At 42.5% G+C, this 144179-nt stretch overlaps 1 protein-coding gene, 17 non-coding genes and 2 gene segments (V, D, J or C); 10 read left to right on the top strand and 10 right to left on the bottom strand.

The window, feature by feature from the left end:
• Positions 1 to 10124: 10124 nt before the first annotated feature.
• LOC145362426 (putative G-protein coupled receptor 139) lies at positions 10125 to 14779 on the bottom strand. The gene is made up of 2 exons (XM_080218459.1): positions 14563 to 14779; positions 10125 to 11026 (listed from the first exon to the last, which is right to left on the bottom strand). The coding sequence occupies exons 1-2, from the start codon at positions 14777 to 14779 to the stop codon at positions 10125 to 10127; spliced, it is 1119 nt and encodes a 372-aa protein (XP_080074585.1).
• Positions 14780 to 26344: 11565 nt separating this feature from the next.
• LOC145362425 (Ig heavy chain C region-like) lies at positions 26345 to 42800 on the bottom strand. The segment is given in 5 exon segments: positions 26345 to 26819; positions 27428 to 27736; positions 28656 to 28961; positions 29936 to 30244; positions 42782 to 42800. Coding segments are annotated over 5 exon segments (1335 nt in total).
• A 23348-nt stretch (positions 42801 to 66148) lies between these two features.
• LOC145362424 (Ig heavy chain C region-like) lies at positions 66149 to 110319 on the top strand. The segment is given in 8 exon segments: positions 66149 to 66390; positions 74729 to 74894; positions 75826 to 75997; positions 95798 to 95887; positions 104083 to 104382; positions 105564 to 105875; positions 109153 to 109461; positions 109949 to 110319. Coding segments are annotated over 8 exon segments (1962 nt in total).
• trnan-guu (transfer RNA asparagine (anticodon GUU)) lies at positions 66733 to 66806 on the top strand. The gene has a single exon. It is a non-coding gene; the product is annotated as a tRNA-Asn (tRNA).
• trnan-guu (transfer RNA asparagine (anticodon GUU)) lies at positions 68599 to 68672 on the top strand. The gene has a single exon. It is a non-coding gene; the product is annotated as a tRNA-Asn (tRNA).
• Positions 69239 to 69310, top strand: trnae-uuc (transfer RNA glutamic acid (anticodon UUC)). Its single transcript has one exon. It is a non-coding gene; the product is annotated as a tRNA-Glu (tRNA).
• On the top strand, positions 69732 to 69805 carry trnav-aac (transfer RNA valine (anticodon AAC)). Its single transcript has one exon. It is a non-coding gene; the product is annotated as a tRNA-Val (tRNA).
• trnaf-gaa (transfer RNA phenylalanine (anticodon GAA)) lies at positions 75711 to 75783 on the top strand. The gene has a single exon. It is a non-coding gene; the product is annotated as a tRNA-Phe (tRNA).
• On the top strand, positions 80511 to 80605 carry trnai-uau (transfer RNA isoleucine (anticodon UAU)). Its single transcript has 2 exons — positions 80511 to 80548; positions 80570 to 80605. It is a non-coding gene; the product is annotated as a tRNA-Ile (tRNA).
• On the bottom strand, positions 83124 to 83196 carry trnaf-gaa (transfer RNA phenylalanine (anticodon GAA)). The gene has a single exon. It is a non-coding gene; the product is annotated as a tRNA-Phe (tRNA).
• On the bottom strand, positions 84197 to 84270 carry trnav-cac (transfer RNA valine (anticodon CAC)). Its single transcript has one exon. It is a non-coding gene; the product is annotated as a tRNA-Val (tRNA).
• On the top strand, positions 87073 to 87145 carry trnav-aac (transfer RNA valine (anticodon AAC)). Its single transcript has one exon. It is a non-coding gene; the product is annotated as a tRNA-Val (tRNA).
• On the top strand, positions 87898 to 87971 carry trnan-guu (transfer RNA asparagine (anticodon GUU)). Its single transcript has one exon. It is a non-coding gene; the product is annotated as a tRNA-Asn (tRNA).
• A 12981-nt stretch (positions 110320 to 123300) lies between the features above and the next one.
• Positions 123301 to 123373, bottom strand: trnav-aac (transfer RNA valine (anticodon AAC)). The gene has a single exon. It is a non-coding gene; the product is annotated as a tRNA-Val (tRNA).
• A 422-nt stretch (positions 123374 to 123795) lies between these two features.
• Positions 123796 to 123867, bottom strand: trnae-uuc (transfer RNA glutamic acid (anticodon UUC)). The gene has a single exon. It is a non-coding gene; the product is annotated as a tRNA-Glu (tRNA).
• A 1278-nt stretch (positions 123868 to 125145) lies between these two features.
• trnav-cac (transfer RNA valine (anticodon CAC)) lies at positions 125146 to 125218 on the bottom strand. The gene has a single exon. It is a non-coding gene; the product is annotated as a tRNA-Val (tRNA).
• A 420-nt stretch (positions 125219 to 125638) lies between these two features.
• trnae-uuc (transfer RNA glutamic acid (anticodon UUC)) lies at positions 125639 to 125710 on the bottom strand. Its single transcript has one exon. It is a non-coding gene; the product is annotated as a tRNA-Glu (tRNA).
• Positions 125711 to 126271: 561 nt separating this feature from the next.
• trnan-auu (transfer RNA asparagine (anticodon AUU)) lies at positions 126272 to 126345 on the bottom strand. The gene has a single exon. It is a non-coding gene; the product is annotated as a tRNA-Asn (tRNA).
• Positions 126346 to 128308: 1963 nt separating this feature from the next.
• trnag-gcc (transfer RNA glycine (anticodon GCC)) lies at positions 128309 to 128379 on the bottom strand. The gene has a single exon. It is a non-coding gene; the product is annotated as a tRNA-Gly (tRNA).
• A 1388-nt stretch (positions 128380 to 129767) lies between these two features.
• trnar-acg (transfer RNA arginine (anticodon ACG)) lies at positions 129768 to 129840 on the top strand. Its single transcript has one exon. It is a non-coding gene; the product is annotated as a tRNA-Arg (tRNA).
• Positions 129841 to 144179: the final 14339 nt, after the last annotated feature.

The raw sequence follows: 144179 nt of genomic DNA, 5'->3' as shown, positions 1-144179 counted from the left end.
TTGGATCATTCCAATCCGTTGTTCCCAAATTCTGAATCATTGTTGGAACATTCCAATCCATTACTATAAGTTTCTGATCTCTCCTCTCCCTCCCTCTCTCTCCACAGCCGCTGATCTCTGTTAGTGTTGGAGTTCTCTCTCCCGCTGATTCAGTGGGGCAACACATTGAACAGAATCCCTTATTAATGGAAGAGGGAAATCCCTCCAGGCACACTAATCAGATCCATGGAGACTTACATCAATTACAGTCACTAAACAAACAGCGTCACTTAACCCCCTTCAATCCAACACTTTTTATACCCGAAGTAGAATGTTTACAACCTACATGAGGTGTTGAGGGTCAGGAAATTGGAAATCATGAAGGATCAGGCTGCAAATCTTTCGATATTAATTCTATATAACAGAAGTCCCTCTGTTAGGGTTCATTTCGCGAGGGCTAGAATACAAAGAAGGGGAGTACTGCCGCCGTTTTATAAGACTCTGGTCAGGCCAATTCGGAATATTGGCAGCAATTTTGGGCCCCATATCTAGGGAAGGATCTGCTGGCCTTGGAGAGGGTCCAGAGGAGTTTCACAAGAATGACCCGGGGAGTAAAATACTTGATACATGAGTAGGATCTGAGGACTCTGGGTCTGGAGTTGAATGAGTCTGGAAGGATGAGGAATGAGATCTCATTGAATCTTACAGCATAATGAAAGGCCTGGGTAGAGTGCACTTGTGGAAGATGTTTCCATTAGTAGGATAGACAGGAAGGCACAGCCTCAGAGGAAAGAGTCCGTCCTTTAGAACTGTGATGTGGAAATGCCAGTGTTGGACTGGCACAGGCACAGTGAGAAGTCTCACAACGCCAGTAGGCCACTGACCTGATGAAGGAGCAGCGTTCCGAAAGCTCGTAATTCCAAGTGAGCTTGTGGGACTTTAAGCAGCTGTTGTGAAGACTTCTTACTTTAAAATTGTGATGAGGAGGAATTTCTTCAGTCAAATGCTGGTAAATCTGTAGAATTCATTGCCACACAAGACTGTGGAGGCCAGGTCTCTGAGTGTATTTAAGAAAGAGATAGATAGGTTCTTGACTGGTAAAGGGGTCAAAGGTTACGGGGGAAAAGAAACGGGAGAATGGGTTGGAGAAACTTCTCAGCCATAACTGAATGGTGGAGCCGGCTCGATGAGCCTAATGGCCTAATTCTGTTCCTATATTTTATTGGCGTATGGTTATGATGGTCAGTAACCAATGTTGAGTTCCCTGTCCCCTCCATGAATGGAGGAGCTGTTGATAACAGGCCTCCCTGGCCTCCCAGATCTTAGAACAGAGCGTATAGAAGGTGGCAGGAATCTAACCTTTGGCAGGGTTAAATGTGTGGTTAGCATTAATCAGGATTGATATAGGCTGCTACATCCAGGCTCTATGCGCTCTTATTTACAGCTTATGTGCAGAACAACTTTATTAAAGAACTTCACACAGATCAATAGTCAGCATTACGGAAAGTACAGTCTTAGCGAGAGTCATCTGGTAGAACTATCTCCCAGTGTCACGTACAGTTCATTCTGGGCAAGAGATTTCACATCGAACTATTTCTCAGTGTCACGCACAGGAGAACCATATCAAGAGGCTTCACATCAAACTTTCTTGACATTTTCTATTGTGAGGTTGTAAGGAGACAAGAGTGAGTTGAGGAGAGTGTGGGAGAAGGACTCTGAGACACCTAAACAGAGTCAGAGTCAGCAGCACCTTTAGGAGACTGTGAAAGGGGGACACGGGGACAGGCAGTCAGCACCTTGAGGTGAGTCTGAGGGGGATACTGGGACAGGAAAGCAGCACCTTGAAGAGAGTGTGAGAGGGGGATACTGGGACACCGAGAGAGGCAAGCAACACCTTGAGGAGAGTGTGAGAGGGGCGATCACTGGGACACCAGGGTAGAGAGTCAGCACCTTGAGGAGATTATGAGGGGAGGGCACTGGGATACTGTGACAGTCAGCTCCTTGAGGAGAGTGTTAGAGGGGCTCAGTGTGACACCAGGGCAGAGAGTCAGCACCTTGAGGAAAGTGTGAGAGGGGGACACTGAGACAGACAGTCACCCCCCCACCCCCGCGTGGGGCGTGGGGGGAGGGGGGTCACTGTGACACTGGCATAGACAGTCAGCACCTTGAAGAAAGTGTGGGAGTTGTAAACTGGGCCGGACAGTCAGCACCTGGAGCAGAGTGTGAGAGGGGTACACTAAGACAGACGCTCAGCACCTGGAGGAGAGTGTGAGAGGGAGAAACTGGGACAGTCAGCACCTAGAGGACAGTGTGAGAGGGAGAAACTGGGACAGTCAGCACCTAGAGGACAGTGTGAGAGGGAGAAACTGGGACAGTCAGCACCTTGAGGAGAGTGTGGGAGTGGGACACTGACACAGACACTCACCACCTGGAGGAGAGTGTGAGAGGGGGAGACTGGGACAGACACTCAGCACCTGGAGGAGAGTGTGAGAGGGGGACCCTAGGACAGATGCTCAGCACCTGGAGGAGAGTGTGAGAGGGGCACAAAGAGGATTCAAGCCGCAGGTGGAGTTATGCAGCACTGGGACCGGGACCGTTTGTTTATGTGCTGTGGTGCTGAGGATTCTCTTCAATATCGACTCCACAGTCAGGTGTCAGGGAACACAACTCTTTACTCCGTCTGTTCACACAACACTCCAAATATTGACTGCCCAATCTGGGAGGATCCAACAGCTCACCCCAGTCCTGAGATCACATGGACTGTTCGCTGAAAGGAATGTCCCAACATATATATAACAATCCTCCCCTGTAAATAACAAACCCTCACATCCAATATATTTGCAAACAATTGTACATTTTTGTCTATTCACTTCATACAGGCTTGGTGCAGAAACCACAGCATATTTACAATATATTACAGCCCACATTTCATTCCTGATCCTTATGTCCATCTCACATAGATCTGATCAGCGAGACAGACAATCACTTGGGAGTTGATACCTGGAGACTGGAGTCAGTTTTCAAGTCCCCTCTGGCGAGTGAGGCCTCGAGGAACCACCACCACCCACCCCCCCCCCCCACCCCCCCATGTCTGATCCTCTTCCCGCCCGTCGTTACTAACCAATGTTGAGTTCCCTGTCCCCTCCATGAATGGAGGAGCTGTTGATACCAGGCCTCCCTGGCCTCCCACATAATAGAACAGAGAGTATAGAAGGTGGCACAAATCTAACCTTTGACAGGAGCAAAACAAAGTGACAAGTATGAGAAGGGAGGTGGTGAATGTAGGACTGAGTGTGTTGTACCAAATGCGTGCAGTGCACTCAACAAGGTAAATGACCGAGTTGCACGGATTGAAATTAGACGGTACGACGTTATGGGCATCACAGAGACGTGTCTGCAAGGGGATCAGGGCAGGGATCGAAATATCCAAGGATACGTGTCCTGTCGAAAGGACAGGCAGATGGGCAAAGGGGGCAACATTGCATTGTGAGTAAAGAATGAAGTGAAATCGATCGCAAGAAGTGATATATGACCAAAAGGGATCGAATCTCTGTAGGTGGAGATGAGGAATCGCAAAGATAAAGAAGACCCTGATAAGAGTTAGGTACAAACTTCATAGCAGCAGTCAGGATGTGGGCACAAAATGAATCAGGAGGTGAAAAAATAACACATAAAAGGTGATATTACAATAATCATGGGGGACTTCATTATGTTGGTGGGCTGGGGAAATCAGGTAGGTAGAAAATTTGTGGAATTACTCAGATTTGTTTTTCTTTGAGCAACTTGTGACATAGCCTCCGAGGGAATAGCCAGTTCTGGATTTGGTGATGCGTAATGAGGCAGACTTGATTAGGGAACTTAAGGTGAAGGAACCCTTCGGGAGCAGTGACCACAGTTTGATAGAATTGACCCTGCAGTTTGAGAGGGAAAAGCTGGAGTCAGATGTAACAGTATTAGAATTAAATAAAGGTAATTACAAATACATGAGCGAGGATTTGGCCAGAGTTGATTGGAACGGGAGCCTAGCAGGGAAGACAGTGGAACAGCAATGGCAGGAGTTTTTAGAGGCACAACAGAAATTCAGGAGGCACAAGAGAAATTCATCCCAGGCAGGAGGGAACATGTCACAGGGAGGATGAGGCACCCATGGCTGAAGAGGGAAGCCAAGGACAGCATCAAGGCAAAAGAGAAAGCTTACCAAGTGGCCAGGATTAGTGGGAAGCCAAAGGGTGGGGAAGCATTTAAAAGCAAGCAGAAGACAACTAAAAAAAGGAATGGGGTTGGGGGGGAAGGGGGAGATGAAATATGAGTCTAAATTGGCTAGAAATATAAAAGAAGATAGGAAGAGGTTTTTTTTCAACATATAAAGTGTAAGAGAGAGGCATTGGACCACTCAAAAATGAGGCTGGAGAAGTAATAATGGGAAACAAAGCAATGAAAGAGGAATAAAATGGTTACTTTGCATCAGTCTTCACGGTTGGAGACACCAGTGGGATTCCAGAGCTCCAGGAGAGTCGGGGGCACAGGTAGTGACCATCACGAAGGAGATCTGGGAAAATTGGAAGGTCAGAAGGTGGATAAATCATCTGGACCAAATGGACTACATCCCAGTGTTCTAAAAGAGATAACTGAGGGAATTGTGGAGGCATTGGTGGTGATCTTTCAGGGATCACTGACACAGGGACAGTGCCATAAGACCGTAAAGTAGCTCATGCAACACCATTGTTTAAGAAGGGAGGGAGGCAGAAGATTGGAAATTATCAACCAGTTAGCCTGACTTTGGTCATTGGCAAGATTTTACAATTCATTATTAAATATAAGGTCGCAGAGGTGCATGTTTAATTATGACTCAGTCAGTTCAGCTTTGCCAAGGGGAGAACATGACTGACAAATCCGTTAGTGTTCTTTGAGGAGCAAACAAGGAAGTTATTCAGGGATTTATATTGATTTCCAGAAGGTCATTGATAAGGCGCTGCATAGGGCACAGTTAAATAAGTTAAGTGCCAATGGTGTTGAGAGCAAGATCCTGGATGGAGAATTGGCTGACTGACAGAAGGCAGAGAGTGGGGATGAGGGGATCTTTTTTCAGGATGGCAGCCAGTGACTAGTGGTGTGCCTCAGGGATCGGTGCTCAGAAGACAACTTTTCAAAACATACATCAATGATTTGGAAGCATGAAATGAAGGTACAGTTGCTAAGTTTGCGGATGATACAAATATATGTAGAGACACAGGGAGTGTTGAGGAAGTCGGGGTTGGAGGGCTGCAGAAGGACTTGGACAGGTTAGAGAGTGGGCACAGAGGTGGCAGATGGAACACAATGAGGAAAAGTATGAGATTATGCACTTTGGAAGGAGGAATGGAGGCATAGACTATTTTCTAAATGGGGAAATACTGAGATATCAGATGCACAAAGGAATGTGGGTGTCCTTGTTTAGGATTCTGTAAAGGTTAGCCTGAAGGTTCACTCGGCAGTTAGAAAGGCAAATGAAATGCTGGCATTCATGTCGAGAGGGCTCATACCAGGCTCGGGCCCACACCAGGCTCGGGCCCACACCATGTTCAGACAGAGACGCGGTTCAGATTCACACAAGGTTTGGACTAAGACGAGGCTCAGAGTTAAACGAGGCTGGAACACAGACCACACACAGACTCATCTCAGCTTCACAATGATAGAAACATTGAAATATGGTAAAAGCAGGAGTGGGCCATTCAGGCCTTCGAGCCTGCTCCGCCATTCAGTTTGATCATAGCTGACCATAAGCTTCTATATCCTGATCATCCCTTCCTCCCATATCACGTGATCACTTTAGCCCCAAGAGTTATACATCATTTCTTCCTGAAATCACTAAAGATTTTGGTCTCAGCCACTTTCTGTGGTACTGACGTACAACAATTTTCTGGATGGAGAAAATTCTCCTCATCTCTGTTCCAAAATGTTGATGCTTATCCTCAAAATATGAACCTTATTCCTCAACTGCCTGAGCCTCGGGGACATTCTTTCTGAATCTCCCCTGTCTACACCTGATCCAATATTGTATGTTTCACCCTAATAAACTCCAATGAATAAAGCCCTAATCGACTTAGTCTCTCTTTACATCACAGATTGTTATCCCAGGAATCGGTCTGGGAAACAGTCGCTGTACTCCCTCTGTACAAGAACATCCTTTCTCAGATAAGGACACCAAAACTGTACACAATACTCAAAGTGTGGCCTTAGCAATGCTCTGTACACCTGCAGTAACACATCTCTATTCCTGTACTTAAACCTTCTCCCTTTGAAGACCAGCATAACATTGGCCTTCATTACTGCCTGTCCTACTTGTGTGCTTACTTTCAGTTACTGATGCATGTGTACACCAAGGTCTTGGTGAGTAGCCACCTCTCTCAATTTATACCCATTCAAATAATAATCCATCTTCCTATTACTGCTGCAAAGAGGTAACCTCACACTTATGAACCTGTTTGAAGTCATTGCATCCTTCCAACCTTGGTTCTGAGAAACCGCCGAGGGCTGACTGTACAGGGCACTGGTGAGGCCACAGCTGGAGTACTGTGTTAAGTTTTGGTCTCTGCACTTGCACAAGGATACTTTGGCCTTGGAGGGAGTGCAGAGGAGGTTTACTAGGCTGGTACCGGAGTTGAGGTGGTTGAGCTATGAGGAGAGGCTGAATAGACTGGTCTTGTACTCGTTAGAGTTTAGAAGAATGAGGGGAGATCTCATTGAGACATATAAGATGATGAATGGGATGGATAGGATAGAGGTGGAGAGGCTCTTCCCGCTCAGAAAGGACAGCAGGACGAGAGGGCACAGCCTCAAGATAAGGCGGGGGGCGGGGGGGGGGCGCAATTTAGAACAGAGTTGAGGAGGAACTTCTTCACTCAAAGGGTGGTGAATCTCTGGAATTCTTTGCCTGTGGAAGTGGTGGAGGCTGCCTCGCTAAATATATTTAAGACGCGGGTAGATAGGTTTTTGGTAGGCAAGGGAATTAAGGGTTATGGGGAGAAAGCGGGAAAGTGGAACTGAGCCACTTCAGATCAGCCATGATCTTATTGAATGGCGGGGCAGGCTCGAAGGGCTAGATGGCCTACTCCTGCTCCTATTTCTTATGTTCTTATGTTCTGACTGATTTGGAAGCCTTTTTTGGAGTTTCAATGCTGGGTCCGGTTCCTCCTGCTCAGCCTCGGAAGTGAGTGGGGTTCAGCAGAAGGAGCTCGCCTCTTCCACCATGAGCATTGTGGCCCAACTTCCCTTTATCGGGAGACAACGTTGTCGAGAGGCTAAACCCACTGTGTCCATTTCAGTCTCCGAGCTTCCCACTGGCGGAGATGGAGAGCAGTAGCCGGAGTGCCTGGAATTCTTTACAATGTTCCCAGTGTGCTGAGAATAGATTTTTCAGGCACAGCTTGGGACTTCATGGCTTGTAGATGATTGAAGTTTTCCATAGGATGGTAACTCCGCAAGTGGACTTGAACTTGCCTCATAACCACGTGGACCCATTGCCAGGATTCATTACTAATAACCTATCAACTGCCTTTAAGTGCCTCTCCCTGTTGGTGGGAATGGCACTGGGTGTCAACTTCCACCTTCGGAATCAGACTTAACTTTGTGTGATCTTACCATGAACAACTCTGCTTGGGCTATTCCAGTTGTTGAAGAGAGGAGGTGGTGGTGGGAGGCGGGGTGTTGTCCTCTAATTGAAGATGAACCTGGATAGTTTGGTGTCCAAGGAGGCTGTGGGATGGTTTTCTGAATCTGCTTTTACTGCTGGGTCGCTCTTTCTGCCAGACCATTGGCTGATGGGTAATGTGGGCACTGTCCTAACGCATAAGAACATAAGAAATAGGAGCAGGAGTAGGCCATCCAGCCCTTCGAGCCTGCCCCGCCATACGACAAGATCATGGCTGATCTGAAGTGGATCAATTCCACTTTCCCACTTTCTCCCCATATCCCTTAATTCCCTTGTCTATCAGAAACCTATCGACCCGTGACTTAAAAATATTCATCAAGGTAGCCTCCACCACTTCAATGGGCAGAGAATTCCAGAGACTCACCACCCTTTGAGTGAAGAATTTCCTCCTCAACTCCGTTCTAAACTGCCCCCCCGCCCATTATTTTGAGACTGTGCCCTCTAGATCTGCTGTCCTTTCTAAGCAGGAAGAACCTCTCTACCTCTACCCTATCTATCCCTTTCATTATCTATAAGATCCCCCCCTCCGCCTTCGAAACTCCAATGAGGACAGACCCAATCTATTCTATAGGTTAACCCCCTCATCTCTGGTATCAACCTAGTGAACCGTCACTGCACACCCTCCAAGGCCAATATATCCTTCCACAAATACACCGACCAAAACTGCACACAGTGCTCCAGTTGCGGCCTCACCAGTACCCTGTACAGCAACGCATCAAATATTGCTCAACTTCATGCAATGCACAAATTCCTGACTGATGGAAGGTGGTCCATTTTTAGAAATCAACACCTGAAGAATGTCTGGTGTCAAGAAAGAGGTGTGAAGTTTCTCCACTCTTCTCCTTGTGTTTGATTAACTCATCCTGTGTATGGCCATCCATTTTGAATGAGCATCGACCAATATCAGGAACACAGACCCCATGAACAGTCCGGCACTGTCCATGTGCAGTCACGTCTACGGCCAACCCAAATGTAAAGAATAGTGACTGGTGACTGTTCTGCCCTTGTTGATATTGCCAACACTGACACACAAGCAAATATCTGTATCCATACCTGGCCACCAGACGTGGCAATTTGGAGGATCGTCAGTTTGCCACTCCTGGGTGGCCATGGTAAAGTTCGGCCAGGTTGGGATGGTGTCTCAGGATGACACTCTTGCACCCCACAGGAGTATGCCATCTTCCACAGTCAGCTGTTCTCTGCCACTCCAATATGGGTGCAATTCTGCTGTAACAGCCTTTTGGTTACCCCCATCAGCTCTTACTTCTTCAGTTTATTCAGGACTGGGTAAGTTTGCCTCCACAGCCAAATATTATTGGCTGCCGCTGGGAGAATTTTGAAAAAGTTCATGATCACCGTCTCTTCCACTGGGGATACGACCAGTGTCTGTTAATTGTAACCAGCTCAAGGTATCTGCCTTCGCGACTTAGCCTCCTAGTTACCCGTGTTCAGAGGGCAATTAAGTGTCAACCACGTTGTTGTGGTCCTGGAGTCACGGTTAGGCCTGACCACGGAAGGACAACAGATTTCCTTTCCTGGGACACTGGTGAACTAGTTGGGGTTTTCCTGACAATCAACAATGTTTTTATGGTCACAAGCGGATTCTAAATTCCAGATCTATTTATTCAAATTCCACCATCTGCTGTGATGAGATTGGAACCCGGGTGCCGAATACTTTAGCTGAGTTTCTGTATTAATAGTCGAGTGATAAAACCACCTGTCCACATCCTGAGTGTACACACCCTGAATTCTGGTAACGAAGACACTCCATATTATATACTTCTGCAGAGCTCCCAGACTGGACAGCATTAACTGCCTCAATCAGGGAGCTCATATTCCAATAACTCCACCTGATGGTTATCGGTAAAGTCATTAAATATGTCTCTCCATCACTTTCTGTGCTTCTCTCTCTCTCTCTCTCACTCGCTCTGTCTTTTGTTCTTGTTGTTTCCATTATACTCATTCAGTCTCACTCTTTCCCATTCACTTCCGCTCTCTGTTTCTATATCTGTTTCTATCTGCCTCTGGCTATTTCCCTTTGCCCTGCTTTTTGTCTCCCATTTTCCCTTCCTCTCCCTTTCCCTCTTTTATTACAACCCCCAGTTTGTCTTCTTTGGTGTCTCTTTCTCCTTCCCTGTATATCACCTTCCCCATTTTCTCCACTCCCTATCCCTGTCTCTCTCGCTCTGTGAGAGTCTCTCTCTGTCTCTGTTCTTTCTCTCTCTCTGTCTGTTTCTTTCTCTGTACCTGTTAGAAACTCTTTCAAACTCTGTTGTTCTCCATGTCTTTGTGCTTTTCCCTCTCTCTGCCAATCTCTCTCTCTATCACTCTCACTGTTGTTAATACTGTCCCCTCTCTCTCTACCTGTAACTATTTCTGCTTCTGCAAGGGTGTTTTGTTTACAATATGAATGCCCAACAGAAACAGTCATGGAACTTGTGGTTGCAGTTTCCTGTCAGGGTTTATTGAGTTGAAGCATTGCAGTAAAGGGGTATTTCAGGAGATCTTTTAACTGCTGTCTGAAGTGAGTCTGTGTCACAGCGTAAATGGCAGTATTTGTGCAGCAACTTGTGAGTTGCAGCATAAAACCCAATTCCATAACAAAAAGATGTAACCTTACTGATTGATAGCCCAAATTATACATCCGAATCCATATCGTATAAACCATTAATGTCGACCATAAGAGGATGAAATTGGCTGAGATAACAAACAGTAAAATGATGGATTTTCTTCGACTCTCCATCTCTGGGTCACTAGGGTTCTCCCCACTGCTGTGAGCCCGGAGTCTCCTGCGGGCTCTGCTGCTCACTAAAATGTGTCTGACGGTGAGGGCATTGAGCAGCAGAATCAGGACGAATGGGACACACGGGGTTAGAATGTTGTGGAGGAACTCGATTGTTCCCCAGACCGGAGATTCTGCAGCTTCCCATGAGAAGCGACAAAACCAGGGATTGTTCGCCAGCTGATATCGATTTAATAACATAAAATACCAGGAAATGTTTTTTAAACAGCTCAGCACCGTCACTGTTCCCAGAACCACAGCCGCCGATTTCTCAGTGCAATATTTACTTTTCAGCTTGGGGCAGCAAATGGCCACAAATCGATCAAAGGTGAAAGTGACGGTGAACCAGACAGAACAGTCAGTGGCTGCATAAAGCAGGACGGCGTGGATGTTACACACGGGGACTGACAGTAGGAAATAAAACTGTTCCCAATAAACAATGGGAATGTGTCTCAATATCAGGTCAAGGATAACAACCAGCAGATCCCCCGCTGACATGGCCACCAGGTAACGAGTGACACATTTGGACAAACCACAGTTTCTGCTCGTCAATGTCACAATTGTGATTATGTTCACTGTCAGGAAGGAAGTAAAGAATAAAATTAGATATGAATCAGTGGAATAAGTTACCATTTAAACTGCAGGTTCAACAATTTTTTTTAAATGTGCACACACACTGAATCAGTTTTTTTTTTAATGATCCAGCACATCTTTTGGAGTGTGAGAGGAAAGTGGAGCATCTGGAGGAAACGCACACCGACATGGAGATAAGGTCCAAACTCAACACAGACAGTGACTCAAGCCTGGAATTCAACCCAGATTCCTGATGCTGTGAGTCAGCACTGCTAACCACTGTTATCCGACAGCAGATTTTATGAAATTGTGCAAGCAATATGGAGGCAGAGTAAAGTTACACTCAGAGCCTCTCCACTAAAATTCACAAAGGAACAGACACCGATCAGTAGGCAAGAGCATACTTTTAGAATGCAAATGAGGGCGAGCACACAATGGAAGCTGGACAGGATGGCACCTACAGGAACTAAATTAAAAAAAACACATCCAACACCCCATCAAAATCAGCACTTCTAAAACAGTCAAACAACCCATGGAGACACCTAAAATTAGCATAACTAAGGAAACGTCCCTGGCCCCTTAAACCTCTTTTGAGATCAATGACACACCTTCTGGTTCAAACCTCAGAGATTCTAGACCATGAATAACCAATCAGACAAAAACGATTAACACACACTTAAAACAATTGCCCCAGCACTCAAAAACATTGAAACAGGATGGCTGAAGTCAAATACTGTAAATAAAGGATTAGCATTTTAATTGCGTACTACACTGAAGATCAGGTATAAATGTAGCCCGATGCGGCGGGTGTTTAGTGTGCTTTCCGGACAGTCTGATTGTATGTCCTGACTGCACCTCCGTCGACGGAAAAGAAAATAAAGCTGTGCCGTTATTGAACTTCACCCTGAGTCCGTAATGGTCGTTTCACCCACTCGCACTAACACCACTGTGCCACTATGATCCTCCATGGTAGGTACAAAATGGTATACATTTTGGAAAGAGTCTTGTGGGGGATTTGGAGTGTGAGAAGGCTGTGGGGGTAACTCTGACAGAAAATTCAGAGTGGAGTCCTGTTGGCAGTAATCTGTCACCTTTCAGATAGCTACTGACAAGCCCTGCAGCAGACCTGGTACCAAACAGTGCTGGTTTCACCCTTTCCTCTGGACAGTACCAGCAGTTGGCAGAGAGAGATCCTAATGCCTCGACAGTTCAGAATCTCTATAATATTTACAAATGACTACAACCTGTAGGGGAGACCACAGCGTTGTGGCCACTGTTCACACAACACTGGAAGAAATAGTAATCTCACACTCGAATGACACAGAGGGTTTGCTTTCAAAGCTTCAGGGTTCAGTGTATAGCTACCTTTCATAGTGCCCCGTGTATTTTTTTTTGCTGCCCCACTATGACCTACTGAACCAGGGAAGTGCAGTGAGTCCTCTCTCAGTAGGAAAGTCGCTGATCCATGCTCCGAGTAAAAAAAGTACTCAAACCAAGGCCGCTACCAATGAAAAACCAAGCAGCCTGCCTTAATGACTATTGTCCAATGACACATTTGTCCAATATTATGTGATGCACCAGGAGTATAGTTATCGCATGAATCAGGTCCAACCTCCCAGATTGTCTGGATCCGCTACAGTTCACCTATCTCCGCAACAGGTCCGCAGATGTAATTACCGTGTCCGTACAATATGCACCTTTAAAATAAAACCCGAAGTCATTCGAGCTTTTCCCCCCATATTGTTTTCGGTGAATCTATGATCTGATGTAAGTTGGCCAGATGGTAGCAGGCACAGCACAATTCTCCATTGGGATAGGTCTTCTGGACAATTGCCAAGTATACCCTTAACAATCAGGGGCACAACAAGTATGATACTACCCAGCACCCTCCCCCCTTCCCATTCTCAAGCAGCCCCCACCTCCCCTGCCCCCCAACGAACCGTCCCCCCAGCCCATGCTCTAATCCATTACTATTCAAAGTTCTGTCTGTCTCCTTAAGTTCATCAAGTCCTTACATCCACCGCACTCTCCAGTAATGAATTCAAAAGATTCACCACCCATTGGAGAATTAATCTCTCCCCATGTCTGTCTGAAATCTAACTGCTTCAGGTGATCGGGCTCTGCTTCTGGTTGTACTCCTGGCTCAGCACTGGTGGATCTGCCCTGAAGGCAATTGTGTTTTTTTTTTATATAGTCCTAATGACCTATCAACAACCCTGGACTCAGATTGGCTTGAGGCTGGCAACAACAATAACTTCAAATTGGTCCCTTTTAGTTGTGTGTTTTATTTGAATTCATCAGCTGGCACAATGCAACACCATGATGTGGAGGTGCCAGCGTTGGACTGGGGTAAGCACAGTAAGAAGTCCCACAACACCAGGTTAAAGTCCAACAGGTTTATTTGGCAGCAGAAGCTTTTGGAGCATTGCTCCTTCATCAGGTGAGTGGAAGTTCCGTTCACAAACAGGGCATATAAAGACACAAACTCAATTTACAAAATACTGGTTGGAATGTGAGTCTTTAGAGGTAATCAAGTCTTAAAGATACAGACAATGTGAGTAGAGAGAGGGCCAAGCGCAGGTTTTAGAGGTGTGTATTGTCTCCAGCCAGGCCAGTTAGTGAGATTTTGCAAACCCAGGATTGTCGATCACCAGGAGTGTTGTCTTCCAGTTGGGCCATACTTCAGCAGTCACGGGCATTCAGCCTCAGATCTTCAGTTAAGCGTTCTCTCAGGTGACCTTCAGGACACACAGCAGTGCAGGATCGCTGACCAGGCACTGATAGCCAAGTCCCACACACACGAGGGCAGCCTCAACCGTGATCTTGGGTTTATGTCACATTATCTGTAGCTCCCACCACTTGCCTGGACTTGCAAAATCTCACTAACTGCCCTGGCTGGAGACAATACAGCACTCTTTAACGTGTTTAACCCTCTCTCCATTCACATTCTCTGTATCTTTCAGACTTGTTTACCCGTAAAAACTCACATTCCAACCATTATTTTGTTAATTGAGTTTATGCCTTTACATGTCCTATTTTTGAACACAACTCCCCACTCGCCTGAAGAAAGAACACCATTCCAAAAGCCAATGGTGCCAAATAAACCTGTTGGATTTTAACCTGGTGTTGTGAGACTTCGGACTGTGCTGACCACAATGCAAAACCTGTCGTGTCAATTACCAAGGCAACCCCTATGTTTTTGGCCTCTGGAACAAGTGTTACTACTTAAAGTTTCTGTGTATTCAGCAATTTAAACGTCTTAGCGTCAAACAAAAACACATTTTTAAGGAGTTTGCACACTTTCCCCCCTCCTACTGGTTTTCACAATTCTTTTTCATCTTCCTAAACATCTTTTACATCTTTACAAACTAAACTCCACAACACAGGCAGCATTATCATAGTGATCCGCACTTTGTAGATGTGATAACTCAATAAGGACGCAGACCACAAGCATCAGTTGCAAACAGGGTAGAGCAGATGGCAAGAGTGACAGAGTTAAACACGGGTTACATCATTCATAATCAGTGAAGAAACTTACCAGGGACACCAACAATAGCCAGGATTGGATAGTAAAAGTATCGAATCAGTTTCAGTACATATTCAACACGCTCAGTTGTATACAACCAATCTTGAGAAAGTGTGTAAAGTATCGAGTATAAACTCCTCTCAACTGTTGTAATACTCAGATCTGTGCCTCTCAGATGCTGAACCATTGTGGGAACGTCCAAATCCACCTTTCCTGGATTCAGGTCCATTGCAGAAAGCTTGCAATTTCTTTCCCCCAATGTTGATCCCTCGACTCCCTCTCTGTGGAGCCGCTTATCACTGTGACACTCCCAATGACACTGTGCATAACTCCTTTATGAAGCAGGGGTGGGAATGCTCCAGAGATACGATTAGTACTGGTTGAATTAATTCCGACGTTAATTACAGTCACTGAACAAACAGGTTAATATTTTCCATTCAAAATATTTTTTGTAAATGCATCACAGAATAAGTCTGTGTCTGTGTGAGAGTTGCTGATGGAAGGAATTTTGGAAATGTCGGAAGGGTTGACCAGTATCTTTCAATCCTGCTGGGAGATGGGATTGTAACAAAAAAAGGAACACATTATGCAAAAGTCCCCCCAACTTGTCCGTAAAGGGAGAACATTTTAAACCTGGAAATGTAGAGCTGTCAGAATCGCATCAGTGAAAAAAATGGGGAAAGTCTGAACCCAAAATCTTGGAGAAAATAACTTGTGACTACTAACACCATGGGTGGGTCCATTGTGATTTGTCATTTATATTAATGATTTGGATGAGAATTCAGGAGGCATGATTAGTCAGTTTGCAGGCGACACCAAGATTGGTGGCATAGTGGATAGTGAAAAAAAGGTTATCTCGGATTGTAACGGGATCTTGATCAATTGGACCAGTGGGTTGAAAAATGACAGATGGAGTTTAATTTAGATGAATGCGAGGTGATGCATTTGATAGATCGAACCAGGACAGCTATTAGTTAATGCTGAGGTACTGGGGACAGTTAGAGAACAAAGAAATCTGGGACGGTACAGGTTCATAGCTCCTTGAAAGTGGAGTCACCGTTGGGCAGAGTTGTGAAGAATGAATTTGGCGTACTTTGTTTCCTTGGTCAGAACAGCGAATAAAGGAGTTGGGACATCTTGTTGAAGTTGTACAAGACGTTGGTAAGGCCACACTTGGAATAATCTGTACAGTTCTGGTCACTCTGTTATAGGAAGGATATTATTAAGTCCGAAGAGACCAGAAAAGATTTACGAAGAGGGTATCGGGACTTGATTGTTTGTGTTTTAAGGAGAAACTTGAGAGACTAGAACTTTTTCTCTAGGGTGTAGGAAGCCTAGGGTTAATCTTATGGAGGTCAAGAAAATAATGGGGAACTGATCAGCTAGATATTCAATATATTTTCCCAAAGGCAGGAGATACAAAAACTAGGGGGAATAAGTTGAAGGCGAGGTGAGAAGATACGTAAGGGTCTGGGTGAACAATTGTTTCACATAGAGAGTAGTAAGTTTCTGGAACAAGCTGCCAGAGGGAGTAGAGGTGGGTACATTTTTGACTTTTGAAAAAGCACTAAGACAGTTAAATGGATAAGATAGACAAAAATGGGTCAAATGCCGGCAATTGGAGAGCTTAGCGGTCTATAAAAAAGGCAGCATGGACAAGTTGGGCCGAAGGGCGTGTTTCAATGCTGTAAACCTCAATGTCTGTATGATTTTCCAGCCATGTTTGTTCCAATGCCAAAAAAGCCCACCTGAGGTCACCGGACTTTTATATGATCCGTGTCTCGCCTGTCATGGGAATCGTAATGGGCGGGATAGGACATTTCATCCTTTGTTATTCAGCAGCAACACGTGTTTATCTCATAGAATCATAGAATTCAAGCGTGCAGGAGGAAGTTATTCGGCCCAACAAGCCAACACCTACCCTGCCACGCCCTAACCCATAATCCTCTCAGCCTTCTTCCCCCTCAGACACCCACTCAGCCTCTTTCACCTTCAGACACCTTAATCAGCCCTGCCCACCCTCAGCACCCCACCCGAACCCATCCCCCTCAGACTCCTCACTGACCCTCCCCCATCCTCAAAAAACCCACTCGACCCTGTCATCCTCAGATCCTGTCGTGGTTCCCCAAGACGACAACTTATTTAACCCGATTGAAACAGAGAGTCTGAGTTGTAATCCTCCAAGCAGTAGACTTTATTTTCCAGCACAAGAGAATAAAGCCGGGAGGTCCGGAACACTCCAACGAGCCATCGGCTTACAGTCTTTTTAAACACATTTCAGCTCCATACCTTAAGATCCTTATCTCGCTTTTACGACCCAACCTTGCTTGGCCACCATTGTTTCTATACTGACCCTTTATCTGTTTTGCTTGAGATTGATCACTCCCTGTTTCCTCTCTTTTCTTCTTGAAACCATGGTGGTTACATCCCTTGCTTTTATCTTTACGACTCTGCTTGTACACTAATAGTGGTTTATCTGACTTAGGCCGAATGTGAAGAAAAACATGCTGTTATTTCCTTTTTATTACGGTCAATCTCAAGCACCATGCTTACTTTATTATTTCCTTTTTATTACGGTCAATCTCAAGCTGGACAGCTGGGTTGTGTCCATTGTCCCCCCAAGGGACTATTGTTTGCATTTGCTAATAAGTAACTGCTATACTACTTCTCTGGGTCTCCTGCTTTGATCACATTTGCTACACTTGATTATATTAGGTTACAAATCAGCTATACTTGATTACCCATCCTAATTCTACTTCAAGGAAGACACTCTAATACTATCCGTGATTCCGTATTTCATATCCAGTTTAGGTACAATTATTCAGTACAAATTCTCTAAGTACTAACATGCTTACATATTGAGTACAAATTTCCTTACATATCCCCCCTTTGAGACTATCCCCTATTCTCATCCCAATTACCAAGGCCAGCTCAGATAGTCCCCCTTGTTTGACCCCGTTCACATGCACATATTTAATCACACTTGTAGGCAACGTGGGGGAGCCAAGTACTTTGGTCAGGGATCAATGTCCCCATTCTAGTCTTATCATGGCTTGTCTAGCAAAAGTCCTGATTTTTAGGTTGCTCCCCCAGATTGCCTGCTCCTAACAGTCATCAGCCAAAAACCTTCCCACCCTTGTCTAGGGAAGGGAAAAAGACTGATTCCTGTGTACAGACTAAGTCTCTTGGTCTCCGTAGGCATCGGTGAGGTTGTAGAACGATCCTTCACTAGTGCAGCTATTTCGCAAACTGACAGGTTTCAGTTTCGACCAGGGTCATTGTGAATTCATCCAGCGGGGGCAGTTCAATGTTTCCCCATTCCTTAGTTGTCCCTCCCGAACGTGGGTTGCTTGTCACTTGTGTCACCATTTGTCGCACTGCCAATCTAGCAAGGAGAGATCTCAGGACAGGTAAAAAAACAGCAAAATATTAATCCCAGGATGGTTATTGTCATGGCTGTCACAACTCCAGCTTTAGCAAACCAGGCCCCCCATCTTCCTAACATATTGTCCAGCCAATTCCATACCCCATTGTGACTGTGGCTGCCTTTTCGTATGCCCACCAAGCTGCTGCCAGACCTTGATAGCAAGGAGGATACCCCATTGCTACGTCGTCTAGCTTGGTGCTGTAATATGCTACAGCCTGCCTTCGTCTGCCCTTGCAATTCTCCTGCATTAACACTGCTGTAGCAAATCCTGCTTCTCTGTTACTCACAAATAAGTCAAAGGGTTTGTCATAGGTTGGTAAAGCCAATGCTGGTGCCTGTGCCATTTCTTTCTTTATATTCTCAAATGCTTCTGAAGCATCTTTGTCCCATTTTAGTTTGGCTTTTAATTCTTCACACCCTGCCTCCTTCATTATCTTTCGTAGTGCCTGTGTTTTTTCTGCATAGCTTTCCACCCATTCTGAACTGAATCCTGTCATTCCCAAAAATGTCATCATTTGCCCCACCGTCTGTGGTTTCGGAACTTTTAGTACTGCTTCTATTTGCTGTGAAGCTATCCCCTTTTGCCCTGCTGATATCTCTCTCCCCAAATATTCTACTTTTTCCTGGCACAACTGCAGCTTTTTCCTGGATACTTTGTGACCCCCTTCTGCTAATCTTTCCAATAGTTTTAAACTGTCCTTCCTGCATTGCTCTCTTGCCTCTGCGCATAATAATAAATCATCCACATACTGTATCAATGTTCCCTCCAACTGTATCCCTTCCAAATCTGCCCTCAACACCTGGTTGAATGCATGTGGGGAATGCTTGAATCCTTGGGGCATCCTGTTATACGTGTATTGTTTCCCTTCAAACGTAAATGCAAAGAGATACTGGCTTTCTTGGGCTAGCGGCACGCTAAAAAATGCTGAGCATAGGTCTACTACAGTGAACCATCTGCTTTCAGGCGGTATATTAGTCAACAGGGTGTAGGGGTTGGGAACCTCTACTGGCATGTCTTCCACTACCTCATTTACTGCCCTCAAGTCATGCACCAATCTCCATTTTTCCCCATCCGCCTTTTTTACCGGTAGCAGTGGTGTGTTACACTTGCTCCGAGTTTCCTTTAATACCCCTGCTTCTATCAGTCCCCTAATTGTTCTTCTAATTCCCTCAATTGCTTCTGCCTTAATCGGATACTGTGGTCTGTAAGGTCCTTGTCGTCCGGTCTTTAGTCTAACCTCCACTGGATTAGCATTTTTAACCCTCCCCACATCAGTGTCCTGTCTGGACCACAACTCCTGTGGGAGGGAATTCAAATCCTTTTCTAAGCTCTCTCTGGGTGCTTCCATGTCCAGGCTTTCCCAAATTTTCGTCTGTCACCCCCTCTTTGTACTTCCCAGCATTTTTCCTCTGTGTTTCTTTCTGTCTCTTCTTCCTCTTTCCTCCCTCCGACTCTCTTTCCTTCTATCTTTTCTTGTGGTATCTCACTTTCACATTAGTGGAGATCCTCTCCCATTTTCTGCTTGCATTCTTTCCTAGCCCCAGTCCCTCTTCTTCCGTGCCTCTTGTCTCCTTCTCCTTCTACTATCTTTTTTGCCCATTCAAAAAGATCTACCGCGTTTACTTCTGCCTCTAACTGCCTCCTCCTTTGAATTAACCCATCCAGGTTTTCTTCCATCCTCCTAGTCTCTTCCTCAATACCTTGTCTCCTTTCTTCCTCCTTCTGTGCCCACTGTTCCTTTGTCATTTGCTTCACGTCAAACTCTCCCTCAAAATTCATTGTGCCTGATATAACTGGGTACAGTCCTACGGGATTTGACCCTTCCAGGTATGGGGGTGGGGCTACGTTTGGGTCTTCCAGTTCCTTTTTTTCCTGAGTCTGGACTGGCATTTGCATCCTACCCCTCCCCCACGCCCTTCTCCTCTCTCTCCCTTCTTCTTCGAACAACGCCAATATCTCTAACTCCTTTTCTCGCTTCTCCCTTCTTTTGCTCAATCTATCCTTGATTTTATAGTTCTTTATCATTCCCTTCTGATCCTCACACCTCTCTATGCACCATGTGCCTTCCTCCGGCCACTGTGTATTTGTCTTACTTGTTCTTTTAGCCCATTTTTTAGAGATATGTGCTATATCCCCTCTGAGGGCTGGGAACTTGTCCCCTAGTATTTCCACTGGTGTTTTAGCTTTGCTTGCCATTATTTGTACTCTCGTCTCGCTGCCGTGATCTTTATTGCTTAATTCGTCAGAGTTTGGTATTATAGTTATTATCACTCGGTGTACTGTTTTTCCAGGCTCGGTCCCCCGTTCACTTATCCCTTGCGACTCCCCTGCCAGTATTTGTAACTCTAACCGGGGTTCCGATATCCACTTCCCCGTAGCCCCCTGTCCTGGCGCTATCTTTCTTTCCCGGGCTAGAGGATAGTAGGTTTTCACCTGCTCATCTATATGTATAAATACCCTATACCGATCAGATCCCTTTACTAGTTTTTCTAAGGTTTCCAATTTTATTTTGTCTATCCAATTCCTACTTGCTATTCCTTCCCAATTTACATATGGCCACTCACTTTTTACCTCTTCTAAGTTAGTTATATGTGTGATCTTTTCCCAATCCAGTGTCGCTTCCGTTTTTGTTTTTTCCCTTTCAGTCCCCTGACTGGCCTTCCCTTTTAACTGAATGTACCGACTTCGCCACTAGGTGGTTTCGTCAGCGTAGTTTCTCCAAGTTGTTAGTTATCACCCTAATTGTGTTCCGAGTCTCCCTTTTATCTCTATTCTCCAAGCTGCTGTCTCAAATCTATCTGTCTTTCACTCCCTTTACTCCAATCGTTCGCCTTCTCCCCTTAGTTTTAACTACCGTATTAGGTAAGAGAGCAATCTCTCACAGATCTCTCTCCCTCTCGGTTGACGTCTTTTCCCCGAGGTCCTGGGTAGGTTCGGACTGGCAGGCCTTCCTACACTTACTCTCCTTGGGCAAGTCGTAACCTGGAATCCCGCTCCAAACCGCTTGACTTAACCTAGTTGCATCAATTAGCGTTCGGTTCTTTTTGCGTCGCACTTTTTACCCACTCACAGACAACACAGTATTCGCAGCGCGCTTTGCATGCAAAACTCTACCCTTCAGATCAGACTCAGTCTCTCAAAGTGTTTTCCCCAATTTAGTTTTACCTTTGCAGGATGTTCTTTGGGTTGGGGAGATCCAGGACCAGCAGAGAGCCGGGTGCGCTGGGCCTCGAGATCCCTTTTTCCGACAACAAGGATTTACATGCAATATAAGTCTGCTTACCTTGCTGTCAGAATGCCGGCTTTGGGATGTCCAGCCCCAGTCGGACCACCGTCTCCGCTACTCCTTCCAGATGCTATTTTCCGGGCGGTCTCCCACAACACCCTGCTCGCAGCGCCAATTTTGTCGTGGTTCCCCAAGACGACAACTTATTTAACCCGATTGAAACAGAGAGTCTGAGTTGTAATCCTCCAAGCAGTAGACTTTATTTTCCAGCACAGGAGAATAAAGCCGGGATGTCCGGAACACTCCAACGAGCCATCGGCTTACAGTCTTTTTAAACACATTTCAGCTCCATACCTCAAGATCCTTATCTCGCTTTTACGACCCAACCTTGCTTGGCCACCATTGTTTCTATACTGACCCTTTATCTGTTTTGCTTGAGATTGATCACTCCCTGTTTCCTCTCTTTTCTTCTTGAAACCATGGTGGTTACATCCCTTGCTTTTATCTTTACGACTCTGCTTGTACACTAATAGTGGTTTATCTGACTTAGGCCGAATGTGAAGAAAAACATGCTGTTATTTCCTTTTTATTACGGTCAATCTCAAGCACCATGCTTACTTTATTATTTCCTTTTTATTACGGTCAATCTCAAGCTGGACAGCTGGGTTGTGTCCATTGTCCCCCCAAGGGACTATTGTTTGCATTTGCTAATAAGTAACTGCTATACTACTTCTCTGGGTCTCCTGCTTTGATCACATTTGCTACACTTGATTATATTAGGTTACAAATCAGCTATACTTGATTACCCATCCTAATTCTACTTCAAGGAAGACATTCTAATACTATCCGTGCTTCCGTATTTCATATCCAGTTTAGGTACAATTATTCAGTACAAATTCTCTAAGTACTAACATGCTTACATATTGAGTACAAATTTCCTTACATATCCCCACTCAGCCACCTCCTCCTCGAGTTTCTCACACAGCCACCCCCACCCTCAGAACCCAACTCAACCCCCTCACCATTTAGACAGCCCACTCAGTTCCGCTCCCACCTCAGACACTCCTGTCAGCTCCCTCCCCCTACAAACCCCTCGTTACTCAGCCCCGCTTCAGGCCTGAGTCTTGGCAGGGTCCATGACACTGTCCACTTGTACTGACACCTGTATTTCGCGCCTTGCTCCTGCACGGAGAGTTGAGGAGGTTTATCTGCCTCGTGAGTTTGATATTGTCTGTAGTTAAAGACAGCATTGGACTCTTCAAATTATAACAGAACACCAGTCACAATTTGGAAATTTGTCATCGATAATGTGCTTAGGTGAAATACACCTCAGTCTCTTTGTTTCACCTCATGGTTTGCACCACTGCTCTGTATGTGTTCTCTATCTAGTTTGTTGTATGCCTGCCTTGAAATTGTTTCATCGGACAATGTACAGAGAGATTCGTTCTCTCAATCCACGCTGTAGCGACTCTGATAGTGCTTTTAAGGGGCAGTGTAAAGGGAACTATTTCCTGCCTAGCACTGCCCTGCATCGGCCTCTGATGAAGCTGAGCCTTTGCTGTTTAGAATTATCTGAAACTCGTCAGTGACGGACTAGTTTATGAATGAAATCACCGATGTCTCCTCATTGTTCACTCATTCTGTCTCTGGATTTTATCATAAAAAGGCAGAGATGAAGGTGTTTTTACACGGGTGGATCACTGGGTGGCGCAGTGACTCTTTCACGGATGGGCCTTGAGTTCAAGCACATCCCACACATGACTGAGGGGACATGCCTGTGTGGGAAAGTAGGGTCGTGGGGGGCGGGGGGCGGACTCTATAATAGGGAAATGGAGCGGAGTTGATGGGTTTTAGAGAACGGAATTAAGCCAAGCCAGAGATGGTTAAATTTTTATTCAATGTTTATTTTAAAAAGTCAGAGAATATTTTACAACCATTTTTTTTTTAAATAGAAGACATGCACAGGGAATCCGTCAACGTTTGGACATCTGTTACACACACCAAAAATAGAAAACAGGACATTAATAGGAAGAGGAATTAACAAATGTGAATACGAAATAAAACAAGTTTCTTTCTTATGCATCAAATTTGAACTACGGGGAAACTATTAACCATAATAACATTATAACAAAAAATGCCTCATACATTTTACACTGAAAACGGAAATAAAATCTATGGTAGCCTCAGTTACAGATTCAGAATGATAAGCTGGGAGAATTTTACTGATACAGTCACCGAGAGCTGATATTGAAGTTGAGCCGTACACAAATCTTGATAATCAGCTGAGGGAAATTTGCAGCGTCCAAAGTTCAACCCATCATTTGATCTGTAAAAGAAAGAGACAGTATTGAAGCAGATGTTTCTGATGTGGGGCATTAATGTTAGAGTTTTTAATCAGTGAAACATTGAGAGATTTTTCAAATCCATTCTGCCAGTTTGAAATGTGGGTGAATTGAATCATCTCACCTTCACCAGAGTGACGGCAGTGCTGTAGAAAATGCTCAGGAAGAACAGGACGATGAATGTGGAAGCGGTTGTCCAGATGTTGCTGTTATCATCCTCATTGCCTTCAATCCAGATGCGGTCGGTGGGGTCTGGGGGCGGAGACCAGGAAATGAAATTAGATTACTTTATTTGTCCAGGGAATTTAATTGTTATTTTTCTTTTCCCTTCATAAACTGTTAAACCATTTTCTTGTATAATTTTCAGTGTATATCTACTGTTAAGTTCAGGACACTCAGTAACTGACCTCTGCAACTATTTTCACACTTGATCTTTATGTACATTCCTTGGACAGTCCACATCAGAAAGCACTGAAGGTGGTTTCTTGAGAATCAGTTCATTTTCGAGCTGTTTGTCAGTATCGCTTATTGAAGAACATTATGACTGATATGGAGGAACGTTCACTGATCAATGATTGTTTTCACAGATGGTGACTGATCTGCAAACTGTGAATACTGCTGTTTATGAGCTGGGATGTAATTTCCGATCTTTTCTTATTCATGATGGAAATGGATAGTTGATCACTAGCTTAATTTAGTTTCTCAACGTGTTTTTGTTGCAATGTACATTGGGCGAGTTGTCGGTCGATATGTCCATTAAAATTCATGTTTAAATTTTACTTTCATCATTTATCTACCATTTGTATTTAAGATATTTAATTTGCGTGTGTGTACATTAGCATCTTGTGCTCTGCATTAATCTTTGGCTCTCAGTTAATATATGTACACGAGCGTTACTGTACACGTTCATTTCCCTGTGTTTGTTGATTTGTGTAGTTGTGTGCCTGCATCGGTGGGTGTATTTTATTCTAACATTGTGTATGTATGACTCTATTATTGTGTTAAGTCTATGTATATTTATTAATGCCACTCTTAATGGGTGCACTTGTGTTTCTGTTTTTTACTGTGTGTTCATTTTTGTCATTCTAGTAATGTTTGTTTCCCTTTCTGTGTGTGTCTGTTTCCCCATTTGTCTGTGTGTGAACCTGTTAACATGTGTGTGCGTGTGTATATATACATACGTGTTGATAATTCTTCATAACGATATCTTGATATGTTTGTGTTTTGTTATGTAGTAATGTGTGCTATGGTATTCGGTTCTGTAGGAGAATTTTCGTTTTTCTGTCTATATGTTTGCGTGCAAATGTTTTGCTCTCCGTTCATCTATATGCAGTCTGCTTATTTGTTTATATGCATTTCCATATATATCCGTTAATGTGTATAACATTGTGTGTCTCTGTATCTATATTCCTGTCAGAGTGAATGTGTGCTAATATATATACTTATTTGAGTATATGTATGTGTCTGTGCATTTATGTGGATCTGCATGAATGTGTATCTGTCTGTGTTGTGTCTATACATGTATGTGTTTGTGTCTGGGTCTGTGTACCGACTCACATAAGTGTATGCACTTGTGTGTTTTATGTATTTATGTGTGCGTGCTTTTGTATATAATTGATTGTGTGCATATGCTGTTGTTTTAGTGACTGTTTGTGCAAGTGTGAGTCTACATATTCGTGTGTGTGTGTGTATGTGGCTACACGTGTATTTCTAATTGTGACAGCTCTGTGTAGTATTGTCAGTGTGTGATTTTTTTCACTGTTGCTTCAAGTTTCACCGGCAATTGTTAACTGAACGTGATCCAAACAATCCGAATAATGGAGCATATTTTCAGAGTCTGCTATTCAATTTTCTTTTCTGTGAGTGGCCTGGGTATATCAGGAGAGCGAATGAAATAATTCATTGATGCATCTCAGAAACCACAGAAACAGAACAGTGAAAACCGGGGAGGATTATATTACTTGTTTAAATTTGTATTATGGGAAATCAATGTCACCACATGATTACCAGGAACAAGAGTGTTGAAATATTTTTGAATTATGTTGCATAAATACATATGCATATATTAGTTTATGCGTATTATATACTTCAATGATACTTTGATAATGAGAATGATACTTCAAAATCTGTAGAAAAAAAAAGGAGGCTAATTTGTACTGTTGACAACTGTCTCCTTATTATGGAGCCGTTCCCTTCCAAACACAATACTTAGGGAGAGGGAGGAGAGTGAGCTCATAGTTTACCTCTCTCTATCCTGTGAAGCAATGTCCCTGATGGTTCTAACTACTGAGGAAGTGGAGGTGAGTGGATTAAATAATGACATTCCTCCTCTTTTCATTGAGGAAGTTGTGGTATATGGGTTAGTTATTGATCCTCCCCTCTCTTTGTTGGGTGAGTAGGAATCCAGGATGTTAACAATTTCACTCTCCCTCAATCTGATGGGGGATTATTTCTCTATGTTTATGCGTGACCCTCAGTTCTGTTCAGTGGGTGTGATGCAGCAGCTTAAAGCTGACATGAAAGAGTAAAGGCATGGACAATGAGAGAAACAGAAACACCGAGATCTAAATATGGAGAATGTTTGCCGCAAATGTTGAAATTGTCGGATTTTTCCTCAGGGAGGAAAGTCGGTGAAGACATTTTGGAGAATCCTGGAATAAATGTGCTCTATTCTGTCTCTAAGACAGGGTGGATCTGAGCTGGGCGCATTGGTTCAACAAGACTTCGATCTGAGGCCTGAAAATACCTGACTCAAACCAAAAAAAATCTACTGGAAGGAAAACTGAAAAGCAATCAATGAAGCGATTAGGTATTTCATTTATCGTTAGAGGAAAATGATTTTATTCTTTTTATTGTAGTTTTTAATGTAACCGAGTGATTCTCATTGACATGAATTAACAGTGTCCATCAGTGCAAGGGAAATGTTCACAAAACTGGGTTTACCGCTGGATTTGTCAACTGTTCTGTTGATGATCTTCAAGGGGATGGCTTCATGTCCCACCACACAGGAGTAAGAAGCGCCGCTGGACCATTCCTCTGCTGCAATGGATAACAGGCTGTACATGAAGAAGGAGCTATTGCCGTTCTCCGCCACCACCTCGGTGTTCCTGTAGTTCCCGGGATTCACCGGCTTGTCGTTGACGGTCCACTTGACGAAGATCTCTCGGGGGGAGAAACCTCTCACTAAGCAGCTGAGGGAGATGAAACTCTGAGCGGAGACTTGTTCTGCCGAGGGCAGGAGGACAGAGACGACCGGTTCCCGCGGATTTGGATCTGCAGAAAATGTACAATAAATATCAATAAACTGGAGAATTCTGGAGACAATGAAACCGCTGGTTAGATATCAAGAAAATGTGCTTCGCTTTTGATCTTAAATGTTCCCATTTTTGACTTCCAGCTTGGAGGGGAGGTGAACACAATTGTATTCTCAAACTACTCAGGGGGGCTGACTGGGAAGTTTCAGAAATTTTACAGCACAGAATGAGGCCATTCGGCCCAACTGATCCACTTTCCTTTTTGGTTTCCTAGTTTTGATGCACCACATCAGACTCCCCCCTCCTTCTTCGATCTAAACCCAGTAACATCGACTTCAGTTCATTTTTCATTCATCAACACATCAAACCCCCCATTATATTCCATAATGCACACAATATTCCAAATGTGATCCGATGTAGTTGCAGCATAACCCCACAGTCTTCAAATCAAACTCCCTATAAATAACCGGTAAAACACTATAGGTCTTCCTCACGGCTCTATCCACTTGAGTGGTAACCTTTAGAGATCTGGGGATATGAACCGCAAGATCTTTCAGTTCCTCCACATTCCTCAGAACCCTGCCTACATTTTGACCCCACATTTATTCCTTCAATCTCTCAGCTCACCTGTTTCCTTGTGGATAGATGCTCTTAAAGGAGTCGGCAGATCCTGATGGCTCACCACGCACTCAAACACAGCCGCACTCAGCCAGGCTTGTGTCGAGATGTTTAGTTTGCTGATCACACTGTCAGGATCCGCTCCGGGCTTTTCGGCAATCTCTGATTTCAAATACTTCCTGTCTCGGATCCAGGACACGTTAACTCCATCAGGAGCATGAGAAATGATGCAGGTTAAGGTGGCGGTCGCCTCCAGTAAGACCTGTTCTATTGGTGGTGGCTGTATCTTCACTGTGGTAGCAAGGCACGGGAGAGGATCTGTGAATGAGAAATAGAAATCAACCCTAGTTCCCCTTCAGGAGCAGGACAGCAGTCTTCAGCCTGAAGGAGACAAAGTCACCTTCAATATATCAATCTCTAACTAGCCTTTCAACTTCCATGGAGGATGAAAAGACAGCTTGTTCTCTGAACGTATTCCCTGTGTTAAACATTGCAGCAGCGGTACCATTTTCATGAATCAGAATTGCATTATTCCCAAAGAAATACACCATCCTGAACTCAGGAAATAAATAAAAAGTACTGGCCGTTAGTTTATAAATAGGGTGGATGCGCTTTCCAAAATTTTACCCCTGTGCTGTGACCTGTGAAAGAGTCCAATCCCCACTGTCTCTCTAAATCTTACCAGCTGTAGGAGGGGAAAAAAAGCTGACATCAAGGCCATCTCTCTCACTATATTACTTCAAAATGGAAGGAGGTGCCCTTTTAAGGGGAGGCAGTGGCATATGGTGTTGTCAATTGACTTGTAACCAAGTGTAAGATTCTGAGGACACAGATTCGAATCTCACCACTGCAAATTTTAAATCTGAATTCTATAAAAATGTGTAATTAAAAGTTGAAATGATTGTCATGAAGCCATTGCTGTAAAACCCCTTCTAGTTCACGAATCCTCTTTAACAAGTAAATCCGCTGTCTTTATCTGGCATGCATGTGACTCCAGATTCACAGCAACGTGGTTGACACTTAAGTGCCCTCAGGTTTGGGAAATGAATGCACGTCTCATGAAGGGATAACAAACAATTGTTTTTCTGATGAAATTCTGAACGAGACCTTGTCCTAATGCAGCAAATTACATGACCATAGCTTAAAAGTTATTTTATTGTTTGTACCAACTTTAATAGATCCCTAATTCTGGTGAACATCGGAATGATATATTGTATCCTCTGTTTGAGTCTCTTACCCTGAGATGAGCTGATGTTCTGACTCTGATTGTTTCCTTGATGAGTGACCTGGCAGGTATAGACCGCTTTGCTGAACCATTCCCCGGCGGCGACTGTCAGCCGGCTGCTGGCCGAGAAGTTCCCGTCCACTTGACAGGCGGGAGAGGTGACAATTCCTGAATGCACGGGTTCCCCATTCTTCAGCCACTTCACCGTCAGTGACCCTGGCTGGAAATCGATGATTGAACAGACGATGGTTGCAAATTTGCTGCTTGTGATTTCTTCACTGGAACTCACGGTGAGGATAACGGTTGGGGGGATTGCACCTTCAACAAACACATGTTTAGACACCACTTGAAAATTCAATTGACAACAATTAAAATTAGTTATTTTATTTTAGTACCAGAGCTGCCGATTTGAGAATTGTGTCCATGGTTTTGTTGAACTGGCAGGGAAATGGCGAATAGAATTCAACTGTCAAAAGTGTCACACAATGCATTTGCGGAGGGCGAACAGAACAAGGGAATAGTCAATAAAACAGAAGGTTGAAAGAGATTGAGGAAATGCAAGACCTTGTACTGAATGTCCACTTCTTTTTAGATGGTAGGACAACTGGACAAGTTGATTAAGGATGCATTTTGGATTAATTACTTCAATGTGTGAGGTATTGAAAACAAAATCAGTGATGTAATGATGGGGCTGTGTAACACACTAGTTAGGCCACGTTTGGAGTTTGCCCCATAGTCCTGGCCATCACGTTGCAGGAATGACGTAATGACTCTGGAGAGAGATGAGGTTTACAGGAATGTTGCCATGGCCTGAACATTGCAGCCATGAGGCGAGATTGAATAGGCAGGAATTGTTTTCCTTAGAAAAAAAAGGAGGAGGCTGAGGTGTGACGTAATTGTAGTTCACAAAATTATACGGGAGGTAGGTTAAAAGAATTCATTCCCCAAGTGGAGGGCTCAATTACCAGGGGGCATGATCATTTAAAATGTGTCTGTATCTGTATCTCAAGTGCTTTAACCTACAAGGCTACGAAGCAAGGACTAGAAAGTGGGCTTAAAATGAATGGCTGGTTTCTTTGTTGTCACTTTTGGCCAGCACAGACATGATGGTCTAAATGGTCTCCTTCTGCACCGTAACATTTCGATGGTTCTCTCGTTCTGATTAACTTTATCAGTCAGTAGATATTTACCTGGATTTTGCACAATTTACATTTTTCAAATTGCTTCAAATCAGTTATGACTAATGCCTTATACAGTTCAATCACAGCGCCCCTCTCTTACCCAGGTTTCACAACACTTACATGGTATTTCAACGCTCTTGACTGAGTCACTGTGTCGAACCTCACAGTCAATTCTGGGGCATTCTCCCGCTGAGTCAGTGATGGTTAACTGGCTGCTCAGTGTGTAGGTCCCCTTCGTGTTTCTCACTGACGGGTAAGTTTTAAACCCAGTGGTGATCTGCTGCCCATTTTTCTTCCAGGTCAGTTTGGCGACATCTGGAAGGTAATCCATCGCCAAACAGCCGTAGGTGACGGAGCCGTCGGAGTTGTGTTGCTGACAGGAGGAGACCAGGCTGTAGAGAGTGGGCGGAGACGGTGTCGCTAGGAAAGGATAGCCGATTGAACAAGTTTGTGTTTATTAAGTCATCAAACATGTTGTTACAAATATGTTTCCATATTAAATATAGCTCTTGGTGTTATATGGGTTCTAGGTATGATCAGGATACTGATGAGGGATCTGGGTAATAGGTATGATCAGGATATTGATGAGGGATATGGGTAATAGGTATGATCAGGATATTGATGAGATCTGACCAAAGTGAATGGCGGAGTAGGCTCAGAGGGCTAAATGACCACTCCTGCTTCTATTTTCTGTGCTTCTATCCCGAACATTGATTAGAAGTTTGAACTTATCCCTAATATTTCCAGATTTAATCCGACATCTACCTCAGCTATTTACCATTTATATAGATGATCTGGAGGAGGGAACCGAGTGTAGGGTGTCGAAATTTGCTGATGACACCAAGATTGGTGGAACGGCAAATTGTGCGGAGGGTGTGTAGAGTCTACAGAAGGATCTAGATAGGCTGGGCGAATGGGCCAGGAAATGGCAAATGGAATTTAACGTTGGCAAGTGTGAGGTGGTCCACTTTGGTAGGAATAATGGTAGGAAGGATTATTACTTACGTGGCGAAAAACTGCAGCAGGCGACAGTGCAGAGGGACATCGGGGTCCTTGTGCATGAGTCGCAAAAACCCAGCTTGCAGGTTCAGCAGGTAGTCAGGAAGGCGAATGGGATGCTGGCCTTCATAGCGAGGGGGATTGAATGTAAAAGTAGGGAGGTCTTGCTGCGGCTGTATAGGGCATTGGTGAGGCCGCAGCTGGAGTACTGTGTGCAGTTTTGGGCACCGTACTTACGCAAGGATTTTTTGGCCTTGGAGGGAATGCAGAGGAGGTTTACTAGGCTGATACCGGAGTTGAGGGGGTTGAGCTATGAGGAGAGGCTGAATAAACTAGGCTTGTACTCGTTAGAGTTTAGAAGAATGAGGGGAGATCTCATTGAGACGTATAAGATGATGAATGGGATGGATAGGATAGAGGTGGAGAAACTCTTCCCGCTCAGAAAGGACAGTAGGACTAGGGGGCACAGCCTCAAGATAAAGGGGGGGGGGCGGTTTAGAACGGAGCTGAAGAGGAACTTCTTCACTCAAAGGGTGGTGAATCTCTGGAATTCTCTGCCCGTTGAAGTGGTGGAGGCTGCCTCGCTAAATATTTTTAAGACGCGGGTTGATGGGTTTTTGATAAGAGAGGGGATTAAGGGTTATGGGGAGAGGGCGGGAATGTGGAACTGAGCCACGACAGATCAGCCATGATCTTATTGAATGGCGGGGCAGGCTCGAAGGGCTAGATGGCTTACTCCTGCTCCTATTTCTTATGTTCTTATGTTATGTTTTTCAAATTATGTTTTTTCTATCAATTGGGAAAAGTCATCTCTGAAGAAACTCACATCCCTGTCTCCACCCCTCGCAAATTAAGAAGAAAAATACATTCAGGCAGTGTCAAAATGGCATATCATTCATTGGATTAACAGAGAAGAGCAAAGATTGTCTCCATTATTGCAGCAAATATTTATTTCTCAACAACAGCAGTGTGTGACAAACCGCTGTTTATTTTCCAAACATCAACACTTTGTGATGAAGAAGTTCTCCCTTCATTCAGACTATCCACTCACCTGATGAGGGAGCTCCAACAGCTTGTGATTCCAAATAAACCTGCGGGAATTTAACCTGGTGTTGTGAGAATCCTTACTGTGCCCACACCACCCTCATTCCGGCATCTCCACACCAGTTTTGGAAATTGCCTGGGTTCAAACTGATTGATGCCCCTTCCTCTCTCCAACTCACTGCCTCTCACTCCACAAAACGAAGATTAGTAATTTTGCTCCAAAAATACCTCCGGAATGAATACTTACTGAATGATCTCTAAATGTGATTATAAATGTGAAACTCTAAATGTGATTGTAAATTCAAATAAATGCAACATTAACTAATTGAAGGATCATACATTAATAGGAAGAGTTGGCTATTCGGGCCCTGAAGTCTCCCCCATCATTCACTGAGATTACAGATGAGCTGATTGTGGTGTTAGCTCTATTCTGAACCTCCTCACTCCGCCCATCCATCACCCGCTCTCTGCCCATTTTCCCCAGCTCTGTGCCCTCTCCCCCGGCTCTCTGCTCTTTTCCTCAGCACCCTACACTTTCCATCAGCTCTCTGCCCTCTGCCCCTGCTCCCTACCCTCTTTCTCCTTTCCCCCAGCTCTCTGACCTTCCCCCTGACTCTTCTGCCCTTTCCCCTGGGCTCTCTGCCCTTTCCCTCAGCTCTCTGGCCTTTCTCCTGCCTCCCTGCCCTTTTTCGTGCCTCTCTGCCCTTTTTCCTGGTTCTCTCCCCTTTCCCTGGTCTTTCTACCCTTTCCCCCATCTCTCTGCCCTTTCTCTCGGCTCGCTCCCCTTTCACTGGTCTCTCTGCCCTTTCCCCCTGCTCCCTGTCCTTTTCCCTCTCTCTCTGCTGTTTTCCACGGCTTTCCGTCCTGTTCCCCGGCGGTGTGCCCTTTTTCCGCCTCTCTGCACTTCCCCTGGCTCTCTGCCCTCCCCCACCCCGGCTCTCTGCCCTTTCTCACGCCTCCTGTTCTCTCCTGGCTCTTTGCCATTGTCCCCGGCCCCGAGCCCCCAGCGATTCCCTCCAACTCTCTGCACTCCCAGGGCGGCTCCCACATTTAAACACCAAAGTGCCACTTCAGATCTTTCTTCTCTCACGTTGCAGATCTCCCCACACCGATTCAGTCAGTGTGAGTGAGAGAATGATGGTTGGTGCGTGAGGGTGAGTGATTGAATGAGTGAGAGTGGATGAGTGGTGTGTGAGTGATGGAAGGTGGGTAAATGAGGATGAGTAAGTGAAGTTCTTTGAGTGAGGAAGAATGATTGATGGTAAGTGTGAGTGAGGGTGAGAGAGCGTGGGTTAATGAGGGTGTGTGAGAGAGGGTGGGTGAGTGAAGGTGGCTGAATGTGTGAGTGATGGTGGGCGAGTGAGAAGAAAAGAATCAGTGTGAGTGAGTGAGGGTCCGTGAACGTTAGTGGAGGTAGGTGAGCGAGAATGAGTGAATGAGGGTGAGGGAGTGAATGTGCCTGAGTAAATGAGGATGAGAGAGTGACTGAGTCAGGGCGTGCATTGAAGAGGGTGTGTGACAGTGTGTGAGGGAGAATGAATGTGGATGAGTGGGCGAGTGAGAGTTAGTGAGGGAAGGTGTTTGAGTGAGGATGAGTGATTGAGGATCTGTGAGTTAGGGTGCACGATGTTGTGATGGTGAGTATGTGAGGGTGTGTGAGTGAATGTAGGTGCGTGAGTCTGAGTGAGTTTGAATGGGTGAGGTGGTGTAAGTGAGAGAGAGAGGGGTCATTGAGCTTGAGTGTGTGTGTGTGGGGGGGGGGTGGTGTCTGGCTGAGTGAGGGTGGGTAGGTGAGTGAGTGAGTGAGTGAATGTGAGTGAGTGTGAGTGAAACTGGATGAGTGAGGGTGGGTAGGTGCGATCAGTGAGCGTGAGTGAGTAAGACTGGATGAGTGAGGGTGGGTAAATAAGTGAGGTTGAGTGAATGGGGTGGGTAAGTGGGGTGAGTGAGGCTGAGTGAGACTGGATGAGTGAGGGTGGATTACTGGGATAAGTGAGTGATGGTCAGTATGAATGTTGGTGACTGACTGAGGCTCTAAGTCAGTGAATGAGTTTTCGTGAGTGAGGTTTAATGAGTGATGGTGGCTGTGTGACAGTGAGTGAATGAGGGCGAGTGAGTGTGGGTGTATGAGGGTGAGTGAATGTGAGTGATTGAATGTGGGTGAGTGAATGACGGTGTGAGAGTGAGTGAATAGAGGTGAGTGAGCGAATGTGACTGAGTAAGTGAGGGTGTGACGATGAGTGAGTCAGGGTGTGTGATTGAGTTTGAACGAGTGAAGTTGAATGAGGGTGCGTGAGTGAGTTTGGGTGAGTGAGTGAGGATGGATGAGAATGAGTGACCGAATGTGAGTGAGTGATTGTCAGTGAGTGAGTGTGTGAGGGTGAGTGACTCGGGGTGAATGAGGATCGATGAGTTTCTGAGGTTGAGTGCGTGAGGTTGAGTGCGTAAGGGTGGATGAGTGAGCAAGGGTGAGTGAGTTAGGGTGAGTTTGTAAGCGTGAGTGAGGGTGAGTGAAGTTGAGTGAGTAGGAATGAGTGAGTGGGGATGAGTGAGTAGAAATGAGTGATTGGGGATGAGTGATTTGGGATGAGTGAATGAGGGTTAGTGATTGAGAGTATGTCAGCGAGGGAAGCTGGATAAGTGCAGGAGAGTGAGAGAACTTCTTTGAGTGCGGATGAGAGATTGAGGGTGAGGTGAGTGAGAGTGTGTCAGTGAGGGAAGGTGGGTAAGTGAGAGTGAGTGAGTGAAGTTATTTGAGTGAAGATGAGAGATTGAGGGTGAGTGAATGAGGGAGAGTGAGTGAGAGTGTGTCAGTGAGGGAAGGTGGGTAAGTGAGGGTGAGTGAGTGAAGTTCTTTGAGTGAGGATGAGAGATTGAGGGTGAGTGAGTCAGTGCGGGTGAGGGTGAGAGAGTCAGTGAGCCACCTCCTCCTCTCCCTCTCCATCGATCTTTTCCCGATTCTCTCCATTGATCAGCTTTCAGTAACAGGGCTGTGTAAAGTCAGGAATCAGTGTAGATCACCGGGCAGCTGCTTTAATGTCGGGGCCTTTCTTTCAGAAACACGGATCAGTGAACAAATAGACAGACTGAGGGAGCTGGAAGGGAAGCTTCCAGCAAAACTAGGGTCACACAGGAATCAAACACCAAGTCTACACCAGTATTGGGGAGCCAGGCGGACTTAGTCTCAGCCAGATCCCTTCTTATTGATTGTGTCTTTGTGTCCGGTGTAACACATGGAAATCCCTACTTCTGACCTCATGTTGGATGGAATGTGTCATTGATGAAGCAATAGAAGATTGTTGGACCCAGAACAGCCCCCTGCCGAACTCCTGCAGCGATATCTCAACTTAGATGTTTGACCTCCAACAACCATCACCATCGTGCTTTGTGCTAAATATGACTCCAAACAGAAGATTTTCCCGACGAAACTTATTTCCTTAAGTTTTACTCGAGCTCCTCGATCAGCTGCTCCTGGTTCTTCCACAATCCAAAGTTGTGCATGTTCGATGGATTGGCCGTGCTAAATTGTCCCTTAGTTTCAGGGGGACTAGTTAGGATAATTATATGTGGTAATGGGGATAGGGCTTTTGTGGGATTGGTGTTGATGCAGACTCGATGGGCTGAATGGCCTCCAGCTGCACTGTGGGATCCTATAATTCTATTCTATGAAGTCAAGGACAGTCACTCTGACGTACCTGAGATGGAAAGTGTGTAAGAGAGTGTTTATATGTGTGTGTGTGTGTTTGTGTGATACAGAGAGAGAGGATGAATGTGTGTGTGAGGGTGCCTATTTGTGATAGACTGCGTTTGCACGTGTGCAAGACAGTGGGCTGCGTTTGCAAGAGGGGGCAGTGTGCCTATTGAAAAGCAAAATAATCTGTGAAAGTTTGCATGGGATTGCGTGTGAGTGAGAAAGATGTGTGGAATGTGTGTGGGTGATAGAAGGAATGCGTTTGAGTCTGTGTGTGTGTGTGTGAGAGAGAGAGAGAGAGAGAGAGAGAGAGAGGGAGAGAGAGAGAATGTGTGTGTGAGTCTGGGCTGATGTGAGAGACTGTCTGTGTGTAAGAGTGTGTGTTCGAGTGTGTGCATGGGTCTATGTTTGTGAAGACTGTTTGTGAGCGAGCTAGTATGTGAGAGCAGGAATATGCAGGTGCGAGATAGTGTGTGCAAGTGAGATAGAAATATATGCGTGCGCGTGAAAGAGAGAGAGTGAGAGAGATGCATGTGCAAGAGGAATTGTAAGAGAGTGTGTGTGAATAAATGTGAGACAACAGATTGTGACAGAATGTTGAAGAGAGAGTGCGTGCGCAAGAGTGTGAGACTGCATTTGTGTGTGTGTGTGTGTCTGTGTGTGTATGTGTGTGTACGAGACAATGTGTGGGGGTCTGTGTGTGAGAGTGGTTTTGTGTACGAAGGTATGAAAGACTGATTAAGAGAGTGAGAGTATGTATGTTTCTGTACTTGAGAGAGTGTATATCGACCGTGAGAGAAAGAGAATGTTGTGAGAGATATCGTATGAGAGAGAAAGTAAGTGTGCATATGTATGTGTGCATGTGTGACAGAATACAAGCGTGTGTATGTGTCTATTTATGTGTGTGAGAGTGTGTGATGTGTGTAATCACTTTCTGGCTGATTCAGCCTGGAAAAGCACACTCACTCTACACATACTCACCCACTCACACAGTAAGTGGGAGTGACAATTGAGCACAATACGGACTGCGGGCCAAGGGTTGGAAAAACATTGAAATCGTTCACGAGTCAGTCACAATTGAATGATTTCCTCTTTCTCCAATGACCAAAACCTGTAAAGTCTCACGAAATTTGACACAATCCAGGGCAAAGCCACCCACAAGATTACCCGCCCCCTCATTCACTCTATCCACTCCTTCCATCACGAACAAGCAGTGCCAGCAGTGTGTATTATATACAACATGCACTGCAGCAACTCACCAAGGCTCCATAGAACACACAGTCCAAACCCGCTGTCTTTACATCCCAACAAAGGCAGCAGACACATATGAAAGCTATCACCGGCAAGCTCCCCTCCAAATCACACGCCATCCTGACTTGAAACAATATTCCAGTTATTTCATCGTCGCTGGGTCAAAATCCTAGAACTTCCTGCCTAACAGCACGGTGGATGCCTGCAGCATATGGACTGCAGTCATTCAAGGATATTTCATATCAACAATTTCTCAAGGGGAGATTAAAAATTCTGGCCAAGCAAACAACTCTAAAATGCCTTTTGAAGATTAAAAATAAGATGCAAATACATTTGGCCCTTCAACTGTCAAACCAAACAGGTCAGGGGCTGCTGTAGTACGGAGCACGATATAGTAAGTCTCACTTTGCATTTGTTCATTGAACATTGCCAAGGCCGGTACATCACTGCTTAAAAATCACCCAGTTCTCCCTCTACAGTCTGATGTTTCTGCTCTCTCTGATGCACACAATATGTTTCAGGGATCTCATTTCTGAGATGCCGAGTCAACCATCAAGTCAAACTATCACATTTCTCACAGGTACAAGTGTATTGAAGAAATAAATGAATATTCATTCCCTGAAATGCAGGAGAAGAAACCAGAAAATTTACAACCAGTCAGACAGATTCCTGATCCCAACAAAGTGACCGTGCGCACAGAAACAGAACAGACACGAACGGTGCAACAGTCGAGTGCCCAGCAGAAAGGTCTGTTCAATCTGTCAGTTTCATTCAAACTGTTGGATTCTAATTGATCAATGGTCGACTTACAACAGAAACATCAATAACTTATTTTAAATTAAACTGTTATTCATTTCAGAACTCTTTTCGATTTTTAATTCTTTATCTATCTCAAATCTCGAAAACTATGTAAAATGTAATTTCATTGAAAATGAGCAATCAAAAACAACATATTCAGGACATTTCGATATCACGAACAGAGATGCAGTGACACAATAACAGTCCAGTGTCCCTGCAGAGACGCAGTGACACAATAAGAAGTAAACAAACCATGAAATATTTACATTGAAAATCACTGCCTGCTTTGATCTAATTTCTTAATTAATGTAATTAACAACATGATCAAGACAAAACACTTTATTGAAGTGAGTATAGCTGAGTAAAGTAATGTTTTGATTCTGAATTCATTTTTGATACGATTAAATACCCTCTAAGACGGATTGCATTTTGCACAGCAGTGCAATATTCAAGGTATTTTGTTTTAAATTAATCAGCGCCAATATCATATTTTAATTTACTGTAAATTGCCAGTTAGTTCTCCTGTCAGCTGATTTGTACTGTGTAATAAAATGAGTCTTCAATCATTCAAACGTGCTTCTGCCTCCAGCATTGTTAAATAATTAAGTTACAATGAAATCTTGGACAATGTTAAACAATAATTACAAATTACTGAATGGAAACATTCAGACATCTGTCATTCATTTATTTACATCTAATCACATGGCAATATTTCACTTTTACTACACTGTCTTATTATAAGCTCGAAACGTGCTATAAATGCATGAGTTTGTTCAGACTGTAACGGCCTGACACTTTGAAATCAATAATACTGCTTCCTAGATTTAGTAATTTAGAGCATCCATATAACTTAATTACTGAACACATTGTTTAATTAAGGAAGATCTGAATTAAACAGTACAAACACAAAGAGGATAATTGATTCAAATCCTCTGTAACATTAAAACATGTTACAGAATAAAAAGCCCAGAGCTTTTCTTCATGATCATATTTAATGAGAATTTAACATAAAGTTCAGATAGAATAGAAGAATTGAGTCTGTCATTTATTCGTTCTCTAATTCTATCCTGAGTCCAGCAGTAATGTGAGAAATGATGTTATTATTAAGTGCAGAGATAATGTTACTTTTACAATATCATGATTTTTTTATATAAATTAATATTTTTGAATTTCAAGCATTTATTTGTCAATCTCGAGCCAGTTTTTGTTGGCAATTTAGTACAACTCAAAAACAATCATGTGAACAATTTTGCTTGAGTGTCAGCGAATTCCATCTGTCAGAAAATTCTGTTCACTCTGCCAAATTTAGACAAACTGTTTGGTTCTAATTGATCAAAGGTCAAATTACAGCAACAAAAAAAGTAAAGAATTTAAATTAACCTGATGTTCATTTTAAAACTGCCTTTGCCTTTTAACTAGTTCTCCCTGTCTGTCTCAAACCCCAAAACTAGGCAAAAATGCATTTTTTTTCCTGAAAAATGAGCACATCAAATACAACAGACTCAGGGTAGTGCAATGTCCCTAACAGAGATGTTATTCATGATTTATTTTAATATGTCAGCATCAGTTAACATGAATAAAATGCTCTTGTATATAATATATACATACATAATATATATTATATACATATTATATATATATTATATACATATATATGTACATACATATATATGTAAAAAGGAAAAAAGGTTTCGGAATATGTATATAATATATATATAACATGTATGTATATAATATATATTATATATATATTCCGAAACCTTTTTTCCTTTATCCCTAAAAGAATATTCAGACGCAGTTTTTATTTCGTTTAGCCAGAACCGCTCAGTATCACTGAGTTGAAACAATGCAAAAACAATTGAGAAACACCAAACCATTTCACAAATTTTGAGATGAGATTAGTAATTAATTATCTCGACATCTAATTTAAAAGAAAAAAAAACTTGGAGGGAATAATCTGCCTGCAACTGCATAGAAAAAATGTAATAATCCGATACAAAAAGTGCCAAAAAAGCAACGTCTTATTCGGCAAAACTCGTATTCCTGTGAATGCGAACTTAATCTGGGATATGCCGATTAAAGCAAAGTATCTTGTTCAACTCAGCGCTGCTGTGAAAACAGCATGTTATCATTGAAATAGCTTTTGGAATTGTCACAAAGTATTTCCAGACTGGAAAATTTTCTTGTCATGTTAATTGTGTGAAAAACACAACAGAACTATTAAAGGGGATTGCTGCCAAATTATTCATATCAAATAATCTTAGGTGAATCGGGAATTATATTACTGATTAATAATTGTTTGACGTATAATATTTTTACTATAAAACTGGTTCATGAAAAGTTTGTGATTGCAGCAAAGACTTAGTGTCCGAATGAGCGTTGTAAGTCATGATTACTTGAATTTGTGAGCGTTAGTTAAAATTTATAAAAATGCTGTGATATCTTTTAGTTTTTTTTTTCAAACCTGCTTGTTTTCTCCCTACAAGGATTTTCAGCCTCAAAGATTGTTTGCGGTCAACCAGAAAACATCTAAGCTCTCAACGGCACCGTTAAAACACTATTTAAGCAACGCAGTAATAATGCCACAAAGCCAAACCATTTCATAAATTTTAAACATTCACAGTGACTGCACCACAGAATCTCCTCAGCAGAAACACAACAAAACACATCAATGAGGGAATGAATCCGTTTCACAGAAAAACAGCTCAATTATTCATTCAACAGAATGAAATGTAACATTGCAAAAAAAAACTCAGTATCGAATCTAGCAAACCAGCTCTTAACCAATTATTAAACTAAACAAAAATCTGGAATAATAGCAATAGCATTGCGAGGACGTGGAATATGTCCAACAAATTAGTATAACAGCTTTATCATATTTTATTTATATTGGGTCACATTTCAAACATATTTAAACATTTGGATGGTAAAAGTTCCAGCCATCAAATGCCACCGAGATTAAACATTGCAGTTACCCCAAATTGTGAATGCAGTGACAAACTATGTTCTGAGCGAGTGGCATAAACGGTTATCAAATATGATTTTAAAAATACAACTGCAATAAAGTTTGCCTGATTTCTCCCTGCAGTCATGCATCAAGCAGTTACAAACCAGCAGAATGTTGGTATTCAATCACGTAACAGCTCAGTGTCACTAAGTTCAAAAAATGCAGAAACACCAAAATAATTCACAAATTTTACGCATTTAAAGTTACCCAGATACATAATCTCCTCACCAGAAAAAAAACACACCAATGAGAGACTGAACCCCGCTTCATGCAGAAACAGCACAATTCTACAAACACTCTCAACAGAATCAAATGTAACATTGACAGAAAAGCTTAATATAAATTCCAGCCAATTCGCCCATCACCAAAGTAACTAATGTTTACAATAACCAGAAAATATTGCATAGCAGCACCAGCATTGTGATTGTCATTGAAATAGCTTCTGGAATTGTCACAAAATATTTCCAGTCTGGAAAATGTTCTGGTCATGTTAATTGTTTGAAAAGAACAGACCTATTAAAGGGGATTACTGCTAAATTATTAATATAAACTAATCTTAGGTGAATATGGAGTTATATTACCGATTAATAACTGTGTAATTTACATTAATTTTACTATTAACCTTGTTAATGAGAAGTTAGTGATTGCAGCAACGACCGAGTGTCCGAATGAGCTTTATAAGTCATGATTTACTTGAATTTGTAAGCGTTAGTTAAAATTTATATTTAAAAAAACTGTGATACCTCTTAGTTTTGTTTTTTCCAAACCTGCTTGTTTTCTCCCTGCAAGGATTTTCAAACTCAAAGATTGTTTGCATTCAACCAGAAAACATCTAAGCTCTCAATGAAACCCATTTTAAACAACGCAGAAATAATACCACAAAGCCAAACCATTTCACAAATTTAAACACTCATAGTGACCAAACAACAGAATCTGCTCAGCTGAAACACAACAAAACACACCAATGAGGGAATGAATCCGTTTCACCGAAAAGCAACTCAATTATCCATTCAACAGAATCAAATGTAACATTGCAAAAAAAAATCTCAATATCGAATCTAGCAAACTATCTCTTAACCAATTACTAAGCTAAACAGAAAACTGGAATAATAGCAATGACACTGCGAGGAGGTGGAATATGCCCTACAAATTAGTATAACAACTTTATCACATCTTATTCATATTGGGTCATATTTCAAACATATTTAAACATTTGGATGGTAAAAGTTTCAGCCATCAAATGCCACCGAGATTAAACATTGCAGGTAACCCAAATTGTGAATGCAGTGACAAACTGTGTTCTGAACAAATGGTGTAAACCGTTATCACCTAAGATTTAAAACATAAAAATATAATAAAGCCTGTCCGATTTCTGCTTGCAGATTTGCGTCAAGCAGTTGCGAACCCGCAGACTGTTCGCATTCAATCACTAAGTGTGTAACAGCTCAGTGTCACTGAGTTCAAACAATGCAGAAACACCAAATGAATTCACAAATTTTACGTATTTAAAGTCACCCAGATGCATAATCTCCTCACCCGAAAAAAACACAAAACTGAGAGAAAGAACCCCGCTTCATGCAGAAGCAGCACAATTCTAAAAACACTTTCAACAAAATCAAATATAACATTGACAGAAATGTTTAATATAAATTCCAACCAATTCGCCCATCACCAAAGTAATTAATGTTTGCTATAAGCAGAACATATTGCATAGCAGCACCAGCATTGAGAGTGAGTGGAACATTTTCACTGGATAAATATTGAAAATTTTAAACTTCTTTTTTAAATATTGGGTTAGATTTCAAACACTTGTGCAGTAGATGATACAACCCGCATCCACTAGATGTCACCGAGATTAAATATTTCAGAAACGCTGAATTGTTTAACAGACGTTCGGCTTTTAAAGTTATCCAACCACACAATAAACTCAACAGTTAAATACAAAATCACAACAACTAGAGATTGAATCCCTTAGCAGCACCTATTGTCAAGAAACAGCGGAATTCTAAAACCCCTTTGCAGCAGAATCACAGGAAACATTGTAGAAATTCTCAACCGAGAATCCACCAAACCCACATATATGTAAACAAATGTACGATTTGTAGGGACAAAAATATAAAACAAAGGCGCATGTAAACCAGTTACTCAATAAGTGGATGGTTCTTACCTGCAGTCACCGTCACCATGGTTCCTTGACCCCAGTAGCCGAAGCAGTCACAGTGTCACATTCCTTGGGCTGTGTCATACAATAACCGTCCCTGCACAAAACAGACAGAAAATCACCATTATTTTAAATATTCACAAAGCAGAGGAAAAGCAATATCAATTAATGTTCATTAACTTATAGTTGTATTTCTGGATACCATTTGCCATTCATAAACGACCCTAATGTTTTAAATTACACAGAGTAACACATGAACATGTTCTTGAAAACACCCACTGCTAATTGAGTAATTATCAAGATTTTCCATTTTCATTCTTGTCATGTGGTCAGTGTTGGACATAAATAATACTGTACTGTAATTAAAGTAGGAATTTAAAAGTGACACTGATCCAGCTTCAATCAATCAATGCTGAGGGGTTTTTGTATTGACAGTAACTGCTGTGCCATTCAGTTATCACAGTGCGACACAGCATGACAAATACTGCGGCCGGCTGGTTACTGTAAAATACGGAGATTTGATTTCACTGCTATTTCGAAACCCTGTTTCCATGCCGTTTAAAAGTGAGTCAGTGAGATATTTATTTTTTTACTGGTCATGATATTGACAAAAGGGGTTAGAAACCTTAAAACTTTCTGTGTGCATTCACCATGTAAATAAATAAAACAAATCTGAAGTTCTATAACAATTTTAAGTTATAAAGCAATGCTTCTTCTACCTATTATTTTGTTGAATTTTAACTTTGTTTGGCATTCGGCAGTGGTACTGATCACATATTAAGCGAAATCCTTCTCTGAGGTTTTTGTATGAGGATGTCGCTTTTCTCAGCACTGTGACAAACTGATGTATCTCACAGTGACACACACCCATACAAAAACTGCAGTGACTCTGTTCAGTCCTGCCGCTCAATATTCACTTCTAATGGACCATTAGTTCTGCTCTAATTTAAAATGTAGGCAGCTATTTATATAACACAATCTGTCAGAAATACTAAAAGGAGTAATATATCCAGTGTTGTAATTGCTGAAACTGCAATAAGTGAAAATCTCTCCCTGTTATATCTGTGAGTTTGTTAAATTTTACTGTTAAATGCTTTCTCTGTTACCTTTTTTTAAACACGATTAAGGTTTGGCTCTGATCACTGTCGGTTATATCATGTTTAATATAGATATTTACCTTCCAGTTATAATGGAAGTTGCTGAATTCCCTCTCGAGCTGTTCTTGTCCGGGCCCAGCCCTGGTTCCTCTCGCTGTGCTGTCTTGCACAGTAATAGATGGCAGTGTCTTCGGTTTTAAGGTTCGTCATGGCCAAAACGAAGATGCTGTTTGAAAGGTCTTTGGACGGAGTAAATCGATCCTGAATCCCTGGGGCGTAGTAGACGGTGCTAGATGAATCGTAGTAGAGGGTCAACCACTCCAACCCCTGCCCGGGAACCTGTCTGATCCAGCCCATCCAGTAGCTGTCAAAATTGAACCCGTTGGTTTTACACGTCAGTCTCAGGGAGCCTCCGGGAGGCCCGGTCTCTGCCTCTGGCTGAGTCAATACAACCGCCGACTGGACATCTGTAAAAAAATAGATCAAAGAACCCGAGGATTAAACTGGTGACATGATTGCTGACTCTGGAACATTCCAGAGACAGACTAACATTAAGACAGAAACAGTGGGAGATTTGGACAATAATAATAATAATAAAAATACTCACGGGGTAAGAAAGTTAGCAACAAACTGAGAGAAATCACCAACTTCATTCTTCTGGTGATTTGGGGGAAATGGTTGTGTCAGGAACTCGGTGAACAAACCAGCTCCCGGACTGTTGGATTCCGGTCCCAGTGAGCGGTATTTAAATACCCGGCAGAAGGGGGCGGCTTTCCAGGCGCCGCCTGTTGATTCCCTGCTGGAGGCGGCGCCTGGATCCACGTCCCACCTTCCACACCCCCAACAGAATGGACTCGGAGATTTACAATAGATTAATATTAAAATGGACATTTTATCTGTGTTGGGATATTTGTTTAGCTGAATCTGTTCATTGTATTGTCTCCATTATTTCTGATGATTATATTGCAGTTCATCATTTTTTAATTTAAAACAAAACAAATTCCTTTGTAAATATGGTGTTCTTATTACCACGCCCCCAATAGAACACAAATCAAAAAAATGCTGAAATAACATTTTTGGTAAATAAAGAGACCGTCAGTCTATTTTGCAACAATTCAGAGTCTCTGTCACATTACAATAATAAAGCATAATTAATCAAAACAATTTTACCGATTTCTGTAATTAAATGCGGGGCATGAACAAAATGATTCTATTTACTGTGTGGATGGCTGTCACTGTACAATTTGGGTTTGGAGATGAGACGAAACTCTTACAGAAAACAATGTTTCTCCTGATATTTGTCAAACTGCCCAATCTCGAAGACAGCCCTTTGAAAATAAAAGGAATCCCGCCTTCTTGATAATTAAACAGTGAGTTGAGAGAGAAACATAAAATTAAACCTGCTTTTGACGGAGAAGTTAATGAATCGGAACGGACACTGAAATCATTAAAGTTCTCCTTCAGCATCCAAATCATTGCAGCTCACTCTATTGGCCACAGGCTGTCGAACAATCACTAGTATTGTGAACACAGGATATCAGGACTTTGCGGCACATTGCACAATTCCACGTGAATAAATGTTTTATCTTCAATTGAATCACTTTATGAACTGATCATTTCTCCACTCATGGACAGCAATGAGAGGAACTCTTCAATAACACTGTATAGGGTACTGGTGAGGCCGCAGCTGGAGTACTGTGTGCAGTTTTGGTCGCCGCACTTACGCAAGGATATTTTGGCCTTGGAGGGAGTGCAGAGGAGGTTTACTAGGCTGATACGGGAGTTGAGGGGGTTGAACTATGAGGAGAGGCTGAATAAACTAGGCTTGTACTCGTTAGAGTTTAGAAGAATGAGGGGAGATCTCATTGAGACGTTTAAGATGATGAATGGGATGGATAGGATAGAGGTGGAGAGACTCTTCCCGCTCAGAAAGGACAGTAGGACTAGAGGGCACAGCCTCAAGATAAAGGCGGGGGGGGGGCGGTTTAGAACAGAGTTGAGGAACTTCTTCACTCAAAGGGTGGTGAATCTCTGGAATTCTCTGCCCGTTGAAGTGGTGGAGGCTGCCTCGCTAAATATATTTAAGACGCGGGTTGATGGGTTTTTGATAGGCAAGGTGATTAAGGGTTATGGGAAAGGGCGGGAATGTGGAACTGAGACACGACAGATCAGCCATGATCTTATTGAATGGCGGGGCAGGCTCGAGGGGCGGGATGGCCTACTCCTGCTCCTATTTCTTATGTTCTTATGTTCTTAACAGAAATCAGATTATACTGTTCAATAGAACACGGTAAATCGGGTATAAAGAAACACTGCTGTTTAAATGAGGTGCAGAACTTTCAAAATATTCCAGAAATCCCCGCTGTTCATGTCAATTTTCTGATGTTCTTTTACTTCGGTGCATTTTTGCCATTGCTCTGATCCCAGTTGACTGGGGGAATTGGGACCATCAAATTCTCTGTCTCTCATTTAACGAAGAGATTAATAAACAAACTTTCATTATTGGAATGGCATTTACTTGGAAGTTATACAAATGAAAAAAAAAACAAAAAACATCCGGTCACGTTATTGCTTTGCGATACTATTTACTCACATAATGAACAGGACATTGAATGAAAATATTTGATGAGGATGATTACGATTTAAAATGTGTCTTTCTTGTGGGGATGAAACATTTACTGTTTAAATGTCGGAATCCCATTTTGTCCATTCAGCTTCTTGCTAATATGTCCCACACAGTATTTGGCAGCAATCCAGGCTGCTGTCAAATGCTCAAAGTTATGGACAGAAAACATCTGGGGGCATTTGTGCAGTAGATCAAAGATCTGTTTCCTCAGCACTGACCGCTTGGCTGCAAGCCAACTTAAAACCCTTCACGTTGTCAATAAGGTCTATTTATAATCAAATCTACCCAGCAACAGTACTGGAGGCACTTGAATGTTTTTATAGTTGTAAATCTAGATGATGTTTTTCTTATCTGTAAAGAAAGGAAAGTTATGCAGCTTCTCTGGCACCCTGTTTGTAACAATAATGATTTTTTTCCAACACATCAGGATATTTTGATAGACGGATAGAAAGAATTACAGGAAATTTGAGAGACGTCTCAGAGAGACGATTCATGAACATATATGTTTGTAGTGTATTTCCTTTTAACTTTCCATGGGATGTTTGGTTGGAAAGGGCAGCACTTTTTGCCCGTCCCAAATTCCCCTGAACTGACTGGTTTTCTAGGCCACATCTGAAGATATTGCAAAGGCAGCTATTTTACTGTCCACCTGGAGTCATATCCTGTATCTATTCCAGATTTATTAATTCAATTCAAATTCCACCAGCTAGAATGTTCCGATTTAAATCCCTGTCCTCACATCATTGTTCTGGTCCTCTGGATCACTGGATCAATTAAATTAATATTATGTCACAATCCCCGCAATCAATAAGTGTATTCCTGTGTTGATGCAGGAATGAATGGCATTTAAATGAATGATGGTTGGATGAATGACAGTTTGATGCCTGAATATTTTAGTTGAGGAATCAGTGAATGGATTGATGGAGACATTGATAGATGGTATTGAAAGATCCTGTTCCACATTCCCATATTTGTGCTTGATTTAAAAAAAAAAGATCAGCTCCTTTATTCCATTTGTGTCAGTCTAACACCTTCAATCCTCCTGCGGCTCTGATGGTTCATTGCTTTGCTGATGCTGAATCGTCATAGAACATAGAACATAGAACATTACAGCGCAGAACAGGCCCTTCGGCCCACGATGTTGCGCCGACCAGTTACAAAAACAATGACCCACTAGCCTATACCAATCCCTTTTCGTCCATAAACCTATCCATAGATCTCTTAAACGCCCCCAAACTAGGCGCATTTACAACTGCAGCAGGCAGGGCATTCCAATCCCTCACCACCCGCTGAGTAAAGAACCTATCCCTGACATCCGTCCTGTAGCTACCCCCCCCCTTAATTTAAAGCCATGCCCCCTCGTGCTAGCTTTCTCCAAGGTAAAACGAGTGAAGATGATTTGTTTGAGGAGGGAAGATTGTAATAATTGAAACTTTTTTTTCGCGTACAACAAATCACTCAACATGCCCTCACCCAAATTAGTGAAGGTAACAGGATGAAAAGTAAATAAGGTAGCAACGTACATATTGTGAGGCTCACTGGGCAACTACAAGTGTTACATTACTTCTCAGAACCGTGAAATAATGAATCGGAATTTAAAGATTCAGTAACTTCACATGAGATACAGTTGTTCCATTCATATCATCACTTTGATAAACATCATACACTCCAGCTATGTACCAGGACTTTCTGTGTGACGATGAGGTGGCTACTTTTCAATGAAGCGCAGAGGCTGCTGGGTAGCTGTTCATTATCCTCGGTCAGAATTAATTCCATTCCCCACTGAATTCTGGGACAGATTTTATTCCTTGATGACAAAAAGGCCAATATATTGTCAAAAAATATTGGTATCATTAAATCATATGAAGCAAAGTAGCATTGTATGTCGTATAGAATGAAATACTGAAAATAAACAGAAAATGCTGGAAAAAATCAACAAATCTGACAGCATATGTAGAGACAGCATAGAGCGAACGTTTCGAGTGCCGATGACACTTCGGCAGAGTATTCCTGATGCGTTGGAGAGAGCATCATTGTTTCTAACTAGGTGTCAGAGAAGCTGCATAACTTCCCTGCGAGACGGGAATAGTTTAAGTAGTTACTGTTTAATGATATCCACTATTTCAAGCCACACCCAAGTTACATCGATTTGCATATCGATTCCAAATATCATAATCAACTTTTTCATCCTAACTAACCTAATCAACGCCTAAATCACTAACTATATCCTAAAAAAAACTTCCTAATCCCTATCCACCCCCATCATTTCCCACTTTCATCATCCTCTTCAAATTTCTTCATATAAAAAAAAGGTCACCCTGACTCAAGACGTTGGCTCTCTTCTCTCTCCACAGATGCTGTCAGACCTGTTGAGATTTTTCAGAATTTATTGTATTTTTTCTGTTTCCAGAATCCGCAGTATCTTTCGTTTTTATGCTGAATATAATTGGTGAAACAATTGTTTATCGGTATGAATTGATGATAATTTGTGAGTTGGAACAACCCCGCCTGGAATTTCCCCTCCAAGACACTCATCAACCTGATTTGAACATTATTAACTTTTCTGTGCTGTCGCTAAGTCAGAATCCATGAGCACCCTCCCAAACAGCAGTATGCGATCACCGACACTGCAAGTTTTGCAGCGATTCAAGAAGGCGGCTCACCAGCAACTCACTGAATGCAATCAGCAATGGGGAATGAATGCTGGTCCAGACAGCATCGCCCACCTTCCATAAAATAATATTAAATATACTAATTTTATTAATGCATGCGAACAGGTGAATGCATTTATTAAATTGTGAATGAACGGTCATTGGTGAAAATAATTACTATTTTTCTGAACATTTATGGCATTCTCCTTAACTGCTGGAAGCTTTCACGTTTGAAGTTTATTTACTAATGTCACGAGTAGGCTTATATTAACACTGCAATGAAGTTACTGTGAACATCTCTGACTCGCCACATTGTGGTGTCTGTTCGGGTAAATTGATGGAGAATTTAGCCTGGCCAGTGCACCTTACCTGCATGCCTTTTTCGGACTGTGGGGGGAAACTGGAGCACCCAGAGGAAATCCATGCTTACACGGAGAATGTGCTAACTCCGCACAGACACTGATCCATGCTGGCAACAAAAATTGTGGCCCTGGGGCTGTGAGGCAATAGTGCTAACCTCTGTGCCACCCTGACACCCAATATTCCACAAGAGATGGATGATTCAAATTCAACACATTTTTTGTACATAAAGCCAGTGGAAGCTGAGCAAAGTATACTGCTCCAGCGACAGACATATCTCATTCATAGCGTCACGGGAAAGATATTTGCTAGGATCACACATGAAATACATCATCTTTTTGCACACCGGGTATTCCTGATGTGCAGTGCAGTGATTGTGTTGGAAGATTTACTCCAGCCGACAACTTCTCCATGTTCCGTATGTGTCCATATCTTTAACGCACTTTGGTCAATCTCGCTAAGCCATTCAACACCGTCAGCATGGCAATGTCTATAGAATAATTGGCTCTACACCAAAGCATCTAATATCCATTCATGATACAAAAACGTTAACACACAATGACAAATGGTAACTTAATGGGCAGCACTTGTGACAGAACTAACTTTTCAAAAATTGGCCTCCTCAATCATCAGAAAAGATGATATATGTATAGGATTCCAATTTGAATTAGCTGTGTTTAATTTGTACCCAACAATGGAAGGATGCAAGTAATCATTTTGATATTGATTTCAATAAAACACAATGCACACACACACCAAGATGCTCAAGTTTTGTTCCGCTAGGACCACCGAATTCCAGAAATGGTTTAAAATATAGCTACAAATTTTAAATTAAAAGTTGAATAGAGAGTGCATGCCGTTGACATCGACACAACATTTGACCGTTTGTAGCACCAAGGAGCCCGAGAGAAACTGCAGTTAATGGGAATCAGGGGGAAAACAGTCCACTAGCTGGAGCACAAAGGAAGATGGTTGTGGTTGTTAATGGTCAATCATCTCAGTCACAGGGTTTTGCAGGAATTATCCAGGTTAGTAACATAGCCCCAAGCTTTAGTCAGTATCAACGTTCATATGTGTGATCTTTACTGATGATTGAACAAAGTTCAACACCAGTTCCGATTCCCCCCTCTCGCAGTATTTGTCTATAGCAAGCAAGACTACAAAAACATTCAGTCTTGGGCTACTGAGTGGCAAGTAACATTAATGCCACACAAATGGCAGGCAATGACGACCTTCAATAAGGGAGACTGCAATAATCTCCCCTTGACACTAAATAGCATTACTTGTGCAGAACTATCAACACCCTGGGCATTGCATTTCGTGAAAATCTGAACTGGAACAGGCATTTCAATCATGTGGCTACAAGAGCAGTTCAGACGCCAGGAGTTCTGCGGTGAACAGCTAGCTCACCTCCTGAATTCCCAAACCCCATCCATCATCGACAAGGCAAAAGTGAGGAGTAAGAACAAACAACAAAGAACAGTGCAGCACATGAACAGGCCCTTCTGCCCACCAAGTCTGTTCCAACACAGATGATTGAATATTCCCTACTTGGCTGACTCGTGTCACTTAGAAAACTGAATGTCTTTCTGGAAAAAAAAGTAGCTGTCTCAAAGTGCACCCCACCCACCAGCTTCCCAAAGCTTGCCATCACATTCTCAAAGGGAATTATGATTTGGCAACAAAAGTTGACTTCATCAGTGACGTCAAAATTCCACGAAGTAACGTCAAATATATCATATCTCTGCTTATATTCAACTCGCCTCTGACTCTGTGTTAAACTAAGCTCTGCTCAGATCACATTCCAAAAGGTCTCATCTTAGCTTTTTTCCTTACACTCTGGTCAATATCAGCTGTTCATGTACAGGCCCTGTTAATACTATAGTTTCTAAGTTATGGCTGCCATGTTCCTGCTAATCTAACATGAGGCCACATCTTAATTCTTACTGCCTTAGAACATTTCCCATTGTGTACTTAACTGGAAACAATATCTCATGCATTACACTAGATTCTGTAACATTTATTTTGCTAATAGTTCATTAAATTTGAATGATCTAGGTCCTGTTTAAGTTAATGTTGCACCAGTCCATGTATTTGATTATTTAAGGCTACGTCATGTCTTAGTTTTATTGTACTTTGTAATACCTCCTAATTGCTGCATTGTCCCAATCTCAGTGTCTATCAGCCTAGGTTCCGTATCCACAATTACTAAGAATAAAGTGGGCTCTGTCTCAGTTTACATCAGTCAAGATACTGTATCAGAAATTATCACTAACACACTGGACTCTGTCTCAGTTTATACCTGTCTCAGTGCTTTATCACTAATGTACTTGGCTCCATCTCAGTTCATATAAACCTCGTCCAGTATCATTAATTACTCGGCACTGTCTCAGTCCATAGAATCTTAGAATCCTACAGTACAGAAAGAGGCCCTTCGGCCCAACGAGTCTGCACCGAACACAATCCCACGTGGGCCCTGCCCCCATACCCCTACATATTGTACCAACTAATCCCTCTACCCGAAGCATCCCTGGTCATTAACGAACAATTTCTTAGCATAGCCGATTCAACCTGACTTACACGTCTTTGGACCGTGGGAGGAAACCGGAGTACTGTAATATACAGACACAGATTCAATCCCCATGAAATTTATAGAGACGGCCGACTGTCCCATCATAAACTTACAGGACAGGAGTTACATGTGGTTAGCTGCAGTATGCAAAATTCCCTCTGCATTGCCAAATTAAACACTCCCAATGAAGGAATAACATGAGTCAGAACAAAGTGAATCTCCCTCTACACTATTCAAATCAAACATTCGAAGAACAGTATACTGTCTAGAAACAGAGTGAACCTCCCTCTACAAATTCTGCTCAAACTAAATCAAGGCAGAAAGAGAATGGACTCTCTTCTACTTAAAACCTCTCCTGCACCCTTCCTTTAGATATTCGGGAGGCAGGTGCTAGATACAGGGGAAAGATTGTCTGCACAGTTCCATAAAACGCATCCAGGTCTGGTACAGCAGAAATTAGATGCGGACTAAATCTTGATATTGGCAAAGTCATATCAAACATTCAAAAGGCAGCTACAGTGAGTTTAGATGCAGAGTAAATGTTCCTCCACACTACCCAGTCAAATACTGCAAGGACAGGGATAACACCGGCTAAATCTAGGGAAAGGTCCCTTGGTGCTGCCACATCGAATTCTTATCATTAGCTACAGCCGAGGTTAGATGCAAAAGAAAATGTAGCAAGCATTTCAAGGTCATAGAATGTTCAAGAGATCTTATGGAGTGAACCTCACTCATGGATTCAAATTCATTTAATTATATATTTTAGAAGCCTGTAACTCTGGCTGAGAGAATACATTGGACAGATATTGACTTTATCTGTGGAGTGAAGATGATGAACCATCGTGGAGAGGCAAGACACAGAACCAGACAGGAGAAAGACAGAGAAAGAAATGAAACACAGGAGATGTTCTGTGTTTTCTGTGTCATTTTATTTCGGGATCAGAGGGATTATTTCCTAATTCTGAACATAGATATGATCATGATGTTTTTTCCTCATAAAACTCATGAACAAATATTGTTGAAAAACAATCATTACTGGAATCCGTTGATTGATTTGCATGGTTCTCTCTATTTCTGTGCTGTGTTGGTGGGGAAATATTTGCTGTGTTTTTGTCAATCAACAATCTAATTTGAAATTTCTATTTTTGTATTTATTTACATAAATACCTCACTGTTAACAATGAAATGTTCATGACAGCAATACCAGATAAACCGTCACTTATTGATCAGTTTCAACTCAAAATAGCGAATTATTTTAAGAATTTTAACAGTTGGTTCGAAATGAATAGAATCTTTTGAACATTCATAACACCAGTTGTATTTAATTAAAAGAAAATGATACATTTCATTTCAGGATTAGTTCCGAAAGTTCTGATGTCGCAATTAATGAAGCATCTGTGAACAGACAGATATTCTTCTGAATGTTAATCTGATTGAGGTTTTAATCTGTTTAAACTCGGCAAGTTCAATTAAACAAAAGAGAGACGTGATGTCTCAATATTCCTGTCACAAATAGTGATTACACTCACGCGACAGAAGAATAAAAAATCCAATATGGTTATCACTAAGAGATAGAATTAATTTTGCTGCCTCACAGGGAAACGCGTTCGATTCCAACCTTGGGTGGATGTGAGTGGTTTTCACATTCGACCCATATCCATGTGAATTCCCTCCGAGTGCTCCAGTTTCCTTCCACAGTCCCAACATGTGCAGATTAGGTGGATTGGCTACGATAAGTTGCCCTTTAGCGTCCAATGATGCGCAACGTAGAATCACGGAATCCCTACAGTGCAGAAGGAGACCATTGTGTTCATTAATTCTGCACCAGCTATCCATCAGAGCATCCTTCACAAGGTGGATTGTCTACGTTAAGTTTCCTGTTAGTGTCCAGCGATGTGTAGGTTCGGGGGATTAGCCTGTGAATATGTAACGTTGTCGGGACAGGGTGAAGGCTGGGCCCAGGTAGGATGCTCTGCTGGAGAGCCGCTGCAGACTTTTTGGACAGAATGGCCTCCATTTGAAGTGTAGGGATTCTATGGGTTCATGCTGCTATGATCAGGCAGAAGAATGAATATATCTGCAATAATCTCAGCACTTCCAAAAAATTACAGCTTTCATTTAAGTGGAACTTGCATTTATAGAACATTTTACCCGACCTCATGCCGTCTCAACGTTCTTACAGCTCACTTTGCTGAATTTAGTCACTGCTATAATGTTCGAAATACAGTAAGTAATGGACGCTTAACTTGCTCTAACAAACCGAGATATAATAAATGACCATAACTTTGCGATCTTATATGAAAAATGAGGATTTGTGTCGGATATTGGGCATAACAGCCTTGCTCTTTGTGGTTATATCAAGAGATTTTGCATCCTGGCATCGACATTAAATGTGAAGCTGCTTCTCTCACTGCTGATGCCCATTGAGCTGCTGAGTAGCGTTTTTATTGTTTAGATTTCTGGAACCTGCAGCACTTTGCGCTGCTTTCATTGATCCTCTGGATGTGAGCATCACCGACAATGCCAACATTAATTGTCCCTGCTGAAAAGGCGGTTGTGAACCACCTTGGTGAAACTTGCCCTCGGGATGATTTTATTGTTTGACTGTCGATAAAAGCTTTGATACAACTGGGTGGCTTGCTCAGCAATTTCAGTGGCGGTGAAGGGTCATTTTCCTCACAGTGGAACTGGAGTCTATCTGGGACAGACAGGGTAAAGATAGGAATCTTCGGTTCTCGTGTTATTTCCAAAGAACGGTGTTGTTTGAAGTATAAACGTAAATTACTGTGTATTTCTGGAATTGAAACCAAAAGAAAAAAAATGCTGGAAAATCTCAGCAGGCCTGGTAATATCTGTAAGGAGAGAAAAGAGCTGACGTTTCGAGTCCAGATGACCTTTTGACAAAGCGTTGATGAAGGGTCATTGGACTCGAAATGTCAGCTCTTCTCTCTCCTTACAGATGCTTCCAGACTTGCTGAGATTTTCCAGCGTTTTCTCTTGACTTTTTTTTTACGTGTCTTTGGGCGGAGTGAATTGATACTGAATCCCTGGGGCGAAGGAATTGTGGGTTGATCCAAGACTGTTGTACGGAAGAAGACACTATAAACATTGCCCAGGGTTCTGTGGGACCCAGGCCAAGCTTTTCTTGAAAGCTTGGGGTGAAACTTGTTGCGTTCTCTTGTTCGAAAGAGATTGAAGAACATAATAAATGTATGTCACGTTGCACTGTAAATGGACACTAAAGGGTAACTGAGCATGGCCATTCCAACCACCCTGTACATTTTTGGAATGTAGAGGGAAAGCGGTAAACCTGGGGGAAACCCACTCACACACGGGGTGATTTTTCAAACACCATACAGTTACACAAGGCCGAAATGGAACCTGTGTCTCTAACAGTGTGAGGTTCCAGTGCTAACCACTGTGTAAATAATTTTTACTAACTTTAAAAACGATATGAGTAACATATTCAGTATTTACTTGCACAATCTATTCTCAGTCAATACCTAAATGGAGTGAATTGCCTGGGGCTCTCTTGAATGTGATGTACAGCTGACCATTCCGCTGCCAGTGCAATGCATCTTTCAAATGACTCACTGAACTTCTCTCCTTTCTTTCTCTGCCTCAGACTGCACCTAAATCAGATAAATTTTATTGTCTCCCTCAGTCTCCATTAACTCACTTACACGGGTACCCAGGAAACGGATCTGGCTACTCGTTGGAAGAAAAAGTTTATTTTTTTTGGTTACGACATCTTTTGACTAAAAAGGTGAAGCACAAAAGTCTCATCAGTGGAAAATTCAGTGTCGGAAACAAAGCAGTTCATTCGCTTAAACCCCTCTCCTCGACTTCTGTTACACAGCACCGAACACACTTAAACTTCCTATTTTAAAACACCTCGGCGGGAAAGAAATGTTGCTTTAATTTTTCCTCTTCTCTCCCAGTGATAATCTTCAGTCCATTTTCCCTTCAATTAATCTATTTAAACCCCCTAATATGATGATTTTCTTGATCCCTTAAAATGGGAATGGAAGTGAATGTAATGCTGAGACCGGCAGCAATCTGTATGGTTGTTCTTGATGTTTTCAGAGTGAGTTCACCCTCACAGGCAGGAAGAATGTTCACAGTGATAACATCAAACTGGCCCCGGTTGTTTCATCCTCAGGTAACACAACTTCCTGTTTCATGCTGCCGGTTCCAAGCCGCACATCTCACTTCTGAGCAGAAAATAAATCCAGAAACCACAATCTGGTGAGAGCATCTGTCAATGCGGCTTATATCCGCCCACAGAGTCAGGGCAGAGTCAGACAGATCACATTGCGGTGACATTTACAAATGACTCTGTTGTGATCTGTTCAGAGGTTCCATTCCCGGACATTATCGGAATGGTCAGTGGATCAGTCACTGAACTCCCCTGGATTCCGTGAAGGAAGGGAATGATAGGTGTCACCTTTCCTTGTTTGATCATTTTGTGTCCATCTGTAATTTATTTTTGTTCCTCAGCTTTTATCTGTTCTTCTTTCTCCCAAATTTCCTTTTGTCTCTCTCCATTTCCTTGTCAATCTTTTGAACACTTTAATTCGAGTTCAAAATCGTGAAGTTGTGAGTGGGGTAATTAAAGAGAGAATATTTCTACTCGAAGGACGGTCGGTAACCAATGGGAAAAGATTTATTTTATTGAACAGGGCGACAGAATTTTAATTGTTCACCTTGACACAACAGTTGTTATGAACTTGAATAAAGAGCTTGAAAGGCTGATTGAATCAGATTTCACAGTGACTTTGGAAAACTAATGAGATATATCCTTCATAGAGTTAAAATTTGAACGATTTCCGAGAATAGGTCCATTTTAATGGTCCTTAAATATCATTGTCCTCGCATCGATTCTGTACCCCTCCCCCCCCCCGCCCCCCCCCCCCCCCCCCCCGCCCCCCCAACCCCCGGCCTTCATTGAGCCTGAATAAAATGCAACATTCATACAGCTTTTATCTTGTGCTACTCTTATCTTGTGACAGCACTTGTGTTTGTGTGTGTTTGTGTGTGTGCGTGGGGGAGGAGTGCTGGGGGGTGGGGAGGGTGGGGGCGGGGAGGTGGACTGTTCCGAAATTCAATTATTCAATTCTATATACAAGCCGTGATTTTGAACAAATTAGCATTGGATCGAACTTGTTTAGGAAAAGCACAACAATCCTTAAGATTTATTGCACTGTTCTTTTTGCCTCCGATGATGTTTTTATATTTAGTTTTTTCAGTCTTCACGTGTCCGAATTTTGTCTGTAACTGCAGGACTATTTGTAAGAATAAGAGGGACCAGATTATTCACAATTATTCACCATTATTGCCTCAGATAACAGGAAAATATGGAGTCTCCCATGACTGACTGCCCCCCACCCCACCTTGGGAATAACAGCTCTTAGCCAGGTGGAGTCAGTCACTCCTGCGGTTGCCATAGGGTTTCCAATCCGTGTTTGCCAAACAAATCCCTGCGTCACTCGTCATGACAACGACACCCGGGCTAAGGCCCAAGAAATAATTGCTTTTTTATATCAGGTCCCAGTCTGGCTCCGGGCCCAGCTGTCTCTGTTAGTGCTACACTGAAGCTAGTCATTCAAATTATAATGTTCTAATTCCCTATGATTATTTTTTGGAAAGCGTTACCCAATCAGTTGTGATTTAGAACCTGAATCTGATTTCCTTCATTGGACACCTGTCGATTATTATTGAACAAATTACTTTTTCCAGGATTATCAAACGCACAAGAAATGTTTATTTAAATATGATATCATGCTCTGTTTCTCTTACTCTAGAGATCCCATACATTGCTTTACATGACTCTCTTGGTCAGTTTATGTCATCATTGTGCAAGAATATCTGTCTATATTAGATTCGATTCTGTCTCTGTTGTTACTGCAGAATTTTTAATCATTTATAGGATGTCGGGAGCACTGACATCTGTTCCCCTTCTGTAATTGTCCCTGACAAAGTTGTGATGAGTTGCTATCTTGAATCGCTGCAGTCCATGTTCACCAGGCAACATCACTGGTTATATCACATAAGTTCTGGCCACCCTTATGATACACCTGATCCTGATTCATCGTATTACCGAGATTGTATAACCCATACACGGTAGAAAATATTTGGGATAGTTACCATGGAATTGATGAAGATAACGGTTAAATAAAAATATTGAACCTTCTCAGGAGAGCAGCAGATGTTTCAATCCTTAGCATTAATAGGAATAAGAAGTCTGAGAATTAGAGGTATAATTATGTCCTGTCGGCTATATATCCAGGGTCATTTTCACCATCATTTTCACAAATCAGCACGCAATTGAGTCCTATATCAGGAACTTCAGTGAGGCATTGAGAAGATCAATTTGCATAATCTCCTCGTCATTCAAGATGCGATTTATTCATTTTCCAACAGATCCCTAAAGACAGATAAGCCAACGCCGGGAACAAAATAGTGAGGCTGAAATCATTTTGTATGCAAGAGCACACAACCGAATGGATGTCAATAAATACTTACAACTTAAATGACCTTCAGTTGAAACAGATGAACTGTTTGGTGTTTTCATGCATTCATGGAAGGCAGTGATGGGCTGAAGGTTATCACTGGGAAAACTGAAGGGGAATTGCTAAAAGAGATCATTTCTCCAAAGGGGGTTATTAGAAAATACAACATATAAAATACACAAGCACACAAATGTCTATGATATTTCTTAGAATTCCTACAGTTCAGGAGAAAGGCCATCTGACCCACCGAGTCTGCATCCCACCCAGGTCCTCCCCGCTGTCCTATCCCCGTTAGCCCCACACATTTACCATGCCTAATCCACACACTCTTAGGGAAAATAACGGGCAATTTTGCGTGGCCAATCCAACTAATGCTATCTGTTGTAATATAAACGAGGGACGGGTTTTGTGCAGTAATACAGAGATAGAGCCGAATGCACCAGGTATCGATACAGCAACTGTACTAATAAGAATACAGACTGGGCCCAGTTCAGTCATTACTGAGAGAGTGTATACAGTATATTACTAACCAGTGTGGTGTTTTCTCATCTAAATAGAGACATGACATATTTAGTTTTGACAAAGACAAGGTCTATTCTAATATAAGCAGGGTCAATGTGCGCTGTAATTTAAACTGAGACTGGTTCCAGCGTATCAGCGCTAACAGAAAATAGGGACAAGATCTAGTGTGATATAAACAGAGATGTAACCCAGTGGAATAAAAAGTGAGGCAATGCAGAATAAAGCAATAATTGAGAAAGGATAATGTGTAAAATGAGCAGATGTGTCGTTTGGCACACTGATAAAGGAGAGAGCAGCTGGCGCAATAGAACTGTCTCCCAGTATAATTTTGTCTAATTCTGGTCATTGTATAATATAAACTGAGACAAAGCCGATGCAGTAATTTCAAACCAAACCTTTCGATTGATATAAACTTTGACAGGGGCAATTGCAGAAATAAATAAATCATGAAACAGAATAATAATTAGAGACAGAATATTATTTGGTATAAACAGGGAGGTGGACTAGTGCAGCAGTGATTGAGATATTGTCAATGTTTCTTTATATGTGGCAGGTTTCGGCAATGTAATTACTGAGACGGAGCCTCGTGTAATGCAAACAGTAACATATCCTGGTACATTATCAGGAGAGAGAGGATCCAGTGGAGTAACAACGGAGGTATGGAGTTTCATGCCATCAGACGAGGATTAATTCCGTGCTGTCATAACTGCCAGAGTGAACGGTGTAATGTCAAATGAGGCTTGGTGCAGTGTAGCAACAACTGGGATTTTGTTGAGTACAAAATCAGCTGAGAATTATTATCATATAATCAGAAAAATGATTTCGTGTCAGAGAAACTGGGTCACGTTTCGGATGGACAAAGACTGAGTCTATTACAGAAATAACTGAGACGATCATCTGTGTCGTGTCGTGCCAAAAAGCACAGTTTCACTGCCATCTCCTGGACTATCTTTGCTATTGCAGGCGTTGTGAAATGCTGATTTCAGTTGCTGTTTCTTATTCTTTGATGGGCTGTATACCCAGCTGGTAAGGCCAGCATATATTGGCAATCGCTAATACACTGAATTTACTGGTTTTCTAGACCATCAAAGAAGGCACGTAATCGCCAAGCACGTGTGCGCCTGGAGTCACCTCTGGGCCAAACTGGGGAATGATGGAAGGTTTCCTTTTCTGCAGGGCATTAGATAATCTGATATATTTCTTGTCATGGCCGCAATTGCTGAAATGACCTTTAAATTCAAAAATACAATTGCATTTTAAAACCTTTTGTAGTTGGATTTGAATATATATGTTGAGAAATTTTCCTACTTCGGAATTACTCTCGCAGAAATATTGCCACTATCTCCCTTTCAACATTGCTAAAGTACTTACAGCAGAGAAGAAGGCATTTTGAAGCTTCCACGTATGTTTTGGCCCTCTAAAGGGGCAATTCATCCAATAACACTCTGTACCCGACAGTCCAGCATTTTGTTCATTTTCAGACAATTATCCAATCCCATTTTGAAACCATTAATTGGCTCTGCCTGCACCACACTCTCAAACAGCACATTCCAGCTCGGGATCACTCACTGTCTGACAATGTTTTCCGTGATGGCTCCATGTTTCTTCCGCCAGTTTACTTCAACCCGCGCCCTCTGTGTCAAGATACTTCTGCATCTGAACAAGACTGTGGTGCAGCACCGTATCACATGGCTTTTGAACTTCCATTAAGAGAAAAACCCTCACAATCTCTGTCACACAGCATAAAACTCAAACAAGTTATTTAAACTGGATTTGACCTGAACAAATACACTCGGGCTGAATTGGTCAAGAAACATATAAGTGGGATGACTCCTGCAGTGATGAATAGAGTGAAGATATAAATGTTAAATGTGCTGACGGCACAAAGGTAGATTGGAAATTTTGGCATTAGCGAGGGCATTGGACATATCTCGAATATTGTGCACACTACTTGCTTCCTTTTCTTAAGAAAGATGTCAATGCGTTAGAAAAAGTTCAGAGGAGTTTCATTGAACTATTGCCAGATATGAGCGGGTTATCTTATGAGGAAAAGATGATGACGTCAGGTTTGTGCCCACGAGAATTCAGAAGAGTAAGAGGCAAATTGGTTGAAACCTTCAAAATTCTAAGAGGTGCTAACAGTGTGGATGTTGAGAGGAAGTTTCCTCTTGTCCAGTGTTGTACCTGTATTGGATGTGTCTCTGAGTGCAGATATCTCGGGCTTTGGCTCTGCTTCTGTCTGCAATGCTGTACTGTCCACGGGAGGGCGCTCTCGATCACTTACCGAACATCATGGCCTCCTTTTGGACAAAGTGACAATTTGCCAATTTGAAAATGGGCGGAGAACAAAATTCCCATCGAATTACATTGCACCTTCCCGGTTCTTTGATTCAACCTTTAACTTCAATACACTTAGTTGACACAAAATACCCTCATTCTGGGCTGAATATCTTTGAAATAGACAACATTGAATTGCAAGCATGACTAACCAACAAAAGAAAGCGAATCACTGCGAAATACACATCCCATGGTACTTATTTTGAAATTGACCACAGTCAGCTTTCAAACAAAAGCAAATCCCTTTCAAGGGATATTGATCATCACTGAATTGAAAACATAACTGACCAACAGAACGAATCAAATCTCCGGGTAATACAGATCGCAATTTTCAGATTGGCTGTCGTCAGTTTTTACACAAAGTCAACTACATTTATATGGAGGGGAATCAAGAACTCTCTGTTGTTCACACTTGAGCTTTTTTCACTATGGGTATGAAACATTCAGGCGCATAAAATCCGGCCCTTTTCAGGAAAGCCCAGTAGATCCGAACTGAGCATCGATTCCCTCATCTGTCTGAGTGGTTTTTCCCGTTTCTTAGTGATGAAAAGCCATTAAAAAGATTATTCTGTGAAATGTCCGCCATTTCCACAAGTTCACTTACAGTATCACTTGTATCTGTCTTTTTGAGCACACAGTACTATCAAATATTTCAGATGGTGATTAACCATATGAGTCTGCACCTAGAAACCCATTAAATTCTGTTGGAGCCTGAACAGGATGGGAATAAGCGCTCGGTGTCAAAATCGAACTTTCCTGTCAGTGCGTCAAAAAGGAGCTTATTATTTTCCAGCAGACATTTGAGAGTGATATCAGAGCAATGAAAACATGCCTTTAATATCGAGGTTCGGATAATGTTGAACAACAAACTGAAATCAAGGAATGCTCCATAGCAGACATCAGAAAGCTAAAATTTGACTGACTGTTTCTACCCGGGGACCTTTCGCGTGTTAGATGAATGTGATAACCACTACACTACAGAAACAGCTTGAAATACACTACAGCGAATCTGCCTGTCTGCAATGTTCAACTGCGCTGTGTTGCTGCAGGTTCCGATGGTTAGACTGAGAGCCCATGTCACTGAATTCAGGAAGATAACCGTTAGTTTCAATCTGATTGTACAACTTATCCCCAACATCAACATTTAAAAGTGTCAGTCTCGAAAGTATCTAAGGGAGCAATGATTTCTGCTCATTTATTAATGCGTCATTTCCATCTTCCTTCGAATAATCTCAATCCATTATACTCAGTAATAAAAGCAAATTACTCGGATACTGGAATCGGAAAAGAAAAGGGAAAATTCTGGCAAGTCTCACAAGGAGTGGCAGCAACTATAAGGAGTGAAAGGGGCTGACATTTCGAGTCCAGATGACATCTTGTCAACGCTCATTGTACAATTGTACTCTGTGTATGTTTGAATATTTAATTTCAGTGCACTCTGGGGGAATTTCCTTCCTGCACATGCGCCCAGGCAGTTACCTTTTAATCTTTTAATATGTTGAATTTGATGACTATTATTCACATCCTCACCCGTCAGACTTTCGGTTCCATCTCCATTCGGGAACATTTTTTTTATTGCGTCTATTTTTCAATCACTCCGGCGCGGTGCGCTCTGGGAAAATACATGCGCACATGCACGGTTCCGCCACCTGCCTCTTTATAAAAATATGTATTTTATTTAATTTTAATTCCGCTCTAGGCGGGATTTCCGGGTGGAAATTTCTCTCACTTTCTACATTTCTGAACCGTCGCTTTTTTCTCGACGGGGGATGGGGCTGAAGGTGACGTCACGGCAATATGGCGGCTGGCCCCGACTCTCTACATGACCCGGATGTTCCGCCAACGAGCAGCGGCCGGGCAGGAGTGGGCAAGAGGTTTTACCGGGAGGAGCAGCGTCCGGTCGAGTTACAGCGACCTCTGGTGGTCAGGAAGGGAAATAGCAGCAGCACAGTCTCTGCCCAAAGGCTTCCCCAGTTCAGCTGCTCAGAGACACTGGGAACCTCTTCAACTGGAAACTTCAGCTTCTCACATTCACCCCCTTGTGTTCAGTCATTGTTTAATAGACAATCTCTGTAGTGAAATCAGAAACAACTTGTTCACATTAAAAGGGATGGGAATCTGGACCATTCTGCTCAAAAAGCTCTGCTCGCCTTGAAATTTCAATTGAAATGTTCAAGGTGAGAATTTATAGATTCAAGTCATGTTGCATGTGGAACGCTCATGATGCCACAATAAGATCAATATGGACATCTCACAGGATTGTGTGACTGGAGAAGATGTTAGAAGTGGAGTGGTTAAATATAGAGCTACAGGGTCTGAAGGTCAGTTTTGGGTAAAGAAAAATTGCAGTAAAAAGAACAGAGAAAATTACAGCACAGGGACATGCCCTTCGGCCCTTCAAACCTTCACTGACCATGCTGTCCGACTTAACTAAAACCCCCTATACTTCCGGGACCATATCCCTCTATTCCCATTCTATTTATTTATTTGTTAAGTGACTTAAAAGTCACAACTGCATCCGCTTCTACTATCTCTTCCCGGCAGCGAGTTCCAGGAACACACTACTCTCTATGCAAAAAATCTGCCATGTCCATCTCCTTTAAACCTTGCCCCTCGCACCTTAAAGCATGCCTTCATCGGCCGGAGCATTTTGTTGCTGAACATTATCTGAATCTCGATGTTACACCCAGAGTATCTTCGCTCTGGCCTCGGCCTCAAATGCTTTGTGTCAAATAACAAATGATAAATTGTTTGATACAATGCCAGGAAAGAAACTTTCCTATTTTGACACCTGCACATATCAGCAAGTCATCCAAACTACAAGACATTTTAATAGATTTAGGTGCAGACTAACATAGTTAATCAACATCTGAAACATGCTAGGGTGAGGGAAGTCTGTATGATTTCAGTTTGGTGCTGAATATTATCAGAACCTCGATGTTACAGTCATCTTATCTTTGCACTGACCTCAGCTTCAAAAGCTTTCTCCAAAATCAGAAATGCTGAATTTTATGAAAAAAATGATAAAATTGTGTAAATTCTCTGAGACATGTTGAATTTTGCCTAAAATGTATTTGAGGTTAGCATTTATTTAATATCCTAATCTTATTAAATGATTCTTTTTTTCCCGAAAAAATGTCTTAAAATAGTCGGTTGCTGTTCATTAGCAATCTCCTAACATTACCTTCTCCAGAGAAGCTGAAAATATGCTTGTCAGCATTTGCCTGAAAAAGTATGAACCTATTAAATACCTTTTTCATCGAAAGTAACAAAGAATTTACCAACATCTTTTATAGAGTTGCACTGAGCCAACCGGGAGTAGACCCTGGAGTCTCCTGATTTATAGTCAGACGCGTTATCCATTGGGCTACGGGCCGACATCAAAAGGCTGGGATAATTGTTACATATTAGCTCGACGTTTCGAAAGTTTCAGGCAGAAACATTGTCAAAAAGTTTGTGTTTACTTGTGAGGGAAAGGTCCATTATTGAGATGTCTTCATTCATTTCCTATCAACCCGAATCACCGTTGAATTGAGTAACAGCACTTGAACGGGCTGTCAAATTCTCGTCTCGATTCGAATTTGGTGATAAATTTAAACGAAATGCCCTTCGGCCAATCCGTCATCTGTATTTGCAAATTAAAACGTAGCTCCGCCGAAATTTGAACTCAGATCGCTGGATTCAGAGTCCAGAGTGCTCACCATTACACCACTGAACCCAACACATGGACAGCACCTGAGAATCGTAGAACAATACTTGTGCCAATTTGAACAGCAGGGAGAAATATCAGTCCCGTTGCACAATTCATATTTATATTTCCCTTGCTGGTTCCTCCTGTAAAAATGAGTAGGCTACTTTCCACTGCATTAAATTTCACTGTAATTGACCACATTCAAACACCAATGTTTGCATCGAACTGACATAAACCTTACTGCAGTAAATCGACTGAACAACATCAGCTTTTCACAGCTCTGCTTTCATCACACTGGAAGCCAATGGGAAAAATATAAACAATTTCAAATCTTAACAGACAGGAAGGAGTGCGTGAGTGCGGACAATTGGCGCTATGCACATTCCTGTAATCAGTAACTGGGAGAATCAGGCAGGTGGGATCCTGGGGGTCTCGTGGTTAGGATTCAGCGCTTTCAGATGTCGCAGACTGGCCTCGATATATGAAGATTGAATGCATTTTTTAACGTAAAAGTAAAAAGCTTTTGGGTTTTCCTTTATCCGACTTGCCAAGGACTTCTCATGCCCCCTCCTAGCTCTCCTAGGCCTATTTTTTTTTAACTCATTCCGAGCTAACTTGTAACCCTGTATAGGTGTTATCAAGTGTTGGAAGTGGACGTTTGGCCTGGTGTCGCACTGGGTACCAGCTTTGAAGAAATGTAGTAATTTAAAGCTTTTGCAGAATGGCATGATGCATATTGTAGTGATATGAGTTGACTGTAAGAGACAGTGTGCAAATGATCTCAACACGTTTTAAGTGTGTTTAGACTGATGTGGAGAAAGCAGAGGCATATTTGGGAGAAAGAGGCTGTGTGAGAGGGGGATTGTTGCCGAGTGCTTGTGTTTTGGAGGAAGGGTGAAAGTTTGAGATGCGGTTGTGAATGAAAGGAAGGTGTTGAACAGCATGAGAGGCTTGTGCGATGTTGCGTGTGAGATTTGAGTGAGAGCATTTGTGGGCATTTGGGGAATGAGAGGACAAAGTAAGAAAACTATAATGCTGCTGAGTGTGAAGGAAGAGAGAGCATGTGGGGGCAGTATCAGCAAGCGCAGCATTGGTGGCTCAGTGGTAGAATTCTCGCCGGCTATGCGGGAGGCCCGGGTTCGATTCCCAGCCAAGGCAAAGCTTCTTCTTTCTCCGTTCACTTTGTATATTGAAGCGAATCTCCTATCAAAATTGGGGGAAAACAAGGGAAATATTAAGTCCTGGAAGTAAATCCTGAGGGAAATGAATCACAATATTCGGAAGGAGGTGCAGTTGTGAATGGTGTTAATGATGATTGAGTGTAAAGTATTGGAACTTTGGGCTACTGGTGGTTAGTTCCCTTCCCTCCCGTTGAAATTCCTACCTGTGAGAAGAGACATGGATTCATTTTACCTGCCCGTTCACAGGAGAAACACTCGACAGCAGTGCTGCAGGATCAAGGGAACTAAAGAGACTTGTATAGAATTGTAAACAGTGCGGTCATGCTGCAGTTCTGGAACAGGTTTTCAGAAATAGAATTGTGGTCATTGACACACTAGTTTAGAATATATTTAATCGCTGCTGTCTCAGTCGCTGTGGCGCAGTTGGTCAGCGCGTTCGGCTGTTAACCGAAAGGTTGGTGGTTCGAGACCACCCAGGGATGGATTTTTGCTATTTTTCTCACTATCAGCATTCACGGGTTGCCTGCTTCAACTCATTGAAAAGTTTGGAACTACGAGAGAAAATTTGGTCGTGTGCAAGCTGAGACATTGTATATACCTCTGATTCTGTGTGTGCCATTGCATCTTTCGAGTTACGAGGATCTCTATATGTCTGCGCCTGAATCTTGGTGTATCTGAATCTAGTGTGTCCCTGCATCTGTATGTGCCCCTGAATCTGTGTGTGCCCCCCTGTTTCTCTGTAGTCTCCAATACCTGTGTGTGTGTGTGTGTGTGTGTGTGTGTGTGTGTGTGTGTGTGTGTGTGTGTGTGTGTGTGTGTGTGTGTGTGTGTGTGTGTGCATCCCTGTAAATGCCTGATTCTTTGTGCCTTTTTTAAGACTAAACGATGAAAATGTCTGACAAACGAATTGCAGAGGGCAGCAATGTTTACCCACTAAGATTCTGAATTTGATTAACGTCTGATAATGACATCGAATGTACAGTTTGAAGTCTCACATAATCCCAACTTCAATCTCCAGACATTATCTCCCAATGGGAAATGAAGAACACGATTTATCTGCGGTGCCTGGTTATAAAAAGGGCGAATACGCGAGCCGAGATCCTTCTATAAACTCCAATCTCGGACAATATCATTCAATATTCATATTTCAGTAACCGGTTCGCAGACTCACAAGCATCAGAGCCTGCAGTCGCTGTTGTCCGCCAGCAGATGGTGGTGTTGTATCACTTTAATCTCAAGGTTAGTGCAGCAGGTTTGAGAAGATATTTGAGGAAAATTTATTTCCCTGTTTCCATGGAAAGGGAACAATCAGTAAAGCAATGGCTTTAATATCTCTGTCAGTAACATTCACAGGAAAATCTGGCCGAAGGATAGCGAATTTAATACTTGCATTCATATTTACCTTCCGGTTACTGAACATGTCGATTACCAGCTAATTATTGTATAAACTTACCATTTTGTGATTTAAAGATTTGTCCATTTTATCATCCAGACATTATCAAATAATATTTCATTATAATTGGACACATGTCTCTTTTTCGCTGGATTTTCCATTCCTCGGCGCTCATTTTTTTCCTTAGCCTGTTCAGAAATCCAGCCGAACCCTGCCTCTATATGTTCTGTGTATATGTAAATATAGTTCCTTCTTGTAATTTTTGACTTTAGCACAATTCGAGCCCTAACTCACTCTGATCTATAACACAATTTCATCCACTTCATGAACTTTTTAGTTAATATCCATCTATTCTTCTCACTCGCTCTTTGTTCGATTCCATCTATTAGACACATTTGATAGAAAAACAATTAGTGAGAAAGTGTCTGCTTTATTAGTGATACACGGGTGTGTTCAGTAGTGCATGACATAGAGCCGAGCACAATAATATCTGAGATGGAGCCTAATGTAATGTAAGTGAACTCTTGAGTAAGTAATAATAGTCCAGAGACGGTGACTTGTAGCATTTATCATGGCATGTCCACATGTATTAATAAATGAAGCGGTATGTAATGTAGTGTACACAGTTGCAAAGTCTATTGCAATAACGATTCAAATGAGTCAAACGCAGTATATAAAGAGACATGGCCTAGTGCATTACTGTACAAGGCTGCACCAAATGTGTGATTGTAGTGAACACTGCCATGAACAGTCATAAATGAGACAAGGTTAATTGTAGCCCTGATAGAAGCAAAGCCCAGTGCATGAATAATAAAATTAAACTTCAGATTGCGTGATCATTGGTCCCAAACTGGTTTAGAATAGCTTTAGAGGCTTTCTCAGTCTCTGTGGCGCAATTGGTCAGCGCGTTCGGCTGTTAACCGGAAGGTTGGTGGTTCGAGACCACCCAGAGACGGAATTTTACTATTTCCTCACCATCAGCATTCACGGGGAAACAGTTGCCTGTTGGCAATGGGTCCGTGGGTGCCAATAAAAAATAGCTGTGAATTGTTCCCGGCTGTACTGTTATCTGGTATTACCAACATTATTTGATGACGATTGACTTCAAACATATTACATATAACATTTTATATATATATATATCTGTACACCATTACATGTATATATATCGTGTATATATAATATATATATATATGCTTCCATTATACCTTTAAACATAAAAAATAACAACTGAAAAATGAGCTATTGGCTGAGCATTTGTTCCAATTCCATATTCCTGCTTCCATTCATTCCTGGATAGATCATAAATCTGTCTAACCCAAACTGAAATGTGTTCAATGATGGGGCATCGGAACCCTCTGGAGTAGAGAATTCCCAAGATTCACCAGCCTTTGAGTAAAGCATTTTCTCCTCATCACAGTCCTAAATCATCAGCGCCTTATCCTGAGATTGTGTCTATGTCGAAATAAAACTAAAGGTAGGTGACTCATGGATGAAGTAATAGCTTGAAACCAGCCAGCTTCCCTGGTGGTCTAGTGGTTAGGATTCGGCGCTTTCACCGCTGCGGCCCGGGTTCGATTCCCGGTCAGGGAATGTAGATTTATTGCTATATAACAATCCTGTGTTACTTTCCGGTCTGCACCAGTTCTGTCGGAATCAGTATCAGGGAGATTTCCTCTTCAGTATCTGAATTGGAAATGACACATTTAAAGAACAGAGAAAAAAAGGGAGCGACAGGCTACAAAGCGCTGATGATACAAATGCTGAGATTATTCGAAGAAAGATGAAAATGATGCATTAATGAATGGGTAGCAATCATTGATCCCTTAGATATTTGCGAGACGAACGCTTTTAAATTTTGATGTTGGGGATAAGTTTTACAATCAGATTGAAAGTAACGGTTATCTTCCTGAATTCAGTGACATGGGCTCTCAGTCTGACCATCGGAAGCTGCAGCAACACAGCGCAGTTGAACATTGCAGACAGGCTGATTTGCTCCATTTGTTTTCCAGTTGTTTCTATAGTGTAGTGGTTATCACATTCGCCTAACACGCGAAAGGTCCCCGGTTCGTAAACCGGGCAGAAACGTTCATTAAGCTTTCTCATCCGGGGAAGGGGAAAACTGTTTGTTGCTGAACATTACCTGAACCTCGATGTTCGAGGCCTGTTATCATTGCCGTGAAATAAGTACCTATTTTACGTACTGACAGGGAAGTTCGATTTTGACATCGAGCACATATCCGCATCTCATTCAGTCAACAAAGAATTTAATGGGTTTATAGGTGCAGACTAATATGGTTAATCACCATCTGATCACTGTCCGATAGTAGTCTGTGCTTAAAAAGACAGATACGAGTTATACAGAGGAAATGACACACATTTCACAGAAGAATCACATGACGAAAAGGACACTCCACACACTCCTGCTTTCAATCTGAGCTGTGAGGCTACAGCAGTAAGGACCAAAACTCAAACCCATTTTAGCAGCAGTGGGATTCGAGCCCACACCTCTATAGAGGCTGGAGTCTTAATCCAGCGCGTTAGACCGCTCGGCCACATTACGATGTATCAGAATCATATTATTTAATGAAAATGTTACTGAAATGCGTATAAAGCAATGCAGTTGGGAAAGACCATCGGGAGGATTGAGCCAGATCCTTCCCTGTACCAGATAAGCCTAAACTGTGTAACAAACAGAAATCATTTCCAGTCAGAAACACAGTGAGCTGCACTGAAGGGACTGCATCATTTAAACTGTCCTTAAGCTCGTCGCTTCTCAATTTCCTTTTGCTCTGTTTTTTGAAGGTGAGCAGTGCGGGTTTGGAGATGGCCTTCGCGTGATATTCGCCTCCATCGATTGTACACTGAAGACTCTGAAGAAGATGCCACAGGTTCTGAATTCTGGGGACATACTGGGGGAGGAAGAACACTGACCGCTGGGTCCCAGAGGAGGTCGGTGCGTGTTTTTTTTTGGTGTGTCGCATCGGAACTGACGATTGATGAGTCAAATGCAAAATTCTGTTTTTACAGGGGTATCTGTCAAAAACGGCACCGCACACACTCCTGCGTTCAACCCGAGCTGTTAGATTTCAGCTCCAAGGTCAAAAACTTACACCAACTCTGGCAGCGGTGGGATTTGAACCCACGCCTCAATAGAGACTGGAACCTAAATCCGGCGCCTTAGACGGCTCGGCCACACTACCACACAGCAAGATGTCATAATCATGTATTTTCATTGCATTAATACTGAAATATATCAGAATCCGTGGAGTTGGGATGGGCCATGAGGAAATCGTATCCGAATCAGATGATCCTGAAATGTGCAGCAAACAAAAATCATCTCCAGTCAGAAACACAATGAGCTGCAGTGAAGAGCCAGCTCCATTTAAACTGTCCTTAACCTCGTCTGGACCCCAGAAAGGACAATATGTCTTCCTGTTGAATTGGCTCAGGGTTTTCACTTGAGAAATGACAGAACACAAGGCGAGGCTGAGATGTGAGCGTTCTGCCGGGAAATAACTGATATTTATTGTCACTGATTGGAGGAGAGCAATAAATCTTCATTTCCTGGCTAGCAATCAAAACAGCAGTGAAAGTTTCAAACTCTAACCACCAGACCAACAGATTGGAGCGGGTTTTACAATTTGTTTTGTCCATGATCCTTTTGTTACTTTAATTTCCACGCCAGACCATTTGCACCAAAACCTAACACCTGCAAAATGTCACCTTCTTTTTCAACACCAGGGAAGTGTTCAGCCAATTGCAGCAATAATTCTACAATAATTATCCCGTCCGAATCCCATGGAATGAAACTGGACAGATTTTTTTTTCCGAATCCTTTTTATTGAATACCGAGGGAAAAGTTGTGTTATTCATATTTTTGTAAATTTTAATTAGTCTGATGTGTTCACCCTGCATTCTCTAATTATGAAATCAGGGGTCAGTCCTTAAAAGCGGCAGAACGTAAGATTGAGGATGTTTTATTTGACACAAGGAATGATGGTCAAGATAACACCGAGCTGGTGATGGCGGAACTGGGGTGTTGCAATGGTGCAAAGTCATCGTTTTCACCACCATGGACTCGATAACAGTGACAAATATGGAAATAAGCAGACTATGTTTTCATGCAGCAGGCGACGGTGCAGAGGGACCTCGGGGTCCTTGTGCATGAGTCGCAAAAACCCAGCCTGCAGGTGCAGCAGGTGGTCAGGAAGGCGAATGGGATGCTGGCCTTCATAGCGAGGGGGATTGAATATAAAAGTAGGGAGGTCTTGCTGCAGCTGTATAGGGCATTGGTGAGGCCGCAGCTGGAGTACTGTGTGCAGTTTTGGGCGCCGCACCTGCGCAAGGATATTTTGGCCTTGGAGGGAGTGCAGAGGAGGTTTACTAGGCTGATACCGGAGTTGAGGGGGTTGAGCTATGAGGAGAGGCTGAATAAACTAGGCTTGTACTCGTTAGAGTTTAGAAGAATGAGGGGAGATCTCATTGAGACGTATAAGATGATGAATGGGATGGATAGGATAGAGGTGGAAAGACTCTTCCCGCTCAAAAAAGACAGTAGGACTAGGGGGCACAGCCTCAAGATAAAGGGGGGGCAGTTCAGAACGGAGTTGAGGAGGAACTTCTTCACTCAAAGGGTGGTGAATCTCTGGAATTCTCTGCCCGTTGAAGTGGTGGAGGCTGCCTCGCTAAATATTTTTAAGAAGCGGGTTGATGGGTTTTTGATAAGAGAGGGGATTAAGGGTTATGGGGAGAGGGCGGGAAAGTGGAACTGAGCCACGACAGATCAGCCATGATCTTATTGAATGGCGGGGCAGGCTCGAAGGGCCAGATGGCCTACTCCTGCTCCTATTTCTTATGTTCTTATGTTCTTATGTTCTTATAATGAGAAACCTGCCAATGGTGTGACGGAAAGGAAGGAAGAGAATGGCTAAAATGATGATGATCCGCTGATTGGGAAAGTTACTGTCAGCTTCCCGGTTGGACCAGTGGTTTGGATTCTGCACTGTGGCCACAAGTTTATAACACTTGTGTGTGATATAAACATGACAATGTGAAGGAGAAACTTGTATTTGGTGAATAAAAAGACAGAAACGAAATAAAATGCAGGTGGCTCATGGATAAATTAATATTGTATAAAGTTTTTGTCAGCTTCCCTGTTGTTCTAGTGGTTAGGATTCGGTGCTTTCACCACCGCGGCCCGCGTTCGATTCCCAGTCAGGGAATGTAGATTTATTGCTGTACAACAATCCTGCGTTACTTCCCGGTCTGCACCAGTTCTGTCGGAATCAGCATCAGGAAGATTTCCTCTTTACTATCTGAATTGGAAATGTCACATGTGAAGAACAAAGAAAAAGGGGGCGACAGGTTACAAAGCGCTGATGATACAAAATGTGGATGATTATTGGAAGAAAGATGAAAATGATGCATTAATAAATGGGCAGAAATCATTCAGCCCTTAGATATTTGCTAGACGAACGCTTTTCAATTTTAATGTTCGGAGTAAGTTGCACAATCAGATTGAAAGTAACGGTTATCTTCCTGAATTCAGTGACATGGGCTCTCACTCTGACCATCGGAACCTGCAGCAACACAGCGTAGTTGAACATTGCAGACAGGCTGATTCGCTCTACCCTGTTGCCAGTTGTTTCTGTAGTGTAGTGGTTATTACATTCGCTTCACACGCGAGAGGTCCTCGGTTCGAAAGCGGGCAGAAACTTTCTTTAAGCTTTCTCATGTCGGGTAAGGGAAAATTGTTTGATTTCAGTTTGTTGCTCAACATTATCCGAACCTCGGTTTTAAAGACATGTTATCATTTCTCTGATTTCACCCTCAAATGTTTTCTGTGAAATTAAGTGCACTGAGGGGAAAGTTCGATTTTGACACCGAGCATTTATTCGCATTTCGTTCAGTCTCCAACAGAATTTAATGGGTTTATAGGTGCAGACTAATATGGTTAATCACCATCTGAAATAACTGATAGTATTGTGTGCTCAAAAAGACAGATACAAGTGATACTGGAAGTGTTTGCAGTCTCGATGTTGTGCTACTTTTTATAATTCACACTCAGTTACTCGTTTGAAAAGAATCATATTGAACTCGGAAACTTGGACACATTTGTTGCAAACCCTGCTGAGAAATTCCAGTCCTTTCTGTTTTTATTCTAACAGGAACCATGGGAGGAGGAGCAGACCACTCGGTCCATCGAGATTTCCACCATTCAATACCATCATGGCTGATCTTGGGATACAACTTAGTTTTTCCACCAGCTCCCCAGATCCCTGAATTCTCCAAGAGATCAGAAACCTGTTTATCCCGACCTTAAATGTGCTCGATGATGGGGCGTACATAACTGTCAGGTACAGAAAATACTAAAGATTCTCACCCTTTGAGTGAAGTAATTTCTCCTTATCTTAGCCCTAAATGACCAGCCGCTGATCGGTGCAGCAGGGGGTTAGATTCCCGACCAGCAGAGAAAAAGAAAATCTCTCAGCCTCCATCCTATCAAACCGAATCAGAACTGTGTAAGTTTAAATAGATCACCGCTTATTCTTCTAAACTCCAGAGAATTTCATCACAGGACAACTCACTGACCCCAGGGAACAATCTGGTGAACCTTCTCTTTACCGTTTCTAATGCAAAGCATAAACATTTTTAAATGTGAAAGTCACATCTGCACAAAATATTCAACCTGGTTTCCACAAAATCCTGTGTAGCAGCAGAAACACCTCGTTATTTTTAAACTCCAGTCTGCCGGCAACAAGAACAAAATGTAATTTCCCTTCCAATTATCTGCTGCACCTACATGCTAACTTTATACATTCCTTGTACAAACGCATCTATTCCATTCTTAATATCAACATTTATATTTCTCACCTCGTCAAATATGTTCTGCTCTTTCAATATTTTTTCACGAAGAAGAACATCGTTTTGCTTTCAAAGTTGCGCCTGACCTGCCCTCATAAGAACACTCTGTTTCACTTCTTATTACTACCTGTCTTTTTGCTACAGTTTATACCAGCTAAATTTTGCCTGCAGGCTCCAGCGAGAATTGAACTCGCGACCCCTGGTTTACAAGACCAGTGCTCTAACCACTGAGCTATGGAACCACATGATCGGAACGGCTCCTGGTACGAATAGCATTATCAGTGGATTCAGGCGCAGGCTGGAGTTTGAGGTGGGGGATTTTTGATGAATGGGGAAATGTCTGAGGTGGAGAACAGGAAGTTAAAAGAAGCAACTTGAAAGTGACATGATTTGACATGTGTGCTGTGTGTGTATCTGACATGTATGTTGTGCCTGTCATGTGATTCTGCTTCAGAGTTTATCGTTAGTGTTGCACCTCTGACTTCTCCAGCTCCGATGCCAGTTCATCCAGCTGGAAGATTTAGATGCTGTTCCCTTCACAGACGCTGTGGGGCGTGTTTTCATTAAATAAAGAATTGAACAAAAAATGATTCACTCCGTGACTGGGAATCGAAACCGCGTCACGGCGCCGATCCTGATCACTGGACCTTCAGTGTTGCTGATGTGAGAGATTTGTAATGAATTGACCATCTCTGTGCCCATGGCTTTATTTCCAATAATTTTCAACAAAAATAAGTCACGATGAGAAATGACGGGATTTGAACCTCAGTTAGAAAGTCCCAATCCATCCTCTGGGCAGAGATTGCAGTCTCAATGTTGGCAATTCTGTCGCTTATATCGACAAACAGCCATTCAGCCTGTGTTCCTGTCTGTCTTCTCGATCGGAGTAATTCCGTTTGATGAAGTGTTATCTGGGCTCCGCCCTTTTCACTCCTTACAGGTGCTGTCAGACATTGTGAGATTTTGGAACATTTCCTCTTTTCCCATCCGCAGTAATTTGTTTTTATCACTGAGGACATTTGGTTGAGATTATTTGAAGACAGATGAAAATGATGCATTAACGAATGGGCAGAAATCATTGCTCCCTTAGATATCTGGGAAACGAAAGCTTCTTGCTTACCTGCCAGCCGAAATAGCTCAGTTGGAAGAGCGTTAGAATGAAGATCTAAAGGTCCCTGGTTCAATCCCGGGTTGCAGCAGGATCCCCTTGCTGGTTTTCTGTGCTATCTGCTAATTGGTAGTACATTTTGCCTCACACTGTCTTCAAACATCAGTTCACACAAGCTGCAACAAACCAAATACCAAATGGCTTTCTACTGACTGGCTCCGTAAAAAGGCAGAGTTTAAGAGCACGGAAAGAGCCCACTCGGACACCCACATGGCAGGCGCCCACACCCATCTTGGACGGGACAAGTTAGTTCTGATTCCCGCTCCACAGATAGTGCCAAACGTACTGACATTACCCAGTATTTTCTGTTTTTATTTCAGATTTCGAAAGTCCGCAGTCGGCTACTTTATGTTTGTGTTTGGAGCTGACAAATGGCAAGTAACATTCCCGCCACACTGAATGTTGAGAGGCTTGGTGATGCTGTTGTCTGTGTGGTGTTGGAGGGGTGCGGGAGGGCTGCCGGGTGGAAGTGGTCTTGTGTTTGGAAGGTGCTGTTTAAGGTGCCTTTGGTGGATTCCTGCATCATGCAGACACGTGGGGAACATTCTATCGCACTCCTGACTTATGCCACGTCGATGGTGGACTGTTCCACTGATTCAGGGACTATTTCCTCGAGTGGATGTAGCTGTCACTCGGGGGCATAGCTATAAGATTCATATAGGAGGGATGTCCGAGGTAGGTTCTTTACTCAGAAAGTGTTTGAGGTGTGGAATGGACTCACTGCTGTGATAGTGGAGTCGGACACTTTAGGAACTTTCAAGCGGTTATTGGGTCGGCACATGGAGCACTCCAGAATAATAGGAAGTGGGATAGCTTGATCTTGATCTTGATCATGGGTTCCGACAAAGCTCAGCACAACATCGTGGGACGAATGACCTGCACTGTGATGTACTGTTCTATGTTCGATGTTTTTTTGGGAGTCAGGAGGAAAGTTCCTCCTGCAGGATTCCCAGCCTCTGACTTGCTCTTTTAGCCACTGAACGAACTGATAAAATGTGTGCTGAGTCAGAATAGGTCTATCTTCTTTCCTGCTCTGTGTTGTCATGAATTTTCAGCACTTTTGTCTTTTCCTGAATGTATTTTGAGGCTGAAGTAAGAGCCAATGTCATATGATTGTAAGATCTGTGTTCAGGTAATATTCAATAGTGGATTCACTGGCGGGAGGGGTGCGGTTTCCAGCCATGTTGTTGACGCTGGATTGATAACGCAGAGAAGCAAATGGACGCTCTGAGAACCAGGGTTCGAATTCCAACGCAGCAGGTTAACTCAATTCAAGGCAAAGTAGAATGACTGCGAGTGAGAATAGCAGATTTCAATTATGTAACATTTCCTCACTAAATCGAATATGTTTTGACCATGTTTCCGCCAATTTTGAAGCTTCGGACGGATATGTAAATAGTGCTGCAGGCAGTTTTGCTGTGGGCCAGTGGCGCAATGGATAACGCGTCTGAGTACGGCTCAGAACATTCCAGGTTCGATTCCTGGTTGGCTCGTTATGATACTTCAAAAACTCCATGTTCGTGTTGATGAAAAATATTTTTTTCATTAATTTTAGACCAATTCAGGGAAATGTTGACCAAATGCAATCAGCTTCTGTGAAGATATTTATCTTAGCTACTTATTTTTCAGAAAACAATGTTGACAAAAAAAAAGAAAAAACTTTTCTTTTGAAAGAAAAATGTTTCTTTTTTAAATGAAAAATTCTCGTTAAAGTATTTGGGAAAAATACGTCAGCAAGCTTAAGCTACCTTTTAAAAGTTGGAAATTTCTCGAAAAAAAACATGGAAACATTACATTTTTCAGAATGGTGAAAATATTTTCTAAAAAAAGTTGATGAAATCTGTTGAGGAATTTCTTTTAAGCATGTTTAATTTTAAGAAGCAAAATACAGAGTTTTTTTAAAAGCTGACAAATTTCAGTTAAAACAGATGGAGGAATTTCTTCGGAGTAAGTTTTATTCTGAAAAGTTCAAATTAGCCAGAAGTTTCTGGTTTGTGATGCTGGGATTGTTGTCCATTGGAGTGGAGATTGAGGAGTGATTTAATCGAGGTGAACTAGATGAGGGCAAGTTTATAGGGGGAGCGGCAATTTATAAAATTTGGGGCAAGTCGGGGACATCACACATGCACACACACCTACACACTCTCTATCTCTCTCTCTCTCACGCTCACACACACACACTCACTTGCTCAATAATTGCCAGACTCGAGTCGAATTGCTATTATGCGACACAAACCGCTTCTTTTTATTTTCCAACAGAGGAATTAAAGAGCAGCAAAAAAACGAAAAGCACTGATGTTGCAGACACCTGGAACCAGAGGATTATCACACTGTGCATTGTCAGACCAATTGAACTGGCTGACAAATTGTCCTCTCGATTGGTGCTTTGTGATACATTTAAACAAAACACTCTTCAGCAAATCAACCATCTGCATGTGAAAACAAGGCCCCACCGACATTTGAACTCGGATCGCTGGATTCAGAGTCCAGAGTGCTCGCCATTACACCACGGAACCACACACGCGCGCCGAAAATCCTCATTCAATATTTCTGCCACCTTGAATAGCAGAGAGAAATGTAAATCCCGTTGAGCAATCCCCTCAATGGCCAACACCCATTCATACTCGCATTGCCCTTACTGGTTCCTCCTATAAAAATGCTGGAAAATCTCAACATCTTTAACGAGAAACAATAAATAGTATTACAAAACTGAAACATTAGTTCTCCTGATCCGGGAATCTCAAACACGGGGACACAATCTCAGGATAAGGCGCTGATGATTTAGGACTGAGATGAGGAGAAATTGCTTCACTCAAAGACTCGTGAATCTTGGGAATTCTCTACTCCAGAAGGTTCCGATGTTCCATCATTGAACACATTTCAGTTTGGGTTAGACAGATTTATGATCTATCCAGGAATGAATGGAAGCAGGAACATGGAATTGGAACAAATGCTTAGCCACAAGTTCATGTTTCAATTGTATTTCTTTAATAGTATAATGGAAGCATATATATAATGTTATATGTAATATGTTTGAAGTCAGTTGTCATTAAATAATGTTGGTAACTCCAGATAACTGTACAGCCGGGAACAATTGAGAGCTATTTTTTATTGGCACCCACGGACACTTTGCAAACAGGCAAGTGTTTGCCGATGAAGAGAAAATAATGAAATTGCGTCCCTGTGTGAGTTTCGAACCACCAACCTTTACGGTTAATAGCCGAACGCGCTGACCAATTACGCCGCAGAGACTAAGGCAATCGCCGTTAAATACATTCTAAACTAGTGTGTCAATGACCACAATTCAATTTCTGCAAAACCTGTTCCAGAACTGCAGCATGACCGCACTGTTTACAATTCTATACAAGTCTCTTTAGTTCCGTTGATCCCGCAGCACTGCTGTAGTGTGTTGGTTATTCCCTTTCTCCTATGAACGGGCAGGTAAAATAAATCCATTTCTCTGATCACAGGGAGGAATTTAACGGGAGGGAAGGGAACCGACCACCAGTAGCCCAACCATCCAATACTTTCCACTCAATCATTAATAATACCATTCACAACTGCACCTCCTTCCGAATATTGTGATCCATTTCCCTCAGGATTTGTTCCAAGATTTAATATTTCCCTTGTTTTCTTCTAATTTTGATATAAGATTCGCTTCAATATACAACACAAATGGAATTACAAACCTGAGGCTAACCGTGGGAAACAAGTCACTGGATAACACAAATCCCATGGTGCTCATTTCCAGATTCCCAACACTCAGCTTTTCAACCAAATGGAGAAATTTATCACTGAAAAGTTTTGGAAAGTTGGTGTGAATTTTAGAACATAGAACATAGAACATAGAACACTACAGCACAAACAGGCTCTTCGGCCCACGAGTTGCGCCGATCACATCAACACCTACCAATCTATAGACCTACCTATAACCCCCAATCCCATAAAATCCCATATACTCATCCAGAAGTCTTTTAAAAGACCCCAGCGAGTTCGCCTCCACCACCACTGACGGCAGCTGATTCCATTCACTCACCACCCTCTGAGTGAAAAACTTACCCCTAACATCACTTCTGTACTTTCCTCCCCGCACCTTAAACCTGTGTCCTCTCGTAGCGACCATTTCAACCCGGGGAAATAGCCTCTGAGAATCCACCCTATCCATTCCTCTCAACATTTTATAAACTTCTCTCAGGTCGCCTCTCAACCTTCGTCTCTCCAGGGAAAAGAGACCCAGCTCCCTCAACCTAACTTCATAAAGCATGCCTCCTAGTCCAGGCAACATCCTTGTAAATCTCCTCTGTACCCTTTCAATCGCTTCTACGTCCTTCCTATAGTGAGGCGACCAGAACTGCGCGCAGTACTCCAAGTGGGGTCTGACAAGGGCCTTTTGTTTGTGAATCCCTCGGGTGTTGTGTAAATACTACTGGAAGGTTCAGTGAGCCGGACATAATCTATCTGCGTTTTGCTGAGCTTGTGTTCGGTGTGTGGGGGCTTTGAACCGGGTTGGACCTTGTATCCCAGGGATGGGCAGTAACCCGCTGATTGAAGCTGCAGTCGCCGCTTTCTGCTGGCGATTGCAGACTGCGGGATATAATCCTGCTGCTTCTCCCTGTCACACTCACTGTGGAGCCGGGGAAAAGAGAATCATTGATGGGTTTGTTTCCCGGTCTGAAATGTGGCCTCGAATCACGGTTATTAACGGAGGTAACGCTGCGGAAGCCTTTAATAACCTGGCAAAAACAAGCACAGCGCAGTGTTTCAGTGGCGCAATCGGTTAGCGCGCGGTACTTATACAGCAGTACAGCCAGCGGGCTATGCCGAGGTTGTGAGTTCGACCCTCACCTAGAACACCTGTTTTAGGTGAGCGGATCGTCCAGTGGTCTAATCCCACCAGCTCATCATCTGGGAATCACCAGAACGGTCACAGAATTTGAATACAACAAATAAGAATGGAATAGAAATGCATTGATGAGCATGAAACTGCTGTCTATTGTTGGAAAAAAAATCATGATTCACGAAATCATTCATTTCGGGTGCAGAAAATGCGAATGGAGAGTGGGATAATGACAGGTTAAAGCAGTGTGAATTGTCTCACGCCTGGCCAGTTTGTAGGATTTTGCAAGCCCAGGAAAAATGGTGGGGGTTAAAAGTCGTGTGACATGAACCCAAGATCACGATTGAGGCCATTCTCATGTATATGGAATTGGGTTAGCAGTTTCTGATCAGAGATTCTGTGTTGTCGTGTGTCTTGAAGGCCGCCTTGGAGAATGCTTATCGGAAGTTTGGTGGTTAATGCCCTCGACTTCTTTAGGGTTCCCCACGGGAAGGGAATATCCTTGCCGGTGATTACTGAGAGATGATCCTGAAATGTGCAGCAGACAAAACTCATCTCCAGTCAGAAACACAATGAGCTGCAGTGAAGAGCCCGCTCTATTTAAACTGAATAAACCTCGTCTGGACCCCAGAAAGAACAACATGGTTTCCTGTTGAATTGGCTCAGGGTCTTCACTTGAGAAAGGACAGGATACAAGGCGAGGCTGAGATTTGAGCGTTCTGCCGGGAAATAACTGATATTTATTGTCACGGATTGGAGGAGAGCAATAAATCTTCATTCCCTGACGTGCAATCAAAACAGCAGGAAAGCTTCAAACTCTAACCACCAGACCAACAGATTACAGCGGGTTTTACAATCTGCTTTGTCCACGATCCTTTTGTTATTTTAATTTCCACGTCAGACCACTTGAACCACAATCTGACACCTGCAAAATGGCACCTTCTTTTTCAACACCAGGGACATGATCTAGTCTGATATAAACAGAGATGTGGCCCGCTGGACTAAAACATGAGGCAATGCAGAATAAAGTAATAACTGAGAGAGGATAATGTGTAAAATGAGCTACGGTATGCTTTAGCGCAGGAATAAAGGAGAGAACGTCTAACACACTAAAACTGACACCGCGCCTAGTATCATTTTGTCTGGTGCTGAACATTGTATAAGATAAACTAAGAAAAAAATCAGGCCAAGCTCTTAGATTGATGTAAGATTTGACAGGGGCAAGTTCAGCAATAAATGAATGATGGAATGGAACAATAATTAGAGACAGGGTATTATTCGGTATAAACAGAGAGGTGAACTGGTGCTGCAGTGAGTGAGATATTGGCGAGGTTTCTTTATACGTGGCAGGTTCCAGCAATGTAATAACTGGCATAGAGCCTCGTATAATGCAATGAGTAACATGTCCTGGTGTAGTATTAGGAGAGAAAGGTTTTAGTGAAGTAGCTACAGAGATATGGAGTATCATGACATCAGCCAAGAATTAATTCCGTGCTGTCATAACTGCCAGAATGCACGGTGTAACTTCAAATGAGACTTGGTGCAAGATAATAACAAGCGGGATTTTGCTGAGTACAGGATCAACTGAGAATCACTGTCATATAATCAGAAATATGATTTTGTTTCATATAATCTGTGTCCAGTTCAGGGTAGACAAAGGCGAAGTCTATTGCAGCAATAACTGAGACATTCTCTGTTTGGTGTTCGTGCCAAAAATCACTGCTTCACTGCCATCTCGTGGATCTCCTTTGCTATTGCAGATGTTGTGAAGCGCTCGTTTTAGTTGCTGTTTCTTATTCTTTCATTGGCTGTATAGCCTGCTGCAGTAATTTCTGTTTACGGCCTTAGATTGATATAAGCTTCGACAGGGACAAGTACAGCAATAATTGAAACATGAAATAGGTCAATAATTAGAGTCAGGATATTATTCGGTCTGAACAGGGAGGTGGACTGGTGCAGCAGTGAGTGAGATATTGTCAATCTTTCATCATACGTGGCAGGTTGCAATGTAATAACAGAGATGGAGCCGTGTGTAATGCGTGTTCTGGTGCAGTATCAGGAGAGAGAGGGTCTAGTGGAGTCGCAACAGAGATATGAAATATTGTGGCATTAGCCGAGAATTAATTCTGTGCCGTAATAACTGGCAGAATGAACGGTATACGGTGTAGTATAGTAACAACTGGGATTTTGCTGAATGTATTTTCACTGCCATATAAAAGCGGACCTGACATCTGCACTGAAATGTGATGAGATTGGAAAAACTCAGGAAGTTACATGGCATGTGTGCATCAGGAAACAAAGATAAACCTTCACCTCCATCACCTTATATTAACATTGGGAATGTTTAGAAATAGAGGAAGTTTTTTTTAAAGAAGTGAAATCCAACAAGGAAAAAATATAACAACACCTGGCAGGATGGAAATTGCGATGGGTATTTGGTCTGTTGCAGCTTGTGTGAAATGAGGTTTGAAGACAGTGCAAGACAAAATGCAGTGCCAATTAGTAGGCAGCACAGAAAACCAGCAAGGGAAACTTGCCGAAACCCGGGATTGAACCAGGGACCTTCAGATCTTCAGTCTAACGCTCTCCCAACTGAGCTATTTCGGCTATCTGGTTAATTAAAAGCTTCCTTCTCCCAAATATCTAAGAGAACAATGATTTCTGCCCACTTGTTAATGCATCATTTTCATCTTTCTTCGAATAATCTCAACCAAATGTCCTCAGTGATAAAAGCAAATTACTGCGGATGGGAAAAGAGGAAATGCTGCAAAATCTCCCAATGTCTGACAGCCCCTGTAATGAGTGAAAAGGGCGGACGTTTCGAGTCCAGATGACAATTTATCAAAGTTCATTGTACAATATTACTCACTATTCCTTTCAATATTTAGTATCAATGTATTATTTAACACATATGTCTTCATTATGAATTGAATATTTCTGAACTTGAACATCACTGAATTGAAAATATAGCTGACCAACAGAACGAATCGAATCACCGGGGAACACAGATCACAATTTTGAGAATGACTATCGTTAGCTTTTAAACAAAGTCAAATACATTGAAATGGAGGAAAATCAAGAATTATCTGTTCGTGACCCTTGAGCCTTTTTTATTATGGACGTGAAAAATTCAGGCGCATACATTCCGAACTTTTACAGGAAAGTGCAGTAGATCCGCACTGAGTCTCGATTCCCTCGTCTGTCCCAATGCCTTTTCCTGTTTTTAGTGATGAGAAGCGATTTAAAAATATTCTTCTGTGAAATGTGCGCTATTTCCTCTAGTTCACTTACAGTATCGCTTGTATCTGTCTGTTTGAGCACACACCACTATCAGATATTTCAGACGGTGATTAACCATATTAGTCTGCTCCTATAAACCCATTAAATTCTGTTGTAGACTGAATGGGATGGGAATAAATGCTCGGTGTCAAAATCGAACTTTCATGTCAGTGCGTCAAAAATAAGTGCATATTATTTCACAGAAAACATTTGAGGGTGAAGTCAGAGCAATGACAACATGTCTTTTACATCGAGTTTCGGATAATTGTTGAGCAACAAACTGAAATCAAGAAATTCTCTCTTAGCCGACATGAGAAAGTTTAATGAATGTTTCTGCCCGGTTTCCGAACCGGGGACCTTTCGCGTGTGAGGCGAACGTGATAACCACTACACTACAGAAACAGCTTGAAGGAGGTTAGAGCAAATCTGCCTGTCTGCAATGTTCAACTGCGCTGTGTTGCTGCAGGTTCCGATGGTTAGACTGAGAGCCCATGTCACTGAATTCAGGAAGATAACCGTTACTTTCAATCTGATTGTACAACTTATCCCCAACATCAACATTTAAAAGTATTCGTCTCGCAAATATCTAAGGGAGCAATGATTTCTACCAATTTATTGTTTCATCATTCTCATATTCCTTCGAATAATCTCAATCAATTATACTCAGTAATAAAAGCAAATTACTGCAGATGCTGGAATCGGAAAAGAAAATGGAAAATTCTGGCAAGTCTCACAAGGACTGTGAAGAAAGCAGAGCTCTGACAAGCTGGTGTTGTTCAGTAGATTTACTGCAGTAAGGTTTATGTCAGTTCGATACAAACATTACTATTTGAATGTGGTCAGTTACAGTGAAATTTAATGCAGTGGAAGGTAGCCTACTTATTTTTACAGGAGGAACCAGCAACGGCTTTATAAATATGAACTGTGCAACGGGACTGAAATTTCTCCCTGCTGTTGACATGGTACAAATATTTACAGGCCATTTTCAACTTCCTGCCATGTGTTGGGTTCCGTGGTGTAATGGTGAGCACTCTAAAACTTTGAATCCAGCGATCCGAGTTCAAATCTCGGCGGATTCTTGCTTTAATTTGCAAACGCAGATTGCCTGAACAGCGTTTCGTTTAAATTTCTCACGAAGTGCTAATCCAGAGAATTACTTAGCCAGTTCAACTGTTGTTAGAATTCGATTTGTTGAGCCTTTAGCGCCAGATGCCTGAAACATCTGTGTTTTTCATCTTTCCTCCGTTCTTTCCCTTCTTTGTTGAAAGAAAGAATCAGTTGGTGTCCGACAATAACCATTCTACTGGAGTCCGGCAATTACTGAGCAAGTGTGTGTGTGTGTGTGAGAGAGAGATAGAGAGTGTGTGTGTTTTGTGGGGGGGTGGGGGGGATGATTGTTGTCCTTCAGAGTGCTGTTGATTCCATGGGTGACGGTTCTCACTTGAGCAATTGTCCCCTGGGGCTGATGCAATGACGCCAGGAGAGTCATTCCCTGCATCGTCTGCAATGCGATTGTGGTGGAATTTGCTGAAACTTCCTCAGTGTTTAGATTCCCACTTTCTGAGAATTTAAAGTTAAATTCCCTTCAGAAAACCCGTAATACGTTTTGCAAAATAAAACAACCTTTCACCAAGTTCTGAACTCCGAGAACTGTATTTGGAGTCCGGAGAGCTCACCATCACACCATACAAACAGGAACAGAACCGCCAGACGCAAATGGTCACTAAAAACACGTGATTGTTTTTTTCATTCAATGTGGCAGCAACAACAAGTAGGTCAAATGTTTTGAGTGACCATTTGCAGACACCTCGTTATTTTTAAACTCCAGCCCGCCGGCAAGGAAGATCAACATGTAATTTCCCTTCCAATTATCTGCTGCACCTACATGCTAACTTTAAGCATTCCTTGTACAAACGCATCTATTATATTCTTAATATCAACATTTATATTTTTCAGCTTGTCAAATATGTTCTGGTCTTTCTATTTTTTTCACGAAGAAGAAAACCTTTTTTTTTCCAAAGTTGCAGCTGATCTGCCCCTCCACTCTATGTACCTTTCCCCTACAGCTTCTAGTAGCTAAACTTCAAGTGGAGGCTCCAGCGAGAATTGAACTCACGACCCCTGCTTTTACAACACCACTGCTCTAACCACTGAGCTATGGAGCCAAACGCTAACCGCTCTTTGCGGTACGAGTAGCATTATCAGTGGATTGAGGAGCAGGATGGGGCTTGTGGTGGGGGATTTTTGATGAATGGGGAAATGTCTGAGGTGGAGAACAGAAAGTTAAAAGACGCAACTTGACAGTGACGTGATTTGACATGTGTGTTGTGTGTGTATCTGACATGTATGTTGTGTATCTGACATGTATGTTCTTCAGAGTTTATCGTTAGTGTTACATCTCCGACTTTTCCAGCTCCGATGCCAGTTCATCCAGCTGGAAGATTTAGATGCTGTTCCCTTCACAGACGCTGTGAGGCGTGTTTTCATTAAATGAAGAATTGAACAAAAAATGATTCACTCTGTGACTGGGAATCGAAACTCCGTCACGGCGCCGATCCTGCTCACTGGACCTTCAGTGATGCTGATGTGAGAGATTTGTAATGAATTGATCATCTCTGCACCCATTGCTTTATTCCCAATAATTTCCAACAAAAATAAGTCACGATGAGAAATGACGGGAAGCGAATATGACGGGATTTGAACCTCAGTTAGAAAGTCCCAACCCATCCTCTGGGCAGGGATTGCAGTCTTAATGTTGGCAATTCTGTAGCTTATATCGACAAACAGCCATTCAGCCTGAATTCTCGATCGGAGTAACTCCGTTTGATAAAGTGTCACCTGGACTCGAAACATCCGCCCTTTTCACTCCTTACAGGTGCTGTCAGACATTGGGAGATTTTGGAACATTTCCTCTTTTCCCATCCGCAGTAATTTGTTTTTATCACTGCGTACAATTGATTGAGATTATTCGAAGAAAGTTGAAAATGATGCATTAATGAATGGGCAGAAATCATTGCTCCCTTAGATATTTGCCAGATGAACGCTTTTAAATTTTAATGTTGGGGATAAGTTGTACAATCAGATTGAAAGTAACGGTTAGCTTCCTGAATTCAGTGACATGGGCTCTCAGTCTGACTATCGGAACCTGCAGCAACACAACGTAGCATTGCAGACAAGCAGATTCGCTATGACGCATTCCCAGCTGTTTCTGTAGTGTAGTGGTTATCACGTTCGCCTAACACGCGGAAGGTCCCCGGTTCGAAACCGGGCAGAAACATTTATTAACCTTTCTCGTGTGGTGGAAGAGAAAACTGTTTGATTTCAGTTTGTTGCTCAACATGAACCGAAGTTCGATGTTAAACACGTTATCGTTGATCTGATATCACCCTCAAATGCTTTCTGTGAAATTATAAACACGTTATTTTGACGAAAACTCAGGGAAGTCGATTTTGACACCGAGGATTTATCCGCATCTTGTTCAGTCTACAACAGAATTTAATGGGTTTTTAGATGCCGACTAATATGGTTAATCACCATCTGAAATATCTGATAGTAGTGTGTGCTCAAAAAGACAGATACAAGTGATATTGTAAGTGAACGAGAGGAAATGGCACACATTTCACAGAAGAATATATTTTTAAATCGTTTTTCATCACTAAGAAACAGGAAAAACCAATCAGACAGATGAGGGAATCGAGACTCAGTGCGGATCTACTGGACTTTCCTGTAACGGGCCGGATTTATGTGCCTGAATGTTTCAATCCCATAATAAAAATGGTGATCAGTTCCTTTCCCTCCCGTTGAATTCCTCCCTGTGGTAAGAGACGTGGATTTATTTTACGTGCCCGTTCATAGGAGAAAGGGAATAACCAACACACTACAGCAGTGCTGCGGGATCAACGGAACTAAAGAGACTTGTATAGAATTGTAAACAGTGTGGTCATGCTGCAGTTCTGGAATAGGTTTTCAGAAATAGAATTGTGGTCATTGACACACTACTTTAGAATATACTTGACATGTACTGTCTTAGTCTCTATGGCGCAATTGGTCAGCGCGTTCGACTGTTAACCGAAAGGTTTGTGGTTCGAGACCACCTAGGGACGGGGTTTTACTATTTTCTCACCATCAGCATTCACAGTAAACAGTTGCCTGTTTGAAAAGGGTCCGTGGGTGCCAATAAAAAAATAGCTGTCAATTGTTCCCGGCTGTACTGTTATATGGTGTTACCAACATTATTTAATGACGATTGATTTCTAATCATCACATATAACGTTGTATGTTCCATTACACCATTAAACTTTTTTAAAAAAATGCAATCGAAACATGAACTTGTGCTGGGCATTTGTTCCAATTCCATATTCCTGCTTCCATTCATTCCTAGATAGATCATAAATCTGTCTAACCCAAACTGAAATGTGTTCAATGATGGAGCATCGGAACCCGCTGGAGTGGAGAATTCCCAAGATTCACCATCCTTTGAGTGAAGCAATTTCTCCTCATCTCAGCCCTAAATCATCAGCACCTTATCCTGAGATTGTGCCCCCGTGTTTCAGATTCCCGGATCAGGAAGAATAATGTTTCAGTTTTTCAATGCTATCTATTGTTTCTCGTTAAAAATGTTGAGATTTTCCAGCATTTTCTGTTTTTGATTCAGATTCCAGCATCCTCAGATTTTGCTTTGATTCTGTCTAAAATGCAGGGATCCAAACTGCACACACTGTTCCAAATGTGGTCTCAACAAAACCCTGAATTACTGCAGCAAGAATTCAAACACTTCAAAGCTTAACTCCGTGCTCAAGGCTGGAAGGAGAGTGTGACAGAATTCGCACTATGTGCATTCCTGTAATCAGTAACTGGATCAAGAAGATGAGATATCTGTGTTTCTTTGTACTGTTATCTGTAAACTCCATCTCCTCTCAATGCCGTGTATCATCCCATCTCTTTCCCTGCTTTCCAGTTTGGTAAATGACTTGTGCCCGTTACCCTCCGTGATGAATTCCTGCCGTGTGTTACCTTCCAAGTTTCACAGGAGCCACAGTGATGAGTTTGGTGGGTTTTGGAAATTCAAAGTGTCACATGAGCAGTTTGCGGGACTATTTCACCTCACTGTCCATTTCCTGTTCCAGCTCACAGGAATCACTGCTTTCATTGGCTGAAACAGTCACTTGTGTGTGATATAAACATGGCAATGTGAAGGATAAACTTGTACTTGGTGAAGAAAAAGACAGAAATGAAACAAAAGACAGGTGGCTCATGGATAAATTAATATTTTATAAAGTGTGCGTCAACTTCCCTGGTGGTCTTGTGGCTGGGATTCGGTCCTTGCATTGCTGCAGCCCGTGTTCGATTCCCGGTCAGGGAATGTAGTTTTATTGCTGTACAACAATCCTGAGTTACTTCCCGGTCTGCACCAGTTCTGTCAGAATCAGCATCAGGGAGATTTCCTCTTTAGTATCTGAATTGGAAATGTCACATTTAAAGAACAAAGAAAAAAGAGTGCGACAGGTTACAAAGCGTTGATGATACAAAATGCGGATGATTATTGGAAGAAAGATGAAAATGATGCATTAATGAATGGGCAGAAATCATTGCTCCCTTAGATATTTGCGAGACGAACGCTTTTAAATTTTAATGTTGGGGATAAGTTGTACAATCAGATTGAAAGTAACGATTATCTTCCTGAATTCAGTGACATGGGCTCTCTGTCTAACCATCGGAACCTGCAGCAACACAGAGTAGTTGAACATTACAGACAGGCAGGTTTGCAAGGAAGATGAGAAACCTAACCATAGCATGGAGGTTCAGGGAGGCATTCAAGATGGAGGAGAAAAGGGAAACGTAGTTGTGAATTGGGATAGTTTATCAGGGGAATAGACACTTTTCTCTGTGGCCAGGTTTGAGAGTCCCAAAGGCTGTGTTGCGTGCCTGGTGCCCCAGTTCAGGGCATCCTATCCGGGCCGCAGAGACACTTGGAGCTGGAGAGGATAGATTCAGTTGTTGTGGTCCACGTTTTTGAATTTGTTGCAGATTAAATCTGAAATTGGAGTCACAATTATATGTCCTGAATGGATTCAGTGGATTTCCAGAGTTAAAGAGGGCCACTGTATCCCAGGATAGAATGGAACGGCCAAGAGAAAGACACCCTAACATTTGGAATTGAATCATTGAAAGGCCACGGATAGGTGAAAGATAACGGTGAGGCAACATGGGATCGTGAGAGTTTTGTTTTAGAAGGCAGCAGGATATAGATCGGTTGGAGACTTGGGCAGAGTGAAGGTAGATGGAGTTTACTCCGTACAAATGTGAGATAATGCATTTTGGAAGGTCTAATACAGATAGGAAATATACAGTAAATGACTGAACCCTGAAGATATTGATAGGCAGAGAGATCTGGGTGATGGAGTCATAGAGGTCGGAGACTCCTAGAGGTTTACAGCGTGGAAACAGGCCCTTTGGCGGAAGTTGCCCCTGTCATCCTTTTTCTTAACCGTTATGTTAATCCTGTGAAGACTCATATTCCAACCATTATTTTGGAAAAAATGTTTTTGTGGCTTTATATGCCGTGTTTGTGAACAGAACTCCCATTTACCTGACGAAGAAGCCGCACTCCGAAAGATGGTGGTTTTTGCTACCAAATAAACCCGTCGGAATTTAACCTGGTGTTGCGAGACATTCTTGCTGCGTTTACCCGAGTCAAACGCCGACATCTCCACATCAGACTTATCAACGGACACAGACGCACAAATGCTGTCAAATTCTATCAAAAGGCAAGGTGAACACCAGACAACAGCTGTATAAATATTGCATTATATGCAGACCATTGAAGCCAAGGATATATACAGAAAGGATGCTGGGACAATAAATAGATGAACAATTCAAATTGTCCCATTTTCGATAATCCTTCAAAGTTTACCTCCATTAAAAATATTTCACTTATTTGTTTTACAAAGTTGCTGTTGAACCTGATTCCATCACCCTTTAAATCTGTTCACAATTGTTCTTCTGTCTTCCTTTCAAATCATAGATCTGTGCCCACTGGTTACTAACCCCTCTGCAATTTTGAAAAAAATTCCCTCTTTAATTACTCCACTGACACCTTCACGATTTTGAACACGTTTATTAAATGTACTCACAGGAGATGGTGAGTGATACCGGGGGAGAAAGGAGAGTTAAAATGAGAATGAAAGAATGGGTGCTGGCAAATACAACCTTAGAAACCAAGAATTGACAAAGAAAGGGACATGATCAAATAATGAAAGGTCGCAAGCCAACATTTCCCGCCTTCAGAGAACAGAGCAAATTCAGTGAAACATCCACTGACCATCGAGTTATGTCCGGGAATGGGAACAGTAAACAGATCACCACTGGGGGTTGTTTTGTAAATGTCACTGTAATGTGATCAGTGTGACTCTGCCCTGAGTCTGTGGTCAGATATAGGCCGCATTGACAGATGTTGATACCAGATTCGGTACGCTGGATTTATTTTGTGCTCAAAACTGAGATGTGTGGTTTGGAAATTACAGAAGAGAAACAGGAAGTTCTATTACATGAGAAAGAAACAGGTGGCGCCGGTTTGATGTTATCACCTTGAACAGTCTTCCTGCCTGTGAAGTCACCCTGAAACCATCAAGAACTGCTATTCAGATTGCTGCGGATCTCAGCATTACATTCACATCCATTCCCATTTTAAACAATAAACGACATGATAACATTTGGGTTTTAACACATTAACTGAAGGTGACTGAACACTGACTGGTCGAAAAGAGGGAACATTCAAACAATATTTTTTTTTCCAACAGTGTTATTCTAAAATAGAACGTGTTCAGTGCGTTAAGGGTTGTGTGAGAGAAAGCGCTGCCAGACGTGAAGTGAGTGACCTGGCCTGTTTCTGGCTCTAAATTTTCCTCCGATTACATTTGTGACTCACTTTTTTTAGCCACAAGATGCCATAAGCAAAACCATGAACATTGTTTTCTACCAGTTGCCAGGTGTGACTTTTCGGTGCTTGTATATGTGATTTAATGGAACCAGGGGAAGAAGAGAGGTTGTTTGATTTCGGTACATTCTGAGACACAGAAAGAGAGGACAGAAGTTCAGTCAGTTATTTGAAAGATGCATTACCTTGACAGCGGAGTGGCCAGATGCATGTCACATTCAAGGACACCCAAGGCAATTCATTACCTTTAGGTTTTGACTGAGGCATTAGGTCTGCAAGTTAATACTCCATAACATATTATAATATGCTTAAAGGCATTTGAAATTATTGGGCTGATGACGGCGCAATATTAAAGTAATTGGTCAAGTTATCAAGAAGCCCAGGACAATGATGTGAGGACAGGGTTTGTATGTGACCATGGCAATTCATCAATCTGAAATACATACTAATAGCAAGCAGGGGAACTCCTCTAATTCCCCAATGAAGGAAATCTGCCATCCTGATCCGGTGTCACCATTGTGTGACTGCAAGAAGGACAGTAATACGGCTGACCATTCACTGCCTTCTCGAATGCCGTAGCAAAACATTCAGCTGAAGAACAGTTAGAGGCAAGGAAGAAATACTTTTCCTGTCAGTGAGCCCACATTCCATGGGACAAATAATGAGAAATAAAACACACATATACACGTTCATACATCCTCTGTCTGAATCATCTCCCACAATCTGCCCGCATACCTTTCCGTCCATCCATCACAATGTCCTGAAGTGTTCGAGAAATTATCGTTGTTTCCAGAGAATCTACATTGTGTCCCTTTCCTATGAAATGGGAACAGCTCGCATTAGTTTACAACTTAATAAAAATAAATTGCCCTCAGTAATGTTGCTGGGTAGATTTGTTTATAAATAGGCTTCATTGACAATGTGAAGAGTTTGAAGTTGGCTTACTGCCAAGCGGACACAACTGTGGAAACAGATCTTTGATTTACTGAACAACATCCCCAAATGCTTCTTGTAAATAACTCTGTGCACTTGGGGGCAAGCTAGACTGCGTGGGCCAGATTAGCGTGAATCTAAATGGACAAAATGGGAGTCAGCCATTCATTCCCTCTAGAAAGATATACTTTAGATGCTGTTCCAACGAAACAAATATTTTAAATGAATGTCCTGTTCAGTATGCGATTAAATAATATGAGAACATAATAAACTAACCAGATTCTATTACATTTTCATAACTTCAAATCAAACGTTATTCTAATAATTAATCCCTGTTTGTAAACAACTTCATCAAGCGCCAGAGAGATTTGAATTTCTCCAGTCGAATGTGATCAGTAAACATGTAAAAGAAAACTGAAAAAAGAGAAATTGGAAGTAAATCATAGAACTGTCTCGACAGCGGGGAATCCTGGAATATTCTTAAAATTCTGCACTTCATTTAAACAGCAGCATCTCGTATGGCTGATGAGCACCTTGCTCTGTTGTACAGTAAAATCAAATTCGCATGTATAACAGTTCATCTCATAGCTGCCAATGAATGGAGAAATAGCTAATTCATAACTTGATTCAATGGAAGATAAAACATGATACCGTATAAAATGCTGCAAAGTCTGATACCCTATGTTCCCAATAGAAATAAATGATAGGCAGCTGGTGACCAATAAAATGAGCTGCAATGATTTGGATGCTGAAGGACAACTTTACTGATCACTGTGTCCGTTCGGATTCATGAAATTTTCTGTCAAAGTCGAAGTCAATTTTTTGATCCTCTGCCAACTCAGTAGTTACTTATCAAGGAGGCGGTTTTCTTTTACAATGAACTTTCACAGGACTGTCTTCCGCTCAGGGGCATTTTGTGACATGACAGAAGATACTGTATAATATAAAGAGTTTGTCCTTATCTCCAAACCCAAATGCCACAATGACAGGCGTCCCCACTGTAATTACTATGACTTTGTTCATCCACCACATTAAGTCACAGAGATCGATAACAATTCCTCAGATAAATTATTCTCAATTAGTTTCAAGTAAAGGAACAAAGAACAAATAAAATTACAACATAGGAACAGATTATTCATCCCTCGAAACCACCACTGATAACGTTGCCTGGCTAAACTAATATCGTCTGCACTTACGAAGTCCATATCCTTCCAATCCCACCCTATTCATGCCTTCATCAAGTTGCCCCTGAAGTGCCACTATTGTAGATGCTCCCACCACCTTCCGGGGCAGTGTGTCGCAGACACTCACCACCCTCTGTGTGGAAAATTTGTCTCGCATGTCTCTTCTAAACTTTTCCCCACGCACCTTAAACCTATGTCCCCAGTACTTGTCTTTTCTGCCCTCGGAAAGACATCTGACTATCCACTCAGCCCCCGCCACTCATAATCCTATAAACCTCTTTCAGGTCACCCCACAACCTCCGTCGTTCCAGTGAGAACATGCCGAGTTTGTCCAACTTTTCCTCACAGACAATGCCCTCCCAGTTCGGGCAACGTCCTGGTAAACATTTTCTGTGCCCTCTCCAATGCATCCATATCCTTCTTGCAGCGGGGAACCGGAATTATGCACAATATTCTAAATGAGGCCTAATAAGGGTCTGTCCAGCTGCAGCATGACCTGCAAATAATTCTACACAATATCCCGGCGGATGAAGGCGAGAATGCCGTATGCATTCTTGACTATATTATCCGACCTTATAGAGATCCAGAATTGTTGTAAAATAGACTGTCTTTTTGTTCTCGAAAAAAATGTACTTTAATTATTTTTAGATTTTTCTCCTAGCTAAGCGGCGTGAAAATAAATGGTCTATATATACAATGGAATTAGATTATTTTGCGAAGAGATTGTGAGTTGCAATGTCATCATTCAAAATAATGAAGACATTATACTGAATCCATTCAGCCAAACATGTATCAAGATACCGATAAAATGTCCAGTTTAATATTAACCTATTGTAAATTTCGGAGTCCATTCTGTTGGGAGTGTGGAAGGTGGGACGTGGATCCAGGCGCCGCCTCCAGCAGGGAATCAACAGGCGGCGCCTGGAAAGCCGCCCCCTTCTGCCGGGTATTTAAATACCGCTCACTGGGACCGGAATCCAACAGTCCGGGAGCTGGTTTGTTCACTGAGTTCCTGACACAACCATTTTTTTTTTCAAAATGACCAGAAAGATGAGCTCGGCGATTTCTCTCAGTTTGTTGCTGACTTGCTTATCCGGTGAGTAGTTTTTACTGCCCAAGTCCCTCACTGTTAAAGTCTCAGTGTTATGCTCCTGCTGGATTGTTTCAGAGTCAGCACTCATTTCACCAGGATTAATCCGCGGGGTTATTGAAATTATTTACAGGTGTCCAGTCGGAAGTTGTGTTCACTCAACCAGAGGTAGCGACCGGGCGTCCCGGAGGCTCCCTGAGACTGACCTGTAAAACCAGCGGCTTCAATCTTCATCACGCTTACATGTACTGGGTCCGAATAGTTCCGGGACAGGAGCTGGAGTGGTTGGTTTTCTATCTTTCTTCCTCCAACAACAAGTACGACCCAGGGATTCAGAATAGATTCGTTGCGTCCAAAGACCTTTCAACCAATATATTCACTTTGGAAATGAATAACCTGAAGAGAGAAGACACCGCCATCTATTATTGTGCTTGGCAGACACAATTACCTGCGACGCACAGCATTTACTGTCAATACAAAAATCCCTACTTCATCAATTAATTGTGGCTGTTTCAGTGTTCGCATTTACTACATCGATGTTTCCTCTGATTTACCTTCTGTGTCCAATAATAAGATCTCATCTGGAAAAAGTTTTTTTTTGTTCATCAGTTGGCAATTTCAATAACATGCCAATGTGTTACGCTTCGAGGAATAAATCATCGGGGTGTATTATAAAGACCAAATTGCATCTCCAAATGTAATTACTTTTTTTCAAATAGCCATTAAGACTTTGCCTCTGACTAGCGAACACTTAAAGAATTGTGGATTTCTGTCCATTTAATTTAGAACCGGTTTTTGTACGACCCAGCCCATGGAATGTAACGCCGTGTTTCGTCGACTTCTGGGGATCAGGAACCGCAGTGACGGTCACTGCAGGTAAGAACATAACATTTATTTGGTTACTGATCTGCTTGACAGTCGTTTGTTTATAATTTTCTCTATTTTGAAAATTCATTCGTTCACTGAAATGTGTGTTTTGTGGACACTGTATTGAGATTTTTTGTTACAATGTTGGTATGATTCTGTCGAAAGGGGTTATAGAACTGCGTTGTTTGTGCACAACGGGTGCTGCTGACCTATTCTGTCGCTGACTGTTTTGACTTGGTGTTTATTTGTGGGTCTGCTGTTTGTCCGGGTCACTTTGAACATCTTTGTTTCTATAGTGTGTCACCTCGGTGACGTCTGATTGCTACTGTTTTACCGATCTAATGAAAAAGGCAAAAGGTTCAAATATTTTTTCAATATCACTGTCGTCAGAAATATTTCGCAGTTAGATTTCTTTAATCAACTATTTTTTGTGAAGATTGGATTGACGTCTGTTAATATCTGTTATTATAACGCATATGAAGGCCTACATACATTATTTTAAAAAAACTCAACGCAATTAAAGGCTTTTTTAGGTGCCCTTATACAGATATAACTTGATATATAGCAGTAGTATCCAGAATGTTTATACTGTGGTTATATCATAAGATATGAATTAATAATTATAATGTCATAATATTAGCTTGTTAAACATATTTCGTCTATTCATAGAAAGTACTTGAGAACCAAAGATGTATGCTTTCAAGAAGGAATTAGTTATTGCTCTTGAGGCGAAAGTCATCAAAGGATATGGGATAGGGGGTGGGGGGGTGGAGGGGAGGGGGGAGGCGTGGCGGAGATTATGAGTTGGGTAATCAACCATGATCAGACTGAAGAGCGGAGCAGGCTCGAAGGGCGGAATCATCCAGTCCTCCCCCTGTTATCTTAGTTTCTGTGTTTCTCACAGTGCTGTCGCCAATATTCCCATTCCTTTTTTTTAAATTATGATCTGTCGCCAATATTCCCATTCCCTTTTTTTAATTATGATGTGGTGATACTAGCGTTGGACTGGGATAAGCACAATACGAAATCTCACAACACTATGTTAAAGTCCAACGGGCTTATTTGGTAGTGAATGCTTTCGGAATATTGATCCTTCTTCACGTGAGTGAAGACTTGTGTTCACAAATATGACAAACATAGACATAGATTCCATTTACAAGATAATGCTTGGAATGCGAGTCTCTACATGTAATCAAGTTTTTACGGTACAGACCCTGTTTGTGGAGAGAGGGTTAAGCACAGATGAAAGAGGTGTGAATTGTCTCCAGCCAGGATATTGTGAAATATCACCTCCCAGGAACAAAGGGGTTTAAATATAGTGTAGACTGAGCCTGAGATCCCGGTTGAGGCCGTCCTCATGTTGTGGAACTTGGCTATCAGTTGTTCCTTAGCGATTCTGTGTTGTCATCTGGCGTGAAGGCCGCCTTGGAGAATGCTTACCCGAAGAAGGTCATTCAGCCTCTGATTTTGGGTTCATGTCACAATATCTGTAACCTCCATGACTTGTCAGGGCTTGCGAAATCTTACTAACTGTCCTGGCTGGAGACTATTCACTCTTCTTTAACCTGTGCTCAACCCTCTCTCCAAGCAATTGTCTGTACCTGTAAAGACCTGATTACCTGTAAAAGCTCGCATTCCAACCATTCTCTTGTAACTTGAGTCTGTGTCTATATATGCCCTGCTTGTGAACAAAACTCTTCAAATGAGTGAAGAGCAATACTTCGAAGGCTTTTGCTAACTTTAACCTGGTGTTGTGAGACTTCACGCGTTTTTTTAAAATTATTCATTCGTCCTGAGACCAATGTCTTTCTGGCTGCTGCATTGCGATTTGCCTGTCATAATATGTTTGATGCTGTTGGCAGCCTCTTTTTAGAATCATGTTGCTGCTCTTTGAAAGGAAATGAAGCGGGTTACATCCCAGCAATGATTTGTTGTTTAGTTTATGAAAGGTATGTGCTGCGGACCTGCTTTGCATAATGATTGTTTGTGAGATTCTTTGGCAGTTTTGCATTCTTTAAAAACAGTGACATGGAGCAGTTGCACGTTTTCTGATCAAATGCAAATGTCGCACCTTTTTTAAAGACGATTGGTTGAATGAAAGGCACAGTTTTCAGTGTGAAAATGTTTTAAATGCTATTTCAATGAATGTTAAGCGTTCATTCAGCACGTGATTTTGAATATAATTTCAATCTGTAGAATTTGCAAATTGGATATTAAAATCAATGTAATTGAAACCATTAAAGTACGGTAAGCCTCTCAACGTTAATTAGATATGTTTTATTTTAAATAACCATCTGTTAATAATTTAACGTGTTCTACAATTCTGCAGTTCATTATGCATAGTTGACGTGAGTGAAGAATGTTATGGATGGAGGAGATTTTGAAATATTTCTAAAATAATTTTAATAAAACATGCTGATTCCACTGTTTTTTACTGGTTGATGAGTGGTTTTGAATTAATTGACGTATCCTGATCCCGGGAGCTGAATTAAAGTTTTCAGCTTCTCAGATCATAAGTATAAGGTATAAATTTCCATTGGTGAATATCTCATTCTTCAATGCTTTGTGGCAGCTGCACCAATGTAATTCCTTCGATGTCATTTATTTTTCATTCCAAGATAATAATAAACATTGAAAGGTATAAACGTAGATATTAGAAGAAGGAGTTGACCATCCGGCCGTTCGATCCTGCACCGCCATCCATTATGGCCGTGCCTGACCATCGAATTCAATATCCTGATCCCCACTTTCCTCATATCTCCTTACTGGTTTTGCCCCAATGCTTTCTTTAATTTCCTCTTGAAATCAGACAATGTTTTGACATCAACTATTGTTTGTGGTAGTGAATTTCACAAAATTCACTACCACAAAAATAAAAATCACTTTCAGTGTGAGGAAAAAAATTCCTCACCTCAAACAATGACCCCTGGATCTGGACTGGTCCACCAATAGCAACAGTCTTTCTGAATCTTCCGTCTAACTCTTCTCGAATTTTATAAGTTTCTATGAGATTCCCTCTCACTCATCTAATCTCCAGTGAATATAATCCTAACCGATTTGGTGTCCCTTCATATTCTTCATATGACAGACATGCCATCCCAGGAATCAGCCTGGTAAATCTTCGCTGTGCAAGGACATCCTTCCTCAGATAGGGACAACAAAACTGAACACAATGCTTGAGGTGTGGCCTAACCAAGTTCCTGTGCAATTGCAATAAAACTTTCCCATTTATTCACTCAAATCCTCTGTCTATGAAAGCCAAGAGATCATCTCCCTTCTTTACTGCCTGCTGTAACAGCGCATTACTTTCAGTGACTGATGTACGAGGAAACCGAATTGTTACTGAATATCCATCTCCTCTCAATTTGCGCCCAATTTCATAGTAATTAAATGATGTATTTATTTTCATTTAAATCTGAGAACTGAGTGTCGTTGCCTTTAGCATGATATTTTCGAATGTAGGAAATGAAGGCAGCATAAGATCTTCAAAGAAATATTTGGAATTCTGGAAGACAAACTTAATCATTAAAGTCTAAAAATAGTTTTGAACTTAACAACAATATCTTGTCTCCCAAAGCTATGCCAGACATAGGATAGAATTATATGTAAAATCAAACTAAAATTAACCTTAATAATTAGTTATTTTTAAAGATGAAATTGGATCTAGGTGTGTGTGTACATAGATCCCTGAAAGTTGGGAATCAAGTAGATAAGGTTGTCAAGAAGGCGTACGGTGTCTTGGCGTTTATTGGTAGGGGGATTGAATTTAGGAGTCGCAGTGTAATGTTGCAACTGTACACTACTCTAGTGCGGCCGCACTTGGAGTACTGTGTGCAGTTCTGGTCCCCGCATTACAAGAAGGATGTGGAGGCGTTGGAGAGGGTGCAGAGGAGGTTTACTAGGATGTTGCCTGGTATGGTGGGGAGGTCCTATGAGGAGAGACTGAGGGATCTAGGGTTGTTTTCGTTGGGAAGAAGGCGGCTAAGAGGGGATCTTATTGAAACATATAAGATGATTAGGGGTTTAGATAGGGTGGATAGTGATAGCCTTTTTCCTCGGATGGAGAAAGCTAGCACGAGGGGGCATGACTTTAAATTAAGGGGGGGTAGCTACAGGACGGATGTCAGGGGTAGGTTCTTTACCCAGCGGGTGGTGAGGGATTGGAATGCCCTGCCTGCTGCAGTTGTAGATGCGTCTAGTTTGGGGGCGTTTAAGAGATCTCTGGATAGGTTTATGGACGAAAAGGGATTGGTATAGGCTAGTGGGTCATTGTTTTTGTAACTGGTCGGCGCAACATCGTGGGCCGAAGGGCCTGTTCTGCGCTGTAATGTTCTATGTTCTATGTTCTATGTTCTATGAATAACAAGATTTCAACTCCATTCTCTCCTGAGTTCTCAGTGCAGCAGATAATTAGAGTGAATTATTCCCATTCAGCTGTATAATGTTCATGTGTACCTCCTTTTAATAAATCACACAATTCAGCAATTAATTAGAGTTTTTAGGAATAGGATGTTGCTGTATGCTTTGCCGGAGAGTCGGTGCAGACTCTATGGACCCAATGGCCTCGTTCTGCACTGTAGGTTCGATTGTATGATTCTGCGACTGTGAAAATTGCAGGAGGAACATATAAAATAATACCATTAAAAGCGGCAGTGTTACTGATCACAAATTCGCCAAATGTTTAAATTTAGGTCTGATTTGTTACAATCCCAATTGATGTTATAAATCGATGGGAAAATCCCAGAATAGATTCTGGCGTTAAAAAAAAACTCGTAATATAAGCGTTTCTTTAAAAAAAAGAATTAAAACGTGGAGGGACAGAGTCAAAGGACAACTAATCTGTTTTTCCTATTTAAAACAAAACTTGTGAAAGTTGGATTATGATACAATACACCTTTACTCGCCTCCTATTTTAACAAATACATCCAGATTTCAAGATTAGCACGGATTACAAGGTACATTGTACTCATTGTTCTCATTCACACACAAAGTCCTTCTTAAGCACAGAAGATGACAATGATACGCAAGTGAATGTTGGTGGAATTCTCTTCAGGATTTCAACCCCCCTCCTTCCCCCCGGCCCAAACCTTCTCACCACCCCCCACCAGATGATTGTCACATTAGTATTCCCATACTACGCTCCAAAAAGCACACTTTAAACCATTTGTTTCTCTCTCTCACAGTGAAAGAAGGCGATGGCCTCGTGATATTATCGCTAGACTATTATCTCAAAAACACAGTTAACATAAGAACATAAGAAATAGGAGCAGGAGTAGGCCATCTAGCCCCTCGAGTCTGCCCCGCCATTCAATAAGATCATGGCTGATCTGTCGCTGCTCAGTTCCACTTTCCCCCCCTCTCCCCATAACCTTTAATCCCCTCGCCTATCAAAAACCTATCAACCCGCGTCTGAAATACATTTAGAGAGGCAGCCTCCACCACTTCAACGGGCAGAGAATTCCAGAGATTCACCACCCTTTGAGTGAAGAAGTTCCTCCTCAACTCCGTTCTAAACCGCACCCCCCTTTATCTTGAGGCTGAGCCCTCTAGTCCTACTGTCCTTTCTGAGCAGGAAGAGCCTCTCCACCTCTATCCTATCCATCCCATTCATCATCTTATACGTCTCAATGAGATCTCCCCTCATTCTTCTAAACTCCAACGAGTACAAGCCTAGTTTATCCAGCCTCTCCTCATAGCTCAACCCCCTCAACTCCGGTATCAGCCTAGTAAACCTCCTCTGCACTCCCTCCAAGGCCAAAATATCCTTGCGTAAGTGTGGCGACCAAAACTGCACACAGTACTCCAGCTGCGGCCTCACCAGTGCCCTATACAGCTGCAGCAAGACCTCCCTACTTTTATATTCAATCCCCCTCGCTATGAAGGCCAGCATCCCATTTGCCTTCCTGATAACTTGCTGCACCTGCAAGCTGGGTTTTTGCGACTCATGCACAAGGACCCCGAGGTCCCTCTGCACCGTCGCCTGCTGCAGTTTTTCGTCATGTGAGTAATAGTCCTTCCTACCATTATTCCTACCAAAGTGGACAACCTCACATTTGCCAACATTAAATTCCATTTGCCATTTCCTGGCCCATTCGCCCAGCCTATCTAGATCCTTCTGCAGACTCTCCACACCCTCCGCACAATTTGCCGTTCCACCAATCTTGGTGTCATCAGCAAATTTCGACACCATACACTCGGTTCCTTCCTCCAGATCATCTATATAAATGGTAAATAGCTGAGGCCCCAGCACCGACCCCTGGGGCACTCCACTAGTCACCAACCCCCAATCCGAATAGCACCCATTGACCCCCACTCTCTGCCTCCTATTTGACAACCAGTCCTCTATCCACGCTAATGCCCTACCCCCAACTCCATGCCCCCTGACCTTCTGTAATAACCTCTTGTGAGGGACCTTTTCAAACGCATTCTGAAAATCAAGACACACCACATCCACCGCCTCTCCTCTATCCACCGCCCTAGACACATCCTCATAGAATTCCAATAAATTCGTCAGACACGACTTCCCCTTAACGAAACGGTGCTGCGTCTGCTCTATCAAACAATTCCCCTCAAGATGCCTCGCTATTTTCTCCTTGATCACGGATTCTAACATTTTACCCACAACAGACGTTAAACTAACCGGCCTATAATTCCCTGCCTTTTGCCTGCCACCCTTCTTAAACAAAGGCGTAACATTAGCCGTTTTCCAATCTTCCGGCACTTCCCCGGAATCCAGCGACGTTTGGAAAATAATCACCAATGTTCTGGGAACCCACCATGGCAGATGGCGGAATTTGAATTTAATGGAAAATATTCAATATTTAATATTCAGAAATTAAGGAACTACTGATGACCATGAAACGATTTCCATGTTCGAAAAAAAATCTGGTTTACTAATGTCCTTCAAGGAAGTAAATCTGCCATCCTTACGGTGTCTGGCCTGCATGTGACTCCAGAGTCACAGCAATGTGGTTGACTCTCAGTTGCCCTTCAACGGCAACTAGGGATGGACAATGATGCCCAAGACCCACGAATGAATTACAACCAATGTATTCACCATTTCTGAAGTTGCATAGTTTGGGATCCTGGGATGCAAGCCCTGAAGGTCTGGGGACAGTTCTGTCTTTAGTCCCATTAGTGTTTCTAATATTACTTAGCTCGTGATTCTGATGGGATTTATTTCCACTCCGTGTGTTTAGTATTAATGGAATTTTCAGAATGTCTCGCACCATAAACATTGCTGCAAAATATCTTTTCAACTCTTCTGCCGTTTCCTGGTTCCCCATAAGCATATTCCAAGATTCCTTTTCTGACGGGCCTATGTTCACTTTGACCTCTTTCTTCCTTTTTTAATTTATTTTAAGAAGTCCCTGTTGTTAGTCTTTATATCCATCGCTGGTTTGGCCTCATAGTTTAATTTCTCTCACGTTACTTTCTTAGTCCCCCTTTGATGCCTTCTCAACTAATCCAGTCTCCGGTGCCATCACTGACTTTTGCCTCCTTATATGTTTTTCTCTTGCCACTTAATATTCCCTTTGGTTAACTATGGTTGTTTTTTCTCTTTCTGAGAATTTTTCCTCCTTACCAGGATGTTTTTTTTTGCTGAGAGTCATTAATTGCTTCCTCAAATGTCTTCACGACTTGCTTTTTATATCTCGGGCTAAGTTATTCAGCCAGTTCTGTTTAACTAATTCTATCCCCATTTCATTCTCATTACCTTTACTTAACTTAAACACAATTGATTCGAACCCAAATTTTTCACGTTAAACTGAATATTAAATTCGATCACGAATTGATCACTACTTCCCAGGGAATCTTTTCGTCTGAGGTTATTTATTAAACTTGCCTCATTACCCCTTCCAAGAGCCAAGATCGAAAGTAGATGTTTTTTTCCCCCTGGTTGGTTGCATGACATGTTGCTCTCGGAAACTATCCATAAAGCACTCTCTGAGTTCGTTCTCCTAGCCATCATTTCCAACATGATGAGCCCAATCAACATGAAATTAAATTCATCCATAATTATTGCTCTATTCTTTTTACTTGCACTTACTGTTTTCAAGTTATACAGTTTCCTATGGTGTGGCGACTGTTTGGTTGCCAATACACTACTCCAATAATGCCTTCTTTCCTTGTTTATTTTTAACCTCCAGCCAAACAAACAGGGATAATAGTGTCTAACTTGCGCAATTGTTTTTGTTTTGCAGCCTCACCGTCTCCGCCCTCACTCTATGGATTGTTCTCCTCCAGTGAACAAACAAACGCAGCTGGTACCATGATCTATGGCTGTTTAGCAATGGATTATTTCCCAGAAATCACCAGCCTTGTCTGGAAGAAAAATCATGTGGTGATCACCACTGGATTGAGGACTTACCCATCAGTGTTGAACGACAAGGGATCCTACACGCTGAGCAGCCAGTTAACCATAAAAGAGTCTGATATAGGAAACAGCAAAATTTACTGCGAGGTGCGACGCAGTGAGTCGGCCTGGAAAAAGGAAATGCCTGGTTAGTGTGGGACACATGCAGTGGGTTAGGTGTTGGTGATGTTATGGGGGTGAATTGTAAGCGGACAGGTACTAATTGTGGAGCAGGTGATTATGAATTGAAGGTCAGTAATGTGTGAAATCCGACTACTTATACTTGACTAACTCTGGATAATTCCATTTTGCTTGTGACATTCAGTGCAGTTCTGGTCTCCTCATCACACTCTGTACCATGTACTGTCCCGGTGTCCTCAACACACACATGCACTGTGTACAGTTCAGTCTCCTCGTCATAGTCAGTGCATTGCGCACACTTCTGGTCTGCAGATCACCCTCAGTGCGCTGTGTACAAGCTTGAACTGCAGATCACACTCAGTGCGTTGTGTAAAGTTCTGGACTGCAGATCGCACCCAATGATTTGTGTACAGTTCAGGTCTGCAGATCACACAGTGCACTGTGTACAGTTACAGTCTCCAGGTCACACACAGCGCACTGTGTACAGTTGGTCCTTTCATATCACACCGTGAATCCTATGTACAGTTATGGTTTCCACATTGGGAAGTTGATACAGGAGCCATGGAGAAGATGCTTGTCTATTAACAAGGGGGCCAGAATTGATAATGCATACTAGCAGTAAGGGGTGAATAAGCTGTTGGTCTTTTCTCTGCCGAAGAGAATTCTGAGGTGTGATTAAACAAAGGTCTTCTGAAATATGAAGTAGATTAACCAGCTTACCAAAACTAGAGCTAATGGAGAGAACAGAATGATTTTAAACTCCAGGTTAGCAATTCAGAAAATTATTCACCAAAAATGTAACCCATCAAGTAACACTTGTAGCAGTTGGGGCGTTAGAAATGCAGAACAAGTGGTTGAGAACAGGTGTAGGTCATTCAGCTCCTCGAGCTTCCCCCACCACTTGACAATGGCTGATCTGATTGTGGGGGAATACGTCGATGGAGTTACTTCAGTGCTCTGAAGAGGGAATTAAACATGAGGGAAAATGTAAAGGAAGTTATTTTGATACTGCCAGGTAAAATAGGGTGAGAAGAATTTTGTATGGGGCATGAAATTATGGACCGAGTGATCTGTTTTATAGCCGTTTTTACAACCAGCCTACAGTTTTTTGTTTGGCCTTTATCTTATGTTTGTAAATTGCTTGGTCTGAAAAAAGATTAAATGCCAATGACATGTATTTTCTTGAAGATCGTGTGATCCATTATCCAACTGTAATCCTCACGTTGAGTTCCAGTGAAGAGATCACAAGCAGCAGACTTGCAACCATCGTCTGTTCCATCATTGATTTTTGTCCAAAGTCAATGACGGTGAAGTGGCTGAGAAATGGACAAGCCATAGATTCAGGAATCGTAACCTCCCCTGCCTTTAATGTGAACGGAAACTTCTCGGCGAGCAGCCGGCTCACAGTCCCCGCTGGGGAATGGTTCAGCAAAGCGATCTATACCTGCCAGGTCTCTCACCAAGGGCTCACTCAAAATCGTAACATCAGCAGTTCTCAAGGTAAGAAACACGACGCTTGAAATTTGGGGTGATAGGGACATCAATCTCAGTCACATGCAAGATTCTTATTGGAATAATGAAAATAAAAATCCCACCATTAATTCATTTCCTTTACAATCGTGCGGGTTCTTTTCCCTTCCAATGTAAAAGGAAATACAGTACATTCCTTTCTTACAGCGTCTTTACAAACATCAGATTGTCCCAAAATACTCGCGCTCATTGCAGCGTGGACAATAGAACATCTATGTCGTACAGAAAACTGTCAGGAACACATGTGTTGAGAAACACATGTTGACGAAGAAACATAAGAACATAAGAACATAAGAACATAAGAAATAGGAGCAGGAGTAGGCCTGTCGATGTTTTCCAGCGTACTTTAGGTATTTTCTGGATTCCCCGCATCTGCAGCTTTTCACTTTAATAACTGAAACACATAGCCTGGTTTTCGTCCCATTGCCCTGGGATTTTTTTATGTGACAACAACAAATCAGATTTCAGCATAATGCCTGGTGTCAAAGTTGGCAATTGACAGGATACAGTACTGGTCCAATATGGCATTGCTGCTCTCAGCTCACTTTTCAAACATCCAGAAGGGAAGTAACAACAGATTTTTTTCTGAATGGATTCTTCAGTGTTCTGGATTCCATTAACTCACAGAATGAAACGATGTTTTGTTCAATTGCTGCATGATGACTGAGGATCGTGGGTTTCAGGTTTACCCTAAATTCACTGGATGATATTTGATATCTGCAAATATTTATTAAAATTGATCACGATTCCACTTGCAATTTCAGACGTCATTCCGCTTCTGTGTTCAGTTTAAGCGCCACCAATGATAAGTTCACAGATGAAGCTAGCATTCCCTTGAGTATAAAAGATTAATGGGTAATCCACTCTGAACCCAAGTGACATTCTGTGAATGTCGCCTCAAAATCCCCTGTAATTGTCAAAGCAAAGTTTTCAAACTCCTTTCCTAAAGATGCCTCCAAGTCGCCTTTCACAAAATTGGTCCCCACCAGCAGTTTGCGTTGCAAGGGCATTCCAGTTATTCTTAACTACTCTTTCAAAAAAAAAATAATGAATTCTGCATCCAGGTTTTGCATCTCTCTTCAGGATTCTTTTTTATCTTTACTATTGCAAGAACTCTTCACAGTTACTTGTACAAACATTTTCCATTTTCCATCAAAATGGCATCAAACTTTTGATTTACTCCATAGTCTGCCTTCCCTTCTTAAGTCTTATGACCGCGGCTGTCTCTTCAACTCAGAATAAGTTACTGTTTTTAAGCTTGAATTCTTCTGAACGGGACCTTTGTCTCTGTTCCTTTAACCTCAGTCTTTGTATGAACTTCCCTCTGTTCTAATTCACCTGTTGTCTGTTCACTTTATCTGGTTCTCTGGGAAGTCTGCCTTTTGCAGCCCTCTTACCCTGTCCAGCTTTATCTTTTTTTTCCCGCAGAGCGGATCATTGTTCCCTCCCCAGTGACCTATCTCCAATTTATTTGGTTTCCAGTTAAATTAATAACAAAAGAGACCCCATTCAATCTAAAAAGTGGTTACCAAGCAACGACTTTATAATTCCGTCAGCTTTTCACGCTATAACTTTTATAAGCACAATAGAATCAGAGTTTGAATAGAAACCAAAACCCGCACACATAGGAACAACTCTATCCAGCATACATCTAATTCTTGCTTTATGTTTCCTTACGCAGAAACGTGAAATTAACGAACTTATTCCTGAACAACTTATTCCTAATCTTTACAATACAGATACAAATCCCTTAAAACTAGTGTTATTTTCTAACAGTGCATTCCACTCGTTGTGTTGAGGCTGGGATTCCTCCGCGAACCTTTTCATGCTTGTTTATCAAGAATCTATCTTGCTGTACCTTTAAAATAGTAAAAGGCTCGGCTTCCACTGTATTTTCAAGAGGCGTTCCAAATAATTGCGGCCCACTGAGATAATGAAAAACAATATCCTCATCTGTGCGTTAAACAGCAACGCATTTTTTTCACATAGTAACTCTCAACTCTCAACAGTCTCCCACAGAGTCAGGAATTTCCTCCACATCAGTCTTCTCAAATCGCTCGGGCTATTAAAAGTTTTAAACATGCCAAGTCTTACTATTCCAAAATCCAGTGAAAGCAAGGGTCGCCTCTCCAAAGTTTCCTCAAAAGACAGCCCACCCAATTTAGGTATTAGTCTACTAAATCGTCCCTGAACTATTAATTATATATTAACATAACTCTTCATATAGGGAGTCTAATACTGTGCACAATGCTCCAGATGAGGTCTCACTAACTGCCCATACTACCTGGAACATATCAATCCTACTCTTGGATTGAATTCCATTCGCTGTTCACGAAGACATTTATTACATTTGGGAATTAGTTACCATAGCTGCATAGCAGCCTTTTGTGATTCATGGACTTTGAAATTAAAATTCCTCTGCACCTCAGAGCTCTACATTCTCGTAACATTTGAATAATATGTATTTTTCTTCTTTTATTCCGCCTGCCAGAGTGGACAATGTCATTACTTCCCACATTATACCCAACTTAACAGGTCTTAGCCCACTCACTTAGCCTATCAATGCGTTCTGGTCACATGCGATTTCTAACATATTTGCACCCCAGCAATGGTCCCTGTGGCACAAGACTCGTCACACCTTGACAAACACGAATAGACGAATTGACAACAACTCTCTTTCCTGTTTGATAGCCAATCTTCTACTTTTGCTAATGAACTATCCCCGAAATAATAGGCTTTAATTTTATTAAAAAAAAATCTGGAGCTCCAAGTACAGCACATTCACCAATTCCCAGTTATTCAGGGACTGCAGAGATTACAGAGAATGGATGCGATAATGGGACAAGCTGCTTTTGCAATCTCTTACTTCAAAGGAAAAAGCTAAATATAAAGTTAGAAGGCTAAATAGCTTCCTTGTTTGCTAAAGTCATATGATGACCCATTAACCCCTGATTTTGGGGCGAGCGAAATTCAGCCCCAACCATATATGCTCATAAATCCATTTCATTTGTTACACGAGGCATTTGTTTCAGTGTTTAACTGGCACTCTGGAAGCAACTACACAGGAAATATTATGGAGTTTCCCGGAATTGTTGTAAGTCACTGCCCTTCCAATAAGAATGGCGTTTACACGATGCCAGTCGAATGAGCATCACAAATATGTATTCTCATTGAAAGTGAATTACCTGGACACCGGTGATTCGAATCTGAAGATAATATTTGGATTAACTTTCGTTTCTTTTGACAGATGATTCTACGTGCAGGGATCCCATAATCACTCTGCTACCTCCGACAATAGAGCAGGTTTTACTGGAGGCGATCGTGACCTTAACCTGTGTCGTGGCTAATGCTCCTTATGGAGTCAAGGTGTCCTGGAACCAGGAAAATAAGGTCTTGAAGTCAGAGATTGCAGTCCAGCTTGGAGAGGATCCGGAAAGAGTGGGCAGCCAGTTAAACATCTCGACACATGCATGGCTGAGTGGAGCTGTGTTTGACTGCGTGGTGAGCCACGAGGATCTACCGACTCCTTTGAGAAAATCCATCTCCAAGGAAACAGGTGAGCGGCGAAAATGAAGCAATAGGTCATGAATTGTGTCTGTTTACGGTGCCAATAAAAGAAGAAGCTTTCCTGTTGGCTTGATTGATTTAGTGGACAAATTAGATGGGCTAACTTGTACTTCCTTCAACTGAGCTCTGTGCGACAAACGGTGGTGAATTACAGGGAAATCAAGATAGGCATATGAAACAGAAAGGAAAAAGAGGGCTTGCTTTCAAGGTGGAAAGTGGCTGGTGTGAATAATACATACCAGCATTGAACAGTTGGGCCCAATGACATGAAAAAAAACGTACAAACATGCAATACCAGTTTCCAGTTCAACTGTAGAATTTCTCAGGGAGAAGGAATTCACACACTCAGCTGGAAAAGAGAATTCTCACCAGCGGGGAATATGGCAAAGTTTTGTATTAGTTGCAAAGCATGTTTATTTCATCTTTTCTGTCAGGAATTCTCCATTATGCTAACAACTAATGCACATTTTCTGCAGATCCAAATCCGCTGAAACCATCCGTCTCTGTCCTCCTGCCCTCGGCAGAAGAAGTCTCCGCTCAGAGATTCGTCTCCCTCAGCTGCTTCGTGAGAGGTTTCTCCCCCCGAGAGATCTTCGTCAAGTGGACCATCGATGACACGCCGGTGAATCCCAGGAACTACAGGAACACCGAGGTGGTGGCGGAGAACGGCAATAGCTCCTTCTTCATGTACAGCCTGTTATCCATTGCAGCAGAGGAATGGTCCAGCGGCGCCTCTTACTCCTGTGTGGTGGGACATGAAGCCATCCCCTTGAAGATTATCAACAGAACGGTTAATAAATCCAGTGGTAAACCCGGTTTTGTGAACATTTCCAAACATTGTCGATGAGAAACTCCATATTGCATTTCCAACGTTAAAATAATAAAATCATTTTGTTCTACTTGTGTTTAAAACAAAATCAGGCCAATTAATTTTGTTTCCCATACTTGTCAAGTGAAGAACTGATAGGTTGAAGTAGGATAGTTGTCAGTCTAATGCCCCAGTCTTAGAGAATCAGTTCGCCAGGTTGAGACACAACACTAAGCGGACACGACTGATGCATAATTCCACTTCAGCAAATTTCCTCCAGTTGTAGGGAGATGTGAGAAAGTTCCATTTCCGAGAAATAAATGTATAACTGTTCAATACAGATGTCTCATTTCTAGTTTTTTTTTTCTCAATCCCATCAAAGTTTTAGAACTAAAGTGAGAACCAACTAAGAATAGGAACCTGAATTATCTCAACTGTAGATGTGAGAATTGGCAATTTTAAACCACTCTGCACTGACTTAATCAACACAGAGAGGGAAAGGGCAACTGTTAACGCATTATGACTCTGCAGAGAGGACAGAGGACAATTCTTCACCAACAATGCGCAGACTCGGCAACCACTCACTGCCCTCTGAACTCAGTTACCATTGGCATCAAAGTGGGCTTCCATCCCACTGCCTGAAATTTTAAAACCTGCTTCATGGGAATCATGTGCAGCATCCGTATGTATGCGGCACAACATCATGCAAACGTGTCCGGTTACATTTGTCCCTTTTGATCATATGATAAATTGAATTTGAATGGCCCAATAATACACTGGTGATTGGGTATTACCAGTTGCTTCAGTTTTTCCACTGACATTCCGAGGGCTGATCACTGAACTGTTACTTTCATTAGGCTAAAATCACGACAGCTCGCATTGAAATATATCCATGACCAGAAAAAGGCAACCATTGCAGTAATACACACTGACAGGGCCACCTTGAGTTCATAGTGCGCGTTTAAACTTGCAGGAATAATAGAAATGCTCACATACTGACACAGGCATACAAACAAACAGGCAAATACATCTCCACAAACACACACAGACTCAGGAGCAAACACAGCCGCTAATATTAATAACCCATCTCCTCTCATGAATTCAAACACATTCATGTTAAAACTGTCTTATAAAGCGACACAGGCATGGACACGCACGCACATACATCAACAAACGCAGACATTCGTAAATACAAGCCAGCATGTATTAATACATTCACGGGCCCAAACATAGACACAAACATGAGCATGTTCGCAGATACAAGAAAACAAACACAAATAAAGACCCCTATTATCACAGCTGGAGACATCAACATTCACCAATTCGTACATATAGACATTCACCAACACAGGTACATACAATATCAAGCACACACATGAAGGCAAAAACATTAAGATGCTCACTTACACGGCGGTACACAAACTGTTCCATAACCATAAGCACTGATGATTATGATCACATCAACTCACCTCATTAGGTACATTAATACATAAACATAAACATTGATACATAAACACACCCAATAAACACTCACTTGCTAAACAATGATAAGCAGACATAAAAATTGACACATTAGCACACACGTGCAGGCATAGCGATGAATAACTACAAAGTACACATATTAATGCAGGCAAATGAATACACATAATATGGCTCATTTTCAGATAAGCATATACATTATCTTTAATACTCCCGTATGGTAGTACAGAGCTTGATCATCACTGAACAAAGAGATATGTCACAGATTTCCATATTGCACTCAGCAGGACATTCACACAACCTCCAAACATCTATTATTTAATGATAGTAGTGAGTGTGGCGCACCTAACGCCGTGAAGTTGCATACATTGAAATTCAGAGCCCTGTTCTATTGAGACAGAAAGAACATGTACACGTGTGTGTCTGTTCCCCCTGAACAAAATAGGCGACAGCCGCGCTCAGGTTCATTTCTCAGAGTCAAGCTGCCTGGTTTGATTTTAAACAAAACATGGTAGTTAACACTGAGTCAACATTTATCTACTCCATTCAACTTGGAAAAAAAGTCTTTACCCATTGGAGTCCATTTGCCAACCAATCAACACTCTCTTGTTATGAAAAATAACTTGTAATCCCCTTCACATTTTGTATTCCTATGAATGCAAATATTAAAGCCCAAGCAATCAGGAAGGACAGGCTATATGTGGTATTTAATTAAAAGTGTATTATTAATGGGCACATTCTGTAAAACATGACTTTATTACATGTTGGTCTGTCACAGACAGAAACCATGTTCTCCGGCAGAAACCGAGATAAGCTAATAATTTGCAAACACAAACGAACAAAAATATAACTCATCTGATCATCATGGGTAATATTCCACAGTAGTAACCTAAATTTATCTCAAAAATTGTAAATCGTAAGAACATAAGATATTCTTTTAGGACTAGTCCATAGACCCAATATGGAATTGATCAGCATTCAATAGGATAATGTCTGGTATTTGGTCTCACTGCTATTTCCCAATCATTCCTCATATCCTTTGGTTTCTTGAAAAAAAAATCAAAGATACCTCCAACCCAACCCAACCAACAAACGTGAAGAATTCCGAAGTTTCAAAACCCCGATGAAAAGAAAGTCTCCTCATCTCAGTCATCAACGACGCTAACTCATCAAAAGTCTGCACTCCCGTTTTGTTTTTGTTTTGCATTCGCCGTCCAGCAGAAACAGTGACTGCCCTGTCAAACCCCTTCCGATTATTTGTTGTCTCAACAAGGAAATTTCTCACGTTCTTCAACATTCGAGAGAATGTAGACCTAATTTATTCAACTCAGCTCAGTTAACTTCCCTTGCTTGGCCTTCAGAATATATTTGCTGATAGTTAGTACAAAATTAAATCAGACTAAGAGAGTGTCTGACAATGAAGTAAATGCATAATATTTTCGAACATTGCACATGAAATAAACTCGGAGGTGCAGTTCGTAACATAGATACATTGCTGAGAATGAGCAATTAACAACATTGCGTTAATTGATTACATTATTAGCAAACAAACTTTAAAGATGACATTATAGAGCAAAATAATACCTGAACGAAGATAAAAGTGAGAAAATCGATATAAAAACGAAGATAAAAGATAAAACCCAGTATGATATCATGCATTAATTGTCTCCTCCTCGCCAACTCCATAGATTCCACAAATACAAGCTGGATTGAAGACAATGAGGATTATAACGGCAACATCTGGACAACCGCTTCCACATTCATCTTCCTGTTCTTCCTGAGCTTGTCCTACAGCGCTGCAGTAACTCTGATGAAGGTGGGATGATCAGTCCACTCACATTTCAGACTGAGAGAAAAGTGACAAAATGTTTTATTGATTAAAAAACTCTCACATTAATGTCTCAGATCATAAACATCTGCTTCAATATTGTATCTCTCTTTTACAGATCAAGTGATCGGTTTAATCTTTGGAGGCTGTTGATTTTCCCTGAGCTGATTATTAGGATCTCTGCATGGCACAAATTCAAAGAGGCCATTCAGCCCACCGAGTCTGCTCCGACTCTCCAATAGAGCATTTAGCCGTCTCGATCCGCGTTTTTGCCGCATTAATTCCCCTAATCTGCATTAACCACGGACAATCCACCTAATTTGCATACCTTTCGACTGTGAAGGAAACCTATGCAGTCCCGGGGAGAACGTGCAAATTCAACGCAGGCAGGCGCCCGAGCCTGGAATTGACCCCGAGTCCCCGGGTGCTGTGAAACAGCGGGGCTAACCACTGTGCCACAGTGCCATCTTGATAATTCAATCTATGGACATTTCTAACTGACGGAAGTGGTTTGAAAAAACTCCACAATTCTCAATTGATAAGCAACTTTTAACTAAATGCTTCGAATCCATGAAAAGTTTGCTTTATTTCTTGTTTCCTCTTTTACTGGTCCAGTGATTTATTAGATTTCGGACAATTTTTCTCCACCTGTTTATTCATATAGTGGTGCTGTGGAAATGTATTGCATTATTTTAGCGATCCTCAGATTTAAACCAACCTCAGTTAAGAGATAGCAACGTAAACTGTGTTTCATTTTCTGTTTTAACTGAATGAGAGAATCGTGGCATTCATATAATTGAATCTTGACGATTCAATGTTGTTCGAATTAATCTGCAATTTAGTAGTAATTTCTTATTGGTATTTGTTCACTGCCTTTTATGCCGATGTCCTGTTTTCCCTATATTTCGTCGATATTCTGTTCAGTTGACATACACAACTGGAGCCAACTTCAAAAGAAATCTTTCTGTAAAATGTTATGAAATTGTGAATAAAGATTGAGGCATAAATGGATTAACATTAATAAATGCTTAGATTCACAGTTTTCTCGTATCGCTATATTTTCTCGATCAAATATCCCTTTCCCACTCTGTCGCTTTTAACTTACAGGGTTTGTCACGGATCCTGTTTGGATTTTGAGCGAACCCTCAATACTTCAGTGAAGTGGTCGCTGCGCCACCCAGTGTTTCATCAGTGAAAGCACACCTCCATGTTACTGATGCATGCAGAGGCCAAGGTCTCTCTGAGTATCCATCTATCTCAATGTACACCCATTCAATTAATAACCTGTCTCCCTTTTATTGCTGCAAAGAGATAACGTCACACTCATCCACATTTTACTGCAACTGCTTTGCACATGCCCACACATTGAACCTGTTCAGAACACACTAAAGTATGTCTGTATGTTTCTCAAAGCTCACTCTCACTCACCTTTTATCATCTGCAATTTTCGGAATAATACATTTAGTTCCATTTTAATATTAATTAATATATAATGTGAACAGTTGGGTCCGTGCACAGATTCCTGCAGTAACCAACTTGACACTGAATGCCAACTCTTTGCTTTCTATCTGTTAACCAGCTTTCTATCAATCTCAAAACATATCCTGCAATTCCATATGCTTTCACTTTACATGGTTGTCTGTTATGTGAGACCTTGTCGAACTCCTTCTGAAAGACTCAATAAACCCATGGGCTCACATCCCTGTAATGTCTCGGAGATTCCTGCCTGCACTGGACCTGGTTGTAAGGGAGACAAGACGCAGCAACACCACTCCAACCACTTCCCTAAACTCCCACACTCACCCCAACTCTCAGTGCTTCACTCCTTGCAGCTCTGAACTCCCTGTGGAGCTCCCTGAGTGGGCAGATTTCACAGGCCTCAGTTTGGTAGTTTATATTTGGGCATGTTCAACTCATGAACCTGTTTGAAGTCATTGCACCCCTCCCCCTCTGGGTCTGAGTGACCATCGAGGGCTGACGGCCTTGGAAGCCTTTTTTGGAGTTTCAATGCTGGGTGCGGTTCCTCCTGCTCAGCCTCGGAAGTGAGTGGGGTTCAGCAGACCGGAGCTCGCCTCTCCCACCATGAGCATTGTGGCCCAACTTCCCTTCATCGGGAGACAATGTTGTCGAGAGGCTAAACCCGCTGTGCCCATTTCAGTCTCCGAGGTAATCACTGGCGGAGGTGGAGAGCAGTACCCGGAGTGCCTGGAATTCTTTCCTGATTTCCCGGTGTGCTGGGAATTGATTTTTCCTGCATGACTAGGGGTTGATGGCTTGTAGCTGATTCCCATAGGATGGTATCTCCCAAACGGACTTGATAGGAAACTGGTCCTGTTCCTGTACCAAACATGCGTCATAACCACGCGGATCCATTGCCATGATTCTTTACTAATAACCTATCAACTGTCTTTAAGTGCCTCTCCCTGTTGGTGGGCACTGAGTGTCATCTCCCGCCCTCTGAAGATCAGGCGTAACTTTGGGCAGAGTAACCTTCCCTTGAGCAATTCTGCGTGGGCTAGTCCAGTTGTTGAACGGGGGTGGCGGGGGGGGCGGGTAGGGCAGCAGGGGGTGGAGTTGGGGTGTGTGTCACCCTGTAATTGAGGATGAAACTGGATGGTTTGATGTCCAAGGAGGCTGTGGGATGGTTTTCTGAATCTGCTTTTACTGTTTAGGCGGCTCTTTCTGACAGGCCGTTGGATGATGGGTAATGTGGACACTGTCATAACGTGTCAAATTCTGTTCAACTTCATGCAATGCACAAATTCCTGGCAGACAAAGGGTGGTCCATTTTCAGACCACCCTTTATCTGCCAGGATCCCGGGTGTCAAGAAAGAGGCGTGACCTGATAGGTTGGCTGAAAAGGTTAAGGCTCGTGGAATACAAGGCCAGGTATCTAGATGGGTTGAGAACTGGCTTGGTAAGAGGAGACAGAGAGTAGTAGTGGAAGGTTCCTTTTCTAGCTGGAGGTCTGTCACTAGTGGTGTGCCGCAGGGCTCAGTACTGGGAAATCTTCTTTTTGTAGTATATATAAATGACTTGGAAGATGGAGCAAGTGGTGTGATCAGCAAATTTGCAGATGACACTAAGATGGCTGGATTGGCGGACAGTGAGGAGGAGTGTCTGGCAATACAACGGGGCATAGATAGGCTGGTATATTGGGCACATATATGGCAATTGGAGTTTAATCCTGATAAATGTGAGGTGATGCATTTTGGCCGGAATAATGTAGGGGGGAGTTATATGATAAAGGGTAAGCCTATTAAGAGTATAGAAACGCAGAGGGACCTTGGGGTGCAAGTGCACAAGTCTTTGAAGGTGGCAGTACAAGTGGAGAAGGCTGAGAAGAAAGCTTATGTTAGCCTTTATAGGAAGGGGTATAGAGTATAAGAGCTGGAGTCTAATGTTGCAGTTGTATAGAACGATGGTTAGGCCACATTTGGAGTACTGCGTCCAGTTCTGGTCGCCTTACTATCGGAAGGACGTGGAGACTGGAGAGAGTGCAGAGGAGGTTTACCAGGATGCTGCCTGATATGGAAGGACTGGGTTATGAGGAAAGATTGAGCAAATTGGGGCTGTTTTCCCTTGAAAGACGGCGACTGAGGGGGGATCTAATTGAAGTATATAAGATTATGAAGGGTATAGGTAGAGTAAACAGTGGAAAGCGATTTCCTGTGTCAGAAACGCACAGTACGAAGGGCCACGGGCTTAGGTGAGGGGGGAGAGGTATAACACAGATATTAGAGGGAGGCTTCTCACACAAAGGGTAGTCGGGGTATGGAATGCTCTGCCAAGCAAGGTGGTGGAGGCAGGCACGCTGGAGTTGTTTAGGAGTTACTTAGACAGGCACATGAGTGGGTTGGAGATGGAGGGATATAGGAGATTGTTTTAAATAAGCTTCAATAGCCTTGGGACGTCCCTGGTAATGTATAAGGATGTGGAATGATACTAATGTTTTTCTCTTTTAATTCACAAGTATTAAGTCGGTCCGCCTTGTTGCTCAACGAGGGACATACACGCGATGGGTCATACAAGGGCTGCTCTTGGATGTTCGAGAGTGGCCGAGTACTTCAAGTACTTCATAGTGTACGCTTAAACTGGACCAGATACTGGTCAAGACGACAGCTCAGTGACTATCATGGTTTGCTGTGCAGACACATGGATTTGGGCCAGTGTCTGTGGGAGTTTGTGCATTCTCCCCGTGCTTGCGTGGGTTTTCTCCGGGTGCTTCGGTTTCCTCCCACACCCCAAAAATGTGCTATTCGGCTGATTGGAGGTAATATATTGTCCCTAAATTAGTTTTCCCTCAATGTGGAATGCCATAAGCATAGATAAGGGTCATGGGTGGAGGGGGGAACTGGTAATGTTAAAGTGGCGGCGTGGGCTCGTTGGGCCGAAGGGCCTGTTTCCCGGGCTGTTTTTGTTCTTTGTTCTTTGTTCTTTGTATAAGTCGTGGAATGAGATTGAAAGTAACGGTTATCTTCCTGAATTCAGTGACATGGGCTCTCAGTCTAACCATCGGAACTTGCAGCAACACAGCCTAGTTGGACATTGCAGACAGGCTGATTTGCTCGAACGTGTTTCGATCAGTTTCTGCAGTGTAGTGGTTATCACATCCGCCTCACACGCGAACGGTTCCCAGTTCAGTTCAAACCGGGCAAAAACATTCATTAAGCTTTCTCATGTGGCGTAAGGGATAATTGTTTGATTTCAGTTTGTTGCTCAACATTATCCGAACCTCGATGTTAAAGACATGTTATCATTGCTTTGACATCACCCTCAAATACTTTCTGTGAAATGAGAAGCACATCTTTTGACGCACTGACAGGAAAGTTCGCTTTTGACGCCGAGAACATATTGTCATCTCGTTCAGTCTCCAACAGAATTTAATGGTTTCCAGGTGCAGACTAATATGGTGAATCACCATCTGAAATATCGGATAGTAGTGTGTGCTCAAAAAGACAGATACAAGTGATACTGTAAGTGAATTAGAGGAAATGGCGCACATTTCAGAGAAGAATATTTTTAAATCGTTTTTCATCACGAAGAAACAGGAAAAGCCACTCAGACAGATGAAAGAATCGAGACTCAGTGCGGATCTACTGGACTTTCCTGGAAAGGGCCGGAATTTATGCGGCTGAATGTTTCACACCCATAATAAAAAAGGCTCAAGTGTCACTAACAGATAATTCTTGATTTTCCTCCATTTCAATGTCTTGGACTTTGTTTAAAAGCTGACGATAGTAAATCCCAAAATTGTGATCTGTAATACCCAGTGATTCGATTGGTTCTGTTGGTCAGTTATATTTTCAATCCAGTGATGTTCAATTTCAGAAATATTCAATTCATAATGAAGACCTATGTGTTAAATAATACATTGATACTAAATATTGAAACGAATAATGAGTAATACTGTACAATGATCTTTGATAAAGTGTCATCTGGAGTCGAGACATCCGCCCTTTTCACTCCTTACAGGTGCTGTCAGACATTGGGAGATTTTGGAGCATTTCCTCTTTCCCCATCCGCAGTAATTTGTTTTTATCACTCAGGACATTTGGTTGAGATTACTCGAAGAAAGATGAAAATGATGTATTAACGAATGGGCAGAAGTCATTGCTCCCTTAGATATTTGGGAGACGGAAGCTTCCAAGTGGCCTGACAGTCGAAATAGCTCCGTTGGGAGCGCGTTAGACTGAAGATCTAAAGGTTCCTGGTTTAATCCCGGGCAGGACCTCCTGGCTGGATTTCTGTGCTATCTGCTAATTGGCACCGCATTTTGTTTGCACTGTCTTCAAACATCAATTCACACAAGCTGCAATAGACCAAATACCCATCGCGATTTCCACCCTGCCAGATGTTGTTACATTTTCTCCTTGTTGGATTTCATTTTTTTTAAAAACTTCTTCTATTTCTAAAAATCCCCAATGTTAATGAAAGGTGGTGAAGGTAAAGGTTTATCTTTGTTTCCTTATGCACACATGCCATGTAACGTCCTGAGTTATTCCAACCTCATCACATTTCAGTGCCGATGTCAGGTCCGCTTTTACATGGCAGTGAAAATACATTTAGTTGACCTGCTGTTTCATCCAAAACAATGTATATTTGCATTACCTCTTTCGATTCCCCCAGAAGGAGGCCATTCGGCCCATCGAGTCCGCACCCACAACAATCCCACCCACGCCCTATTCCCCGTAAACCCACATATTTACCTTTCTAATCCCTCTGACACTAGGATCAATTTAGCATGGCCAATCAAACTACAACACGCATCTTTGAAACCGGAACACCCGGAGGAAACCCAGGGAGGCACGGGGAGAACGTGCAAACTCCGCACAGACGGTGGCCCGAGGACCTGAGTCCCTGGCGCTGTGAGGCATCAGTGCTAATCACTGTGCTACCGTGCTGCCCTTTCTACCGCATTCAATGTTACTGCAGTTCACTCCATTCAAAGTATTAGCATCGATCTGTGATAAACCATCCTGTGGTGATTCTGCTGAATAACATTAAATTATCACCGTTAATGGACCATCCAACGTTGGACACCATTGATTTTAAACTTTGTTGCTTTTCTGGGTGAACTCCAGCTCTCCATTCCTCCCGCAATGTCACCGCTCAAACTGAGTCTTTCTCCTTCCCACATTGTTAAACTCACAGTTACTGGTTTCTGAGTGAAAACTGCCTCCACTTCACTGGGGGTGGGAGAGTTTACTATTTCATTTAAGTAAATGTTTTCTTGTCATTGAAGCAGAGATTTGGACCCAGGTCTGTGTGATATTTGTGTCGGTAGAAACAACAAACTTTCCCCCATTAACAGCCAGATTTTAACCCGTATCAGTATTTTGTGTCATCAGCCCTTTCTAGCCTATCGCTCTCTTATTTTCTTTTTGGTTCTTTACATGTGACTTTTCCAATTCAGACGCAAACAAAGAAAACTGCCGAATATTGATTCTGACAGTGGCAGACCGGGAAGTAACGCGGGATTGTTGTACAGCAATAAATCTACATTCCCTCACCAGGAATCGAACCCAGAACGCGGCGCTGCGAGCGCTGAATCCTAACCACTAGACCACCAGGGAAGCTGATTCAAGCGCTTTAAAATGTTCATTTATCCATGAATCACCTGCTTTTTATTGTATTTCGGACTTCTTATTCACCAAATGCAAGTTTATCCTTCACATTGTCATATTTATATCACACACAAGTGACAGTTTCAGCCAATGAAAGCACTGATTCCTGTTAGCTGGAACAGGAAATGGACAGTGAGGTGAAATAGTCCCGCAAACTGCTCATGTGACACTTTCAATTTCCAAAACCCACCAACCTCATCACTGTGTCTCCTGTGAAACTTGGAAGGTAACACACGGCAGGAATTCATCACGGGGGGAAACGGGCACAAGTCATTAAGTCATAAGTCTTTGCAGATGGCACAAAGATGGCAGGATTGGCGGATAGCGAGGAGGATTATCAGGTGACACAGCGGGATATAGATAGGCTGGTATACTGGGCAGATAGATGACAGATGGAACTTAATCCTGATAAATGCGAGGTGATGCATTTTGGAAGGAATAATGTAGAGGGGAGTTACATGATAAAGGGTAGACCAATTAAGACTATAAAAATGCGGAGGGACCTGGGAGTGCAAGTGCACAAGTCTCTGAAGGTGGAAACACAGGTGGAGAAAGTGGCAAAGAAAGCTTACAGAATGCGAGCCTTTATAGAAAGGGGTATAGAGTATAAGAGCTGGTGTCTAAAGCTACAGTTGTACAGAATGTTGGTTAGACCGCATTTGGAGTACTGTGTCCAGTTCTGGTCACCTTACTACCGGAAGGACGTGGAGACCCTGGAGAGGATGCAGAGGAGGTTTACCAAGATGATGCCTGGTTTGGAAGGACTGAGTTATGAGGAAAGATTGGGTAAACTGGGGCTGTTTTCCTTAGAAAGGCGGAGATTAAAATAATGAATATAAAATAATGAAGGGTATAGACAGAGTAAACAGAGGCAGGCTTTTTCCTAGATTGGAGACAAATATCACGAGGGGTCGCGAGCTAAGGGTGAGGGGGGAGAAGTACAGTTTTGGATATTAGAGGGAGGTTTCTCACACAGAGGGTCGTGGGGATATGGAATGCACTACCAAGTAAGGTGGTGGAGGCAGGCACGCTGGACTTGTTTAAGGTTTACTTAGATAGGAACATGAGTGAAACAGGGATGGAGGGTTACAGGGGACGGTTTTAAATGAGGGTCAGAGCCTCGGGACATTACTGGAAATCTAATGCTACATGTGTTGATGTTTTGTCTCTTTTACTCCGCAGGTGTATCAGTCCACCTTGTTGTCTAACGAGGGGCATGAACACGGTGGGTCGTGCGTGGGCTGCTCTTGGATGTTTCGAGAGTGGCCTAGTACTTCGCGTCGAAGTGTGTGCTTAAAACTGGACCAGCAGATGGGCAACACAACAGCTCAGTGACTATCACTGCTAGCTGTGCAGATACATGGATTTGGGCCAGTGTCTGTGGGAGTTTGCATTCTCCCTGTGCTTGCGTGGGTTTTCTCTGGGTTCTCCAGTTTCCTCCCACACCCCAAAGATGTGCTGTTAGGCTGATTGGAGTAACAAATTGCCCCTAAATAATTCTCCCCTGAATTTGGTTTCCAATGGGGGTACCATAAGCATAGACACGGGTCAAGGGAGGTGTAGGAAAAATGCTTTGTTAAGATGGCGGCGCGGGCTCTGTCACATGTGATGCGATAGAAATCAATCGTCATTAAATAATGCTGCTAACACCAGATAACAGTACAGCCGGGAACAATTGAACAGCTATTTTTTATGGGCACCCACGGACCCATTGCCAAGAGGCAACTGTTTGTTGTGAATGCTGATGGCGAGAAAGTAGTGAAATTCCGTCCCTGGGTCGTTCTCGAACCACCAACTTTTGGGTAGTTAATAGCCAAACGCTCTAACCAATTGCGCCACAAAGACTGAGACAGTATATGCTAAAGTCGTGTGTCAATAACCACAATTCTATTTCTGGCATCCTATTCCAGAACTGCAGCATGACAGCACTGTTTACAATTCTATACAAGTCTCTTTAGTCCCGTTGATCCCGCAGCACTGCTGTAGTGTGTTGGTTATTCCCTTTCTCCTATGAACGGGCAGGTAAAATAAATCCACGTCTCTTACCACAGGGAGAAATTCAACGGGAGGCAAAGGGACTGATCACCATTTTTATTATGGGATTGAAACATTCAGGCACATAAATTCGGTCCGTTACAGGAAAGTTCAGTAGATCCGCACTGAGTCTCGATTCCCTCATCTGTCTGAGCGGTTTTTCCTGTTTCTTAGTGATGAAAAACGATTTAAAAAAAATTCTTCTGTGAAATGTGTGCCATTTCCCCTAGTACACTTACAATATCACTTGTATCTGTCTTTTTGAGCACACACTACTATCAGATATTTCAGATGGTGATTAACCATATTAATCTGCACCTATAAACCCATTAAATTCTGTTGTAGACTGAACGAGATGCGGATAAATGCTCGTTGTCAAAATCGAACTTCCCTGTCTTTTCGTCAAAATAACGTGTTTATAATTTCACAGAAAGTATTTGAGGGTGATATCAGATCAACGGTAACGTGTTTAACATCGAACTTCGGTTCATATTGAGCAACAAACTGAAATCAAACAATTTTCTCTTCCACCACACGAGAAAATTTATTGACTGTTTCTGCCCGGTTTCGAACCGGGTACCTTTCGCGTGTTAGGCGAACGTGATAACCACTACACTACAGAAACAGCTGACAATGTAGCATAGCGAATCTGCCTGTCTGCAATGTTCAACTAGGCTGTGTTGCTGCAGGTTCCGATGGTGAGACTGAGAGCCCATGTCACTGAATTCAGGAAGATAACCGTTAGTTTCAATCTGATTGTACAACTTATCCCCAACATCAACATTTAAAAGCGTTCGTCTGGCAAATATCTAAGGGGGCAATAATTTCTACCCATGCATTAATGCATCTTTTTCACCTTTCTTCCAATAATCATCCGCATTTTGTATCATCAGCGCTTCGTAACCTGTCGCTCCCTTTTTTCTTTGTCCTTTAAATGTAACATTTCCAATTCAGATACTAAAGAGGAAATCTCCCTGATACTGATTCCGCCAGAACTGGTGCAGACCGGGAAGTAACGCAGGATTGTTGTACAGCAATAAATCTACATTCCCTGACCGGGAATCGAACCCGGGCCGCGGCAGTGAAAGCACCGAATCCTAACCACTAGACCACCAGGGAAACTAGTAAATGCTTTATAAAATATTAATTTATCCATGAACCACATGCCTTTTGTTTTGTTTCTGTCTTTTTATTCACCAAATACAAGTTTCTCCTTCACATTGTCATGTTTATATCACACACAAGTGATATCAACTTGTGGCCACAGTGCAGAATCCAAACCACTGATCCAACAGGGAAGCTGACAGTGACTTTCCCAATCAGCGGATCATCGTCATTTTAGCCTTTCTCTTCGTTCTCTTCCGTCACACAATAGGCAGGTTTCTCATTAAGAAAAACCGCACTCTGCTTATTTCCACACTTGACACCTGTCATCGAGCCCATGGTGGTGAAAACGATGGCGTTGCACCATTGGAACACCCGGGTTCCGCCATCACCAGCTCAGTGTTACCTTGTTACTCCGGGACCCGGCAGTCAGAGTGTTCTCCCACCCCCAGTAAGTCCCCAGAGTTCAGAAGCTGAGACATCTTCTTCAGAGCCTTCAGTGTATACTCGATGGAGACGAATATCACGCGAAGGCCATCTCCACGCCCCCACTACTTCCCTTCAAAAAACAGAGCAACAGGAAATTAAGAAACGACAAGCTTAAGTTTAAATGATGGTGTCCCTTCAGTGCAGCTCATTGTGTTTCTAAAGTGAGATGATTTCTGTTTGTTACACAGTTCAGGCTGACCTGATTCAGAGAAGGATCAGGCTCAATCCTCCCGATGGCCTTTCCCAACTCCATTTCTTTAAACGAATTTCAGTGACATTTCCATTAAATAATATGATTCTGACATGTGTCAATGTGGTTGTGTGGCCAAGCGGTCTAAGGCTCCAGTCTCCGTGGAGGTGTGGGTTCGAATCCCAACGCGAACGAAATGGATTTAAATTTTGGTACTTGCTGCTTTTGTAAGATTGAATGCAGGAGTGTGTGTAGTGTCGTTTTCGTCATGTGATTCTTCTGTGAAATGTGCGCCTTTTCCTCTAGTTCACTTACAGTATTACTTGTATCTGTCTGTTTGAGCACACACTACTATCAGAAATTTCTGATGGTGAATAACCATATTCGTCTGCACCTATAAACCCATTAAATTCTGTTGGAGACTGAACGAGATGCGAATAAATGCTCGGTGTCAAAATCGAACTTCCCCGTCAGTGCACCTTATTTCACAGAAAGTATTTCATGATGAAATCAGAGAAATGATAACATGTCTTTAACACTGAGTTTCGGATAATGTGCAGCAACAAACTGAAACCAAATAATTTCCCTTCCCCGACATAAGCAAGCTTAATGATTGTTTCTGCCCGGTTTTAAACCGGGGACCTTTCGCGTGTGAAGCGAACGTGATAACCACTACACTACAGAAACAACTGGAAAACTAATGGAGCAAATCAGCCTGTCTGCAATGTTCAACTAGGCTGTGTTGTTGCAGGTTCCGATGGTTAGACTGAGAGCCCATGTCACTGAATTCAGGAAGATAACCGTTACTTTCAATCTGATTGTACAACTTATCCCCAACATCAACATTTAAAAGCGTTCGTCTCGCAAATATCTAAGGGATCAATGATTTTTACCCATTCATTAATGCATCATTTTCATCTTTCTTCGAATAATCTCAGCATTTGTATCATCAGCTCTTTGTAGCCTGTCGCACTCTTATTTCTTTGTTCTTTAAATCTGACATTTCCAATTCAGATACTGAAAAGGAAATCTCTCTGATGCTGATTCCGACAGAACTGGTGCAGACCGGGAAGTAACACAGGATTGTTGTACAGCAATAAATCAACAATCCCTGACCGGGAATCGAACCCGGGCCACGGCGGTGAAAGCGCCGAATCCTAACCACTAGACCACCAGGGAAGCTGGCTAATTTAAAAATATTAATTTATCCATGCGCCACCTGTCTTTTGTTTTATTTCTATACGGGGACACAATCTCAGGATAAGGCGCTGATGATTCAGGACTGAGATGAGGAGAAATTGCTTCACTCAAAGGCTGGTGAATCTTGGGAATTCTCCACTCCAGAGGGTTCTGATGCTCCATCATTGAACACATTTCAGTTTGGGTTAGACAGATTTATGATCGATCCAGGAATGAATGGAAACAGGAATATGGAATTGGAACAAATACTCAGCCACAAGTTCATTTTTCAATTGTATTTTTTTTATGATTGAAGGTATAATTACACATATATATTATATATATATATGTAATGGTGTACAGATATATATATGTGTATATGTATATACAATGTTATATGTAATATGCTTGAAGTCAATCGTCATTATATAATGTTGGTAATACCAGATAACAGCACAGCTGGGAACAATTCACACCTATTTTTTGTTGGCTCCCACGGACCCATTGCCAACAGGCAACTGTTTAACCGTGAATGCTGATGGTGAGGAAATAGTAAAATTCCGTCCTTGGTTGGTCTCGAACCAACAACCTTTCGGTTAATAGCCGAACGCGCTGACCAATTGCGCCACAGAGACTGAAACAACAGCTAAATATATTCTAAACCAGTTTGTGACCAATGATCACGCAATCTGAAGCTTAATTTCGTTATTAATGCACTGGGCTTTGCTTCTATAAGGGCTACAATTAACCCTGTCTCATTTATGACTGTTCATGGCAGTGTTCACTACAATCACAAATTTGGTGCAGTCTTGTACAGTAATGCACTAGGCCATGTCTCTTTATATACTGCGTTTGACTCATTTGAATCATTATTGCAATCGACTTTGCAACTGTTTACACTACATTACATGCCGCTTCATTTATTAATACATATAGACATGCCATGGTAAATGCTACAAGTCATCGTCTCTGAAATATTATTACTTAGTCAAGAGTTCACTTACGTTACATTAGGCTCCATCTCAGGTATTATTGTGCTAGGCTCTATGTCATGCACTACTGAACACACCCGTGTATCACTAATAAAGCAGACACTTCCTCACTAATTGTTTTTCTATAAAATGTGTCTAATAGATGGAATCGAACAAAGAGCGAGTGAGAAGAATAGATGGATATTCACTAAAAAGTTCAAAATAATTGTGTGGATGAAATTGTGTTATAGATCAGAGTGAGTTAGGGCTCGAATTGTGCTGAAGTCAAAAATTATAACAAAGAACTATATTTACATATACACAGAACATATTATAGAGGTAGGGTACGGCTAGATTTCTGAACGGACGAAGGAAAATAAGGAGCGCCGAGGAATGGAAAATCCAGCGAAAAAGAGACATGTGTCCAATTATAATGAAATATTATTTGATAATGTCTGGATGATAAAAGAGACAAATCTTTAAATCACAAAATGGTAAGTTTATACAATAATTAGCTGGTAATCGACATGTTCAATAACCGGAAGGTAAATATGAATGCAAGTATTAAATTCACTATCCTTCGGACAGATTTCCCTGTGAATGTTACTGACAGAGATATTAACGCCATTGCTTTACTGATTGTTCCCTTTCCATGGAAACAGGGAAATAAATGTTCCTCAAATATCTCCTCAAACCTGCTGCACTAACCTTGTGATTAAAGTGATACAACACCACCATCTGCTGGCGGACAACAGCGACTGCAGGCGCTGATGCTTGTGAGTCTGCGAACCGGTTACTGAAATATGAATATTGAACGATATTGTCCGAGATTGGAGTTTATAGAACGATCTCGGCTGACGTATTCGCCCTTTTTATAACCAGGCACCGCAGATAAATCGTGTTCTTCATTTCCCATTGGGAGATAATGTCTGGAGATTGAAGTTGGGATTATGTGAGACTTCAAACTGCACATTCGATGCAGTTATCAGACGTTAATCAAATTCAGAATCTTAGTGGGTAAACATTGCTGCCCTCTGCAATTCGTTTGTCAGACATTTTCACCGCTTAGTCTTAAAAAAGGCACAAAGAATCAGACATTTACAGGGATGCACACACACACACACACACACACACACACACACACACACACACACACACACACACACACACACACACACACACACGTATTGGAGCCTACAGAGAAACAGGGGTTAAATATATTCTAAACTAGTGTGTCAGTGACCACAATTCTACTTCTGTAAAACCTGTTCCAGAACTGCAGCATGACCGCACTGTTTACAATTCTATACAAGTCTCTTTAGTTCCGTTGATCCTGCAGCACTGCTGTAGTGTGTTTCTCCTATGAACGGGCAGGTAAAATGAATCCATGTCTCTTATCACAGGCAGGAATTCAACGGGAGGGAAGGGAACTAACCACCAGGAGCCCAAAGATCCAATACCTTCCACTCAATCATCAATAACACCATTCACAACTGCACCTCCTTCCGAATATTGTGATCCATTTCCCTTCAGGATTTCGTGCCAAGACTTAATATTTCCCTTGTTTTACCCCAATTTTGACAGGAGATTCGTTTCAATATAGAGTGAACGGAGAGAAAAGGGACTTTGCATTGGCTGGGAATCGAACCCGGGCCTCCCGCGTGGCAGGTGAGAATTCTACCACTGAACCACCAATGCTGTTTTTACTAACACTACCCCCCACATGCTCTCTCTTCCTTCACACTCAGCAGCATTGTGATTTCCTTACTTTGTCCTTTCGTTCCCCAAATGCCCACAAATGCTCTCACTCAAATCTCACACGCAACATTGCACAAGCCTCTCATGCTGTTCAACACCTTCCTTTCATTCACAACCGCATCTCAAACGTTCAACTTTCCTCCAAAACACGTGCACTCTGAAAAATCCCCCTCTGACACAACCTCTTCCTCCCAAATATGCCTCTGCTTTCTCCACATCAGTCTAAACACGCTTAAAACTTGTTCAAATCATTTGCACACTATTTCTTACACTCAACTCATATCACTACAATACGCATCATGCCATTCTGCAAAAGCTTTAAGTTGCTACATTTCTTCAAAGCTGGTACCTCGTGCGACATCAGGCCAAACTTCCACTTTCAACACTTGATAACACCTATATAGGGTTACAAGTTAGGTCGGAATGAGTTTAAAAAAAAGGGCTTAGGAGAGCTAGTAGGGGGCATGAGAAGTCCTTGGCAAGTCGGATAAAGGAAAACCCCAAAGCTTTTTACTCTTACGTTAAAAAAATGCATTAAATCTTCATTTCTCGAGGCCAGTCTGCGATATCTCAAAGCGCTGAATCCTAATCACAAGGCCACCAGGATCCCATCTGCCTGATTCTCCCAGATACTGATTACAGGAATGTGCACAGGGCCAATTGTCCGCACTCACACACTCCTTCCTGTCTGTTAAGATTTGAAATTGTTCATATTTTCACATTGGCTTCCAGTGTGATGAAAGCAGAGCTGTGAAAAGCTGATGTTGTTCAGTGGATTTACTGCAGTAAGGTTTATATCAATTCGATGCAAACATTGGTGTTTGAATGTGGTCAGTTACAGTGAAATTTAATGCAGTGGAAAGTAGCCTACTCATTTTTACAGGAGGAACCAGTAAGGGAAATATAAATATGAATTGTGCAACGGGACTGATATTTCTCCCTGCTGTTCAAATTAGCACAAGTATTGATCCACGATTTTCAGGTTGTCACCTTGGGTTCTGTGGTGAGCACTCTGGACTCTGAATCCAGCAATCCAAGTTCAAATCTCAGTGGAACCTTGTTTTAATTTGCAAATACAGATGATGGATTGGCTGAAGGACGTTTCATTTAAATTTATCACCAAGTCCTAATCGAGAGGAGAATTTGCCAGCCAGTTCAACTGCTGTTACTCAATTCAAGGGCGATTAGGGATGATAGGAAATGAATAAAGACAATCTCAATAATGGACCTTTTCCTCACAAGTAAAAGCAAACTTTCTGACAGTTCTTGTGCCTGAAACTTTCGAAACATCGAGCTAATATGTAACAACTATCCTAATGTTCGCATATGAGCCAGTAGCGCAATGGATAACGCATCTGACTACGGATCAGAAGATTCCAGGTTCGACTCCTGGTTGGCTCAGTACAAACCTTTAAAAGCTGTTCATAAATTCCTTGTTACTTTCGATGAAAAAAGTATTTAATATCTTTATACGTATTCAGACAAATGTTGGCAAGCATATTTTCAGCTTCTCTGGAGAAAGTAATGTTAGGAGATTGCTAATGAACAGCAACCGACTATTTTACGTTATTTTTTTTCGGAAAAAAAGATCATTCAATAAGATTAGGATATTAAATAAATGTTAACCGCAAATACATTTTGGGCAAAATTCGACATGCCTTTGACAATTTACACAATTTTGTCAATTTTTTCATAAAATTCAGCATTTCTGATTTTGGAGAAAGCATTTCAAGCTGAGGTCAGTGCAAAGATAATATGAATGTAACATCGAGATTCTGATAATATTCAGCACCAAACTGAAATCATACAGACTTCCCTCACCCTAGCATGTTTCAGATGTTGATTAACTATGTTAGTCTGCACCTAAACCTATTAAATTGTCTTGAAGACTGGATGACTTGCAGGTGTCAAAATAGGAAAGTTTCTTTCCTGGCAATGCATCAAACAATTTATCATTTCTTATTTCACACAAAGCATTTGAGGCCGAGGCCAGAGCGAAGATACTATGGGTGTAACATCGAGACTCAGATAATGTTCAGGGACAAAATGGCCCGGCCGATGAAGGCATGCTTTAAGGTGCGAGGGGCAAAGTTTAAAGGAGATGTACGTGGAGGATTTTTTGCACAGAGAGTAGTGGGTTCCTGGAACTCGCTGCTGGGGAGAGATCGTAGAAGCGGATGCAGTTGTGACTGTTACGTCACTTGACAAATACATGAATAGGATGGGAATAGAGGGATATGGTCCCGAAAGGATAAGGGTTTTAGTTCAGTCGGACAGCATGGTCAGTGAAGGTTTGAAGGGCCGAAGGGCATGTCCCTGTGCTGTAATTTTCTTTGTTCTTTGTACTGCCATTTTTCTTTACCCAAAACTGAGCTTCAGACCCTGTTGCTCTATATTTAACCATTCCATCTCTGACATCTTCTCCACTCACACAACCCTGTGGGATGTCTGTACTGATCTTATTGTGGCATCATGAGTGTTCCACATACAACATGACTTGTATCTATAAATTCTCATCTTGAACATTTCAATTGAAATTTCAGGGCAAGCAGAGCCTTTTGAGCAGAATTCCCATCCCCTTTTAATGTGAACAAGTTGTTTCTGATTTCCCTACAGAGGTTGTCTATTAAACAATGACTGAACACAGGGGGTGAATGTGAGAAGCTGAAGTTTCCAGTTGAAGAGGTTCCCAGTGTCTCTGAGCAGCTGAACTGGGGAAGACTTTGGGCAGAGACTGCGCTGCTGCTATTTCCCTTCCTGACCACCGGGGGTCGCTGTAACACGCCCGGGCGCTGCTCCTCCCAGTGTCACCTCTTGCCCACTCCGGCCCGGCCGCTGCTCGTTGGTGGAACATCCGGGGCCTGCAGAGAGGCGGGGTCAGCCGCCATATTTCCGTGGCGTCACCATCAGCCCCTCCCCGTCGAGGAAAAAGCGACGGTTCAGAAATGTAGAAAGTGAGAGAAATTCCCACCCGGAAATCCAGCCCAGAGCGGAATTAAAATTAAATAAAATACATATTTTTATAAAGAGGCAGGTGGCGGAACCGCGCATGTGCTGTAGTATTTTCCCAGAGCGCACCGCGCGGGTGTGATTGAAAAACAGACGGAATAAAAAAAGAAACGATTTTCCCGAATGGAGAAGGAACCGAAAGTCTGACGGGTGAGGATGTGAATAATAATCATCAAGATTCAACAGATTAAAAGATTAAAATGGAACTGCCTGGGCGCATGTGCAGGAGGGGAATTCAACCAAAGTGCAGCGCGCGGGGCGCCGTCTCCCTTGGCAACACAACATGGCCGCTGGCCGTCTCCCCTGGCAACGCAAGATGGCCGCCGGCCGTCTCTCCTGGCAACGCAAGATGGCCGCTGGCGGTGAGTGATTGTGGCGCAGGCGCAGTAAGGTCTGCCTGCAGCCCATTGTCCAGATTGCCCCCCAGTGGATGTGGTGGGGATGGTGCAGCAGATGGAGCAACAATCCCAGTTTCAATGGGGGGAGAGAAGCTGCAATGCTGCTCCCTGTTGTTCACTCCTCTCCCCAGTCTCAGCATTGCAGAGTGTTTAAACAAGAGGGTGCATTGTCGCAGCAGCACCTTGCCCTGTAGTTTAAGTTTATTTATTAGTGTCACTCGTAAGTCGGCTTACATTAACACTGCAAAGAAGTTACTATGAGAATTCCCCTAGTCTCCACATCCCTGTTCGGGTAACACTAAGGGAGAATTTAAGCACGGCCCAATGCTCCCTAACCCAGCGCGTCTTTCAGACTGGGGAAGGAAACCGGAGAAAACCCACACAGAAACGGGGAAAACGTGGAAACGACCCACAGGTCCCTAGCACACTGAGGCTGCAGTGTTAACCACTGTGCCATCATGCTGACACTGGGACAAATGTATTTGGAGGGAACACGGGGCAGGTGGGGGTATCGCTAAGTCAATTTGATGAGGGGATGGAGTCATCAGGAAAAATCAGCTTTGTCTCAAAAAAAAATTCTTCAATTTTTCCTCTTGTTTCTTCTTAAAAACCAGCTCACTCCTCCATCCCGCCCATCAATAAGGCTAACAGAAAGCAGTATCTGTATTTAGCTGTGTGTGGGTGCATCAGTGCATATGATTTCGGAAACTCTGCCTGTGTGTGGCTGTGCCTGTTTGATTATCTGACCGTGTGTATTCAGGTGAGAGGTGTGTGTGTGTGTGTGTGTGTGTGTGTGTATGTGTGTCTGAGTTTGTCTGAACATTTGCGTCTGCTCTGTGACTCTCTGTGTTTCTGTGCCCTTGTTTGAGTGTCTTGATATATGTGTTGTCTGAGAGTGTGTGTGTGTGTGTGTGTTTGTTTGTCAGTGTGTATCAGAGCGCGTCCATGTCTGTGTTTATCTGACAGCGTGTGTATGTTTGTGTGTGTGTGTGTGTGTGTGTCTGTGCGTATCTCTGTGTGTGTGTGTGTGTGTGTGTGTGTGCATGTGTGCGTTTATGTCATTGTGTCATTTTGCCTGAGACGATCTGCCTGTCTTTGTCCATGTCTATGTTTGTGTGTGTGTCTGTCAGTTTTTGTCTAAGAGAGTTTGCGTTGTTGTCTGAGTGTGTGTGCATGTCTGATTGAGAGTTTTTCTGTGTGCGTGTTTGTTTGAGTATGAGTATGTGCGTGTGTGAAAGTATGTGTGCGTGAGAGGGAGAGAGAGACAGAGAGAATGTCTGTGTGTGTGTGTGTGTGTGTGTGTGAGAGAGAGAGAGAGAGAGGGAGGGAGGGAGGGAGGGATTGCCCACTATACTCCATGACTGCAAGGTTCTGGTCTCATTTGCACTGAGGCACTTATAGTATCTCCGGCTCATCGCATGTTCACTTTTCCTTTAACTCTTTCAGCGCTGAGCCGTGAGTTCAAATCTACAGCACACACATAAGAACAGATTAATTTCCATGTCCTGAAACCATCGAAACAGCCCAGTATGTTCCATTTTCTCTCCTTTTGATCTCTGTAGTTGTAATTTTGGTTCTGGCTGTTTGCAGCTGAATGTTTGAGTTGTATTCATTTCTGCATCTCTGATCTTCCGGGGGAAAAACAGAGAGAATCGTGACATCCGCCTGTTCCCGCTGTGCAATGGGCAGTCAGCAGAGGGCGGACGTAAGGCGCATCTGGACATTGAAACAGAAATGTTCATGTATTCATATCGGTTGCTCAATAATTAATTCAAAATTGAATAACGTATTTGGAAGGTTGAGATCGTAGGACAGTGATCATGTCACTGAACTGTCCCAGACTAATATTGTGGGCATACTGGTTCAAATCAATTCCCCACACAGCACCTTCAGTGAATCCAATGCAATTTGAACTTTTGAATTCAACAATAACTTTTGTGTCACAGATAGGCTTACATTAATAGTGCAATAATGTCACAGTGAAAACCTTCTAGCCGTCACCATTCAACGCCTGTTCCAGTACATTGATGTAGAATTTAGCATGGTCAATGTTCCTAACCAGAACATCTTTCAGGCTGCGGGAGCAAACTGGAGCACCCGGAGTAAACCTAAACAGACACGGGGACAAAATGCAGACTCCGCACAGACAGTGACCCAAGCCAGGAATCGAACCTGGCTGCCTGGTGCTATGATATAGCAGTGCTAATCACCATGTCAGTGTGCCGTCAATCTGGGTATAGAAAGGAAGGAGAGAAAGAACATCCTTGTTATAGATGGGGTGCACCAAGAGTTCACCAGACTGACACTTGTCCTTTGAGGAGAGATTGAGGTGTGCATTCAATTAAACTCGAAAGAATGGGTGATCTCATTGAAAGATATAAAATTCTGACAATTCCAGAATTATGACCCTTCAGTACTGAAGGACGGCCGATAGATTTCCAAGACGGGATGGTGAGTGGCTTGAAGGGTGAATCACCTTTTGATGGTGTTCCTAGGTATCTAATGCCCTTGTGATTTTATCGTGTCTTGAGACAGTATTGTCTAGTGCTCTGGACACAAGAGTTCAAATCCCATCAACAGTGACAGGTGAAATTTAAATTTAATGAATGAAAATGTAGAATTGAAAATTCGGCTGAATAATAGAGACCTTAAGAAAACTGTCATCAGTTGTTGCAAAAGCACCTTTTGTGCACCAATGCTGTAACAATGCTCATTGGTGTTTGGAAGAAAATGATGGTGGTGGTGGGGGGGAGGGTGGCTGTGTCTTATAGAAACGCATACAATTATGAAGGGAATAAATATGATAGAAGCAAGGAGACTGTTTCCACTGACAGATGAAATTAGAACTAACAGACAAGACTTCCACATAAAGACAAGGAGAATTTGGATTGTGTTGAGGAGGAACCTCATCACCTAAATGGCTGTCAATCTGTATAAAGCACTGTCCAGTGAAACAGTTGAGGCTGCATCGTTAAACATTTTTAAGGCAAAGATAGATTTTTCAGCAATAAAGGAATTCAGGGTTATGGTGAGCGGGCGGGAAAGTGGAGTTGAGTCCACGAAAATACCAGTTTTGTTTTTATTGAATGGTGGATCAGGCTCGGAGCGCCTGATGGCCTCTTCCTGCTTCCAGTTTTTACGTTATTTCAGAAAGGAAATCTGCCTACAACCTGGACTGTGTGTGAGGCAAGACCGAGAGAAATGTGGCCAACATTTACCGACCTTCTGAAATATTCATTTAGACAAGAGGCGAGAGGTTACAACAACCACATGGGGCAGAAGAATAAAAGTAACTTTTCATCTCTTATATCTTCCAGCCCTCATAACAAAAACATCAATCTGAAACCTGAACTCGGTTTCTCACTTGCACAGTTACTGACTGGCTTAATGCAGGCAGCGTTTCCTGTTTTTGTCTGAATTGCTGCACTTTGGCCTACGCTGGTTTCTTCTCTGAGAAGAAATGTGTGGCTCATTTCGAGAATTCCAACTCACAGCCTGTTTTGATCCTCGCTCTCCCTGCCTACGAGTCCCTCCTTATCCTGCTGCAATGTTCCAGTGAAGCCCCAAGGGCACTCTTTAAAAAAAGGGATCGCACATTTAGGAGAGAGAAGAGTGGAAGGTTTTCCTCTCAGAGGGTCATGTGTCCCTCAGAAGGCAGTGGAAGCAGTCTTTCAATATTTTTCAAGGCAGAAGGAGCTAGATTCTTAGTAAACAAGAGGGGTGAAATGTGACCAGGGTTGGCAGAAGCTTATAATAAGATCAGCCATAATCTTGTTTACTGGCAGAGCAGGGAGAGAGAGGCCAAGTGACAAACTGCTACTTCTCAGTAGCCTGGATGTTACTGTATACATATTAAACTTTCATGGTGGCTTAGTAAGGTGCACATGTAAGAGACGTAGCACGAACTGTTCCTGAATTCGATGATGAGCAAGTTGGGTTTACATCGCCAACTGTTCGGCTCTGGGATTCATTGTCTCAAAGACCAGAGTAAACATTTTCTGGGGTGACTTTCAAAAGAGAATGATTACAGAATCGAAAATATAACATGCAGTGAGACATGTGTCAAAGGCAAATGCAGTCGGGCAATTTTTTTTAGCTTATTGAGATAGCAAACATGTGCTTGTTAGGCCGAATTGTCTCGTTCTTTAATATACAAACCTAATGAGTAACAGGATTGACTGCAGTGTAACACTTTCATTTGATTCATTAATGGTTGCTGCCTGAAGAATCGGCTAAACAGGAACTTGTTAATTCTTAGATACTTTCTCAATAATTTTCATTCATTTGTCTATGAGTGTTGCTCGCAAAGCCAAAAATTGTTGCTGGTCCTAAACACAAATTGCTGCGGATTCGTTAATCCAAAACAAAAAAAAAACGAACATTCTGGAACATCTCAGTGGGTCTAACAGTACCTGCGGAGAAAGAATAGAACCAAAGTTTAGAGTCTCGATGACAATTCGTCAGGGCCATCCGAACACGAAACGCTAACACTATTCTCTCTTCACAGATGATGTCAGAGCTGCAGAACTTTTCCAGCATTTTCTGGTTTTGTGTTGCTCTTTCTAATTGCCCTTGAACAGTGGGCATGTCTGAGTGTGATCTTTTCTGTGTGCTTGTTTGTTTGAGTATGTGTATGTGCGTATGTGAAAGTATGTGTGTGTGTGAGTGTGTGTGTGTGTGTCTGTGTGTTTGTGTGTGTGTGTGTGTTTGTGTGTGTGTGTGTGTGTGTGTGTGTGGGCAATCCTCTCTCTCTCTCTCTCTCTCTCTCTCTCTCACGCACACATACTTCCACACACGCACATACACATACTCAAACAAACAAGCACACAGAAAAGATCACACTCAGACATGCACACACACTCAGACAACAACGCAAACTCTCTTAGACAAAAGCTGACAGACACACACACAAATACAGACATGGACAAAGACAGGCAGATTGTCTCAGGCAAAATGACACACAGACATAAACGCACACGCACACACACATATGCACACACACACACATAGATACACACGCTGTCAGATATGGTTTACTAATGGCCATCTCAGATCATAGTTCACAGTCAATCAGGGGACGGAATGGTGTGGTGATATTATCTCTAGAGTATCAATCCAAAAACCCAGCCAATCTTCTGGGGTCCCGTGCTTGAAACACAATTCAATAAAAAAAAACCCTGAAATTTTGAATCTACTGATGACAGTGAAATCATTGTCAATTGTCAGAGAAAAAAAAATCTGGGTCACTATGTCCTTTAGGGAAGGAAACCTGCCGTGCTTACCAGGTTAGGCCAACGCGTGAGTCTAGAGCCATATCGATGTGGTTGACTGTCAACTGCCCTCCAAGGGCAACTGGAATGGACAATAAACGCTCATGTTATATGAATGAATAACAATGTTGTGTGTCAGGAGTTACATGAAGGCCAGACTTTGCAAAGAACACAGATTGCCTTGCTTAAGGCCCTCGAATTGACTGAGGACTTGGGACGGGGTGATACGAGGAAAGCTCGAACAGAGTCCATTGGAGTATAGAAGATTGAGTGATGATTTTTGGAAACATATATGATCTTTTGGAGAAGTGTGGGGGGTGGTTGTCGGAGGAATGATGGGGGCAGCGGTGTGAGAGTGGAAGCTGACGGAATGTTTAACGTTCGCGGGACAGATTGGAAAGAGAGCGAATAAAATAATTGTTTCTCCTTTCAGAGACCTGTGTGCCTTTGGAACTGTCTTCTGCAGAAATCTCCTGCAGATTCAGTCCCTGGGAAAGTCTCTGAAAAGATTCAGGCTTGTCGACAGTTGCCAACACCTGGCCTCTCACCACTCCCACCGGCTCTGACTAACTGCCATCTCGCTGCTGGAGTTTCCAGTCCCGGGTGATTAAACCACAAGTTCTGATCTTTGAACAAACTGAGAGGCTCAGCGACATGTTGAGTGAAACCGCACACTCGGAGGACTTCTTTCTGCCGTTGGTCGCCTTGTCAACCAGACTCTGGTTCCCCCAATCAGCAGTGAACGCATGTATCATTACATCTCAACAGTTTCTATCAAAATAAACAACCCAAAGTCAATTAACCCTCCTGCTGCCAAGAAGCAAAAGGAAATCAACACCTGACAGGATTTTCAGAGCATGAACTTCGGGACTGAGAATGTAATTTGTGTCATTCCTGTGAGAGAGCTGGATCTTTCCCCTTAAAATACCAAGTACAGGTTGAGCAGTCACACTAAAGTTTGATGCTAGGAGGAACGGTCTCTGGTCAAGTCAGCCAGAGTCCTAAGCACAGTGGTTATCTCTGTAGTGCCAGAGACATTGGTTCGACTCCAGCCTTGGGTAGCTGCCAGTGTTAAATTTGCACGTTCTCCCCGTATCCGCATCGGTTTTATCCGGATGCTCTAGTCTCCTACCTCAGTCCAAGGATGTGCATGCTGGGTGTATTGGCCATACCAAAATGTACCTTTGTGTCCCACACATGTACAGGATTGACCGTGGGCAGAGGGGAGGGTCTGGATTGATTTCTCTTTCAGAGAGTCAGTGCAGACTCGATGGACCGAATGGCCTCTTTCTGCAATGTATTGTTTTTACGATTCTATTTTAACACGGACACAAAACCCATCATGATAAATTATTCCCCCCTCCCCCTTCAGGGATGTTATAACGGCATCTTATAATGGCATGGCGATTAGTCCAGAAAGCCAGAGTTAATGCTTTGAGCATACATGAGGATTGAATTCCAGCCATGGCAGTTAGAGAAACCTGAATTCAATAAAAACAATCTGGAATTCAACAATCGAACCATGAGTCAATTGTTACTGAAACCCACCTGATTCAGTACATGAGACTTTAAGTACAACACCACGGTCAACATAAGCCACAGGGTTCAATGGTGATTCGGGATGGGAAATACATTCTGGCCCTGCCCACAATGCACTTATCAATGAGTGAAGTAACAAATACATTGTGTGTGGGAGTCACTGTCCTGGCCAACATTTATAGCCCATCCCTAATGGCCCGAATTACCACTGCAGCCGATGAAGGTAAACCAGGCACAGGAGGACCGTTCCTCTTTGGGTCTTGGGAGCATTTTGGGATTGTTCTCGCTTTCCCAGCGTGGTGCAGTTAGCTCCTCAATTCCCTCATTCCTATTAGGAAGCTTCCCCTCTCTCAACACCATAATTCCCATTGTTTTTCGTTGTTATATTTTTAGGCGGGTGGGGTAGGGCAGGGGCTGGGTGGGGGGGGGGGGGTGTGGAGACGGCAGCATAATGATAAGACCAACAAAACAAAACATTTCTGAATGGAGGGCTGTGACAAGGGCTTTCCTCAGGTTTACTGCTGGGACCATTGCTATAAATGATTGGAAGAAAATGTAACTGAATTGATTAATAAGTTTGAAAACAGCACAAAGGTTCGTAGATTTGCGGATAGCGATGAGGAAACAGCAGGATATAGATCAGTTGGAGGCTTCACCAAAGGGATAACAGATGGAGTTTAATCTGGACAAATGTGAGATGATGCATTTTGGAAGCTTTAAAACAGATAGGAAATATACAGTAAATGGCACAACCCTTAAGAGTATTGATAGGTTGAGGGATCTGGATGTACAGGTACATAGATCACTGAAAGTGGCAATGCAGGTGGGGAAGGTAGTCAAGAAGGCATACAGCATGTTTGCCTTCATTGGCCGGGGCATGAGTTGAAAAATTGGCAAGTCATTTTACAGCTTTGCAGAAGATTAGTTAGGTTGCACTTGGAACATAGTGATCAATTCTGGTCACCACACTACCAGAAGAATGTGAATGCTTTGGAGAGGGAACAGAAAAGACTTACCAGCATGTTGCCTGGTATGGAGGGCATTAGCTATGAGGAGAGGTTGGAGAAATTTGGGTTGTTCTCACTGGAACGACAGAGGTTGAGGGGGTGTCCTGATAATTGGCTACAAGATTATGAGAGGCATGAGCAGAAAGGAGAGTCAGGAGGTTTTTCCCAGGGTGGAAGAGTCAATTACTAGGGGGAATAGGTTTAAGGTGTGAGCAGCAAGAAAATATATGAGGCATGTTTTTTACACAAAAGGTGGTGTGTGCCTGGAGCTCGCTGATGGGGGAGGTAGTGGAAGTGAACACAGTAGTGAGTTTTAAAGAGCGCCTTGATAAACACATGTATAGGATGGAAATAGAGGGAAATGTTCCCCAGAAGGGTAGGGGGTTTTAGTTCAATCGGGCATCATGGCTGGAGCAGGCTTGGAGGGCCGAAGTTCCAGTTCCTGTGCTGTAATTTTCTTTGTTCTTTGTACTGGAATGGCTATAGAGCGAAAGAACCTCAGCCCTGAGACCAGGGGTTCAAACCTGTGGACTTTCAATTGTTTCACTTCAAAAAATAAATTGGTTCCAATTGGTGGGATCTGCTGTGGGGAGCCGGTATCCTCATGATGGGCCAAATGGCCACCATTTGTGCTGCGTGACGTCAAGTGCGCTCTGTTGACCAAACCATGTCTTGCCACCGCATTAACAAAGAGACAGAAGATATCCTTCAGTAAAGACTGCAAATTTATTGAATATTATTAGCGATGCATATGACAAAAGAACAAGGTTACAGATATGCACAAAGATGTGATTAACGAACCAGAAGAGCATACGACGAGGGAGCAGAAGCGACCATTCAGCCCCCGGGGTTTGTTTCACCTTTCAATGAAGTCATGGCTGGTTTGATATTATCCTCAACTCCACTTTACCACCTTATCCCCATAACTCTCACTTCCCCTGACTGACCGGACGATCTTCAATGTGAATGAATGTCCCATCTGTGAAATAACCTGAGAGCAATAACCTGATTTTAGGTTAAGCTAATGGCGAGATATTCAAAAACTCTTGATGATCTTATTTGTGAAATGCAGTGTAATGATAAAACTCTGCACAGTGACACAGGGTGGCTCGATTATCTCTAAGGACCCGGATGTACAGGCTGGGGTTTGGTGTCTCCGTGACACTGGGAGGAAAATCTGGAGTCCAAGATTCAGTCCGGGAGTGAGAATATCACCTTGGCTACAATCTAAAAGCGGGCGGCATCCCACAAGCCGCCTGATATTCGCTCTGATTGACTTCCTTTGATTCAGAGAAGTAACTCCAGGCTGCCAAACTCACCCTTCCCTCCACTAGCTCTTGAAATACTCAAAAAAGGAAAATAGAGACTGACTAAAACTGAGTGGATCAGTTAGGGGTCATTTTAAACCCAGCTTACCTCCTCGCCATTCAAATCTAACGACTGAGTTATTGAGTTTGATGAAAATCCGATCAGACCCTTGCTGATTAAATATATCTTACGCTCTTAAATTGCATGCAATAAAAATACAACGTTTAAAATAACTACCAGAATAAAACAAACAAAAGGGAAAGGTGAGGTGCCATTTGCTAGATTGCCCTGTAAAGGGGCTGGCACTGTCACTGTGGGCTGAGTGGCTGCTTTCTCTGCAATAGAATGGTACTATTCCAAGCAAAGAATATAAAAATCGAAGTTCTATATGTCCTAAAATTGAAAATGCTGTTTTCAAAAATGTCTCCGACACTAATGCAGGCAGAGACCATATAAATGTTAGCTCAACACTGTTGCTGAAATGCATAATTGAAATGTTTGTGTCGGATAAGCAGTAGAAATCATGCAGAACCACGACTTTCAAATCAAAATAACAATGGGAAAAAGTTACCGAAATGAGGATATTTAAAAGTTAAGCCGCCATTTAAAACAAGCGAGTTTGAATTGCTTGAAGTGGAATCTATGATCAGGACGTGTCTGGATTTTGATGTCCCAGTCAATGAGTTCACATCTGAATCCATTTAATCGTCCAATGCAGTTCTGTTTGGAATGAAAGGAATAACAGTGTTAGTACATCAAAGATCAGCAAGAAAAGAACACGTTTTATCTTTAGGGTCTCCATTAACATTCTCCATTAATATTCCCAGAAGCCAGTGCAAGTGCACAAGAACCCCTACAGAGCAGAAGGATGTGATTTGGCCCAGAGAGCCTGCACCGACTCTCTCAAAGAGCCACACAGCTCAAGACCAGAGGATGGGTGTAAAAGGCTAGCCCATCAGTGGCACCCATAATTAAACACAACTCTGGAGAGGTTTAAGAAGTCAAGGCTGCGATTGGGGGCGGAGGTTGGGGGGACCGAGATGAAAAGCGATGAGGATGAGGCACTGGGGTAAGAGTTCGTTTGTCTAAATGTATCCAAGTTACTGTTCACTCCACGGGTTAGCTTCAGCGCCTGCCTTAACAGTGGCCTCGCCAGATCCCGTCAATGGACTGTGTCTATCTCACTTTGTCTTTCTGGGCACGCATTTAGGGACCGATCTTACCTCAGAATAGCCACACCCTGGCCGTCATCAGGACATTGAAGACAATGCTCTTGAAAAACAAAATTCTCAGCCCCATCACCGTCAAACAGAAAAAGTTCACCCTCAGCCGATCTGCCAAAATGAGAGAAACAAAAGATAGATCTGGTTTGATACATAGATCATTTGGAACTAAAAGACAACTGAAACCACTAATGTGTGTTTTTTTTTCATTATCTAACTGCTTGACTTTGTCCGTCTGTCCATCCTGTCCGTCTGTCTGTCCACCGGCCCGCCTGCCTGTCCATCTATCTCCCTCTGTCTTTCACTCTGTATCTCTCTCTCTCTTTTTCTCTCTCTCTCCCTCACCTTCTTCCCACCCCTCACCACTCCCCCCCGTCCTTCGATTTATATATCTCTCTCCTTCACTCTATGTGACGATCTATCTTTCTCCCCATCTCACTATATGTTTATCATTCGATCTCCGGCTCTGTACCCCTGCCTATCTGTCCACTTATCAATCTGTCTATTTGCAAGTATTTTCCTTTGATTAATGTTGAATAAAGTACATACCGTTTTCGTTGTCATGTGATTCTGTCGAGGAATCATATCGACTTGTAAGGCATTTAGTTTGATCTGGAAATGCGCAAAAATAAATAGCTTATTCAGAGAGCAAGTGGCATTACTGTAACCATGTTTGTTCTCAATATCACTTCCAATAATGTTGTTGTCATAACCAATGGCCACGAAGAAAGTAAGAATCAAACAGCACGATTGGACTTGTTCACTTGATTATTCACAACGGAGAAACATTGGTAACTCTCCCATTTAGTTCGGCCCAAATCTGAGTTCAAAGAGTGTAGGGTCGATTACCCATCAGGGATTAAACCCCAGAATCCGGGCCATTCCATCGGTGCAGTATTTCCCTGTCTTCCAAAGAAGTGGTGAAACCGAGGCCTGATTTTAGCTCTGCAGTGGATTAATGATATCAGGTCATTTCTCCAGAGGAGCGGGATTCTCCACTGCTCTGGTTAGTATTTAATACTTTCCTAAATTCGGTAATACACCAGCAGCTGTGGGTCCTGGACACTGCCCTGAATTGTAATAGTCAGCTATTATTATTTTTATTCACTTATAGAATGTGGATATCGCTGGCAGGCCAGCATTCACTGCCAATCCCTAATTGCTCCCTTCTGAAGATGGTTGTGAGTCTGCTGCTAGAAACTCTGCAGTCTGTGAGGTGTATGTACACACACAGGGCTCTTAGGGAAGAAGTTCCACCATTTTGACAGAGCGACAGTGAAGGAACTGCCAAAATATTTCCAAGTCAGGATGCTGAGTAACTTGGAGGGGAACATCCAGATGATGGTGTTCCCGGGTATCTGCTGTCCTTGTCCTCCGAGATGATAACGGATATATTTTTGGAAGATTCAGCGGAAAGAGACTTGGAGAATTACTGCTGTGTATCTTGTGGATGGCACACACTGCTACCACTGTGCTTCGGTGGTGGAAAAAGTGGATGTTTGAGAATGGAGAACTCAATGCTAGAGCGGCACAGTGGTACAATGCTTAGTACTGTTGCAACCCCCTACCCCCACCCCTCTAACTCCCCTCCCCCAGCCCACAGTGTCAGGGACCTGGATTCGATTCGTGGCTTGGGGGTGACTGTCTGTGCAGAGTCTGCAGGTTGTCCTCTTGTCAGTGTGGGTCTGATCCACAAGATACACAGCAGGAATTCTCCAAGTCCAGTTTCCTCCCACAGTCTGAAAGTCGTGCTGATTAGAAGTATTGGCCGTGCTAAATTCTCCCTCAGTGTCCCCGAACAGGTGCAGAGTGTGGCGACTAGGATATTTTCACAGTAACTTCATTCCAGGTTTAATGTAAGCCTATTTGTGACACTAATAAATAAACTTTTAATCAAACGGAGCCTCTTTGTCCTGTGTCGTGTCAAATTTCTGAGTGTTGTTGGAGCTGCATTCATCCAGGCAAGTGGCTAATACCCTACCACAG

The sequence above is a fragment of the Carcharhinus amblyrhynchos genome, unplaced genomic scaffold (genome assembly GCF_965287045.1).
Source record: "Carcharhinus amblyrhynchos unplaced genomic scaffold, sCarAmb.v2.hapA scaffold_38, whole genome shotgun sequence".
NCBI lineage: Eukaryota > Metazoa > Chordata > Chondrichthyes > Carcharhiniformes > Carcharhinidae > Carcharhinus > Carcharhinus amblyrhynchos.
This window is presented reverse-complemented; position numbering and strand designations above follow the sequence as displayed.

What these genes read in the sequence shown, in the direction of transcription:
- LOC145362426 (XM_080218459.1), bottom strand. Translation starts at nt 14,779, where the DNA reads ATGGACCTGAATCCAGGAAAGGTGGATTTGGACGTTCCCACAATGGTT. An exon ending in GGCTATTGTTGGTGTCCCTG is followed by an intron (nt 11,027 to 14,562) that starts GTAAGTTTCTTC and finishes CCTTCCTGACAG; the next exon opens with TGAACATAATCACAATTGTG.